This window comes from Typopeltis vanoorti, chromosome 23 (assembly GCF_054136105.1).
Source record: "Typopeltis vanoorti isolate ZY-2024b chromosome 23, IOZ_Tvanoo_1.0, whole genome shotgun sequence".
Taxonomy (NCBI): Eukaryota; Metazoa; Arthropoda; class Arachnida; order Uropygi; family Thelyphonidae; genus Typopeltis; species Typopeltis vanoorti.
This window is the reverse complement of record NC_143571.1, coordinates 26,199,332-26,343,510: the sequence shown is the minus strand read 5'-3', so window position 1 is coordinate 26,343,510 and position 144,179 is coordinate 26,199,332. Positions and strand designations below refer to the sequence as shown.

Below are 144,179 nucleotides of genomic sequence, written 5' to 3'. Positions count from 1 at the left end.
ATTGGAGCGCCTAATTTTATTATGTAATATTTATCTTTATTGACATTCTTTTTCTAAATGAAAAATAAAAGTTCCACTTAATCGTCTAATATTTACATTTCATTTGACTTTAAACTGTGCCGTGTGGTTCGCTTCGAAGCTTAGAATTTTTGAACAGATGGACAACACACATCTGTTACGTTACGTTTGACAAATAGAAAGGGTTAAAACGATGCAAACATTAATCAACTTTAGAAGTCATCGAGTTACTTTCCAATGTTAAACGTAACGATTTGCAGCTCCAAGAAACCAAAGTCCTGTTTTTAATTCATATAATGAAACAAACGCCATGAAAACGGACAGAATCTCCGTTCTGAATTTTTTCTTCCCGTTGACAGAAACCGCATGTAGTCTTTCATACTCACGATTAGCGTAAAATCGTGAGTGCTGCCAAAGTCTAAATTCTTCTGCTTTTCCTTCTTTCCTTTAACTAGACAACACCGAGGGCGACACGCCATTGGCCAGAAATGCTCTCTAACCCTCCCCCCATTCTTCTTTCCCCTTCCATCCACGTGAGTACATGCCAGCTGGCGCCACGAGACGAACGTCGAGGGTGACCCTAAGCCAGCTGGTGGCACCAAGTAAATGGCCCAGTCTCGTGCATGTTCGGGCAGCTAGTGGCATCTGGGTAATCGACCTCGCCGGACGGGGTTTCCTCCCGTCTAACAGTTTACTGGTTCGTTTACCCGTCTCGGAAGCGGAGTCTACACGTGCTTCTGGCATATCCGGAACTGTCGTCTTTTCTCACAAGGTGCGAACACTCTCCGATCGGCGGAAAGGTGTCGCGCATCGAACTCCCCGAAAAAGTCCGTCTCCGCCTAGATGTCGATGGTCCGTTTCGTTTGAAGGGTCAGCACGAAGGTAATAACGATGCAAACGCCACAGGCAACTTCAGCGATCAGAATTCTTGTCTTAGGCGCCAAGAAAGTAGGAAAATCAGGTAAGCTTGTGTCTTGAGTTTTCGTGGCTTGTTTCAAAATGTTTCTTAGCATAACCAACTGGGGGCCAGCGCCAAGTGAATTTGGGAGGTACTTCAAGGGGATTTATGTAAACTCTAAGTCATGTGAAAGATTTTTCTTTCTTCGTTTTCATTTTAAATTCGACATAAAAAATAAGTCTTCGAGGTTATTTTTTTTTCTCTTTTATAGAGAAGTTAATTGTTCCGCTTCGAATAATTAAACATTCGCAAGTATAAATTTAAAAAAAAAAATGAAGTTTGTACGGTAAATAATAAGCTATTTTTTTTATTACACTTTTCTGTATCGGATATTCTAAATCTTTGCTTTGAAATCCTACCGCCATCTCTCCGTACTTGATCAATATACATAACGCACCGCTTCATCCCCTCACTCATTATATTTATTTTTATCCACAAATTAACTACCAATCCTTCGCTGACTGAGCATGCCTTGTGGTATGCAAATTTAACTGTGGTGCTAGAAACAAATATTCGATAGTTTGTACACAATGTATTACGTTTATGTCTAATAATGTATGAAGTCGATATATCTTCTAAATAAAAAATGTTAATTAAAATAAGAAATTATTAGTGTTGCAAAAATTTTGGAAGATGCGAAACATTTGTAAGACATCCCATTACAGACTGTTTTAAGAATTATCATTTCTTAGTTGTCTCCACAAATTATAAGAGGAAATTCCCATTGAAAGAATCAGTGCAGTTATACATACACAACTGCATAATTGCCCCAGTATGCAGATTGCTATTATCAGCCATCTTATGATATGGTGGACTTGTCAATAAATCACATGGGGGATTATAGTTTTTTTAACTGCTTCTGATAAGAGGGGGGAAAGTCTAAAATATGTGGAACAGAAAAAATTCGTTTTTCAAAAAATATAGAAAAACATTTTATTTTTACTTATTATATGTAAAAAAAAAAAAAGCAGCAAATGATCATAATTCGTACAATTTCTACAAATCTTTTAGGATTTTCTCTCTCTTAATTAATGTATATGGTTAAAGTGCTTTATCGTTCTTGGATCAAACTTTAATGTAAGTCATGACAATCTTCATGACAGTTTAATCAATCAGATGGGTTGGTTATAAGTATTGCCGAATGAACTAAGATAAGGTAAGTTTGTTTATGTCTGTTAATTGCTTGAGTGATCGGATCGGTTTGCTTATCCTGGGAAAGGAAAACCAGAGTTTCCAGGAAAAAAAAAAAAAAACTTTCTGCCTTCATATGAGACTAACTAACTCATTTTCTGCCCGATTAATAAAATTTAAACACGAATTATTGTCAAACTGATTTTGAGCACCTAAAATATACTTTAATACCAAATGGAATATAAATTAATGAAAAATATTTTTTCTTAATAAACATTAATGGGAATGAAATTCTTGCAAATAATATCGCTCTTTGAAGTTCAGTAAAAACAAGAAACGTTGGAGATAATTAACATTTTTATTTAAATCGAATAAACAGCAACACCCCCCCCCCCCACACACACACACAAAAATCAGAAAATAAATATGTCTTCAGGATTAACTATGTGATAACTTCAATATTTCTCCAATATACTGAATAGTTGACCATTTAAAGTAAATCACGGGCACACGAGAAGATAATCGGATCGTTGTGTTAGACAGCTACTTACAAAGGAGAAAGAAGGTATTAAAAAGAAAAAAAAATCTATAAATTTGAAATTCAGGCAGGAATTCTTTAGGCGATGCGATTGCGACATTGATTATGCAAAAAACATATTTCACTTAATCCACACGACGAATAGTTTAGAGCTATCACCTTTGTTATAACAAATGGATCATATTTGTAAGGAGGCAGGTTGTTAAAACTGCTGATTGAGAAAGTAAGTCACTCATTTATTACAGTAAATTATACGAAAGTAAATTTACTTTAATTAATGACGTAATTTTTTTAAATATTGAAAACTGAATTATCATGCCTTGTCCAGGTAATATCTAAAAATGCATGGTAATATCTAATAGAAGATATTCAGAATACATAGATATTCCAACCTTCCTACTTGTTTTCTTTTAACTATATTTTGCTAATAAAATGAGCCTGCGTGTTTTTTTAACATATAATAAAAATTATTAACGAATGAGGTAATATAGAGTCACTTCGGCTATTGGTGCGATATATTTAGACTGCGTGATTTGGCAGCCTCTCCAGACGATCTGAAAGTTTGCTTAGTGGGATAAAAACATGTGAGGGGGGGGGGGACACAGAGCTGGCCAAGGAAAGAAATAATAATGTTCCTCGGGACACCAGCGCCATCCACTTAAGTTGTGTGAAAGTGTAATGTTATCTCACTGAAGTCAATCATCATTCTGCGAAAGAATGAGCGATCATAAGGGGACGCATTATAAACAATATTGAGATAAACCGTAGCGTGGGTTGATTTTTCTCCAGGATGATGAGAGAAGCAAGTACGTTTTTGTACACATAAAAAAAGTCTCAAATTCATATTACTACCATCACTAGCCACAGGTCTAGTTGAACGAGTGGACAGTGTCACCGCTCTCCGACCAACAGTGTGGGTTTGAATCCTGCTGTGGCATGGATGTTTGGGAATATCTTTAGGTGAGAGATGAACTTCATCTTCTGGCGTAAGACTAGCACCACTGGAAGTCTGAAGTCGTTTCAAAATGTCTGATATTTCATTTCTGAAGAGACGAAAGGGATTAGATTAACTAACCTTATTCCATGTACGATAAGATTGCAACCTTTTGGGTGTGATTAGCATTGAAAAAGAAAAAAAAAACCTGAACTGTATTCGTAATGTGAAGGGACCCTTAACTTCATGTCGAAGTTGGCAAACAGTATAAACCTGGATTTGTCAGACCACACAACACGTTCTTATTGTTCACTGGCCTATATCTTCCGCCATTGTATGTGTCATTCTAACCGGCTTTTACAATTACTATCTAGATAAGAAGTTTGAGGAGTGCTATTCTGAAGGCTAGGTTATTGTTCTCCAAATATTGTTCACATTGATATCAATTCCATCATCAATTTGATTCCTTCGTTCAGTTTTTTTTTTTTTTTTCTGCCGCAGTTCCGTTTACATAATTTTCCTGGTGTCAACTATGCATTGGCAGCACTCTCTTCGGTTAATTTAGTGTAATGTTACATTAGCTCGGACAGTACATGAGAATTTAGTATAGCGCTTTCGCACATCCAACTAGCATTGAAACAACATCACACACACACACACACACACACACTAGATCTCCACGAAGCTTGAGAATCATCCATTAGCGCAATTTTAGAGAGAGAGACCACTAGGTACAAAAAAAAAAATTAATAAATTCTTCTTGTTGATTTTTCCCCTCTTGAAAAGATGTAATTATATTAAGGCATTTGTCTATTTTTTATACATCTACAAGTTAGCCCCATATATTAGTTGAAAGTGAAAACCTACAATTTTTTGTGCTTTCCGTGTAACTTATGTTATCCTCTAGACACATATAATATTTAGGAAGAAGAATAAAATAATAATAATAAAAAACACTGTCACCTTCAACTTTCATACACCATTTAATAGCTTCCATAAAACACAGTTCAATGCACTGGAGTGACGTTACTACAGATAAGTTTCAAGATCATATTAGAACGACCATATAAACACTCTACGCTAAGATGAATGAAGAAATTTATGAGTTCACCAAACGGTTTCTCTTTTAATGACGTATAAAATATCGTGGGAAGTGGCAATGAAGAATTTTTATTTTCATTATGTAGAAACTGGCCACACGTCAAAGACGAAAACCATACTTGAAAATGTTTATACTATTACTAACTTAAAAAAAAAACATAAATTTGATCGCATTTCGAATTCCCGCAAGTGATTTATCACTTTACACTTAAAAAGAAGCATTTTTGAATAGCGAGATCAATGGACCTTTGAAATGAAAAGGTATGACGCAGTTGAATTCCAGCAGATGGTGAGCAGATAATTAATTTTTTTTTAGCACAAATCTGAGTGTTTTTACGTTACTCGAGCGCCCGCTTGTGCACATGTATTGTTTATTTTATATATATATATATATATATATAAATTAGAATTTTAGATTTTAGCTAGTCTATATATATCGAGTATCCCATGAATTTCATTGCATTTTTTTTCCGTACTTTACACTGATAGTTTATTTTTCTACAAATGTACTTATTAAATGAATTTTACATTTAAAACTATCGTGGCGGATTATGATTTTCGCTTTCAGAAAGACATTGATGTTTCCGAATGGGAAAAGAATGCCACACGCGGGGATGATTTAAACCTAGCAGTTTATCAGGATATTCACAGTTCAGAATTTCATCAAATACTACTTCCCGACAGCTGGTGTATGTCAAACAATAGCGGAAGATTTGTTGCAATACCCATGAAAAATTCCCATTATAACGATTATCACCCCCAGAAACTGCTGACATTGTGTTCCCTGTGAAGAAGCCCCTCCCAGCTTATAGGATTAAGGGACTTGTAACAATTTGGAATTTCTAGGTCAGGTCTCTTGACCGGAGAGAATCAATCGAATTCGCATACAACACCAAAATGTTCCTGACAAATTGGGGTCATGTTCCATTGGAAGTCATTTATTCCAGAGTTGTTTGATGTTCGTGAAAATCTCCTACTGACTTATCTTTGATCTTCTGGGAGTTTCCAATTCCATCTTTTAAATATGACCTACAACGAGTATTGAGATTAAATCGATCGAAATGCTCATGAAGGTTCAAATCAACACATCCCGTTTAGTGACTGTAAGTTTGTACAAAGATTGCTTAATATATATATATATATATAACCATCTGCACACTTAGCTAATCACAGATAGTTTGACTAACAATTCTCAATGATTATAAATGACATCCTATATACATTCACGATATCTGTTACTGCTGTATCTTAACTGTTTCGTAATTTTTACACTTAAAAGAACCGGCATCCTTTTGTGAAACTATGTTTTTGTAGCTTGAAGATCACAAAAATAAAGTAAACTAAAATGGAAAACTAAAAATATTCTAACATTGGAAACGAAATTAAAAATTTGGTATTGTAGTTTTGTATTCTTTTTCTTTTCTTTCATTTCTTTTTTTTTCTTTCCAGTATCTTTTTTTGGGGGGAGGGTCAAAGCGAAGAGTAGTAAATGTTATCGCTTTCAAAGCGATATACATATGTATATAGTCCGCGCGGTTAGCCTAGTGGCTATGCGCTTCGCAACCATATGTTTGGGGAAGGAATGTCCTAGGTTCGATTCCCGTCGACGACGTCAGGAGCTTAAGGATCTGCCATAGCCAAGTTAGCCGCTCTTGGGCGTCGACAGCATGGTTTTTCTCCACATTTATCTGGGGGTTTTCGTCCTGCAAGTAGGCAAACCGAACCCGTGAACACACACAGATTACAGTCATGAATGTTGACTATGTATATATAAAGTTTCCATTTTGTATTAATTGTGCATGATCTTCAGCAAATACGATTGTTTAGAAATTAACATAGCTGAATTGGAATTATTATAGTTTCCGGTAAAAAAAAAATAATTTTTTTTTCTTTCTTTTCTTAGCTGTAACTGTTCGATACTTGACCAGAAGGTTCATCAGCGAATATAGCTCAAAGAAAGGTAAGTTATTTTATATTGCAAAAAAAGTAACCATTAACGATTTATGAAAAGTGAAACACTAGTATATTTGTTAATTTTAATTAACAAGAATGAGGAAATTCAGTAAAAATGAAACCGCCCAAAGGTTTTAACCAGCAACGCACAGAGATACACGTACTTACACGAGTATCCCACTAACACTGAATCAATAAATTAGAGCAAAATGGTTCTTAATTTCTCAAATTGCTATCTGTCTTTCTTAATATACATCATTTATCATAACACAAGTAATAACGAATTAAAACCTACGTAGGAAAAGAGTACAATTTCAAATTGCATTCGTGACTAGTAACTTAAACAGCACGTGACAATTCACTCGTGTAAAGAATATACATCATATGAAAGTTTATATTTGGCAACGAATGGCTCTACCAGGTTAAATTATTGGCTGTTCCATAGGAGAGTTGCATGGTGACACATATCGCTACTCCTAAATGAAGTGTTTAATATTCCAGGTTGGTGGTTGCTAAGCTATTTGTGGCATGACAAATTTGTCACATCAGTCTTGTCGCCTATACAGGAAGACAGTTTCTCGAAGTCAATAATTTTGTCCTCTTTCCATGACAGTTGCTACTGCAGTACGCTTATGCAACAGAATGATGTATGACGCCCATGCGTGCAAACATCTGGTATGTAAATTTCACTGGAATGGAACGAATTGGTCTAATCAAAGACCTGCTTGAACCGCTGCTGGAGATCTGTATTCCTTTTTTGGTCATCTACAACGCACATCAAGGCTGAAGAAAGGAAGTTCAGAATGATATGGTTGTCCCGAAAAAGCCTGTGGCTAAATGTAGAGTTGGAAGGTATACAGTCTACCATTATGGTACAATAATTATTGCTTGATAAAACTAAGTCGTATTTAAGTAGCACTATTGCTTAAAGAATAACAATAAAGTATATATTAAACCAGAAGACTGAACCCAGAGTTCGCGTATGCTTGAAATCCCAGGTCATTGAACATGTTTATTTATTTATTTTTAATTTTTTTTCCCCTCTCTTATCTAATGTATCTTCATATGGACAGAAAAATGTGTAATGGTTTGAAATCTGACTCATAGATGATGGTGTTCTCTCTCTCTGTGTGGAACAAGTTTTATTTTTTATTAATGAAAACAGAAAACTTACCCAAAACGAATGAAGAATTTCCTTTTTTATCATTATTCTCTTCCCCCTCCTCGATACTATCTCCTTTCTGGAATCCTTACCATCAAATAGTCTATTATGAGGCTTATCCGGAATGGCTGTAGTTTTTGATTATATACGACTTCAAAACCCACATAGTGGAATTGTTGTATTCTTTCTTATCAGTGATATCCAACGCTTTCTCAGACATTGCAATGCACGCCCATCCTAGACAACAATGTGGATGTGTTCATCATAACATATTATATTTGCATACGGATATGTAAATACAAGAAATGGTTAATTTCCGGTGCTGCATACAAAATGTGAGTATTTTACCTCGTAGCCATTCTCTGAACTGGTATCCAAATAGCTACTTGCCTTTTATCTAAAATAACGTGTACTGAATCTAGTATTCATGTGAAATATTACGTGGTACGAAAGTTCTGAGAAAATTTAAGAAATTGCTTTTATTTGCATTTGGAATACGTTTTTTTTTATTATTATAATTATTCCAAATATTTACAAGTACTTTAATGAAAGAAGCATTTGGAGTACGTTGTGTGTGTGTCTCCGTTTTTTTTTTTTTTTTTTTGTGTGTGGAATTATTTCAAATATTTAGAGATATCAATTGAGAGAGATAGATTTCTCAGGAAAGGTTTCTTAGAGAGATTTCTTAGGAATCTTTAAAAAAAAAAAACGGCTAGAACAACAAAACACTTAACATACACAAGGCATTGGCCTCACAGTCTGAGTCTCAACATGTCTGTACACTTGAAGAGGTCTCCTTTTTTTTATTGTTGTTGTTGTATCACCTGTGTCCTTGTAGTGAAGATGAGTGACTAATGAATTAAAAATTTAACAGGTTAATTACTTTAGTCACTGAAGTTTAGTTCTAAACTCAAACAATTTATGATTTATTTATTTATTTATTTTAAAATCTAATTGATTAAACTTTGTCTTGAAATAATTCACTAAAGAAATGCGTTTAATTCTAAAAGGTCCGATTTCTCAGACATTCTAATTGTTTTTGACATTCTCAACAGAAGTAAATCGTTTTTAGACCAATCAGATCATTCAAATACTAAACAGCAATGTATGACGTATCATCTAGGGTGTCTGTACATGGTAGACATTTTTGCATTTTAATAACTTAATGAGGAATTTAACCCTGTTAGGAGGGCCTCTCTTGCACTAACCAAGAGGACAATGCACCCAAATAATTAGACCCCACCTTTTTTTTTTAAACTACAAATCCAATTACTCTAACATCGTCACCAAGTTTTCATTTGCCTCTTTCTCCCTCTTCATATGATGGATCAAGTTAAGAAAATCGGAAAATTCTCCATTTACAGGCACCTCCTAAAATGTTCCAAATTTCTATTTCTTTTATTGCACTTCGATCAATTAATTTTTTTTTTTTCATATTTCTTTCCAGACCTGCTGTATCATCATCACTTATCGATCAACCAGCAGCGACATGGAGTGGAACTGCTCGACACTTCTCGTTATCAGGTATTTGAAATTTCGCCTACCAATATTTTTTATCTCCTTTTGCCATCTTCTTCTACTTAATGTCAGTTATTAATCAGATAGCTACAACTTTCGTTTTCAATACGAATGGCAAAAAGAATGACGGATAAGGGCAAAGTATATATTTAAGTAATTTTGGAAAAGCATTACAAATCCGTGAAATGTCAATGAATTTTAAGATACATATTAAAAATACGATATTAGACACCTCTGTCTTACAATTATTTTTATTTGAATAGAAAAAAAAGGAATCGTGAATATATTCACGCTTTGTATATTTAAATTTGCTTTCTTAATGGATTGATAATGGTGTACAAATGTAATATATCATTTAATCAGAGAGAAGGAGACATGAAAAAAAATATAGATGGCGTTGTTGCTCGGTAGATATCGTCTGCCATCAGAGTATAGCGATACAAAAATACTTGGTTACTAAATACGAGTGACTTATCTTTAAGTAGTAAAATTAATATAGAAATATAAACTATAAACAAAAATAAAGAACCTAGAAAAATTGAAGGAGTGTGTAAAGTTATTGTTTTAATAAAAAGTAGAAAGAATTTGTAGTTCATACATTTCTAAAGTACCATTTACGACCACACAACACGCCTCAAGTCGATTAAATGAATCACTTTTACTTTTTCCCCAATGTCAATGCCTTTTTCTCCCTCTTCAATTTCCCCTCAAAAAATTGGACTAACAATAGTTCGGAAGTAATAGAACAGATTCATTTATTTACTATGGAATCTATGTTTTGCCATGGATACATTAGGCACATTCGTCTTTGTCTTTTTTTACCTGGCGGCGCTGCGGTCGCTGCAAATTATCCACATGAACGGAAAACAGAGTGAGTGTTGAACCTTCTATTTAATGAATAACCGGGAGGGGAGACATTATAAGCCGTTGTTGCTTCAATCAAATCTACTCTGAAGAACATCGCACTTTAATGAGTCTGGTTAAAAAATAAATAAATCCAATAAAAACAAAAAAAGGAGAAAATTAATTCCGCCTCCTGTCATAGCGTACTGCCCCACATAAAATTTGTGTAGCTCGGTGAGAGGTTTTACTGGTGTTTAACAAGGGAGATAGAAAATTTGTGCAAGGAGACGCGTTAGGACTACGAACAAATGACATGAATGCTATATTTTGGTGATAGAATAAGTTATAGGGTTTACAGATCAAAGAAAAAAATATCACAAAAGTAGATATTGTTGAAAACAACCACAAATGATCATTCTTTATGAAACACAAATGACTAATTTTGGTTACATTATTATGATTAATTTCGACTCTTTAACCTCATTTCCGTAAGGAACATCATCAGTTCTGTCTTTCTGGATCTCTATAACAGCTTTTTAAAAATTATCTTCATGTAATCGTCTATGAATATTGTCCGCGAAGACCATCGCAATACATGCATGGTCTCCTGGTTTATCTTTGCAACGTGTAGCTATGAAAACGCCACTTTTCTGAATTATAAATTATGCAAAACGTAGGATGCATTTTAATTTTATTAATTTTCCCATGATAATTTGTTGCACGCAGAACACTCATCCGTATTTTAAACTGCGCATGATAAAATCGTTTTCTCAAAATTTATTACAAAAGTAAATATCTAAAATGTTCTCGCCTTTTAATTATCTGCACAAATTCTTCAGTTAGATACATAGAAACAAATATAACTAAACATGAGGAAATTAACCCAATAATCACCACTCCTTTATGAAGGAAGTTCTAAAAATTAGGACACCGTTTTCGATTGGTTGGAATACTAGTAGGTAACGGCCTTCAGATATATTGAACACATAGAAAACTGGTGTAAGTGGAGGAAAACTTTGAGAACTAGTTTGAAGATGTGTATCTTTTGAAGGTGCACTAAATATGAATGCTTAGAAGCAGATGACGCGCTTAACTGGCAATTTTAGTGGCCAATAGATTCCTATGTCCCAATTGCATTTGCTTCAAATTTATCTCTGTATATATAGCTCTTATAATTATAGCTTTTTATTTGAAAGTGAGGTAGCCTGTCTCTTACGAAGGTGTTGGAGATCTTCTGCAGATTTTTCTTCACACACGACAGTCAACCCTGCTGAATACACAGACTGGATACACAGAACATAGAAGAGTATATAGAAAGATGCAACCGCTCTGTTAATTATCTATAAGGCTCAATAATTTGGCCGAGACAGACAATTCAGATTAGCACATTATGGATCAGGATAAGACTGAGATCTTCATGCACCGGGGTAGCATATCAAAATGGCTCAAATTAATTGTTGCTTAGGTTTGCTGGTTGAAACTCTGCTGTCCACCAGGAGTATTAAAAATTTTTTTAAAGTTATCTTTGATCTTGTAATCGTATCTTTTATTAGGATCCTCGTCTGCTTCGTTATTTGCAGCGATACGTCTCGGATGCATAATTATTAGTCAGGCGAATGGTTTGATGTTTATTTACTCTTCCTTTATCCCCAAAATTGCCGGAATGCAATTAGTATTTTATACTAATTGCAATACTGTCATCTACCAGTCGGTCTATAAGCTTTTTGATCACACTTTGTTGTAGAAACAGTTACAGCACATTTAATGAGCACTCCACAAAAGTTTACACACAGATGACTAAATGCACCCTCATAGACCAAAATCTTCCCTGAAAACATGGTAAATAATATATGAATAACTCCAAACGTCCATTATTTCCCAAAAGAAGTAGTCGAAGTGTCTTTAGCCCTAACTAAAGTTTGGAAATCGGTGGGCAACCGTCTCCATCTATAGTAGCCACTGATGATTTTGAAGGGCACCAAGGAGAGAGTAGAAACGTGAATTTTCGGAAGAAAAAATTATACTTGCTTGCCACAAAGATTGATCAACTCATGAAAAACGGTTAAAAATTGTTTGCTGTAATGAAGAGTTTTGAAGAACTATCTCTTTTCTTTTACACGTTTAAATGTGAATTGATACAAACTAATGATATTAGACACTCAACTCGAACACCCACTGCAAGCTATGATTCCTAATGTAACTTGACATTTACAGTACTTTTTTTTAACACTTACAAATAGAGTTAAGTTGCTTGGAGTTGAATTACCTTCCACAGGTTCGACGTTCGTTTCAAAACAGAATCTACAGCATTAACAGAGATAAAAATATCATCTGTTGGATATTATTATTATTATTATTATTATTATTATTATTATTATTATTATTATTGGGACTAGATTATAGAAACATGAATTATGTCATACTATAACACCTGTTTGCAATTTAAGTCTCAATTCTGTTATCGCTTTGATAATTTATTTCAAACACGCTTCGAAATCACATTAGTTTTCTTATACTTCTATTCAATGAAACATGTCTTTATTATTTTTTGCACAGTATAATATAACGTGCACTAATTTAGTGCTAACTGTTTAGAGCATCTGATCCGGTACTAAAAAGCCAGTGGATCCTCGACAAAATCATCACTCGGAATAGTACTTGAGTAAAAGGAGATTCTCCATAACGTGGAGGCACTCATTTCACCCCGGCATCAAAAATATTCAAAAAAGTACGTTGTCCTATTTTTTTCCTCATCAGTGAAAAACATTATGACGAAGTTCTTCTAGTACACTGAAATATCCTCCTTGATGGACTGTTTCATCAGAAGTTTAATACTCAATGAAGTTCGCTAATGCAAACACACTAAATAAAAACGGAAGCTGTTGTTGGAAAGATACTGGAAATGCAGACAAATGGTGCACTCGTGACAATGCGATACCACACATATCCATACGGACACAGAAATGGTTAGGATGGTAAATGGCACAGTGTTCTTCCTCAGAACATTTGGACGTTCATCTCTTTGTACTCTTTGTGGAGTGGTACGAGAGTGATTCTAATGTTACTGTGGCAATGATATTAAGGATTTCTTTACAAAGTACTTCAAAAATAATGTTAAATAATATGCATGGTATATGTGGGGTAACTTTCACAAGGAGACCACTCCTTTCCTGTCAGAAATGAATAATCAAATGATTCTCTGGAAAATTTAATATTTTCTGATGATCTGTATATTTTATAATTGAACTAGGAATAATGTTGAAAGACAAGATGAAAGAAAGATGGATAAAAGAAAACGTATGAAAACAGTGGGATCGTATTATCAAAGTTCGGTTTGACGTCATTATTTGAATAACTGCGTCTAAAAAACACTCCTCGATAAAGTCAAAATACTTTAATTTATAGACATGCTTAAATATGCATAGCTGGATTAACAAGAAAATTCGTTAGTTGATTAATTTACTTTGAAACAACTTAACATATAAATCCGAGTTACAAAAAAATGAGAAAAAAAACATTTTAGGTGTTCCAATTAACTACTTATTTCGCAGTTGTCCTTGGGGGTACCGAGACTTAAGGATATCATTTGCATTATGCAAATAACATGCGCAAATGTCTGTGCATGCGCGCGTTATTATTTACTGAGACCTGCTTTAGATTGATCAAAATGACATCCAATTTATCACTGTCGACATCCGACTCTTTTATCCATTTTGTCAACACAAATTACTACCTTCCTTGGCCATTGATAAGTCAACATAGAAGAATAATTGATAACGGTAGTGACGTCATGAGTCTATTTTTAAATTTTCAGGTTGCCAGTTTAACTCTTACGACATACAAAATGTGATAATAGAAAGAATAAACGCTTCGAAAAAAAAGGCGGTAGGCTTTTAATCGCCTAACACGGAGTTCATCTCCTTCATCATGGTAACTTGCAGAACAATTTTCCATAATGGCTATTTATCATGCTCGAAACGGTTGAACCTTTATTCAATAAAATTCAATTTGTGTTGTGTTTTATTTTCTTTCTGTCATGATTTACTTCCAGAGTTCCTTTTATGGTGAGCTCGTAAGAAACGACTTACTGTATTTTAAACTTTGTTAACCTTCTGTACAATTTTTTTTTGTTTGTTTCAAAGGCCTTCCGTCGTAAGGTCATTATATCTCTATATTTTATTTTATTTTATTTTGTAGCTGTGAATTCTAATGCAGTTAGTGTACATCGCAAACTCAATTTGAAATGACCATATTTGGGGATTCATTTCTACAGGTCAACAGAAATCCAAATAATGAAAAATCGGTCTGTATTAATGAAGATATTTCGGCCATTTCTGATTTACTTTCGTATAATGCAAAGTTACTGATGACTTTACTTACGGTAGTCTTAAAAGACAAAACAGGAAGGAGATGGATAAAATAATGGCACAATTCAGGAGCAAATGTTTGATGGTAAAAAAGTAATGAAATTTTAATCTACGATATCTTCTACGTGCCTTTGGGAATATTCCACGAAATTATGATCCAAGCTCTGAATATATTTCAACTTCACAATCGTGAAGGCGATTTACAATCAAGATAGTGATTTTTTATGACATCCCCACCCACGAAAGATCGAGAACCTTACAGCATTTCTGCTGTGGGTGGGGCACAGTTTAGATAAACTATACATTGCTAGTTTAGACTAAGACCCTCCAAACTTTTATCACGTGAGTAGGATAAACTGTTTCTTTTCTGCTGGCTGGATTAATAATTTTCACAAACTTGATGACAATAAAGAGATAAAACTAGGTTGTAATAATAATAATAATAATAATAATAATAATAATAATAATAATAATAATAATCGGCTAACTTACCATGCATTGAAATCTTTGCGTTTAAATATTTATTTTACATTGAAAATACAGAACACATATCAAAAATGTTGTGCATAAGATTAAAATTAATTTAGGAACCCCCCCCCCACACACACACACTCTTTTGCTGGCCTCAGTTTGTAGACGTTGGTAAGGGCCACACTAGGCACTTTGAAAGTTATAGACATTCTTTACGTTTTATGATCACATAATGCGGCAGACAACTGCTGGGACGCATAACTATAATTATCAGTAACAGCATTCTTAACATTTTTGTCATTTCTCTTCATCCTATATGAATTCAGTATTATACCGACAACGAGAATTAATATAACTGATTCGCTGGCCAGTCACTGGCCGTGTCAAAAAAAAAATATAATAATGAAGCTCTCTGATCTCATCATAATATAAACATTGTTCCTGTAACACTGTAGCAATATACGGAATTAAAAATATAATTTAAACTGTTCAAAAGAAATATATATTTGTGTGGTTTTGACGATTAACTAATAAAAGGGAATTGTATTACTTTTTTCTTTCAGTAGATGCTGTACTTATTTTGAAAGAGGTGACACCGCTTTGATTCTGACAAGCGCAACAAAAAAACAAAAAAAAATAGGCTATTATACGAAGAAAAAATATACACGCGAGGTTGCATGATTTCTTAAAAACGTGTCCTCTTTGTAAGATATTTTAATGCATTACGGTGGGTCAATAACTGATAATGAACTCCATACACACACACACTTTTTTCTATACGATTTATTATTATTATTTTTTAACTTGTTATTGAAACACTTTGCTAAACCACACGTCTCATATTACAAATCTAAACGACCCGAACAATAAAAAAGCATATAATTATATAATTAAATAGTTTCAAATTCTTTTCTTTATTTGTTTGTTTTCAGGCTGATGGATTTCCTGCTGACAAAATCGAATGGGGAGATGCCTTTGTGGTAGTTTACAGCATTTCCGACAGGTGGAGCTTCCATGTAGCTGCCGACTTTTTGCGACGTATCCATCATCAGAGGCGGACGAGACACACTCCCGTAATTTTGCTGGGGAATAAAAGAGACTTGGAACACGTACGTCAAGTCGGTGTGGATGACGGCCAAGAACTCTCATTACATTTTCACTGCCAGTTTTACGAAGTGTCAGCTGCCGACAGCCATGTCGGAGTCACCTTGGCCTTCGAAAGTCTCCTTCGGGAAGCCAGAGTGGTGAAGTGTAAACCAAAAGTGACAGTTAATCGGAAGTTGAGCATTCTCATGATATCGAAAATGATAGGATCGGTGTTTGGAAAAACTTTTCAGTCCAGTAAAATAAGACGATCTTCTCTCTTCATGTGAATGGCTGTCGTGTTATTGTTTAAATGAATTCCCACATCAGAAGATGCACCTTGCCTTTGCTCGTTAGATGCGCACACAATCGTATCAAAAGCTTTTTTTTTTTTTTCCTGGACTCTTAAATAAACGATTATTATAATTCAGTGGCAAAGGAGATTACAAATAATACTTTGGTATTATTTTATTCTGATTAAAAATATCATCACGGTAAATGTTGATGAATTGAAGAGAAGATGAACTTGTTCCGTCCACTTCAACATCGCTCATTGTGTACTGTCCGGGATTTTCTACTTGTTTCTTTACATAGATTGGGAATGGAATCATGTCTACTCCTCTTATGTCAGACATTTTTTTCATGCGTGAAAAGAGACTTCAGTAATTCATCAAAAATATTAGTGCCACCCATAACTCACGAACTATATATACCAATTGGATATGTGAGTGTTTAACTGGAAGACTGATTTCGTCTAAGATAAAAACAGGACCCATGCAATCACACAGATCTCTCGGCTTTGATAGTTTTGACCTGCTCGATCGAACATATAGTGAAACAATGAAACTAATGATTGAAGCCTCTGCTTGAAAAGACATCGAAATGGCCATGTGGAATGAACAAAAATGACTTATAGAAGACAGGAAATGCATGTGGAGTCTTTACCAAGTTGTTAACTAAGAAGCTAACAATGACATGTTTCTAAGAACTGTTGATATGAAAACTCTATGAAAGTCATAGACAGTACTGATAATAAACGACTTTGTTAGCAACTTTAGGGTATGTTTTAATGTTCTCAATGACTGTGTTGAGGTGTAGTCTTACTCAGAAAACTTTATGCACAGAGAACGAGAATTGGATCATTATGTGCCTTTAGTGATTTCTTATCATCTACATTTTTTTAAATTCTATTTGTATTTGCTATGGGTTTAGTAACATAAAAACGTCATTTGATTCCACGAAGAGAGTTGTTATATACGATTGGATGTTTTGTGTGGCATATTTAATGTATTCTAACAGAGATGTAAATAAAATGCTCTAAATATGTTCGATTTTGTATAGTATACCTCATTGATAATTTTCATTTTCATTTTGCAACACACACACACACACACACACACACACACACACACACACACACACACTATATATATATATATATATATATATATATATATATATACCTTAACTAAATACAAGACGTAGAAACTCTAACATAAATCAGGCGACGATATCTTTCAAAATGTTAGCCCTTTTCGCTTCTTATGAATTGCAAATGGATTCGTGACCGACCAGCTGTCAAATAGCCTCTGTTTCTTCCAAACTGTTACAAATTAATGTAGACAAGCTCTTAAAATTAACTAAAACTTCCAATAATTCAGAAAATTAACATAAACAACTATCATGGCAAAAAAAAAAAAAATATCATCACACAAGAACAAAATAAAACAAACATGATAGTACGGACACATCCGTAGAATGAACCATTAGGATTACCGAAACCAGTTCTGAGAGAGAGAGAAAGAAAGAGAATGGAGGGACTCAGATATAAAGAAAGACATTGAAAAAAAATGAATAGAAAATATTATTTGACAACTCGGATATAAACACCTGCATCAAACTTGATATGGCATTAATTACCGATGAAGAAGACATGTCCATAGGGCTTAACCCGTCTGGTTGACGGGAAGGAGCGACCGAGAGAGAGAGAGAGAGAGAGAGAAGATTATATTATCTAGACGGGAGAGTTTCTAATTTGCTATCCATTGGCTATATCTGGTTCTCAAAACTATTTGCAGACCAGATATTACTAGAAGAAAAACCTATTATAATCACAGAGACATAGATTTCTGGGAATCCTTCGTATTAAACTTATCTTCCTAAAGTTTAATTAGATCATCAGACTTTTCATCTGATGATCTGATGAGGAAAATCCTAAGACATCTATAATCTCCGTAATGAATCTATACTGCAGATGTCCAAAACTCACTAATTATAATTACCTATAACTGTATTTTTAACATGTACTTTTATAGATTTAAAAACAATGAAGCATAATAAGAATTTAGTTCATATTGAAACTACTCTATTATTATTGCAACTAGTTTTACAAATGTCTGGTTGGCTGGACAGATGACGTCTCCACTTTTAGACCTACAGGGCTTGGAATTCTAATCCCATTTTTGTATATGCCAGTGCTCGCGGGCGTGTGTGTGTGTGTGTTCTTTTCAAGCCTTCAGGCCTTCAATAAACAAAGCGGTGGTCTCTCCCAGTTAAAAATTTCATCGTCAGTATGAACCCCACCGACATAAATATCCATGGCAAGATTCGAAACCAAGGTGAGGACCTTGTTGGTTAAAAGCGGGTACGTTAATCCCTCAGCCAAACCAGATTAACAATGAGAGGCGTGTTTAGTCATCCTTCCAATCTAATTTTAATGGAAAAGTGAATAATTAAAAAACGTAGGTTACTTACAGTTAGCAAACTTAAACAAGTAAATAATATTTTAAACTGTAAACAGTTTTTGTTTGTTTTGTAATTCGAATGGCAAAAATTCAGCTTTTGTTTAAAACAACAAATTAATTGAAATTAGGAGTTTACTTTGTGACCTAGTACTTTGTCACCTAGCAGTTAATTATACTTAATTATTCATCTATAAATTAATTTGTTAATTTATAGATGTCCGGTTAATACGGATGTATTTTTTTCCATAGCTCTACTCACGACCACCTTTCTTATTGTAGACCTGAAATAGCTTGAAAAGGTAGCGGGTTTGGTTTCTGAGCAGGATTGCTGTATTATCTGAAACACTAGCGCACGATTGATATGTTATACGTTTATAGTTTATTGTGCGAGAGTAACATAAAAATATTATTTATTTATTTATTTATCATCCAATGCGATGATGTAATTGTTTGACATGCATTGTTGTGTGATTTTGCTATTCTGATATTGCCCGCCTTGTTGGTCGAGTGGATGGACAGATAGCGTATCCACTCTCCATTCACAGGCCATGAATTCGAATCCCATCGTAGCATAGATATTTGTGAATGTCTTTAGATGGAAAGTAAATTTCATGGCCAAGTTTGAGACAATCATCACTCCGTTTAATAGAGAGAATGAAGTATATTGAAAAAGTATCGACAACCTTCCCAGAAACAGAGATTTTTTCATCCCACAAAAACAAGCCAAAGGAAAACATAGTTTATATAAAGTAATATATAACAATAAATATTTCAGAGTGGTAGTTGCTACAGTTATGTAGCAACTACCTAACAGTGTGTAAAACTGTGTATACACGACAATTGCCAGTTTAAATCTACCGTTTCCTCTTCTGTTCTCTCTGATGATGTCCTTATAACAAGGATTAAATATTAGCGCCAATAAAAATCTTTTTTTTTTTTTTTCACAATTTTGCATGTACTAACTGTTACTTACTCATATAAAAATAGCAACTCTCAATTCTGATCTCATCTGGATTGGCAATTAATTCCAAGTTATAACACGTGTAAAAATTATATGTAATGAAACAAGAAAATAAATAAATCAAAATAAAATAAAAGCCTACTTCGGTAGGTCATTAAATTACTAATGTAATTCCAAAATCCTAATCAAATCTCATTAACAAGCTTCTGAATTACTTAAATCGGATAAATTCGGAAGAATTCCAAGGTAGAACCTGGCTTTTATCGTATTAAAATATTCTGAGAGCCACGAGACACTGTATTAACTAACACTGAGTTATAAGCATCAATTATGGCTAATTTACTTCAATTAGTTACTATATTCCTTATATTCAAATAGTGATCCGCTTATATTAATGAAATCTACAATATAAACGCATTCTCTCTTTTCTGACAATTCTGTGAAGTTGGATATTGAAGGAAATTGGTCTTCAAGCTGCTCCACGAAGTCTATGGGACATTAATAATCCAATTATGAAAATATACTTCAGAGAATTTATCCCTTCAATCAAGAAATCCTCCTAAATGGCGAGAACAATTATTAAATTTTTTATTTACCTTCTCAAAATTGTCAGAAAAGAACAGAATACGTTTATATTGTAGATTTCATTAATATAAGCGAATCACTCTTTGAATATAAGGATTCTGCCATTCCCAGTACTTGCATTCAATGCTAATAACAGCTCAAGGTCGATCTTTCAAAAATGTAGAAGTGAATTTTATAACAAATTACTTTTATTACGGATAGCTGGAGGTTGTTACATACATACATACAGTGATAGAAGGGGGAAATATTCTCTCGAGAAAAAAAAATGCATAAAAAAGTCTTTCTGATGTTTGAATTGCATCATTTATTTCCAAAAAACAAAATTATTTTATAGATGAACTCAGCCATTTCGTTTTTATCCCTTTCTTATTGCAATTTTATGTTAATTACTTCACCAGAATTCCCTTTGTTTCCTACCCTTCCTCCCCATCGATCACTCAGCACTTAAAGCTTTCATTCCTCCCCCAAAGTCTCATAATCTCATCGCTGACATCAACAGCAGGATTTTACTCGTTGTCTCTCTCTCTCTCTCTCTCACACACACACACACACACACACACACACACACACACACACACACACACACACACACACACACACACACACACACACACACACACACACACACACACACACACACACACACACACACACACACACACACACACACACACACACGGTGGGACAGAGACCTCTTTAGCAACTTTCCTGCTTTTTTTAAACTCGTCTTTTCTTTCTTAGTTTTTCCAGCTTCTGTTCATACCATAGTGCAATAATCCACCAGGGTGAATAAACCTCACCCTTCTTCCGATCATATTACTACCCAAACATGTTTTGGAAGTTTTAGTAGATTATTAACCGTCAGAGTAGCCTTCCTGATTCGCTTAAGTAATTAATTTGCAAAGGTTAAAACCTTACCAGGATTTAGTGCCACTGGGGTGCTTGCCTGTAGACTCTGGTTGCTCTCCGAGAAAGAGGAACAGTGTGCTAGTGAACGAATTCATATAAAAATAGGAGTAAAAACGGAAAGTAATAAAAAAAGAAGTGAGGAATTTATTGAAAAAAATAAGGTAATTGATAGAAACCTTCTTTTGATAGATAAAAATTGATAAAATTGCAAAGATTATTTCTTGTTGGTGGAATCGGACTCTTTCTTTTGATAGTTCTTTATCACAATGGACTGGAGTAAGATAAACTGCGTGTACAGATGCACTAACTGGAAGAACAGCTGAAGTGATAGGGAGGATTCTCTCTCTCTCTCTCTCTCTCTCTCTCTCTATTTGATCCTCTTTTCAGATTTACTGAAAAGAAGATATAATTAAACTTGGCCACATTTTGCTTCTGCACATGGTCTGATTGTATTGTTAAATGTTGAAATGGCTCAGAAGATTTTACAGATAATGAATCTTATTTCAGTAAAATCCGTCCTCCTAATTCTATCATTTATAAGTCAGAGAATTGAGTCATTTGATCACGTTTGGAAAGCAGATGGCCAGTTCATCAAATAAGTGCTTACAAATAAAATTAAGAAGAAAAGACAGCACAAATAGCCAAATGCACGATGGATGGATATGGTAATGAAGGATCTAAGATAGCTGGATGAACATTTGACACTGGATGCAGCTTATGACAGAAATAGATGACGAAACTTTGTGATGGCAGCATTAGACCAACATGGTCCATTAAGCTATTGAGGAGACTCTGGTTGGACGGTTCTTCAGAATGTCTGTGGAAAGAAGACGAATGTTGCGAAATTCACATAAAAATGTGTCGGGATTTATTTCTTCTTATTTTTCCTCACATTCTTTCCTCTTCTCTCTTCATAAATGTTAACGAAGCTTAACTTCAGGAAGAGCTCATCGTAGCTCAAGAGGTTTCGATGATTCCCTTTGGGCGGAAAACCTTTATTAGGACTTTTCATCTGAATGTGAGTTACCAGTCTCATACGCGGATGGTGGGGTATTTTCTCCAGGAAACTCGGATTTTTTTATCCAGCACAACAAACTGTTCAGAAAAGCACTTGCAATATACAGATCTAGGCGACTAGAAGAACAAGAATCAACCACTCTATTTCATCGGATTTGATTTCAAAAGCCTTCCTGGGATTGTGTAGGGTTTACACATAAGCGTAAAAACAGGGATGAACTTCAGCAACTGTCACACAATTCGATGAAAATGGATGGGCAAGTGGAAAATCAGAGTATTTTTTATGGCGGACAAACTTAAAGTATAGAGAGATGCCAAAAAATAAATGATAAAATACACTACTTTACAGAACAACTTAATCGTTGCTTTGACGTTTCAGTTCTTGTTTGAACATGGAGATTCGGCTAATGCCGCAATGGGATGAGAAACTAGCCCGAGTTTTATGAACATGTTCTAGCCACTGGTGTAAAGTTCGCACTAATCGCAAATGTCGGTGTGCAATATGGCTGACACCATTCAATAATAAAAATAATCTGAAAGAGACTACTAAATCATTCATTCAACATGATCACTTCACCATGAACTGCTAATTCTTTAGTATTATGTATCGCGCACCGTTTTATGTTGTGTATAAAAAAAAGATCCAAAGAAACACGAAATCAACGAGGAATCATGTTATTTTTTTGAATCTTCAAGCGAGCAGCGCAAGTTCAGGTGAGCACAGTTTCAGATATTTTCTCATTTTAATGGAGTTTTCGCCATCATTTTGTAAAATCAGTTATTTTAATTGAAATTCAATTTCTTTACCCTCTGTCACTATCGTAATCTTGTTAACATGATTGTATTATACTTGTATGATAAATAATACATTTGGATGATTTCTAAATAATGTTTGTAATTCTCTTTTACCATGCCTTCATCAATGGTTCAGTTCATCAATGTTTCAGCAATTTCAGCAATACTTCCATAGACAGACAATTCTCAACGTTCATATTAAGTTGAAGTAAACAAGAATTTATGGGATCAATTATTAAATATATTCTCAGCATTTAAAAAAAAAAAAAAAATATATATATATATATATATATATATATACTGTATATATATATATATATATATATATATATATATATATATACTGTATATATATATATATATATATGGATTTGAAATTTTAACATGACATTTTTTGAAGCTTGCTTTAGTGCTCTATCTTTTTCATCTATAAATACGATAAACTCCGAGTCTGATTCTGAGTTTACCTTACTCTATCAGTGATTTTTTAATATAAAATAAATGAAACACAGGCTCGCGCACAGACATACGAACATTACTGAATGATTGGGAGAGGGTGGGAAGAAACACACAGAGAGAGAATCAATGGGTAGCAAAAATCAATCACTGAATGATACATAATTTAATTCACCGGTAATAACAGGTATTGGTTCAATAACAGTAGAATATTCCCATGGGAACTTAGTGTTCCGACTGCAGTTTATCGGACTTACATATTCACCTTTATCCTTCCTTCTGAACACCAACACACTTGAGTGACCACCACTCTGAAAAATAGAATGGGATCTTAGAAGAGCCTGGTTTCAAGGGCACTAAAGCACCCGGGAGTGTACCTAGACAACAGACCTTAACACTCCAGCTGCACTCCTTAGCAGTTCCACAAGTAGAAAATCCAGGTAGATTTGTTGGCAATACAAGTGAAAAACCTCTGATTCCCCCTCCTTGTTGCGCTCTTGTATTTCTAGATAGTCTTTGACGAGATTAACAAGAAATCCAGGTCGATAGATACGTAAATTCTAGGTGCCGACCTAAAAATGATGACTGGTGTTAATGACATTCTTCAGATATCTAATAAACGAAAGGAAAAAAATTAATAGCAAAAATGAGGCATTCGATAAATTGTTATTTTGTGATCAGTTTGAAAAGTCAAGTGCTTCAAGTATTATCATACAGGACAAATCGATAACAACATAAAATTAAGTAGTTGAAAAGTTCCTTGCCGCTTTAACTCGCAGATAGTTCATTATTTACGATTAGATATTTATAAATAATTAAAAAATGATATTTGTGATGAAAAATGTATTTATTAAGCTTAATAGTTGAAGAAGCAGTCAAGCTTAATAGTTGAAGAAGCAGTTAAGAATTATCGATTCTAGTTTACGGAAGCACGAAAGATAAATATATCATTATACTGTTATATTATTATTAATATACTTATATTATCGAAATTATTTTTTGCATTATTGATTAAATCAAATTTTGCTCGATGTTAACTTAACAAAACCAAGTTAGATCATAACGAACTTTTAATAGCCATGCAAGCTATTAAAATCTATCGGGAACAGGAAGGAAGTGTATAGATTGAATTCCTTCCTACCATCTATAAAGGATACATTACCATCTCTTTCCTTACCATTCTATTTGTTCAAAGGTTCCTTTAAGGGGGGGGGGGGATATTGAAATTCTTTTCCCATCGGATTGTAGTCTAGTTGAAGGATAGAATAAGTTCATAAATATCAATAATTTTTGGATGGTAGTTTGTTATATCCATTACGCATCATATTGCTTTTAATTTTATCCATTTCATCTAACAAAAGAGAATCAGAAAGCAGATCGTATGAGATCTATGTATAAGACCCTAGATAATACGCATCTTCTGTGAAGAATGATTGAATATATCTGACACTAAAGGTTGGTTTCCAATAAACTGAACATTGTACATTCTTATTTTCCTTTCTTTATGATCTTATTCTTCCAGGATTGAGACACTATTGAGACACTACGATATTCTACAAGTTTTTATCTTTTTCTTGCATTTATCTCGTGTGTGATGTCGTAGTTTATTTACTTCTATTCCTAAATAGTTTATATTAGTAAGTTGTTCAATTATTTTACATTTGATGTCTAATTAACATCTTATGGGTTCTCTAGCAATCGCCATAATTTTAGTTTTCTGTTGATGTCTTCATATTTTTCTTCTTTACTGCATTATTAAATGTATCTAGTAATCTTTGAAAATCATATTCATGTTCTTAGAGTAAGATTGTATCAGAATATCTAATTATTTTAATTTTTCATTTGTAATTTATATTCCGCATCCATCACTAATAAATAAGGTCGAAATAATGAATCACCTTGTCTAAATTACATTGTTATTGTAATTTATTTACTCCGTCCTTGTCCTGTATTTATTATATAGACTGTTACTTGTGTATATTGTTTTAATTTGTTCTCAAATTTATTTTCTCATTTTTCTCATTTTCGATGTGGTTATTATGTCTATTAGTTGCATCTATTATTGGTATATTTTTCCTCACTCCTTCTTACTCATCAGATAATTTAATCAAATTATGTGTTATATTTCCAAATATTTTTGCGCATAATTTTAATGCTGTGCAGAGCAAATTTATTCCTCTGTAGTTCTATGGATTTGTCCTGTCTTCTTTCTTGAAGATCAGTATTGCTACGCTCTTCGGCTACTCATTTGCTATTTTTCTCCCTTTTAAATTCGATATTTAGAAAATCCCTTAATTCTAATTTTCTCCCTCCGCAGTTCAGTACTTCATTCTGTATCTTATCTATTCCGCCTAGTTTTCTATTTTCTATTGGTTCGTTTTTAGTTCAATGCGTCAATACATTTTTTTCTGTTATTTCAAAAGTTACGCTATCCTCTTGTATAGATTAAAAACTAATATTTCATTTATTAACAAAATTTATATTTAGTTTCATATTTTTTCGTTCTTTCTTTTGAGTTGTTCCAGTGTTCCTGTTGAATTTTCTTTATCTCACTATTTACTTTATTTCGTATAGTTTTATATTCTTTATACATTTGAGTTATTTGAAATAACTCAAAGAGAGTTATATGAAAAATAAAGGTTTTCCTTTCTTTATTTCAATAAACAGTAGATGTCTACCTGTTTGTTTTTTTCTTTTATAATTTCATTTATAACAATTACATATATTCTATATTTTGTTTTTCTCTATATATTGTGTTTTATTTCATTCTTTGTTGTCTTTGCTAGCTTTACTCTTCCAAAAACTAAGTTATAGTCATTTTCTATATCTGCTGATGTTAGAAATCTTATATCAGTATTTTTTATTCGTCATTTCTCTATTAGTTTCATAACTAATGACAATCTTTTTGTATTCTTTTTATCTTATCTTGGCTAAAAATATTTCATAAGATTTTTTAATTATACATGTTTTAGAACCAATTTTACATTTCGCATAATTTCACGTCTCTGTCATCCTCTTGTTTTATCTCCAACAAGATAACAACAAGAGATATTCAACTTTAGGTAGCATCGTGTGTGTGTCGCTCAGGCCAACGTGCTTGACAGCTAAACGATGTCTACTGTCATGTAAAGAAGACCTCTAATGGAGGAGTTTTATCTTGATATCTTTAGTTGGCATGGCAGTCAACGTCCTCTGAGTGATTTATTCAGTTCCATACATCTGCGTTTAATACTATTCTAGAAGCTATCAAAAAGGTCACATGATATGATGGTTTAATTATTCCCATAAGTTGAGTCTGTCACGGAAACCATTAACCTCCAAATGACTCCAGAACTTTATTGGACTTCTAACAGACGTAGCCATCTATTCTAAGGTTAAGGCATTGCGCATCTAGGTTTTCAATCTGAAAGAACTAACTTGATGACTTCGTTAACACTGACCTCTGTTCGCTTCTCGGTTGTCTTCTGTCATTCCTGGTTCTGATGAAGATGAAGTATGATGTCAACTATTTTTTATTCTTACTTCCTACTGCATCTTCCTGAGTAAATCAGGTACTCATTCTTCCACTATACCATCATTTCTTTGGTTCTAAAACGCAGTAATGTTGGTACTTATCACATTGCTCATGTGGGATGCAACAAACCAACAATGCAGTCCACATATTTTCCTCTTAAAGAAATTAATCGAAGAAGAAAACGCTACGAGAAGATACTCTAAACGAAAGCTTATCCCAACTTCTGTCAGATAAATGAATGGATGAAGGTATGGGGGAAGGTCACTTCCACGCGCCTATTATGGCTTTACTATCACGCAGAAGAAGGATAGGGCGGTTATACAACAACGAAGGCCGATTGTTTTTGACCCCCTACAGTTCTGTGTAATGAAGGTGTCAGCTGTACATCGGGGAGGAAAGGCAAACCTTTTGTATGTGGAGCGTTGAGAGAAAGGGTGCTTCTTGTCAGGAAATAAAGCTAAGAAAAAGATTCCCTTATAAGATAATTCTTCAAAATCCTATTATTGCAAACGTGAGTCACTCCCCCCCCCTGTTTTCCTCACTCCGGTACTTACAGGAGCAATGTCCTTACTAACAAAAGCGCCATCGTAATGTACGTGGTGAAAATATCACTTAAATTAATTCTATGAAAAAAAAAAAAAAACCTCTTAAAGATGTTATGTTTCCGGAGGCCGATGATCTCAAAGATCTAAACGTTGTTCTATGGAGATTTTTTTTTTTTTTTTAGGACGTGATGACGTTTACCAAACCCTTTGAAGGTTGATGAATGTTGTTCGAATATTCAACTGCATTTTAATGTTATTATTCCGAAATAATCCCATATTAACTTTTCTCACAGACTTATTTCTAATTTTAGATATCAGCACGCTAATAAAACTCTTGAAGAAAATCTTTTCAACATTTTTCGTTCGTTGTTATATCTAAGAATATATGGAGACAAAATAAACAGTAATTTTCTCATTAAATCTTAATTTTTCCTCAACTTATTGTCGAAAGAAAACTGAGCAAGACAGTGTGATATGTGGAGCGTGAGAAATTTCTGCTCATACTTGACATCCTTGATTTAGAGCAGCTGACCAGAAGGTAGGCAGTCCAACTAATTGCTTGCTGGATATTACTGTACATTCCACAGGCTGAAAAAAAATGTGATAAACAGAACTTCCAACGTATACATGACTATCCATCTATTCCATCTATGATTATCAGTCTCTCTCTCTCTCTCTTCTGGACCTTCTTTTTGAATGTTCTTAGATGTTACGTGAATAACACCAAAGCAATTTTATAAGGTGTGAAATATAAAAGTTGCTTTTTTATACTGTTCAGGGTCTGCTTACAATATGCTTTAATTCGGTTAATAATTACATAAGAAATATTAATAAAACGACCAGCTCATTGTGTTGTTCCTCTCTTTTCCAATCAAGCTTTCTTAAATTTTCTTGTCTAATAACATTGTACACACCCAGAACTTTTTCATGTTAGGTTCAATGGCCTGCCACGGCCAAGTAAATTGCCGTCTTAAACCCTTAATAATGCTTATGATAGAACGGTTAAACCTATTTGTATTCTCTGCTATGTCTGTCAACTTCGCGTGTTCTTCTAACCGGTTTGCCTGTATGCGGGATGAAAAACCTAAGTTTCCGGAAGAAAACTCGCAATCCTCGTATTAGATTGACTAACTTGCCTTCGCTTGTAAATCCCTCTAAAAGTTCCTCGCGTTCTAGAAGGGATTCAAACTGAAGTCTTTCCAAAAGGGTATCATCGATATCGACTGAGCTGCGGAAGTTCTCGATAATCTTGAGACGATAATTTACAGGTTTTACTGTACATAATGGCGGAATGTCAACTCAACAGCAAACGACAATAAACCACAATCACAAACAGCAATCGTGATGGTCTATTTTCCTCTGCACACGTGACTTTGTGTTCAGAGCACGAAAATACGCTTTTCTAAAATTACTTAATAGATGGATAAATTTCCTTCATTGACCCAAAGGAAATGTCCGAAATCTGAGCAGACAATCTCCCGTAGTTCTGTCAATATCGTTGATGTCATTAACACCTGGGTTCAAAATGCGTCAAGGACGGAGGAACCTTTTTAAGGACTTTTCAGCTGAAGGTGAGTTAGCCGAGTGTTATGTTGATGGTGGCGAGTTTTTTCCTTAAGTAAACGCAGTATTTTTAATCCCATAAAACAGGCAAACTGAGCTGATGAACACACTTAATATACAGACATGGAACACTACGGGGATAAAGATAAACCACCCGATTCTCTTGGATATGACGTCAAACGTCTGTGTCGTACAATGCGGGTCCACGCTTAAGCGTAATAAAAAACACACACATACAAAATTAACAGATAATAATACACTAGCCTCATAGCCTTATTCGCTTCGGCGTAATTCCAAATTTATAAAACTAGAAGGAAGGAAGGAATAAATACATAAATGTGCATAGCAATATTATATCAGGATAAACTGGATAATCAACAGCAACCATGGGTTCAACGCCCGGAGGTTGTGTGATGCCATCTTGATAAGATTCTTCCACTGCATTCTGTTTTGTGCAAGATAACTCAGTTTCTGCATAGAGTTTCCGCACCATTTGATGATGTCATCGCCCCATTCTCTATTTGGTCTTCCTCTTTTGTTCGTTCCTTCAATCATTCCAAACAGCAACGTTTTTAATTTTCTCTCATCGTTCATTCTAAATATATATACATGGCCAAATAGACGTAGTTTCCTTTTGATTATTTTCTGTATCAGGTTTTCTTTTGGTTGTATTCGTCTATAGATTTCCTCATTGTTCATTTGCTGGATCCAGCTTATTCTCAAGATCTTTCTATAGCACTTCCTCTCGAATGCCAATATCCTCCTTTCAGATTCTCACAGGCGTACCCAGGCCTCACATCCATAGAGCATGCTGCTGTAGATACAAGTTTCCATAACGCGCAGTTTAGTGTGCATCTTTATAGCTCGGCTCTTTCATGTTTTGTCCATGGCTTTTAAGATAGCTGTTACTCTGGCTATTCTAATTTTTACTGCTTTTTTTGAGTCCAAGTCATGCATCATGTGGCATCCAAGATATGTGAAGTGTTCCACATTTTCCAGTTGAAATCCTTCAATGGTAACTTTGTTGAGTAACTCCTGCTGTCCGAATCATAATTAGTTTTTTCAAAATTTACATTTAGTCCATATATTTTTCCTTCTGTGTATACTATTTGCAGTGTCCTTTCCAGCCTTGCTGCATCTTCTTCAATCAGGACGATGTCATCTGCAAAGTAGAGGTAGTTCATTTTCATTCCATTTATTGAAATGCCTCAACCTTCTTCTTTGATCTTAACTAGTGTCCTTCCCAGATGTGTGATGAAGATGGTTGGTGATATTGGGTCCCCTTGTCTTGTGCCTTGACTAGCGGCAAACCAATCTCCAGTCACACCTGCTATCCTGACTGTTGCTTGTGCTTGCCAGTTTATATCTTTTAACAGGCGGATCAATTTATTGTCCGCACTATAGGATTCCAAGACAGTCCATCTTATATTTTGGTCAATATTATCAAATGCTTTTTGAAAGTCCACAAAACAGCAGTATATGGTTTTGTTCTTTCTTTGAGCTTTCTCTGCTATGAGTCTTAGTGCGAGTATTTGTTGTACTGTACTTCGATCTTGTCGAAATCCGGCTTGCTCATCCGGAAGATGTGCCTCCATATGACCCTTCAGGCGTTCTGTTAGTATTTATTTTCATCAGCACTTTGCAAAGATAACTCATTAATGCAACAGTTCTGTAATTGGTGCATTCTAAAGCACTGCCTTGCTTATGAAGAACAACCAAGACCGATTTTTCCACTCTTCGGGGGCATATCCTGATCTCCATATTTCATTGCATAGCTTATGCATTTCTTTTACAGCCAATTCTCCCCCATATTTTAGCATCTCGCTTATTATGTTTTCATTTCCAGGACCCTTGTTGTTCTTGAGATGTTTTATAGCCTTATTCACTTCCTCTTACAAGATGTCATTTTCAAAGATCTCTGCTGGTGGAGAGGTTGCTTTTAGTTCTTTGATTGCTTCTGTTGCAGTATTATTTAGCTGATTTTTATATAGTTCGCTGTAATATCTTGTCCATCTATGTATGATTTCAGTCTTGTCCATCAATACCTTACCATCTTCATCTTTGAGTGCTACTGATCTTGTTTTCCACTTCCTGTTGACATTTCTTATAAGTTTGTAGACCTCTCTAGTTTTGTGTTCTCCATAGTACTGTTCAATATCTTTGATTGTCCTCCAGCCATTTGACTTTATCAGATCTTGCTGCTTTCCGTACTTCATTGCATTTTTGGTCTGCTGCCTCTGAATTCTCTCTTTTAAGTTTCAGTTCTCTTTTCTCTTGTACCAATTTCAGGTATTCCTGAATTATCGATTTCTTATTGATCTTCTCTTTTTCAGGAATTACTTCCTCTACTGCTTTTTTTTAGTACTGTAGTCAGTCGTTCTGCTCTTGTGTTTATATTTTGTTTTTCACTTGTGGTCTTAAGCTTAGTTTCCAGTATGTTTTGATATGCTTTCTTAGCCTGTCTTTATTTAGTCTTCAGATGTCTCTAGTCTTTTGGAACCTTCCTTTGTATTTCTGTTTCAGTTTGTCTTATATTCGCAAACTGGATAAATAAATGAATAAATACACGGCAATATAAAATATCCAGTATTCGTCTGCTGGGAACGTATTATGATTTCACCCACCAGTAATTCAAAATAAAGCGAGGTAGTGGGTAATGCAATTCATCTACCATCTAAGAAGGACTTTCACAATACAGTTTTGTCTATGATAGGAGTTGAAGCCAAGACCTTTTGGTTGGAGAGCGGATACGCTAACAATCCTTACAACCATGCAGATGAAATTCACGTAAGAAACATGAATCAAACAAGGGACTTTTCAACCTTTGGTTGAAAAGTCCCTTGTTTGATTCATGCGTCTTTTCTAGCGAGTGTAGTATGGTTGGAAATTGCACGTGCATGTCACGACTCTCTCTCTCTCTCTCTTAACGTATTGTACTCATATTATACCTTTAGAGAGAGAGAGAGAGAGAGAGATCAACCATGGAACTTTTTAAAGCCACTGATGCCTCCACTGAGCAGGACGATGGTCTCGAATTGGGCAATAAGATTCATCTACCACCCATAGGCATGTGCAAAACATCCGTGTCCATAATGGGATTTGTATTCACTAAAGCCTGGATCGGAAAGCTGCTTATGAGCTCATTTGGAGTTATCGCCGAAGCAAAAAGGTATTAAGCCAGCGTATTATATCTGTTAATTGTATGTGTTCTTAGTCCGATGTGCTTGCTTCGCGTGCTGATAAATCCCAGTTTAAGTGAGAAAAAAATTCTGTCTATTCCAGCTAACTCGCCTTCAGATGAAAAACCAAAGAGCGTCTTCGCTAGTGACTTCACTACAAGTCCGAGAAAATAGCAAACCCTAAATGTTCTAGAAAAATGCTTTTTTCCCACAAATACGAAATTATTAAGGAAAAAAAAAAGGTTTGCGGAAGATTATTTAAGGAATAAACGTGTTAAAAAACTTCACGAACAGGCCAATACATCAGACAAGTGTCTCGCAAAGTGTGCATATGACAACGGTAGCTAAGAATAACATGGTGTGACGTCACAAATGATCTTTATAATGTTAGTGACCGGCACGAGGATTGCAAGTGGCCTCGTTTTCGATAAGGCCACATTAAAACAAGCTACCGAAAGGTCAACATAATTCCTACCAGTTATGAATTATTGTTTGGGAACAATATACGTGTGTATATAGAATTACGCGAATGTGAAGTACACACCGCTGCTATCAAAACACCAACAATCAACGGGGAGATGAATGTAAGTAGGACATTTCCTTCTGTTTCACTGGGTAGGATGACCTCTCGTTCAAGAATGCAGTGACATTAATACTGGGACATAATTAATATTGGTGGCGACAACACTGTAGAAGGAGCTTAAAATTGTTCACTTTTTATTACATTTTCTCTTTCTCTCTTTCCGTGGAATCACATATTTCTGATTTCTCTTTTTTTATGCATACAGACGAACTAATCACTGATCAGATGAAAGAAGAACGTTCTCTTTCCTTGGGCTTGGGTTTAGGGGATATCCCAACATTATCTAGCATGTATTCTTTCATAATAGCTTTCAATTTGGAAAGAGGTTTATAAACTATTAAGGGATTGTAGAATTTATTAGGGCTGACAAAAACTAGAGAGTAACTCATCATCGCTCGATTTTTTTTTTTAAGCCTGAAGTGATCTCATAACATGTTTTGTCTCCAGAGCAACCTTTGTGTTATTTAATCATCCAGTCCTGCATTTGTAAGAATGAAGAAAAAAAAGGAAAACGAAAAGAAAAAAATACCACTATATTGTTTTCGCTTTACACAATTAGTTTGTTCAGCTACAGACGTCACATGACATCTAACTTATGCATCCTTCCACTAGTTTAGTTTTTGTATTAATCTATTTACATCAAACAACCCATAATTTCTCCCTAAATCTTTAAACAAAAAATTGCATAGTAACATCATTCCTGTTGTGATAATGGGCGCCTACAACACCCCTTGGCTATCATTTAGTCTCCTCCGAATTCTACCGGGAACTGATCAATTATTTATCTGGAAGGCAAGAAATTTAGCCTTGGAAATCATTAACTTCAGTACATTTATTAACACAGATACTCAATAACAGCAAAACATTACATTTATTTCTTTACCACTCTCTTCACCTTTTACGCTATTAACTGTCGAATTAAATCGAACTTCTTATCTTTCTGTTGTTTATCACATACCTTGCAAAACGTGATTTTGAACTGGAATACGAAACTAAATAGCCTAAAGGAGTAGACGGAAGAGGGGGAGGAGGAGGAGGAGTTCTCATCGACTATCTGGAGGTGTGAACAAGTAGCAAACAGTTTTTACCTTTGCCCTACTCGTCCTTGTGTAATAAGATACAACGACACCCAAAGTCACGACCAGATAAGCGAAGATTCTTTGCTAAACATTTGGAGAAGCTGCGGTTTACTCACAACACAAATCAATAACGTCTTACGGGCGTCGTTGGGCTTGAATAATAAACCGCCTTGGGCTTCGGCCGTCACTCGAAGGTGTCTTGGCTATCTGTACAGGTAATGATAATGGATATAATTCCTCGTAGATAAGTGTCAGTCGCACGTGCTCGGCATGTAGGTATGCTTGCGCGCGTGTGTGTGTGTGTGTGTGCTAGAGCACAACGCGTGTAACGAAAGAAAGCGAAGAAAACAGCGCGGTGACACATCTGAGAAGAGTAACACGAACGGACAGGATAATCGCCACACATTGCGAACCTCTGCAATAAATCTAGTGACGAGGATGCAATAAAACATGACACTTATCCGAAATTATTATGACCCTACTGGCCATTATCAAATCATAATTCTCTTTCCTTCACACCAAGTTACGAAAAAAAATTAAAAAAAAAAACTTGGAAGGTCAGGTGCATTCTCCCTTGAATACCTTAAGAGAACGAAAACAGGAATTCGCCCAAGTGAAAGTGATGAAAGTACTGTAAAACAAAATTATAGAATCGATATAGCCAGGTGATACCTACGTCCATCATTTTTAAGTATTATACATTTTCTCTTTCAGCTGATAAGTTTTAAACATATTGCCATCGCCAGATGGCCTGCTGTTTGAAAACTAAACAGATTTTAATGAAACTCGACTTCGAGATCAAAGAAAAAAAATTCTCTGATAAGAACAAAATATTTACAAAGAGTTCATTTGTGCTGTAGAGAATATGATATATAAATTCATTTTTAGTACAAAGAATGAAAAAAGAGAGATAGTGAGAGAGGAGGCAACAATGTCTATAATATCCATCCACCTATCCATTCATCCAATTCTCGTCAGTCCGAGATGGATTTAGCCCCTTATGAATTTTAAGCAATTTATGCCTGTAGATCGGTGTGTTCACGGGCCGGTTTGTCTGTTTTGAAGGACGAAAAACCCAAGTTCCCGAGGGAAAACCCTTCCCATCCGTATGACTAACTCACCATTTAATTGAAAACACATGATAAAGGTTCCTCATGTCATAGACGGGTTCGGACCTGGGTCCTTGCAATAAAAGGGTTCGTCTATACCAACTGAACTACGAAGGCTCACTACCTAATACCGATGACTCAATCGTTGATTTAAAATTTTTTATTATTATTTTTTGCTAGATGGGTGAAGCAAGAATGCTATTCATATTCCCGTTAACTGTAGAAGAAAATGTATGGATGGGGTAATATAGAGCTATAAGCTCTGATCATGGCAGGAGGGTAACAGCAATAGCCGAGCCTCAGTTAAAACTTCATTGACTACAGCATTGCCATCCGTTACCCTCTGGATTCTCCACCTCAACCTCAATCTACCATTGGGACTTAAATTCATAAATGATATAATAAAAATATCAGCGTTTATTAATTAGACTAAGCTGAAATGCGATGTTATATTTATTACGACCTGATAAGATTCCATTTCATTAATGTCCTTTACACGCAGTTAAAAAATAATAAAAAAAAATTAATACGGTTCAAAAATGAATAATAATACCTATAATAATTCAAACCACCGATGCTTTCGTTTATTAAAAATCTCCTTAAAATGCACAATGACTGCTAATATTGGTAGTGCAGATATCATTTTATTACCATCGTATTATTAAGTGGCAATCAGGTCTACATGGATAAATGGAGACTCCACGAAGACCTGAATATTAAAATCCGAAGAGTGCAGTTCACTAAGCGAAATATTTTAAACACTAGTTTGTGATTTTTGTATTATTTAATGAGCCCTCTAGTGGATAATTTAGTAACTAGATTATAGCTAACTGTTAAAATATAAAAATTAATCTAGCAACTTATGAGTTAACTGAAATGAAAGGTGTAAAAGTAATTTATTATGCCCCAGTAGTAATTTATTATGCCCCAGTAGTAATTTATTATGCCCCAGTATATATAATTACTGTTTTAACGGTATGTTTGTAGTTCTTTTCAATATGAACTTTATGTATAAAACATTCTTCCACTCACTTGAGCTATTGGAATGTTGATTTTCAGACGGAACTGTCTGCATTGGATATGCTTATTGCTATTCTTATTTTTGTTATTATTATTGATTTCACCGTTTCGCCAGGAGATAGTCCATCGACAGTGGCAATGGGCATTTCCAAGAATGGTAAGTTTTTATTTACGACGATGTTGCAAAGAAAAAACAAAAGACTTCTGACAACCATCTTATCACGTAAAAAAACAGTATGCAGTTGGCTACTACCTGTTAATTTGGATATCTTATCCGTATACAAATACTATAATTATGGAATGGACAATCTTATAAGGTGCGAAGATACATTAGAATTCGTGCGGGGTGGACGTTTTTTAAAGAGTCTTAAAGGTATCGGTAAATGGTTCTGTTTCCGAAGAGGCAGACGCCATTCAAGGAAGATGCGAATATTATCCTTGTCCTAGAAGTATTTAACGAATTTTTAAGGTCAGGGTCTTCTGAACACGTTGAATAAAGGGCGTTTCTGAGTAGAAAATATTTCTAAGAAACGAAGTACCCAAACACTGTGAGAGACGCTATAAAAAATGACTGCGTTTTCTCAGAAAAAAAAAAAAAATCTTGTTCCAAAGTGCTTCAAGGTAGGTATTCGACTGACTGTTACCATGGAGACACGAATTCCCCCTTCTCCCCTCATATCTTCTATAATCATTTGCGAGGTGTGGAAAAACTTTGCTGGCGATAACCTCATTGTACTCAAGTACCAGTGGATATAACTGACAAGCTGTTTGACACATTTAAACATCCACTCCACCCCCTGCGTATGTCAAAGTGGACAGTAGCTATGTACACAACCAGAGTTGAGAGAGCAAAGTAGTGTTTGTTATATCAACAAGAAACGCCTATTTTCTATGAGGTGACCTAGTCTGCAGTTTACTCATATTGTTGCATTTGACATTAGGATTAGTAGAAGTACGAAAATATAGTTACGTGTTAAATATAAATATATTCCTTCCAGAGTTTATATTTTTATGAAAAAAACATGTTATTCCAATATTCTTCTTATTAGTATATACAGTGGTATCTCGCTAATCCGAACCTCTTTAGTCCGAACCCTCCAGTAATCCGAACTGCGGTTTGAAAGAAAAAAAGTTTCATGTATTACGTATTATTATTTTGTGTACTTTATTTTTATTTAATAATTATTATTTTAACTATTATTATTTATTTTATTATTATTACAGTACAGTCTAACTACGGTGATACACAAAAAGAGAAAATTCAAAACGTGCATAATTTGGTTAAAAATATAAATCCAGATGTCGAAATTTCACAAACAGATGTCACGGAATGGATTACAGGTAGAACCGAAAGTGAATTCGAAATCAAATCAGATGCTAAAATTATAAATATGACGCTACAGTATGAATTAGAAGACTATGATGACGATAAAGAACTCGAATAAAAAAAAGTGAAACATGGAGAGGCGGTTGACAGTTTAACAAATATATAGAATGGGCTAAGCAGAATGATACGCCATTCCACAAAATTTTGTTGCTAATGCAGCTCCGAGAAGAAGCATTCGAAAAAAGTTTAGCTTCAAAGAAGCAAAAGAAAATCAGTGACTTTTTTATAAGGAAATTAAAACTTTTTTTGTGTTATTTTGTGAAACCTTTTTTGTGTTGTGTACAAGAAAGTGTTATTTCTTACGCAAATTAAGTTATGTACTAAACTATTAGCAATTTTATTAAATCAGAATCCTCAACAATATAGGTACATAGAAACTAAATTTTTTACTAAAATAAACTTGTGTACTGTATTTTTAAGGTTTACCTAACAGCACAGTAGCTTTTTTTCTATCAGTTACTTCATTTTACAGAATTAAATTGATGTACCATTAGAATCTGATTATTTTGGTCTTAAACGCTAGTTGTTATTATATCTCGGGGGGGAGGAATTCGTTAATCCGAACGAGCACGGTTTTTATTAGTTCGGATTATCGAGGTACCATTGCATATATGTGAAATTCATAAAAAAAATATTCATGTAAAGAAAGAATGTATTCTCTTTTAAAGAACTGGAGAGTTTAATATTTACCTACAATGCATATGTGCCACTGTCGTTATCAAAAATTGAATTATGTAAATTGTTATAATTGTAATTAGCTTAAATATGATCACAATTATGTGAATAGCGACAATGCGACTATCTCACAAGGCCTACTTTCCATGCTTGAAATGGTAATGAATATCATGCTAATATCATCAATATTCACATTTGAAGATCCGTCGGTTGATTGATCTAATCGTCGAAATAACTAATATGAGGTACAGTTTGTGGACGCAGTGTAAGAGAAGTTGGAAAGATCTGCAGAGTATTTTATTAAAACTACAGTACCTATAATAACAATTATACATGTAGAAGCATGTTATTTTTTGTGTAGTCCCCTCTAGTTTTGAATGAACACACTTGGCTTGTATATGCCTGCAAAAAAAAAAAAAAGTTATGATATTCGGCTCCATACGAATCGCCTCCAGCATGAATTGATTGCCTTTCGAAGCTGTTTTAAATTACCTTCAGAGAGCAAGGTGTGGACGAGGATACTATAAGACTTTGTACAATAACATCAGGGGCGTCTCCTCAGTTTGATTTTGGTAAAGAGATGGATGTTGTCATGCATATGCACAGCATTTCGTGACAGCGGCCCCAGCCTTTATTCCAACTACTCACATCTCTCAATAACGTATCTCAACGTAGCTTGCACTGCGTTCTACTGATCTCTGTGAATCGCAGAAAAAGCGTGAGTATCACTTTTCCCTTCTGAAAGCTGTCATTTGCATTCCAGAGTCCGTTTCTTTCATCGAGACTGCTCATAATGGTAAATACACGTTTTCTTCAGGGTTAAAAAAAAGTAATAATGGACCTCAGAATAGCGTTCAAAAGATGATTACAGAGAGGAAAACAGTTTAACCATGCTCATCCTCGAATAGCTTTAAGCGATAAATAAATACCATCACCACTCTACTTATTGAAGGACTGAAGTGGCTCGTATCATCTGTAGCCAACCTGCTGTTGTCGAGAATAAGGGCGTCTCTTGGTCATCGTTCTCATTAGACATGGAGATGAATGCTTAATCGCATTCTTCATTAGTAACATTGGTCCCATAGTTCTGACGACTTCGGTCGTAATAACAAATGACAACAACCACTTACACGCTGATGATGATGCCGTATCATGCGATACATCTTCAATGAATTTCTGAACCTGATTATATACTGAGTGGCCACTTTATTAGGAACACTTCTCTCATTTTCCTACACGGGGAGGTTTTCCTAATAAAATGGTCATTCAGTGTATGCCTTATCCCAATAAAATGAACTCGCTGCATTTTGTTCTTATTTCTTCAGTGGCATATTAGCGCAGTAAGCAGAGCGGTTACGTTCTCTCAAATATTTCACGAAGACAACTGATTTGTTTCAAGAATAACTAGGTTTCATATTGATGGTTGTGCAAGGATTTAACACCGGAACCAATAATAATAATAATAATAATACTTTTCCTCATCCTACTCTCGTTCATCTGACCTTTTTTCTAGATGTCATCTTTGTCTTTTCAGTAGATTCTAGAAAATCCACCAGTTATCCACCAGTTATCTTAGATTTATCTAAGGAATGGTCTACAAAACTCCTTCCATCAAGACAGGATTTGAACCCAACCGTTTTTATTCTATAGATAAATGAGGAGTGTTTCATGTTGAAAAGTTTGGGTTAATAAATATAAGTTAAATATTGTATTTAACTTATATTTGTATGCATTTGTATATATTTGTATATACGAATTCGATGCGTTGTTGACGATCTTCTTCATCTGCTTCTTCTATTCCATTCCTGGTCTTCTTAGAACTTTTGTCCAAATGAGTTGCAAAGACAGGAACAATCTTCGAGGAAAGCTTGAGAACTCGGGACTAAAACTAATTCAGAACCAGTAAAAATATTCCTTGGAAAGTCTTTCATTAGGAACGATTTGAATTGAATGCTGCTGATGTTGTTTGGCTACTATATAAGTATATAGTATAAATATGTATTTATACTATATAAACAGCATTTAAATAACATTTAAATGCCATTAAAATGCCAGAAAGAGAGATAGTAATAACGTGCAGCAGGAAAATGTCCTTCAACTGAAGACGCATCTAATCGCTGATTATGGTTGTTTGGCCTATTTTCAGATGAAAGTTCCTACAACTCTGCGTAAAGAACCACAGCTGAAATGAAGTATTTCGACCCCTTATCAGTAAAACTCAAGACTGTGATTACTCTCTCTTTCTCTCTTTTTCTCTCTAATACAAAAACGAAATTAGTACCAACAATAGCGCCATCTAATAGTGAGTTACGAATCACCTTATATTTTCTATTTATAACTCTGAACCAAATAAATAAATGCATAAACAAATAAGAATGCATCTATGAATTAGCTCCTGAATCATCATATATTTTACTAACAAGGAGGACACATCAATAGGTAAGTTCAAAATTTTAAAAATCACTGGAGAACCATAGTAAGAAAGATATGATATAATACAAAACAAACAAACAAACAAACTGTATTGCGTATTTTATAATAAATGCTATTGTGTTTATTTCATTCTTTACGACACTGGTGAGTACAATATATCCCCCTCCCCCTTTGTTTGTTTGTTTGTTATTCCTTGCAGATTCTGGACTCTTGTTAGCGATTCTTGGCATCAAATATCAGATTCAGATATTTATTTGATATACAAAGAAGCTTCTTTAGGGTTTTTAAATGAAATAGGAACTTATTCTTTAGATTTCGTAGCCTAGAAAGAAGAGGAGAAAGATTTTTTTTTTTTAATCAATTTCCTTGTTTGTTCTGCGTAAATTATGCTTCCCTTCATATCTAACCTAGTGCCAATAAGTCAAACTGTTTGGATTTCCTGTTTCCCAGTAAAATTCTAGTAGTTTTATACTGGAACTGTGGTATAAAGATTCATGATCCTCATCGGTGACAGGGTGTAGGACGTTTTTTTTTTTTTTCTTTTTTTTTTTTAATCGGTAACTCTTGACAGATGTTTCTCTGCTGTTCAGTAAGAAATGATGGCATCCAGCGAAATAGAATAACCCATAGATCAGTCTGGAAAGAAAAAAGAGAAGTCGCCAAGTATACTATTCATAAGACTGTGTTGATAGATTTATGAGGGGCGAGACTTCCACTCCGTCATGAAAGTCACTATTTTATCCCCTTAATGTATTCTGTACAACATAGAATTTCTCTCCAAGACAAGACTTGAGATTTAGAATTTACATAGTTTATGAGTGGGCATTCATAATGGGATATTCATCTGTTATATAATCCGATGATGTTTTTATTTGCATATCGTGCTATTGTAGACGCCCCTTTAGGGTGAAGCTCACGTAGTATATTGTCGAAAGAGGATGTTGTTTGTTTTCTTGTATGTTTATACAGAGAAGCAATGCGTTATCAGAATGAAAAATTCGATGACACTATGGTCAACGAAAAAAACATATGGGAAATGGTAAGAATTCTATTTGGTCACTTGATTGTTCAATGAGGTAATACTGAACTGTGAAAAATCGTTTATTTAGAAGAATATTTTTTTGCAAGAAAAAAAAGTGTCATTTTCTTTAGAAGATAAAGAAAATAGCGTTAAATGGCATTAAGGTTTCTTCATTTATTCACGCATTTTTAATTATGATGATCGATGATTTGTGGTATCGAATTTGTGGTATCAAATATCGAATCATATTTGACATGATCGGAAGATTCATGCCAAGTTCCAGTGGCGCGTTTAGAATAAAGTAGCCGTGAGTTTTGAAAATGATTCAACAGTTAATCTCCATAATCTTCTGTCTCTCAATGTGTATGTATTCTCTGGTCGATTTGTCTGTCTGTTTTGCTGAAGGAATCCATCGCCTTCGTATAAGACAAGCATATCGCCATTTAAAAAATTTTATAAAGATTTCCCGCTTTTTTTTTTTTTTTTTTGACGGGACTCAAAATCAGATCTGTCCAACATACGATCATCACTATCTACTTCTTTTTAAGTTACTTTAAGTTGAAGTACAACTGAGTTTGATAACTTTGAAATTCACCTGTGAAAGGATGAAGTTGCTCAGTTGCTGATATATGACAGCTTATTGAAAAGTAATTCCGTGTTTGTTTTTCTGCAATGAGATTTCGTCGAAATCAAAACGAATCATTTCTCTAAGTGTATTCTCTAATTTAACATATTTTTTTCAACATAATTTATCTTTGCCGTCTACATACCTCTGGCAATATTCAAGTAGTTTCATGAGTGTCATCACAGCATAACTGAAAATCTTGAAGAACCGCATTTCCACCGCTATCGCGATATCATCATATGATAACATCATATCATCATCGAAGTGATCTTCTTTCAAATATTCTTGGCTTCTGAGAAGAGATGAAACTCTGAATGAGACAGTTGTAGTGCGCATGGTATGTGTTGTGTGTATAGTCCAAAACACAGTGAAATTCATTCGTGTGAGTGTTTCACACACACACACACACACACACACACACACACACACACACACACACACACACACACACACACACACACACACACACACACACACACACACACACACACACACACACACACATCATAATACACTGGTCTAAAATCCTTCCTTATTTCGACCGTAATGCCAACCAAACTCAATCAGTACATGCTGTTTCATTTGCACTGATTCATTGCTATAATTCGAAATCTCCTAGCGGCAAAACTGAAATTTCACGCAAACCAGAAAAGTCTAACGATCGAGTGCACGTTAGTTGACACGCTAAGGATTTGTTTCTTAAAATAAATAAATAAATAAATAAATAAAATTATAGGAAGCATTACTTTTTGGCATTCTCGCAATGAAGCTACGAGATTATAGATAATATTATTCAAATTAAGTGGATATTGAATTCAACGTTACTTCAAAGCCGAATACAGACACTATAAGAGTTTCATGCCGAATATAGAAACTATAAAAGTTTGGCGGATCCAAGCGTAAGCAAACCTTTCATGACAGGGGCAACTCGTAGTAAAGGTGGATATAATAATTTTGTAATAATTAGTATAATAATTTTGCATCGCCGAAGTGAAACCTTTTGGCTCTCTTTTTCAGTAATATATAACATATTTAAAAAGTGGCTTATGGAATCTAAAGCGCCAGTGAAATGTAGTTTCATAAGTAAAAGTGTGTAATAAGTGAGTGTAAAAAAAAAAAAAGAATAGAATACCATTCAAACATCAAGCCCTCCTTCCCAATCGTATAATTGTGTTTTTCCAATTATTTTAATTATTATAGCTAACGACTTAGTTTTTTTTTTTTTTACTCTTGCTCATACCGAGAATAATTATAAAGATTTGCTTAAGTCTTCACATGAATCGATTTTATGGCACTTTCTATACAGCTGTTATGAGTAAGTAATGTCCTTTATCATAGCGAATTTTAGCAGTATCTTCGAAAATCACGTTTAATTCACTGGTGAATGATCTCCTGAAACAGAATTCATAACAATATGCAGACCGAACAGGGAAAACATAACATCGATGTCTCGCAGATCCTTAAACCGACTCAGTAAAGCTGGTGTGGATACACTACCAGGAAAATGATTAAAGAGACCTTGTTTGCTTATGCTTGGTTTGAACAAGCATGTAAGTCGTTATGCGCTGTAATAATTATTCTATAGATGCTTAGATGGAGAGCCTCCGTAGCTCATTCATTAGACAAAGCCCTTTGTTTAGAAAGACGTGGTTTGCATCCTGGTTAAAATATGTATAAAAAATAACTCTTTAGATGATGAAGTATGCATATTTATACTGATTAAGATTAAGCGGAAATGATATATATATATATTATCTAGCGAACAGTATCAAAGATAAAAATAAAATAAAATTTTAATTCAATTAAGGAGATAGATCATTGGAGAGTTATAGGGGTTAGGTCGAAAGAAAAAATAAATAAAAACGAGGAGTGCAGGGTGCTGTCATCGAATAAACTGTCTGTGGACCAGCATTTGCAAGACTGGAGAAAGTCATTGTTATACAGAAGGAAGGAAGATAAATAAAAAAAAGAGGGGAGTAGGTAAAATGACAGAACCCTGAGGGATTCCCGGTATTCTTGCGAAGTCTGAATCCGCCCACCATCATACCCACACTGAGTAGTCAGTGAGGAAATCAGAAACTGAATTGCAAAATGCGGAAGGAAGACTTGGATGATGAGAAGGCTCACTTACTTAGAATGCTTTCAGGCTAAACCTGCTTCTTAGGGATATCAAATGCAACGCCCCGAATTTTTACCCAATTTTTCATGGGATTTGCTCAATAGTGAGAAATATAAAGTAGAAGAATTCCCTCCGGAACTAGGGTAGCACAATCCACGTAGCAATTATTAATAAGGAGCGAGTATTGCACACTTTAACAGATTATTATTATTATTATTATCATTATTCTTGTAGGTGGTGCTACTTTAGATAGCGCCGAATAAGCGCGATAGACTTTTATTTGCTTTTGGCAACAGGAAATCTTCCAAATGCATTACGTATGTTATCTCGAGGAGGTGAGTGCAAACAAGCGACACAAACGAGAGTTGACTCTTAATCACAGATCTTAATTACAAATAGAAGTATTTTGTGAAAGTTATGATTATTTAGAGTTAAAGCGACGACAACTAAAAGTATAAGGTGACTGTACTAAGTTCATGTTTTCACCTGCCAGTTTGTCCGTTTTGGAATAAAAAAAAAAATGTTTCCGGGAGTAAAAGCCTTCTTCCTCTTTCTGATAACTCAATGCAGTCCCTTGAAAAGGCCTCTAAGATGTTTTTCGCGTGTTCGACGACTTCGAACCCAGGTCTTCCTCTTCCCGACCAAAGGGCACGTCTTTTTCTTCCGAGTGGGACACACCGGCGCCATGCAGACAGAACCACAAATAGGCTTTTCAGCATTGAGAGGAATCAAGATTATTCCAAGGCTTTCCGAAGGGGGAAAAAAGTATGTGTTTGATCCCGTAAAAGAATTCCAAAGATAATCGATGAGGGTGTCGGAGAAAATTAGAGTTATTCTTAAATTATACCGTAATCCTTGAGTTAGGTAACGTTTTATAGCCAACTTATGAAGATCAATGATAAAGATGGCGGAAAAAGAAAGATGTGTATTTGGTAAACCGGGCATGGCTGTTGAATTCATAATTAAATAAAATGATTATAATATTGATGACGTCAGCATCAAAGGTAACTTGTAACCATTGCATTTATGTTCAGGATGTATATTTCATTGTGATACAGGAAGTAATCGAGACTAGTTTCGTTAATTTGTAAGCAGTGTGGAGAAACGTATATTGAAGACCATTCAATTTTATAATGAGGGGATGGGAATGCGGATAAGGGAATCAGATACATATTATGGAATGTCAGCGTGTGATTAGATAGCCGTGAGGACAAAAGACTCCATTATATTTCTCTTCCATTATTTATGAAAGCTTTTCCAATCACCGATAGACCCCTAGTTAGGCCTAATGATTCTGTCAATCACTTAAGTCTTCCATTACATTAAGTTCTCCGTCTTATTCGCCGTCGTTCGAATACGTGTAGGTTTAATCGAAGGGGTCAGTGTCCGAGGGGGTACATTATTCTGCTTATTATCGCTTCGCCTCACACGTTAATAAAGGCTAATAGAAACCAGAAATGCAGATTAAATTTCCTTTACTATTATTCAACTGGTTGGCTATAAGGGCTGTCCGAGAACACACCTCCAGCAATACGTACGGTCCCCCTTTTGTGTGGCTTAAGGAAGGAAATGAAATACGTGAATAACTTTTCTTCTAGGTGGGCGATCAGGCGACCTAATTGCTTCTCAGAGAAAAGATTAAATTAAGAGGCTAAGCGTTTTACAAGGTGCAAACAGCCGCGGAGGTTAAGCTCATTGCGGTGGGTGTCGAGATTACGGCGTGTCATGTATCACTTGGATTTGAGTTAGGAGGAAAGTAAGCGGACTCGCTGTTGATAAGAACGCCGTAGACACGTGACCTAGTTTATTGACGTGTAAGAGTCTAACAGAAGCCCGTTCTTTCGTTTCTGTCCACCAATATATCCTCATTGGAGTCGGTTTTCCTGTCCATTGAATCTATGAATGTCTTAACAATGCAATTTTGATGTTCTTTCCAAAATGGCGCTTTGATTTATTATTGAAAGATCGATGGAATTCGTTTTCTCATATCACTCAGTGCCATTTCAATCACTTTTTAATTGCCTGGGAAAAAAAGCGTTGTAGACTTTTTTTTTTTTTATTCGATTGGAATTGCCAGCAACAGTTGGAAACGTTCTGTCCTGACAGAAGCTTTTTTTTTTTTTTTTGACAACTTTGACGCCAACAAAACTCCGGAATGTTTCTTGAAATCATGCATCCACTGACAAAGGAAAAACCAAAAGCTTTCCTCATTTATTAGCAATGTGTAACCGTTTTGAAAGTGTAGAACAAAGAAGGCACTGTGTAATTAATGAAAACATCATTATTTCGCTTAAATTTTCACGTGCTTTTCTTTAACAAACATAAACAGGATTGCTAAAGAAAATATTCAAGAAGCAAGTCGAATCCTCCCACCGAAAAAAAAGAAAACAAAAGAAAACTGTTAACTAACCACTATAGGAAAACACCGTTTTATCAAATCTTCCTGTTTGCCTTTAATATTTACCCCTTCTAATGGAAACTTGCAGCAAGCGTCATCTTTTGTTTCTCACAGCACACGAAGGGACTTATGAAAACTATAAAAAACACACGATACTTTTCAAGTTTTTTTTTTTTAAGCAACACGTGGAACCACTTCGAAATGGAGATATATTCGATTAATCGCCATCTCCACGTGGCCTTACGAACGATAACCTATTATAAACATATTAAATCTAAATGGACAAATCTGCAAAAATTCAGAGGAACGTTCTACGTTCGAATAAAAAAAAAAATGAAAGAAAACAGAAAAACTAAGTTTTAAACTTCACTTGTACAATATTAATAACCAGACTTCATCCTCCTTAACAGATTCCACTCGGATTGGAACCTGCAGAATATTAAATGACTCTATCCTTGGCTGAAAATTTCAGCAACCTGATATTGTGTTATTAAATGTGTATATTCTAGATTTGAGGGGAAAAATTCTGCTGCTTCAGAATTAGATTGGGAATTCTTATTCCCCTTTTTTTGAAAGTAGTTTAAGTCTACAAACTATCAGCGAATAAGATACATTTGTACCTCACGTTTTTATTGGATGAAATTCAAAACTATGTAGTACATCAAGATTATCGAGTGAATCATTCAAAAAACATTTTGACTAAATTTAATTTAAAATAATAACTTCGTGTAAACGAAGTTATCACTTTAAATTTTGTATCACTTTAAAATGCAAATACAATTTAAAATTTGTATTTGCATTTTATCGCCAATAATTGTTTAAATAATTCATTGTTGTTAAAACTTTTATTTATTTTCAGGTTGCATTAATCGTCGCTCAAGATTGCTAGAGAAATGCACCTGTTTTCATTTACTTATTTTTTTTATGCATATACTTTTATTGAGATATTCTTTGTCATCGAATTATACTACGAATACTGACTGTCCCAAAAATAATAAATATTCATAATCTAATCCGACTAAAAGAGCATCTATAGCTCAGTTGATTTCGACGGATCCTTTTGGTTCTAAAGACAGGGCTTTAAATCCCGTCTATGATGTGAAGAACCTTTATTAGAGCTTTTCAATCGAAGGTAAGTTATCCGGTCTCAGGATTCGTTCCTCGTCAGAAACTCAGGTTTTTCGTTCCCGAAAACAGACAAATGAACACATATCTAAACCAGACATAAATACTTAGAGAGAAAAACAGATGAAAAGACGTATTAGTGCTGTAATCGGAAACTAAAAAAAAAAAAACTTTTAGTCAAATTAAAACAGATAATTTTTATTGAAAGGCTGCAAAGTAAAATACATTTAAATTAAAGCATAAATTAAGTATAAAAGAAAGAAAGACAACAAAAGTAGGCAATTGCTTCCTTTCAAAGAGTACATTTCGCTTGTCAGTCAAGAAACGAAGAGGATAGAAGTAGTATCAGTCTGTCTTTTCGTTATTAGCAGAAAAGGGTGGTTTTGATGGTTCAAAATTTAAAAAAAAATTTAAAAAAAGCTAAGGATTAGTTTGTAACGAAGCTTCAGGAATTTCCAACAAAAAATTCCTGTAGAAGAAAAGATGTAAGTGTGTAGTGGGAGAGGTTTTAGCGGTTCTTCGGCTCTTGGCGAGTGTATACAACAGCCGAAATAACCCGCGCCACAATAGTCTCGAGAATCGAAGAAATTAAGCAGCATTACTTAGCTTGATTATTAATAGTAATTATAAGTTATTTTTTCCTTAAATAAATATACATTTCACATGTGAAATGAAAAAAAAAAGTAATTAAGTTGAAAAGGGAAAATTTATTTCAATAGTAAATATACCTTGATAATGTGAGTGAAGGAGAATTCTGTATGAAATGGAGTGGGTAGTCCTGTTTTAATTGAGTTTTTGGAAATCGGTAAACAAATATTTCCATCTTCACTGACTGAGTTTCAATGTATTTGCGTGACCTTTACATAAGGAAACGATGTTTCTAATCTTAATCTTAATTAGTATTTATTCGTATGTACAGGTCCGTGTTAGTGTCATTCCCACAAAATGTTTCAAACTATAGCATATTAAGTATATCTCACTGGTTCATCTAATTTGACTAAATAAATTAAAAAAAAAAAAAGGAAACTGTGCAGTGCTTTTTTTTTTTTTTCCAAAAAATCTCATGGAATTTTTTACTTCACTAATTAGAAGATATTATATAATGAGTTTAATATCATTTCTAATCTGAGAATATAGATTGACAGATTAGATTGTAGAATCTGTAAAATGTAGATTTAGTGGTTTTTATTTATTTATTCGTATGGAGTTTCCTCCCTCTTTCCCCCCCCGTCCCTATTGGGGCGAGTAGTGCTCCCTGATGGGGGGTTTTAGTATTTATGGCTGTAGATCCGTGTGTGTTCATGGGGCTGGTTTGCGGGATGAAAAACGCCAGATAAACTGCCGGAAAAAAACCTACTGCCCGCGCCCAAGACCGGCTAACTTCGCTATGGCTGAGGAAGATCCTCAAATTCCTCACGTCTTCGACAGGAATCGAACCTGGGACACTCCTTCCACAGTCATATGGTTGCGAAGCACACAGCCACTAGGCTAAGCGCGCGGATAATCGATTTAGTGGTAATTATTATTAAACGTCCGTTGTAATTAATAAGTTTAGTTTAATCCTTTATCCAAGTGTAAACAAAGTTTGCGCCTGAAGTATCTTCAGGACTGAGGCAGCTCGTGGTAAAGGTGGACCAAGCTCTCATCACTCCTTGTCTCAGTATCTCCCATAAAGCAAAGCACATCTCCTTGCAGTCATGTATAGTACTATGCATTAAGGGAAGAGCCACTACCCAGACCGGTTTCGACCTTTATTGAAGTCTCATCAGTGGGAGCCAGACCTAGAGGTGGTGATACCAAGGTGAAAGCAATGGAGAAGTCATCTTTACCTTTATGAGTTGCCAAAAAATGTCTCACCTTATTATTAAATTACTCTGGATTTAGAGAAAGATGTTGGAAGTTTTTTTTTTCACTTTGTTTGCTTACACTTAGATAAAGGATTAAACTGAATTTATTATAGTCTACCTTTACCACGAGATGCCTCAGTCCTGAAGATACTTCAGGCACAAACTTTGTTTGCTTACACTTGGATAAAGGATTAAACTAAATTTATTAATAATCTATCCAAGTGGGAAAAAACTTCCAACGTCCGTTGTAATTATTTTTATTTACGATACCTGTCAAATGTAATCTCATTTTTTTATAGTTTTAATTCTTAAAATATTCATTCTAAACTTCACAAACTGCCAGAAATCAAATACAATCCAAAATCATACCAAGATACTGTTTCATGTGAAATGCTATGCTTGGTCAGGCTACTTTCATCTTCATTCGTTTATTATTATTATTATTTTTTTCAAACTTATTAACAAACAACATTTTCTTTAAATGCTTCTAAAGAGATTTTAAATCACATATTCCATATTAACTCGCTTATTTTAGATTCAAATTCGAATAAAGTAAACGACTAGCATCAGTCTGCTAATAATAATACACTAAATTCATTAACATTAGCTAAACTAATTGAATTTCATTTTTGCAGAGCGATTCCTTACCTCCCATTTCTTTGTTTGGTTGTAGTAGAATTCCAGAGTCCATTGTTAGCTTTTTCTCTTTTTACAGTTTCTGTGTTACATTGTCAGTTTCAATGGGCAATATTTCATTGTTAAGAAAGTCGTTTATAACGGGATGAATGGTAGAAACAATAGAGATTATCATTGATTGTTGTAGATTGCATTGACGTAACTCATTGTGTATACGAAGTCATTAGATTTACTGTTGTGCATTGAACTTTTACAATCTAAAAATAGATGATTTATTCTTGCAATAATCGCTTCTATTCAATCATAGTCTTTTTGATTTCAATCATTCTTCTATCATAAGTCTTGAACATCACAGGAGGCAAAGAAAATGTAACAGGTTCCTTTACTTCCCATCAACAACGGCGGGGCGTGCATGGTAGAGAGGTCACCTTTAATTCTGAGATAAGTACAAGAGAAAAAAATCAGTGGGAGGACCTAAGGATTTGGGTGGGGCATTGGCACTTACTTTTATGGAGGGATGACTGTCAATTCTGTCTTTCGCAATGCTACTTATCACCATGGAAGATAATAAATGTGATTTTCTTTTTTTTATCGAAACTGAAGAAGGAGATTATAGATTATTTTCTTAATAGATTTATAAGAGATACGTTGAAACAACTTGGGAAAGATTTCCGTATCTATCTAAAGAACTTAGAATTATCAGTTGGCAAGAACAGATGTTTGTAAAAGCGTCTGAATAGACAAGAACATATGTTGCAAAGTTTTACCAAATTTATGGGTAAATATTGACTAAAATTAGTCTCCTGTATTTATGTGTTGCTGACAGAACAACTGGATTGGTTTGTTCGGTGCCATTTCTTATTAGCGAAACAAGCCACCATCTATTGATTATATTGATGAAGTTTAACATTTAATTAATTAAGAGATAAGTCATTAAACCATAATTAGCATAATTAACTCGTTTCTAAGATGGGGAAAAAACAATTTTGGAATCTTCAAGTGGAAGCAAAGGCCCACAGGCAGAACCCGATAGGTGCAGTTATTTCATGGACCATAACCTTTATTTAGTACGACAAAATAGCCCTCGGGAGCGGGAGGGAGATAAGCAAGTATTTCCTCTGCAGAAGCTAACGTCCGCAACACACCAGAATGGTTAAAGGGGAGCTCGTGAGACCAGCGAGACATGTGTGTGACGAGGTGATAAAAAGTTTGTGGCATTTTTTTATACACTTATTTATTTTGGCGACACCGAGTTCCAATAGATGGTATTACAGTTAATCCTTTAATCTTCTAGCTTTTATCTTCCATTTTATTTCAGTAAGGGACTGAGTTTCTTGTTCGTCTCCTGTCTCTTCCCCTGATACTTAACGGATTACTGATTCGGTGAATTGCCTTCTTTAATGTCTTTTCACACAAGAGAAAGTCTTTGAATATCATCTCCTAAGGTTTTTTTTTTTTTTTTTTTTTTTTTAAATGTCACATTTTCTGTACTCTGAACCCTACCGAAAATATGTCGCAAAGTTAGACAACATACCTTGCAGTTTTTAACGCATTTCATATAATTACTACAATTATATTTGCAGAATGTAGGAATTATCTTCCCCCCCCCCCTAATTATCGTAATAAGGAGGTTACATCATTTGACATATTCAACACGTAGTGTTGAGTTGTACATTATCACACCTTGGCTATTACCACACGTTGGACTGCCTCATAAGAAAATCTTTTCATGGCTGTCACAAGGATCCAGTTCCTCCTCTTTTCAACTTTAATAGTCTTATCTGAAGGTTCAGTGGCTTTCCTTTGTTTCCTCAATAGTATTCCAGCATGTAATTTTCTTGTCTAAAAACAGGAAAGTTTGAGATTTAAAAAATAAAAAGTAAATGCCCCATAAATTGTTTTTTTTTGTTCTCCGCAATTTTCAGAGGCTCTGTTGGTTTTCTTAAAACCATCTGCATGATACTTCAAGTGCAGATGACATTGAATGATCAGTCTGTTCTTTCTTTCTGATATTTACCCTACTTTTCGTTAAGGGGAAAATAGGCTTATATGTTTTTCCCCTCCACCTTATAACTTTTGAACTCGTAAATTGAGTTTCCTGAAACGTTGTATGACTACCATGCTACTAGAGGCGCCTAAAGAGCATCTTTCATAGATTTCAACAAGGGACAGGAAATTGTAGGGGAAAATGGAAGCTACACGATAATTGTTCTTTTTAGGGACTTTTGGTAACCGAGATCTAAAACTACGAAAAGAAAAGTTTATATAATATTTGAAGTTCAAAGTCCAAAAAGTGAACAAAGCCATATAACTTCAAATTTTCAGAAGACGAATATTATTCCAAGCTCACAAATCGTGAAATGTTTACTAATCATGACCATATGCCACAGTATACTATACTGGCAGTTGTTTAAAAATCTTAAATTTCATTTTAAATTTTGTAAAAGTTTTATAAATTTATTTGGAAATTAATTTTATTTTAAATTTAAAAAAATATTCAAGATATTTTTTATTTTTCTAATAATAATTAGAATTTTTTCCCAACACCTGTTAGAAACTTCATTCATTTTGATATAGATAATGTACATGGAGGGAAGGTAATGGATGAGCCTTTTTAGGACTTCCAGGGTAACAAATGGCAATGCTATAACCAATGAAGTTTTAACTGAGGCTCGGGTATTGCCGTTACCCAGCCATGACTAGAGCTTTTTAGCTCAATAACATCCTATCCACACAGATTATCTTCATTCAGATGACGGGATAAAGAGTCAAGGACTCAGTCCATCGCCCAGTTCTTATAAGAACTTAAGGTAATGGATGATCAGGAGATGCGATGATTAATAACCTTGGAGGATAATGGATGGCAATGCTGTAGCCAATGAAGTTCTAACTGAGGCTCGGCTATTGCTGTTACCCTCCTGCCATGATCAGAGCTTTAATAGCTCAATAACACCTTATCCCTACACTGACCTCTACGGATAACGGGGAAGATGAAAAGCATTCTTGCTTCGCCCCTTTAAGCCAGTCCTTATAAGGGTAATGGATGGGAATCGAGGTGGGTGAATCAATCGACCATGAGATGTGGTGATTGATTCATTCAATCCAATACCCTTGGAGAGTAATGGATGGCAGTGCTGTACACAATGAAGTTCTAACTGAGGCTCGGCTATTGTTAATATGAGTACGCTCTCTTAAGGTTTTTGCCTTAAGGGAGCAATTTGAGCCTCCGGGGAAAGTGTTCTCCGGCACGGCCCGCTGAGGGGCTTTGTCGGTGAATGCTTTTCTTCGGAATTTGAGTGGTTCTGCTCAGTGGTGGCATGTGGGTGGAAGGCCATCACTGAGTGGAGCCAACACTGAGATGGACAGTCTTTCGCCCACAATTGAGTGGCCTAGGGATCGTTCGAATTTTTAGATCCGTTATCTACAGATAACGGAGAAGATGAAAAGCATTCTTTCTTCGCCACTTTAAGCCAGTCCTTATAAGGATTAATAGATGGCAAACGTCTATCCGGTTGTAACGTGTGAAAGTAAGTGTAGAATATAATTATTCGTTTAATAATAATTTTGCTCTAAAAATGTATTCGCTTATTTTACTTCCAAGAGAGCCGCTAATATTTATTTATGATGTTTTACATTTCATTCATACCGAGCCACCGAAATAACCATGTCCAAGTTTGTTTACGGATCGTTTTCTGACAGTAACAGAGCCATACCTTAACAAAGAGCACGACCTCCCTCTCTATCAAGAACAGCCTTGCCTTTGCCAATGTATATGTACGTGTATGTGTGATCCCTCGGATGCTACGGTTAACTGCGTCCTTGACTTTCGTTCGCCAAGCCAAATGACAGCCAAGACCTTGAGACGTTTTGTCTCATCTTAGCAGCAGATAAGATGCCCTAGACCAGTCGTTTATCCGCTACAAAGGGGAGGTAAAATGCTCGTAAAGAGTAAGAATAACTTAAATAAATCTCTCTTTTTTTAATTACTTCTCGAGCTTAGAAGGGAAAGAGAGAGATGTTTATATCTACTCACGCAAAGAGCTATCACATAGGTAGACAGTTGAGGGTTGATGGCCAATTAAAGCTTCCCTTTTTTGAGATAAGAAGGCAAGTGGGAAGAGGAAATGTGTTATTTTTAAACTGTTTAGTGAAATAAGAAGTTACAAGCGAAACTTTAACATGTCTCTGGTCTAAAGAACTCGCTAAAATGATCAAACATTTCTTATTAATGACCCATTTTTCTGAAATGACACTTTCCGTGATTGTTGCAAGCTGAAATAGTTAAAATTAGACTTCAGCTTACAGCTACAAAATTAAAACAAATTTCCTTTTCATGAGATTAATTAGATGATGCAAGATATCGTATAATGTCAATTTAAGTGTCTAGCTGATAAACCTGTTTGGTAAACTAATTATTCAGCTTTCTTAGCAATGAAAAATCGAAGCCTTTTTAATTATATTTTTGTTATTACAATGTTTTTAATCATTCGTAGCGCAATGACAAATGCAATATTTGTCTCAACCTTGAATATGACCTTCGTATTGGAAAAATCGTTTTCTGCTCAGTAAAAAGATTCTAATTGAAACCAGCCTAAAAGCTTCTTCTGTCTCTTAGGGTGGGTAGAATCCCGTGATTAGAGGTCAAGACGAATTAATGCAGTTCGTACGACACTCCTCTGCTGCATTTCCTAAGAGCAAAACTGGGCCGGTTTGCCGGTTTTGAGGTACGAAAAACCTGAGTTTCCTGCAGGAAAACCCTCCACCTCTCCAGACCGACCAACTCACCGTTTAAGCCTAAAATATTTACGGCTTCTGTAATGCGACGATGTTCTTTTGGGAGAAATATGGATTCGATTCCGATCTCAGTAGATGAACGAAATTTTATGAGAACCTTTCTGGTCAGTATTGTCCTTTCCGAATCATGGGTTTATCGTCTTCCAAAGGGCAGAACGTATACATAATGTTATGCAAAATTTATCTCTCTTTATTGTCCGTAATGAACATTCTAAATGTACTTAGAATTATTGATTAGTATATATATTGTGAATGCCGGCTTTGTTGGTCGATCCTGCTCTCCAACCAACAAATCGTGGGTTCGAATCTCACTATGCGCATGGATGTTTGTAACTGTCTTTAGATGGGAGACGAATTTCATCACCCTGCTTACTGGAGGCCTGAAGTGGCTTGTTTTTGGTCTCTAGAGCAAAGATTACAACGCTTACGAATAACCTTTCGTGGGAAACAAAAAATAAACAAAATTTTGGCAATAATTATAAATAATTGACCAGGATTGATAACTGTGCAGCATTACCAGGAGAAGTTAGTTTAGTTCAAGTTTCCTTGAGGAAGTAAGGACTTCTTCAACCTTCGTCCTAGACGGTTAACTCTCTAGGTTCGGTAGAGCTAAATTTTTCTCGAGACAGTTCAAACTCCAGAGCTTTCCGGCCAAACATCGACTGTATGTATTCCTTCCAGTTACGCCAGAAGATTGTGGCAATTAATACAAAGAAAAATTGGCATTTTTCTTTACATTAATTGATTTTTCTTTCTATTTTTGCATTAGTTTTGCGCTTTGCATTATGTTTCACTAACGTATATTAATCTTTATCCTGGCCCTCCTCTTTGCTTTTTTTTTACTAATTACATGTAGTATATTAATGAACTAACCGGTCTAGCTTAATGTTTTTCCGCTCATTGTATTATTCTATAATTTGTTCACTTTAATTATTTAGCTCATTAGTAATCGACGGTTGAACATCCTCCCAGGTGATAATAAAACATATTAGCAGTAGTTGATCATAAATTTCAAAACAATAACAGAAAATAGATTATATAAGGTATACATGGTCCGCCATTTTACTTGCTTTCAGAGTCAATAGATAACAATATCGAACAGCATTCACAGTAGAACAATTTTGATATATTTTCAAATATATCAAAATTGACATTGACAACATAATGGGACTGGGAGGGAGAAAAAATGCATTTCATTTAGATGGCGTCATAATATGAATGTAATAATATTTCATTTAGATGGCGTCATGATATGAATGTAATAATATTTCATTTAGAAGGCGTCATGATATGAAAGTAATATTTCATCTAGATGGCGTCATGATATGAATGTAATAATATTTCATTTAGATGGCGTCATGATATGAATGTAATAATATTTCATTTAGAAGGCGTCATGATATGAAAGTAATATTTCATCTAGATGGCGTCATGATATGAATGTAATAATATTTCATTTAGATGGCGTCATGATATGAATGTAATAATATTTCATTTAGATGGCGTCATATATTTTAGGTTTAGGATTGACGCAGTCTAATTATTGTGATATATAAAATATATCACAATAATTAGACTTGTCGTTGGCGCGCGCGCACGCACACATACACACAAATGAAGTTTATCCAATATGGAAGATGTTACTACAGAAAAATAAAACCAAGGTTTGAATGTGGGAGATCCCATTAACCTCTAATTATCTAGAGCAGTGGAGGACTTAAGTGCTACTTTAGTTGTCACTAAAATTTCCTGAATGTCTAGACTGTAATACTATCAATCAGATAATCGTAAGTTAATCCTTTGTTTCTTGTACTCACGTAGCTCGAATCTAATACCGACATTACCAGGCCAAACACGTAGTTGGACTTGAGACCTTTAATGGATCGTGTTTCAGTCATATTTCCAACTCTGTCGACATCGCAACCACACATCGAACTTACCATAGTCGAGGTGCTGTAAGTACATAAAAATTTAATGATCCCCTAAAGAGTGAGGTGCTTTTGTTTTTCTTACATTCCTCTGATTGCAATTCGTTATCATCTACTATCTGTAATGGCAAAGAACTAGCCTGGCTTTCACTTTCCTTTCGATAAGACTTGGGATAATTTTTATTGACCATAATTAAATTTGTCTTTGACAAGTTTTATCTCTTTCCGTGATACGTCATGTAGCTGCTTTCTAAACGAGGGCAGAGTTCTGCTCTTGTATAATGTCAGTATTCTTGCCTTTCATTGTTTAAGTGGTATAGTATTAACTTAAGTTGCCCATTTCACTACCAGATGGCAGATGGAGATTAACAATTCTTTGTTAATCAAATTGATATAAATTGTCTCTTTCATAATTTTTATGCAACAATGGAGATTAATAATACTCTGCTACTCAGACTTCTATATTGTCTCATTTTAATTGCTATGCAACAATGAAGATTAACAATACCTGCTTATCAGAATGATACATATTGTCTCTTTCATAATTTTTATGCAACAATGGAGATTAACAATACCTACTAATCAGACTGATACATATCGTCTCTTTCATAATTTTTATGCAACAATGGAGATTAATAATACTCTGCTAATCAGACTTCTATATTGTCTCTCTTTAATTGCTATGCAACAATGAAGATTAACAATACCTGCTAATCAGACTGATACATATTGTCTCTTTCATAATTTTTATGCAACAATGGAGATTAACAATACTCTGCTAATCAGACTGATACATATCGTCTCTTTCATAATTTTTATGCAACAATGGAGATTAATAATACTCTGCTAATCAGACTTCTATATTGTCTCTCTTTAATTGCTATGCAACAATGAAGATTAATAATACTCTGCTAATCAGACTTCTATATTGTCTCTTTTTAACTGCTATGTAACAATGAAGATTAACAATACTCTGCTAATCAGACTGATACATATCGTCTCTTTCATAATTTTTATGCAACTATGAATTTTTTTGTATTAGAACCATTCTAATGGTGATATCATTCGCGAGACAATTTTTACAAACATAAGAGAAATATTTCTGAACGTATGCAATGATTTTAGACAGTATATTCTGATAATAGCATACTTTGATATATACTATATACTAAATTTTAAATTGTTGTTTATAGAATATTATTTAGTGATCTAAATGCGAGAATAAACTGTTTTAATGGAGTAATTGTTTTCTTTTTCTTTTTAAACGTCTATTTGAATAAAGGTTCTTGATCTACTGTTCCATACATCTTAAGATAGTTTATTTAACCTGCAGCCTGAATAGAAAATTTGATCCATGTTTACATAAGGCTGACATGATCTATAACGACATCTTAACCTGCATTCAAGACACCGAATACTGGACTTGCCTACTCCAAGTTCAGTATGCAAAGAGTGTTACTGAATACTTAATAACCTCTTTGAGAAATCGAGTTTAGCATCACAGATTCAAGGCTGACAAAGTCAATGAAGGAATCCTTTCAGGAAGGGAAGAATTTGGTAAGAAAGGGAAAGAATATTAACCGCAACTTCCACTTAAGGCAAAAGAGTGAAACAAACCACGTGACTTACACCTATCCGGAAGAGATTCAGTTTCTTTCTGTCATCCCAAAATGATAACAAACAACAGCTGTTTTTGCTTCCTTCTTACACTGACGGCTTGATTGTATGTGATCGTACAATACATAAGTCCTATTGGCTGTAAGGAGACCTACCTGGCTCCTTCATGACGTACTGGGTACGATGACTCCACCGCTTTGCCAGGTCTGTGCTACTTGCTGCCAGGGCGAGGGGTAAGTACGGGGATAAACTGAGCGGCGGATAGGGGGGGGGGGAGTAAAGTTCTTGTTGGTTAGTTGACGGGCAAGCCCTTGCAAGATATAAACAGGGTCTAGAGCGGGTACTCCCAAGGTAACGCTGTCTCACTGGGAACGCTGTGCATCGCGAGTGTTCCACTTGTACAGTGTATACCTTGCTAAGCTTTATCACCTTTGAAGGCCCTACACTAACAATACCATCTCGTATTATCCCCCAGCTGACGTCTCCTTCTATTCAACATGCGGTTCTACTGGGCTCTCATCCATTTCTCTTGAGCGACTGCTTTCTTCGTCCTTGCGTAACGAACTGCATAGTTTTCGGATTGCGTGACATTCCATCGCTCCCAACAAAGTCGTTTTTACTGCCCAAAATGACAAACCAAAGTCGATTGAAAGTTGTAGTTCTAGGTATTTCTCGTGCTGGTAAATCAGGTAAGCCATCTGTTTTTTTTATTTTTTTATTTTTGTTACTTTTAGTGTTAATAACTGAAAACAGTTCGAATGAAGAGACCAGTTTTGTTTGCTGTTTCTGTGTTTGTTTTTAGGTGATTATTCATCGATTGCTTCCGCGTTTGGGATAAGTTTGCATTCGTTAGGGTGTACGCGAGAAAAATCAAACACTCTACGTGTGTACAAAGAAATTTTTATTTTTTATTTTAGGTCGTAAACGGCTGTGTTTCGAAGGACTAGCCAGTGAGAAGAAAACGACTCTCCGAAATGTACGATATTTATTTCTAATTTGCTTTCCTATAACGTGTGCTACTTAGTATCTGTGTATTGATGCGCCATCTGCCGGAGATTCAGAAATCCAAATATTTTTGTTTTGCTTTTTTTTTATCTGCTTTCAAATATGAAAGACAGTGATCTCCGAAGGCTTTTATGGAACCGATGATCAGTATCTTATCTATGGATTATGTTTATGTTTTATTCAAACCCTTTTTATGAATATATTTACAACCGTTTCTGAAATAAATTTTAGAGGAAAACAATAATTAATCAATTTTTTAAAATATATTTTATGTATCTATTTAACAAACGTAGGACGTTATTATTTGATGCTCAATCATTCTTCAGACAGCTTGTTAAAAACAAAAACAAAATAATATATATAAACCGTGTTTACATGCTTGGAATACAGTTTGACTATATCATTGAGAAATTAGTTCACATTTGACTTATAAACAACTCAAGTTGCAGGAAAATTAACTTAGTTCGCGAAGAAAAAAAAGTTTCCCACGGATTTCAGTAAGAGAAAAAATTTTTTTTTTCTTTTCTTTAACCTTTCACAAGGTTTACTGTTTAAGGTCGCTAACCGGCTCCTCATCTCAGTGTAAAAGAATAAACTACACACTGTTTCAGGTCTCATAAACAGGCTAACATGCACAGACCTAACACAACTATGTTTTTTTTTTTTTTTTTTTTGTCATATGTTTCGTGCACTCATACCTGACGACCTTGCTGGATTAGTCACGTGGGCTGGAGGCAACAGGGTCTCTGGGTCCGCTAACAGCTGCTTATCAATCACCACAGGATAATCCGGCAAAAAAAAAAAAAAAAAAAAATCTATTTGCGCCACTTCCGCAGCGCGCACACACACACACACACACACACACACACACACACTGACAGACATACAAAGTTAGCCACGTGAATGGGGTGAAAGGTTGCAGCGTCTCCTCCTTCATCTTTATCCATGAAGTTACGTAAATAAAGGAAGACAAAGTGTGCTGGTGCCGAGGATATGTACTTGACCGTTTCGCCCACTGACCTTTAGTGTAAAGCCGGAACGTAAGTGTTAAGTATTTTAACTTGATCCGGCTTTCATCAATCCTAAGGTCGCAGATATAATTCAGTACCTTCCATCAAACCGAACCGCAGGGCTAGCTAGGTGGAAGGCCATTGGAGATACTTCTCTTGTGGAACAGGTTAGGCTTAACAACATAATTAAACAGACACTAGGAAAACGCAAAAAAAGGTAATCTGATATAACAAACAGGTTGGTCGGTCCATAACACTTTATGGCACCTATTGTTCTTATTAAGGTCTTCCTCTTCTTGAGCTGAATTTTAAAAGTTGAATTTTAAACGATTGACCTCTATTAGGTCTCTTACCTCCGCATAAAAGAAACGGTTCCTTGTATTTCTGCGTCAGAAATGGCTTGTTTGAAGAACTGTTATTATTATTATTATTATTATTATTATTATTATTCGTGTTTTTCCTTTTTTATTTCATTTTTTTTTTAATAAAATCGAATGCCGTGTTTAACGTATAGAACAGAATCGGTAGTTCCACAGTGTATTGTGCAAATGTCACGCAGTCATCTTTAAGATAATTCATTTCTTCTGTTTTTGGTTGTAAAAGACATTTAAACTATGTGATAAAACTGTTTGTATTCATTCTTTGAAAAAAAAAAAAAACATCAATTCACTCAGGCAGGAAAGCCATTTCGGTTGGATGAAAATATATTTTAGCATTGGAATGCATCTTAGATTCCAATTTCGCATTTTAGATTCTGACCAACTTAGGAAGTCGATTTTGAGGAAGCGAATGTATTATTTCATTTGTGTGTATTATGCCTGTTGAATGGAATAATAGATCGAGTGTCAGAGGGATTTTAAAAAAAATGCCCCGCCACTTCCATCTTAAACCATTGGGTTTAAGATGGAAGTGGCGGGACAATCAGCTTCGGAAAAGGATTAAAATATTTTTCGTGTCCTCCTTGATGGGTACTCAAGACCCCAAAACACGTGTCTTTTATCATGGATAAATATAGAATTAACAAGGCCAAAAGTAATTATCTAATATAAAAACTAATGAGGTAAATTATGAATTCAATTCAGTACACACATCACTTCTATTCGCGTTCACAACTAATTTCGGCAGTAGTGCTTGTCTCCATTTAGAATAGTTTGCGTAGATAGCGTCGTCCTAAACAACATAAACAGGCTACATCCCACACGCTCTTTATTTTAGCTTTTATCTCGTTCTTCATCATATTTCCTTCTTTGACTGAAGAATTTCTATACTTCAGAAATTCTATTTCCGAAATACAGAATTCTATACCTAGAATTTTAATATATATTATATGAGTAAATTTTGCCAGGTGGCGAGTAGCTGCAGAATGCACAAAATAGATCCCCCCCCATTTAATAACAAAATAACTTTGTAAATAAAATATTTTTAAAGAAAACACAGAAAGATATTACTACAACAAATTATCGTTTCCGAAAATTCAATGTTATTTTTACTGTTCTTCTTATTCCTATTATTTATTCACTTTTCCTTCTTATATCCTTAAAAAGCGTGGGTGGGTGGGTGGGTGGGGTGTTGTCCTGGGTGAGTAGGATTTTGTATAATTTGTTGAACCCTGTGCACGCACTGAAATACACACACACACACACACACACACACACACACACACACACACACACACACACACACACACACACACACACACACACACACACACAAAATGTAAATAGCTTCAGGTCATAGACCTGTTTCATTTCTTATGCATGCAAAAAAATCTTATTTTTGCATACTGTTCTGTGTAAACGTCCAGAAATACTTATTTGCCATGAAATGACTGCTCTTTTCTTCATTTTCAATTATTCTTTCTGAATTAATCTGAATTCCAAGATATTTAACAATTCATCACTTTCTCTATCATTTTTCTGTTTATTGCTAACTTACACTTGATTGGTTATCTAATAATCACATTTTATTGATATTTCCATTATATATTTTGTAAATTTGTTCGACATGATACACTTCTAGTTGAAAATTATTTCCCGTCTATTACTGTTATCACTTCATATACATAGTGGATATTTTACATTATTATAATTTTTTCCATTCAAAAAGCTCTCAGTACTGAAATTTGTATGTAACGGGAATGCTATTGTTTACATCTTTTGTTGTACGTCTAATTTCTTTGAACGAAAATAAACGTTTGTTGTTGAAAAAGAAAATAAGATTGGCAGGCACTTGGTTGGAGAATGGCAGGAAATCGGGTGACTGATAGACAACAGGATATTGTGCCAGGTAGTTTCCCCAGGGTTCTGTGTCAGGATCCTTGTTGTTTAATGTATTCATAAATGATTAGATTTAAATAAGAAGAATTCTTCGTTGATGATGTGAAGGTCAGCAAAGAAGTCAACTGTTCGGATGACCTAAGTTCCTACAATAATTTTAAACACAGAATTGTTTCCATTCATTTTTTTTTTTAAACTCTAATATGGGCAATATAATATGCACCCACTGGATGCAAAAGCCTTACAAAACTCTTCTAAGGCTTTGTTTGCCTTTCAGTTCCAAAAAAAAAAAAAAAAAAAAATTAGACATTTTGAAACATAAGGCGTGAGAATCAAAATGCATCTGACTACTTGAAAATTTTTTTCCCCCTTTTTCTGACACCTATATATACGCCATAATTTATAAGAATTTTCTCATTTGCGACGTGCATTCCAAGTACTGTACTGCTATAGGGTTAGCTGTTTTATTTTATGTGAAGACTACGCTGGGTATAAGTAGTAAAGGATGTTTATAATAGTCCATAAAGATGCCCTTGAGCGATGTAGGGTGCTTCCTTTAGCCAATGATTAGTACAGATTGTTTAAATTTTTGTATGATCGTTATGAGTTTCCAAGAACAAAATATTTACTTGTTCTCAGAATATCTTTAATAAAATGATTTATGGCTACAATTCTCTTTGAAACGATCTTCCCCATACTGTTTTTTCCAATGATTAAGACCTTAATTTCTTCGACAAATTCCTTTCTTCCTTCTTGCCCATATATGATCCTGTCGTGCCGTAGTTCTTGAGACCTCTCATATGAGGGGATTGATATAAACACAATCTAAAACTAGACAGCAATCAACATAATTGAAGATTCTGATTCATCGCAACCAAAAAACTTGGCAAGTGAGACCGAAAGTGAAATATAACACATGCTCAGAGTTTATTATTATTATTATTATTATTAAAGAATGAAAACAAAAAGAATATCAAAACAAGCCTTATATTACAAACCATTAGGAAAAAGAAAACCAGGACGTCCTCTTAAGATATTCAACGATGGTTTCCAAGGCCTGAACAGGACACTCTAGGCCTAAATCCTTTCATGATTATAAGGAATCTGTGTCACATTGCCAAACTGTAAATAATGGAAATTTAAATGATTTCATAGAAAACGATGATATGGAAATATAACTTATTTACATATCATCGATCTTCAAGTCCTTCTTTATCTTGCTTTTGCTCCCCCCCCCGTTCATTTATTTTTAAATTCTTATTGCAGTAATCTAGTCATGCATTCATTCGATTAGTTAGGTTGGGAATGCTGTGACAAGATTTTCCACGTTACTATGTGTCAGCATGTACCATTCAATCCATTGACACTTCCAAACGGCTAGTTCAGGGTGCTCTTTTTTATTTTTTTTGTTTTTGTTTTGATATTTCTGAAAGCGTTAGAAGTTTTTATTTTAATAAAAGTAGAAAAGGAGCATTCTTACGTGTCTTCAATTCATTTAGTATGTAGAATCCGCAAAAAAAAAAAAAAAAAAAAAAAATCAACCTGTACCTATTTTAAACCCAGTTCTCGAAGCTATACTTTCTTAATAACTAATTTCTCCAAATAATTGAACTCCTAATTGCTAGCTTAGGGTACTCCACCTTAATATCCGGGTTTTCCTAGCAGACAATACCGACCACAATAACCCCAAATAGCTGGATATTAATGGTATACCCAGAGGATATGCAGCGACCCACTTTTTTATGAAAGTTAAGAAACTTACTACACCTGATGACCTCAATGGTCAGTAAGAGAGATAATTAATTGTACCTAAATCTGCCATGCTTTTCAGAAAAGAATGCACTTTGTACTGTAGCAAAGCCATTTAATTTTGCCTTCCAATTAATATAGGCTTTTATATTAAAAAATATATTAAAATAATAATTTAATCTTAAAAAAAAACAAAAGTTTATATAAATAAAACTAAAATACTTAAGTATAAATCGAATTCTTTATTATAATAACTAGAAACCATTTAGTAATTAATATAAATTTACATTATATTATAAGCCTTAAAAGACTTGATAATCGTACCCGTGTGGTTGCCGGGATAAGAATAGCACCAATGTAGCTAATGCATGTCGTACGAGGCGACTAAAATTGGTACCCTTGGAGGGTAATGGATGGCAATGCTGTAGCCAATGAAGTTCTAACTGAGGCTCTGCTATTGCTGTTACCCTCTTGCCATGATCAGAGCTTTATAGCTCAATAACACCTTCTCCTTACACTGTCCTCTACAGACAACGGGGAATATGAAAAGCAATATTGCTTCGCCCCTTTAAGCCAGTCCTTATCCTTATAAGGACTTGATAATCGACCATGAGATGCGGTGATTAATACCCTTGGAGAGTAATGGATGGCAATGCCGTAGCTAATGAAATTCTAACTGAGGCTCGGCTATTGCTGTTACCCTCCTGCCATGATCAGATCTTTAATAGCTCAATAACCTTATCCCTTACACTGTCCTCTACAGATAACGGGGAAGATGAAAAGCATTCTTGCTTCGCCCCTGTAAGCCAGTCCTTATAAGGACAATAAGCAAACGAGGGTTGGTGGCGAATATTCCAGGATACGAAACCCTGGGAGGGTAATGAATGGCAATGCTGTGGCCAATGAAGTTCTAATTGAGGCTCGGCTATTGCTGTTACCCTCTTGCCATGATTAGAGCCTTAATAGCTCAATAACATCTTATCCCTACACTGTCCTCTACAGATAACGGGGAAGATGAAAAGCATTCTTGCTTCGCCCCTTTATTCCTTATAAGGAATAAGCAAACGAAATTATGGATGTAGTAATATGATGACTTCTTATTTAGAATATTAATAACATGCATTCTTATGTTGTTAAGTGTGAGTCTATTTCTGTATATTAATAAAATTAACGAATGAAAGTTTGGTTATTTTGTGTTCTTAATAAATTTTGGTCCAATTAACATTGTTGTTAATTTGAAATAAGCACTGTAAAAGCCACGAAGGTATTCTTAGTTTTCTATATTTATGTGGTAGAGGTCAACATCCTCAATCGTTCTTGTATCATTTAATTAGGAAGAGATTGAACCGTGACCTCGGTCCCGCTTCATTGCACATAAAGAGAAATACATCGTCATGTTTTGAATTTTTAACGCCTTCATTCTGGACCAATTTAAGAAAGTCTCCACTAATTAATTAAATTAATTAAGCCTCATATTAGTCTTTCCCACTTGTGAGAGCGGACACCGATCTGTCATGTAGCAAAGAGAAGCCAATCGTTTGGTATATGTTTAAGTTATTATGCTTACAGAAACCAACAGATTACCAAGGCCAATGCTCTACGAGCAAATTAAGATAATGTAACCTTGAACATCCTCGGGCCAAATTTGTAGCAGTTGGCAAAATGTAGAGAGATATATACCGGTTGTTAGGTCATACTCGATGAGCAAAACAAGAAGTAATCTGTATTCTCTTAGCATAAGGGAAATGGTAGCTTTTGTTTCTCTTACTTGCCAGCGACACGATAGCAAACAATAGTACTTGCCTGTTATAGAGGAAACATTTGGTCGATGCATTAATAGCTATTCATTTATATATTTTCGTGATACAATGGGTGGAACTTGTTTCATTGAGAGAGGACAATTATCGCACTATGAAAGAAGTCGTGCCGGAATTCCATCAGCCATCCTTATCAGGATCCCATTAGAGTATCGTCATTGAGAAAGCCAAACAGCATTATATCCTCCTGGTGATCACATCTGAATGTAATAGGGTGCAAAAAATGGTTTTGTTTCTCTTTATAATGTGTTGAGGTATCCTTTACAAAGTTACTAATCTTTCTCTCTCTCTCTCTCCGATCATTTAATGATTTTTTTTTTAATCTTCGCACCTGCCATTCACTTTGATAATTACATTTCATAAATCCAGAAATAACCCGACAAGCATTTAGTAATAATAAGATTTCTAGTTCGCCACTTTTCTGTGACCTGCTAATTCAGTTTTGGTTGTAATGACTTGAATAAAGTTCTTTGCCTCCTTAGATCGATTTGCTAAAATGTTTACAGTCAGTGTTTGGCTAGATGTCAACGCCGTATAAACTACTTTCATAACACCAGTAATAAATTTAAAAAAATATAATTTAATAAAGTAGTATATATTGATAAAATTGCGACTCAAATTTACTAACATAGGAAAATATGAAAATTGCATTCTTTTCAAATATGGTAAATTTATAATTTTATCCAATTCCATTTAATCAGAGAAATTATATGATAGGCATAAAAAATATAAATATATCCTAAATGAGTGTAAATTTTAAAAATTTCTCCAATAAAACAAGGCAAACATAAGTTGATAAAAATACACCTATTTATTTTTATAATTCTTCTTTGTAAAAGTGGTTCAAATGAAAACAATTGTAAAATTGTTTTCATTTGAAAAAAATTGTAAAATTGTGATGTTGCAGTAAAAACAGATGTTTTTACTGCAATACAAGTGATACTATACCGCCACTTGAACAGTAACGTAAAGATTACTAACACGTTAAGGAAAAGACTCATGATAATAAACAGGAAAAAGGAAACATAAGGAACTGTATAGTTTGTGTAAGCAAGGGATGTAGCCATACCAGTTACTAGAAAAATTAAATTTATGCAATGTCACTACAAAATGTTTTATACTTAAATATTTACTCACGTAAAATATTATGTACTTAGTTATAATGCAATAGAGTTATAAGTAGACATAATAGATAAGTTACAGCGATCTTTTATAAGATACGTTTAAAATAAAAGTCAACATTATTTAGTCCCGTGAGGTAGTCTCTCAGTCTTTTTCTGATAAAACATATTCTGAGGTTACTGACTTTATTTCATTTGGTGGTTTATTGTAGTTGCTTGTTGCTAAGGTATTCAAAGGATTTATGAAAATTTTCTTTGTTTGTCTTGGGAACTTTAAGCAAGTTCCAGCCACAGCGTAAAGCACAGTCTACATTATATACAGAAAAATTTACAATATTATTTCTTACATATAATATACAACAATAAATACAGAGTTTCTGTAATGGCAACAGGCCACTGGTTGAATGTGCAAAGTCAGTAATGGCAATAGCTCTAATTATTTTATTTTGCATTTGTATCAAAGGAAGCACATTCTTGTAGTAATCTCCACCCCAACAGGTGATACCATATTGCACGGAAGAATTTACATAAGAATAATATAAGCATCTTAAAGATGCTGCATTTACAAATTTTTTACCATAATATATTCTGTTAATTACGTACCTCAACTCATTTGTTAAAAAATATATGGGAGTTCCATTTCAGATTGCCGTCGATAAGGAGACCCAAATATGGGTGATTTTTTTTTGGGGGGGGGGACTAAACTACAATTACAATTTTGAATTGAATATCACTACATTTCGTTTCATGCCATTTTATAGCTATATTGTGATCTAGCTTATCTTTCAACATACCACGATATGCTGATACTAAATAAGTGGTTTAGCAATAATGATCTTGAAGTATAGATATTTAGTTTTATTGATATTAATATTACTATTAAAATCTGTCCTCACACAGATGATTAACATATGTGAAAAATAGGATAAGTCCTAGCACCGAACTTTGCGGGACTCCGATTTTTTTATTATTTTTGTTTGCCATAGCTGGTATATTGTTTTCTGTTATTCAAATGGGATTTGAACAAATCATTGGCAACTCCTCTAATGACGAATCTAGACATTTTCAAAAGCATAAGTCATGATGCACACAGTCGAATGCTTTGTATCAAGAAAAACGCAGCTATGTACATTCCTTTATTTATTCCACTATAAAAAGTTTTATGGAACTCCAATAGCTTTTTTCTTTTCGTATTGAATCCAAATCTGAACTCGTAGGCGCGCAAAAGGATATGGAATTTAGGTAGCTATTTAATCGTTTTTTTTTTTTTAATCAGGATTTCAATAACTTTTGATTCGGAAGATAATATTCTAATAGATCGTTTTGAGGCGGTTTATAATGAGATTACATAATTAATATTACTTTATTTTATAATTTAATAATTCTTAAAGAAAACAAACACCTGATTTAATTCATCCCATATATGTTCTTGTAAAATAAAAGGAAATATAGTTCAAGACAATATTAAATTTGCCGATTTATTTGTACTCAAATATAAGTTCTGAGTTGAGATATTTAGGAAAATGAATTAATAGTAAAAGCGTGTTGTAAAATATATAGCATACTATAATCACAATGTGTGACGCCGTCTCCTAACGCTTTCTCTACATTCTCTAAGCGTAGACTGTTTCTTTCTTCTTTCTATATTTAGAAGAGAGTTGAGCGGAAGTGGTTTGAAGACTTGAGGTCTTCATTAATCATGATTACAACCTGTCGGACGTACCCTCTCATGGCCTAGGTGAGGTGTGCTACGGGAATATCGAACAGCAAGAAAAGAACGAGATACAGGAAATTCGGTGACAGCACCCAAAGGGGTTGGAAATGCAAATTTCGCATTCGGATGTACACTCCAAGGACTTTCCAGTTACGAGAAAGTGATTTAGGGCAACTCTGACTTCCTTCTATACAGATTAATGACACGCGCTTCTAATATTGATTTCATCTTTCGCTAAAATTATGTAGATTTATTTCGGGGAGTGTTTAAGTGGCAAACGATGTAATTTGATATTTCACTCAGCTTAATAATATACTGAATTAACTAAAACAACAAAGATTTTCTTTAAATACCACACCTTTGTTTATTCCGTGTTGAAACTTGACCATAGCACAGTATGGGAGGAATCCTTCGCTGACCAAGAATATCCAATTTATATATATATATATATATATATATATATATATATATATATATATATATATATATATATATATATATATATATATATATATATATATATATATATATATATATATATATATATATATTTATTTATTTATTTATATACGAGGGGTCTGAAAAGTTATCGGCCTAACAATGAAAAAACGAATTTATAATTTCAAAAAAATTTTTTTTTTCAACATAATCTCCCTTAAGAATAAAAATACATTTATTCCAGCGATGCTACAGAGCCATTATCGCGTCCCTGTAGTGGTTCTCCGTAAGATCTGCAAAATACCCCTCCACAGCTGCAATCATCTCTTAATTCGAAGAAAACCGCTGACCAGCGAGGAAAAGTTTTAGTTTTGGGAAGATACAGAAGTCAGAGGGAGCCAAATCTGGGGAATAGGGTGAATGTTCCAACAATTCATAGTGCAGATCCCTTAATTTTCCCATTGCCAAAACACTTTTGTGGACAGGTGCATTGTCCTGATGAAAGATGATTATTTTCTTCTTCTGCAAACCGGGTCTTTTCTCACGAATTTTTTCTTCTAGTCTGGTTAAAAGATCGGAATAACATTCTTCAGTTATTGTTTTACCCTTTTCAAAATAATTAATAAACAAATGCCTTTAGCATCCCGAAACACCGATTCCATGACCTTTCCTGCTGATGGAACCGACTTTGTTTTCTTTGGCGCTGAACAACCAGCTTCTGTTCACTGTTTTGACTGGTGTTTGGATTCTGGTGTGTAATGGTGAATCCAAGTCTCATCCATAGTAATACATCGACGCACAAAATCCGTTTTATTCTTGTTAAAACGCTCCAAGCACTGTTCAGATATTTTTCATGTGAGTGCGTTTTTGATCTGCTGTGAGCAAGCGAGGCACCCATCTTGCGCAAAGCTTTTTCATTTGCAATTCTTCATGCAAAATGTATCCTACACGTTCTTTTGAAATGCCTATAGTTTCAGTAATTTCACGCACTTTGACTCGCCGGTCATCCAATACCATATCGTGCACTTGATCAATGATTTCTATTGTTGTTACACTTTTGGACGTCCTTCGCGTTGATCATCTTCAAGGCTGGGTACGGCCACGTTTAAACACGGCAGCCCATTTCTTAATTGTCGAAAACGATGGAGAAGAGGGTTCATAAACTTTTATGAACTTCGAATAAATTTCTTTTGTTGTTAAACCTTCTTTTACAAAGAATTTTATATATATATATATATATATATATATATATATATATATATATATATATATATATATATATATATATATATATATATATATATATATACGCGAGGGTGGTCTGAATTTTATAAACTTGGTCCAAGTTTATAAAAAAGCCATCATTAGTACCGTGAGTGGGCTGAGGATTTTTTTCTCTTTTTATTAAGTTTATATATTTTTGTATTTTTATTTATGTTTCACGTAATCTCGAAACTACTCTAGGGACCAAACATGAAACTTTTTTCATATCAATTTGGGGTAGTGGTTTCACACGAGACGATGAAATCAATCTCTTTCTAAACCAATTATAAACATTCATGCTCGCGACGGGATTTGAACCCCAAACCTTTCTTGGTTGAAATACTGATTCGTTTATCCCTCGGCCTACAAGGTCGTCAAAGTAATGCCTCTTTTTAAATAAAATCAGATATACTTAATTGCATTAAATGTTGCATACCGATCTTAGTGGATGCTACTTGTCTGTGCTGTCTTGACTATGGATGTCCATCTTGACTATGGATGTGTTTTTTCTAAAATGTTGAACTCGGACTTTGGAAAATGACTTTTGAACAGATTTCTGATGATTTTTTAATTCATCATCAGTGTTTTTAAGTGATGTTCACAAAGATAACCGGTCTTCTGAAGTATTCTTCTCATTTGATAACCTCAAATTTGACATTTGTTGATATCAATACCGAACACACAGGATTTTCTTCTGTTGAATTTCCATAGGATTTTCTTCTAATTTGACTAGAAACTGAATGTAAAAAGAAACTGGAAAATAAAATAAAGTAAGCTCTTTCTTTTTGAAAATATTCTCTTCTTTAGAATAGTTAGGTATTTTTAATAACGTCTGAGATATTGCAGTTCGGAGTACAATCCACTTCACCAATCCAATAAGCAGTCTTTACCAATCTGCCCTGGTCTCGGAAGTAGCAGTTGCACCATAAGCAATTAAATGTCAACACAAATCAGCTTGTAGGTCTCTGTGCGGGCATACCCCCGATCATATGACACGTTAAGTTCGGGACAACCGCCGTATATCGAATTTCGTCGTATAGTGAATCTCTGTTTTCTTTTTCTTCTTCCCCACCTGTAGATGCAAGTAATGGCTTAATAAAGTTTCTAAGAAACTTTATTAAACTTTATTTCATGGAAATGTCATGTCGCTAAAAACATCGTATTAATGGTCATTGGTCATAATTGAAGAGAGTCGTATGAGTGGGTCGTCGTAAAACAAATCGCCGTAATGTCTATCCAGAACTTTCCCTTCCGCGTCTTGTAATATTAAGCCAAGTGCTACAAGTCGTTGATGATATCACAAAAATCATTTACAGCCAATATTCTGCTTGCTGTAACTCCGGTACCAAGATGAATATTGTTGATCCTTCACTTTTATTTGGGCTGTATCAATAGGACGCCACCTGGCAAATGTACCTTTGAACTTTCTTTCACTTTTATATATCAATTAGTGTTCAATAAAAATATGGAGTTGAATCAGACATCTTCATAAGCATATTTAGCATATATATTCACGGACCGGTTTTCCTGCTTGCAAAAAAATCCGGGTTACTTGACGGGGGGGGGGGGGGAAACTGCTATTTCCATATGGGACCACCTAACTTATTTTTATTTGCAAAGCCTTCTGAAGGTTCTTCAATCCTAGATGAGATTCGTATCCAGATTTTATACAAAAAGGCATTGACCTTACTGTTGAGTTATAGGGAGCACAGTAAAAAAAAAAAAAAAAAAAAGACACTAAATTCAGCAGTACCAAAATACTTCAGAGCTAAGATTGATTATTAACAAGCACTTGATAAGTTTGACAAGTTCAAGCTGTTTCAAAAAACAAAAAAAAAAAGAGTATTATAATAAAAATTCGTCAATTAAAAAAAGAATTCAAATTTCTTTAAAATATCTAAAGCTTTCTTGATATGCGAACTTTTAAATATATTTGGAATACTCATCACAATTAAACAGTAATACTTTTATATCGGTGAATTAAAAGCTGTTATTATATGCACTTTTACATCAACATAGAATTCTGGGGAAACCATAAAAATCCCAATCAAATGTTTTTACTATAAGGTATCAAAATAATGAGCCTCCATAGCTCAGTCAGTAGAAGTCCTTTGGTCGGAAAGAACTGGGTTCGATCCCCGTCGATGACGTGAGGAACCTCTATCTGGTCTCTTTCGACGAAAGGTGAGTTAGCCGGTCTCATACCGAGATTTTTTCACCCGGAAACTGGTTCTTGAAATCTCACCAGGAACACTTTGTAGGCAATGCCTACAAAGTCACCTACGGTCGGAAACGACTAAAAAGGAAAAACCACCATCAAAGTAATATATCACGGGGGACGGCGTGTGTGTGTGTATGTGTGTGTTGGGGGGAGATGGGGGGGGGATTGGCTAGTACAACTCTGTATAGTTCAAATGCAAAGATGTTTCAAATAATTCTTTTAAACATTATCCACGTTCTGAATGATTATACTAATTATTAATACTTTTTATTATATTATATTTTATATTTTCCTCTTTTTGAACTAATCATTCATTTATTTTAATGTGTAATAATAATACATCGATCTATGCCACAGTTTTGGTATTTCCAAATGGGATCAAAATCTGATTTGGTCCCATCGGATCAGATAAGGTATCAGATTCTGTTACCTTATCAATTATATATATATCAATTTCTGTTATCATATCAATTGTAATATTTTGATGTAGATTATTTAAAGGTGTATTTATCTGTACATAGTTATCTATGTAAATTTTAGGTATATTTTTAGCATTCGAAAATATTAAAAAGCATTTAAAACTTTAAATCATAAATTTAAATTATATATATATTTGTAGAAAACTTCACCAAGATCAAAAAGCTTATTTCAAAAGTTACAAAGAGAATGTCATCACTGATACTTTCAGATGAAGAATTAACGATAAGAATATGGCCAAAACAGGAATTATTTTTTAAAAAAGCTATTTTATTAGGTGGAAGGATGTATTAATGCTTACTAGGTGGAATATTTCTAATTTGTATTCACCAGTATTCAATCTTTTGTGATAGTGAGAAATATAAATCATTCTTCGGACTGAAGAGCCCACCTCTGCCTTTTCAGGTATGTGATTAGCTGGCCTGTTAATGTGATTAATTACTCCATATTACTGGATTTCAATAGCTTTTCCCAGTAGCATAGCAATTATCCTTATGACCCTTGCTGTGAGCGATTTAATAGAAGACCAAAGGGCACACGTAGCCTATTTTCCTAGTCTCTCCCTCCAAACCCCTCACCTCACATATTCGCAAGAGGAGTGATATTTTCCAATTAGCCAAGTCTGCATTGTTTACAATTCATGTACATTCTGAGAGTTCGATACTAGAGGGCGTAGCGAGCTAGCATAACAAAATTCATTTTGTTCAGTGAAACTCAGCTGCATTTATCTTACATTTTTTCCCCCTTCAGATTAACAGTTCACAGAATGTTATCGTAACATTGGCGTCTTTTCCAATAAAAATAACTCCAAGGCCGAGGAAGAGGAGAAAACAAAGTATCTAATTTGTTGTAAATAAACATGGAAAGGCAAAGACCGCTTACAGAAATATAAACTTGAGTCGGAGTCAATTTATGTTCATGGTTTATTGACAATGACATGCAGACTAATTAAGCGAGCCATGTCTGGTTTGTTCGTATGCGTAAAAGATTGTTGTGGGTGTGTAGGTGGAGGTTACTGGCCTTCATAAAATGTCGTATCTTCTATCACACGCTTTCAGACATATGATTCCGTGGAGTGAACGTCCTGTGGATACACACACCGAACTTCAGTCACGACAGAGATATTCACACCTCACCTTAACTCTTTTTCTTGGCGTCTGGGGTGACTAATGACCCTCCACCTTCCCCGGTCACGACAAGGGGGTAGATGCGACGTGATATTTCATCTCGCATATTGTTCGCCACTAGTTTCCCCACCTTAAACACGGCAAGGAAGAACATACAAAAGATTTTTTTTTTTTTCCTTCCACTATTTAACCGTCTAGTTTCCGGCATCAACTCAGATTATATTTCTTTCTTCTCTGGCATTGAATTTCATATTCTTAATTTGACACGTGGTTTAGGGGTTGGGTGGGCTGTTTTAACCATGCACTTCCTAGTTGCGGAGGCGAAATCTGAACCCAATAAACGCTAAAAGCAACTAATGAACAACTTTTATCACACAATGATAAAGTCGATGCATGAAACAGAGGCGAGTCGAGTCCCATTCTTTTGTTTTCACATAACACAGAAGTCGGATATGTTACGTAGTTTTGTCGTACGTTTAAACGAGGCCGTTATGAGGTTTACTCTTTCATTTCCTGCTTTTGTCACCAGAGGGGTGCTGAATACCTAGTACACTGACTTGTGTCAACGCCTCTAGGCTAGGGGCCTTCAATACACCCAATTTTTGACCTTTTTTTTTTTATATTTTTTTTTATTTTTTTTATTTTTAATTTTTAGCGACAAATGGTTACTTAGACTGTGAAATATCTTCATTAAAACAAGTTTTTCCCCCTCAAAGCTTTTATATAACTTTGTATAAGTCTATAAGCTTCTAAAGAAATACTTTAAAGACTATGTAATATGAAAATTAGATAGTTTGGTAAGAGTTGGTCTTTGAATATTTGAATATCGTAAATACAGAGCTCTCTTGTTTAAACAACTCAAATATTCAATCTTATTTTTATATTTCTATTTTATAATTCTCATAGTAATTCTTTAGTTTAATATCTTTAGGAATTATGCATTGCTCGTGGGTCCTGAGAACATTTAAATAATCATTGAATGAGTTCCGGAGTTAAGATGCCGTCCGTGGTTTAGTTGGTAAAATGCATTTATTCTTTAAGGATGAGTTTCTTACAAATCCTGCATAAGGAACTTTCTTTCGACGAGTTTGTGTGACTTCTTTAGTTCCAAAGGCTACACCCCAACACACACACACACACACACACACACACACACACACACACACACACACACACACACACACACACACACACACACACACACACACACACACACACACACACACACACACACACACACACACTTCATTTCTTAATCAGATTCTTTACGGAGTTACTCCTAGTTTTCCCTTTCAGTCGTTTCCGACCGTAGATGACTTTGTAGGTTTTACCCACAAAGTATTCCTGGTGAGATTTTTACAGGGTAGTTCACCGTTACTTTCCTCAACTTCCCCCCAATTTTATCCGGGCTCAGGACCAGCATATGGCTGGGACGTATTCATGACTAATCCATGTGTGTTCACTGGACAAATTTGCCTATTCTAGGGGACAAAAAACCCTACTTCCGTATGAGACCGGCTAACTCACCTTTAGTCGAAAGAGACCCGATAAAGGTTCCTCACTTCGTGGATGGGAATTGAACCCAGGTCTTTCTGAGTTCAATTCCCATCCAAAGGACTTCGTCCTATACCGACTGAGCTACGGCGGCTCCTTTAAGGAGAGGGTATGCTATCAAATTAATGCTAATAGATTTTTTTTTTTTCATTAACAATAATTAGCACAAATTCTTTATTTGCAAAGATGCGAATGAGCTTTATTTCGAAGTTGTTGTGGCCATGATTTATCATTTATTCCAAATAATTCTTATCTTAGGAAAAATGGAAATATTTATTTTCTTCTTTTTAAAATTTACGCATAGATTTATTTATTTCCTTTATATATATTTATATATATAATCACGATAATTGAACTTAGAATCATTTAGGGCTCTTGTGGAGAATTGATTTTTTATCATTTGTAACATAATTTTGTTTCATTTGGAAATGTTTTTTAAAATTTGCGACTACAATAGGTATATTAAAAAAAATAATAAAATTAGTAAATCTCGATTCATCGTGAGCGGAGTTATTATTATTATGAATGATTTCGAATTATTTTGTCCTTAAAATTGGACCGATTTAAACCTAAATCGGGAATCGAAGTGGTCAGAGTGGAGTTTTTATTTGCGTTATGACTGAAGGAGGGAGGGAGAGAGAGAGAGAGAGAGAGAGAGAGAGAGAGAGAGAGAGAGAGAGAGAGAGAGAGAGAGAGAGAGAGAGAAAATCTAATAGCGTCGTCGATAAATGGTTGTAAATCTACATCGGATTTATATTAGTGGGTGGACTAAAACAGCGCTTCCCAGACTGTGGGGCGCTGCCCCCTTGGAGGCCGTAAGTTTTGTTGAGGGGGCCGTGAAATAATGAAAACAAATTGGAAATATTTTAAGACTAAGTAGCTTTTTTTTTTTAAATCTTAAAAGAAACGTATTTCATTTTTATTATTTATTATTTATTTTTTGTTATTTTTTATATTTTAATGGAAAAAATCACATATTGGTGTTGGTTCACAACTTTTGCTTCCTGAGTATTTCGGCGCTTAATGAATCTTAGTAAATATATGCTTATTCATATAAGTTTCATTTCAAAAGATACTGATAAGAAGCACAAAAAAAGATTACAAAGGCAAAATCTTGAATATAAATTGTATTGAATATAAATAAAATAAATATTATAATAATATATGTCTATATTACGATTTTTTTTTTCGATGGGACCGTGAAATATTTTAATTTTTCCAAAGGGAGCCTGGGCATCCATAAGTTTAGGAAGCACTAGACTAAGGGATAGAAATCCGGAAAGCAAACTTTAGTGACCAAACACGAAACCTGCAGAATTAGGAGCAACACAGAAAAGCACCATTTTCTACTTTTAAGTAATGGAAATACCAGAGTCAAGAAATCTCGGAAGTCATACGAGAATATGACACAACAGCATTCGACATTAGACGTTACAAATGTTATCTTTTTTTTTTTTTGCGTAAGTTTTAAACAAAACGAATTTAATACTATTTAGGACAGTATCTCTCTCTCTCTCTCTCTCTCTCTCTCTCTCTCTCTCTCTCTCTCTCTCTCTCTCTGTGGTGTGGTGTGTGTGTGTGTGTGTGTGTGTGTGTGTGTGTGTGTGTGTGTGTGTGTGTGTGTGTGTGTGTGTGTGTGTGTGTGTGTGTGTGTGTGTGTTTCTTTAACGTTCAGTTTTCTGTGTAACTAGATGCTCATTCCTTTTACCTTCATTCTTTCTGTGTTTTCTGTCTTGAGGAAGTGAAGTTCAGTGTTTTAATGGGCTTGAAGGTGTTGAAAAGGTTAACGTCTACTAGCAGTTACTCCCGATTTTACTTTCGTTAAGCAAGTCACTGCGGCAAGGGTTCATGCACCCGTTCTTTTTTTGTTGGCCCCACCTTTGTAAACCAAAGAAAGGAGCTGTAAGACGACGCAGTCACGGATGCGGGTAGCGAACATGTTGTAGCTACCATTTCGCTAACCGTAAGCATCTTAAGATAGTATCTCGGTGCCGTGCGGCAACTTTCACGTCATTTACGGCTTTTGTATACATAGCCGTAGAGGGTGGTCCACATAAAAGACAAAAAAAAAAGTTTGTTTAATAAGCTTTGGAACGGACAGGTGGTGCTTGGATTGGTCTTCAGGAAACGCACCTTTTAAGCATCAGGCACTTAGGAACTGAGGCGTGCTGGCATGTGGATGCCAGTTAATCACGCTTCAAAGTGTGTACAAGTCCGCCAGCTTAATGTTTGTAGCCGACAGTAAGGTAAAATACTACACTTTAAATGCTTGCTTTAATGGCTAGTCATGGTACATATACACTGTCTCCTGTATCCATTTTCGCCTTTAGTAAATAAGAGTTAGTGAAAGCGGACTTCAGAAAACGTGTTGTAAGAGCGGCCCTACTAAAAGTGAAGCTGTTTTACCGAATCCACTTTCAACAGTTACTTGTTAGAAAATTTAACGACAGATAAATTTTAAACAATGAAAATTCTCACATTAAAAGGTAATAGTAGAAATAACAATAGAAATTTTAAACACCACTAAAACAATTAAGTTTTCAACAATGAAACATTCAACAAGAAAATGATTTTAATCTATCTATATACATATATATAAAGCAAAGCAGTTTTTGATGTTCGCTTATAACTCGAGAATGAATTGGCAGATTTTGATAATTTCTTCGCCGACAGATGGAGGATGTTCCAAAGATGGTTTATTTGCATTTTCATCGATGTACAGCTCCAGATTATGGAGCAGTCATTATTTTTTTTTTAATCTTCCTCCACGGCTCGTACCAGTTTAACAATATCTGGCCACAAATAGTAGCCAGATATTGTTACATTTTTAGATATCGTTAAATTTTATTGTTAGATATTGTGATATTAAGTTCTTTCGTTATTACCATTTTTATATTTATTAGTAGTTTTTATTTATTTATTTATTTTTTTTTCCAATATGCAAGTTAATAAGTCGCTCGACTCCTGCGGTAAGGTGTATGAGACAGAGTGAAATTATTAAAGTTTCTTGGAACTTTCTCTTATAATTGTAATATAAGATATTCCACTGATCCAACAGTTGTGATCGGTACTATGATTGTAGTATGTCGGCACTGTAAAGCACTTCAATACAGACATGAATTCCCTGGAATGTGTTGTTTGAATGGAAAAGTGAAACTAAATGAAATCACAGCTCCTCCTGAACCATTATCATCACTCCTTACAATGCAACATTCACAGTCGCATCAATATATTGAAAGTATTCCAGCTTACAATTCCTCATTGACATCATTTGGTACGAAGCAAATAGTTGAAAGGAGGTTCATGCCTGCTTGCAAGGTCAAGTGTACCATTTGGCTGGAAGTTTGTTTCTAGTCGAAGTAAATAATTATAATTTTTTACAAATTTATTTCGTTTCAAACCTACATAAACAAGCAGCTTTCCGTTGTAGACAGGTCACAGGGTTGAACTCAGTACTGTAATTATATTTGATTTACAAGGAATGTTACATCAGCATAACAAACCAAGTATAAAATTTCTTGGTATCTTTAACGTATAATACAACTTTCTTTCATCCAGAGATTTTTATTAAGAAGGTCAAGCACCTTTTGTCTACTTGTATATGAGATATATATGACTTCTGCATTACTTCAACCTTGTTATCTCTCCAGGTTTGACTCCCACTGATTTGCTTTTGCGCAGAAGTGGTCCCTTTTCTTGAGGTATGAAAGGCTCCGCTTGGTGTAGGTTTTTGCCTGTTTGTGAGTGGGGACACCGCTGAGACTTTGGCTCTGTCTGGTGGTGGGGTGAGCCTGCCACTGGGTAGAGCCAACGCTGAGAAGTTCTTCTTGGTGAAGGGGTGAGCCTGTCACTAAGTGGAACAACGCTAAATTGGACGGTCCTTCAGTCACCCATAGGGAGTGCTCAGGGACCGCCTAATTTTTAAAGAGGTCTTTACTTAAACAGCACCTCAATAAAGGTCGAAACTGGTTGGAAGCTTGGGTGATGAATGGCAATGCTGTAGCCCATGAAGTTTTAAGTGAGGCTGGGCTGTTACTGTCACCCTGGTCCTGGGAGGGGGGGGGGTAATGAATGGCAGTGCTGTAGCTATGAAGTTAACTGAGGCACGACTGTTGATGTTACTTCCCAGATGAAATATGAGTGTCTCTGGTCGGTGGTGGGGGTGAACCTGCCACGGGATAGAGCCAACGCTGAAAGTTCTTAATGGCACGGTGAGCCTGCGAGGAGAACAACGCTGAGTTTTTGATCCAGCGGTCGCTCATTGTTGGGGGATCTCATGATTTTTTAGAGAGGTAATCCTGCACTTAAACAGTGAAACCGGTTAGTAGTTTGATTCCGGGGGAGCAGAGTGTTTGCTCTCAAGATTTTTGCGTTAGGGAGCTCTTGAGCATCGAGGGATTTGGATCCGTTCGGCTGGCCTGTATTAGGGCTTCCTTGGCTGATGCTTTTCCTGGAATATGAGCGGTTCTGCTTCGTGGTAGGGGGAGCCTGTTACTGAGCAGAGCCACCGCTGAGTTAAATGATCACTCCAGTCGCTCATTGTTGGGTGATCTGAGGGATCTCACGAGTGTTTGGAAAGGTAAGCCCCCGCACATAAACAGAAAAACCGGTCTGGATTCCCATATATATATATATATATATATATATATATATATATATATATATATATATATATATATATATATATATATATATATATATATATATATATATATATATATACTAAGGCAAGTGATATGAATTCAATAGCCTGCATATACAAGTAGCTTGGACGTGAATATATTTCACGCGCCAACTTTTAAGTTGGCTATAGAGAAGGCTAACAATGTGAAGAACTAAGACTGGCCACACATGCAAACTGAGTAGCGACAGAATATCACGTAAGCAGATTCGATGTGCGCACAGTTAATGAAGTAGAGATTGTCATTACTGGGCAGAATTTAACCGCAGAGACATAATCTTGGATGGTCGCGACAATAGACTGAAATGGATATGCGAGAAGCATAGAACCCATGATGCACTCTAATATCCTCTTTTATTTTACAGAGGAGACGATGGATATTGCGTTGATTTACCAGAAATGAATCCGGGAAACGGAGAACCTACAAGTAGAAAACCGTTTCAGCAATGAATTTTTACGCGTATCGCATTATTGTACGGATGGAAAATTGAAACCCACGACACAGAGATGGTCAACTCATCAATCAATACTGGGTTGACATGTATGCTAAAATTGAGTGAAAACGCGCTGATGAAAGTGAGCCAAACATTAGCCAAATTCAAATATTGTCTTCTTCTTAAGCGGGAAGCTCCCGTTATTTCCACGAAAAGACTTACGATGCGATGGTCTATGTTAGAGCGCATGGTGGCGCTGACATTATCTTAACGTGCAACAGTAATTTGCCAGAGATTTTGGAAATTTTGCTGCTCGATAATAAGACTTATGACAGGCACGACATTATTGCAAGAGTTTTTCACGTTTTTCACGGAAGAAATTTACGAATCCCATCATAAAGCACAAAATTTTTGAAACGTGGAGGTGCTCTATGTATTCAGTAGAATGGGGAAAAAAAAAAGAGATTACCACACGCTCACATATAGATTTGACTCAAAGGTAAAATCAGGAATCATCAAATTGATTCCATTATAAACGTTGAGATACCCTCCTCTTCAATGTGACAAAGAACAGTTTGAGATCATAAGAAAACATATGGTGCACGGTGAATGCGGTCCTGTTCATCCAAATGCACCGTGCCTGAAGTCAGGAAAGTGCACGAAGAGATATCCAAGATCAATGAAACCCAAACAGGTGAGAATGGATATCCACGATATCGTCGACGTGCTTCTTCAGATGGTGGCCGAATTGCTACCATACCAAAGAACTTTTGAAATTGATAATCGCCATATAGTGCCTTATAATCCGGTTTTGTCACGAAACCTTGAATGCACACATAAATGTTGGAATTTGAAGTTCCATGAAATCCATGAAATATGTAAGTATGTCAACAAGGGCTCAAACCAAGCTACGTTTTGTTTGCAAAATGAACGTAGCGAATTCGATCTATAAAAAACCGGACGATACACCAGTATATCTCTGAAACCGCTCGACTCGACGGATTTTATGTTTCGATATTCATGAGCACCATCCAACCGTAGTTCATTTCGCAATTCATCTCGAAAATGGTGAAAGAGTATACGTCACACAAAGTAACGCACTCAGCATAGTGGAGTACCAAGGGAACAACATTAATAGCCTTTTTTAAGCTATGCATCGAAGATAATTTTGCCTAAACACGGACCTATAACAAGGTACCTACATACTACACCTGCCATCAAAACAAATTTCAACGATGAAGATGCCAACGTGGACGGTTATCCTGGTGTGAAAAAAGCGATGCTCTAGGTCGCTCTGTACATCCCAATAATGCTGAATGCTTATTTACGAATGCCGTTAACCCAAGAAGGGTCTAGCACATCCGACATACTGGGATGCGTCTAAGGTTTTGAATTTGATGAAAGATGATTCTCATTGGTCCGAATGTCTCGGCGATGCAATAATTTCCAACTTGCCATCATTTTTGTGCCTTTTGCTGACTGTACTGATGGTTCACTGCAACATGATTACCCTCTATCGCTATGGTCGACTTACAAATATAATTTTTTCGGAAGATATCTTGCACCAAGAACATTCTACTCATTCTCAGGCTCAGTTTAATGAAGCAATATATAATGAAACAAAGTGAATAAGTGACAAAAGTGTTAAAGATTTCAGTCTTCTGTTACCGAGCCATCCTTTGCCTCTAGATACAGATTTAATCCGGAAAATCCTCATACAACTTCTATGTACTTCGGGATTTATTAAGTGGGCAAGAACAACCACTAACTTCAGATCAAGCTGAAGTTAGTGGTTGAGAAAAAGTTGAGAAGCCGCGGTAAAATCGCTCTGGCTGTGGCATCCTCATGTATAGCAGCTACTCTATTGCAAGGTGGTCGAACTGCTCATTCTGCTTTCAAAGTACTTACAAATGTCACTAATGATACGCCTATGTGCAATAATCAAAACAAATTACTTTGTCGAAATTATTACAAAAGACTTTTTTGATTGTTTGGGATGAATGTACAATGTCACACAGAAAATCTGTTGAAGCGGTTGACAGAACACTGAGGATATCAGATCACACGATCTAAGAATGGGTGGTGGAATGATTGATTTATTTGCTGGTGATTTTCGACAACACTGCCCGTCGTATCCAGAGGAACTAGGGCGGACGAAGTGAATGCCTGCCTTAAGAAATCGTCACTATGGCATGATATAGAGAAGTTTTCTATAGAGACTCTAATACACGTTCCTTCTCAAAAATGTTAGAAATTGGCAATGGTGAAGTACAGCAAAGAGACGGAAAATTTATATTAACACACCTAAATATTGGGAAAATTGTCTGAACTGCAGACGAACTGTTGTGCATGTCTACCCATCCATCGAGAACTTAACAGAAAGGTCACCTTCTTGGTTCAGGGAGAGAGCTATCGTCGCACCTCCTGTCAATAATGAACGAGTTGGTTCTTAATAGGGTAAATGGATCTGTTAATGTTTACAAATCAGTAGATACTGCTGTGGATTTAGATGATGCAGTTCATTATTCAATGGAATTTTTACATTCGCCTAATCCATCTGGATTGTCTGGTGGATTGAATAATAATACATTTTAAAATATAATTTAAATAATTAAAAAATAATAAATTTTAAACAATGAAATTTCTCGAATTAAAAGATAATAGAAAAATAGAATTTCTAAACAGCACTAAAACAATTAAGTTTCAACAATGAAATGTTTTCAACAATGAAATGTTTTCAACAATAAAATATTTTCATAAGAAAATATTTTCATCATGAAATATTTTCAACAATAAAATATTCAAAATGCTTTCAACAATAAAATATTCAATAATGTTCAACAATGAAATATTCGACAATATAATGTTTTTCAATAATAAAATGCTCGACAATGTTTTCAACAATATAATGTTTTCAACAATGAAATATTTAACAATATAATGTTTCAACAATGAAATGTCAATAATGAAATATTCTACAATGAAAATTTTCAACGACGAATCTTACCGCGATTCACATTATTTGCTATTTAAATACACATATACTACGGAAACTTGGACAAATAACACTTTTCTGTTCATATGTTGCTAGTTAAAGTACCAAAATAGATAACATATTCCATAAAGGTACATCTGAAATCACGCTTTACCGATTAGGTAGCTACATCGGGAGACGGAAAGCTATTTCCTAGTTTCTTATCAGAAGACACAGATCTAAAGCGATCGAACAAGACCCTCCCAACAGAAAAACATAAGGCATTTCTGTATCTGATAAGAATGTAATTGATGTAAGGAATGATCGTAGTCATACTGGTTTTCTTGGAACCATATATAATCTATAATTAAATGACCGATATTTCTCTTTCAGAAAATACTTCCCTTCAAAGGATTGCAGACCCACCAATGGAGCTTGGTAATTGGGTCCATTGCTACAGATTTCAAATACTATTTGAAGATTATAATCTTATTTTGCAAATTTTTGATCTGTTTTTCCATATATCGAATGTTAAAGTTTATTTTATTTTATACACGACAAGGATTTGAGATACATCATTTATGACGTTTCTCAAGTCCTTGTGTCTAAAATGCGTCTATTCAATTCAGATCAAAATTGAATAGACATTGTGTGTGTGTGTATGTGTGTGTGTGTGTGTGTCCTAAATCCCAAATTTTTATATTTATTCCAGCTAGCGCGCAGTTATTCTACACTAGCAATACGGAATATATAATTCTAATGCATTTTTGTTTCTTTGTGTACCTCCAAATGATCCGATTGAAATAATAATAAAAAAGGAAGGATTCTAAATATAAATTTGCATAAAAATCCGTCTAGCTAAGGCTCCCCCCCCTCCACCCTCCAAAAAAATGGATAAAAACAAGAACATAATTTTTCTCAAGCGTTGATTATATTTTCATTTATTGTTTATTTCAGAAAAATAATGAATCATTAATAAAAAGGATTGATTTTTTATGAAATTATTAAAAACTTAAAGTAAAATTATTTTAATTATATAATAAGTGAATCCAACTTGTCTGCTTTGATTTAATAGGCAAAATCACGAGTTAAGTCAAGTGAGCTGTCACTGATAGTTAATTTGGCTTATAAACCTAATTCAGTTAATGATTATGTCGCTGCTGAGTGCGCTATTAATAGTTAAGTGTTGTAATTTAAAAAAAAACAACACAATTAATTATTAAAATAGGACCACCAGAATGAAATTCTATCATGAAGGAAATACAACCACAACACTCTGCACAGAAATCTCTTTGGTTGAGGAAAAAAGAATGCAAACAGAGAGAATGCCATGCCATAAATAGTCCAGTTTGACAGATCATATTGTAGACCATTATAATATCAGAATTGCTTACTGCATAAAGACCTTGCACATGTTCTCTTGTAAAGGGAAAATTGAGGAGGATTTCAAAGATGAAGAAACGAAAGACTTAGCATATCTTAATAGACATGGCACCTCTAAACTCTCAACACATTCAGCAGGGCTCGACTCTCTATTATTTACCAACTGCTTAGAAGCCCTAGAAAATGTTCCCATCCTAAAGAAACCAGGGATTAACACGCATTCTTCTTGTGAGATCAAGCAGAATAGAGGAATTAAAAACACACCTTTAAAAAGGGAATGAATATTGAGATTGGCTTTCCATAAATACTAGTTACTTAAATTATACTAAAAAGCACAATATATAGTAAAATAATTACTCGAAGCCAGTGATTTTTTTCTTATTTTTCTTTATTTTTTTCTTATTGGTATTTTTTCTTATTGGTCTACATACCGTCGACCTTGTACATTTTTTAACATATAATATCTACAAAATAAAATAAATACATAAAAATACTTTCGACGAACAGTTACTTCAACAAATGATTGATTGTTTCACATTATGTTACATATCCTTTCGCATTTCCAGATCATGATTATCTGTTTGTAGGTCAGAGATATTATTCTCCTGAATTTTTGACTTCTGCCAGTCTGATCCAAGTAATACTTTCTCCCAAAAGGTAGGCCATTTTATAGACACACAAATTATAAGTCAAATTCACATGTCTCAGCTTTTAATGGTGCATTAATATCGCTAAGTCTTGTCGGAAACTTCCATCTTCACCAAAACGTTTGAAGAACGTACTGAAAGGCAGGGATGCCGAGAGAAATTTTCGGTCCTGTGACAAGTCTGTGGTCTGGGCCCCACTTTTTTAAGTGGGGCCCGGACCAGTTTCTCCTGTTGTTTTTGATTTCCAGATTTATGATGATATGTTTCTGTTGGTCAAATTTTTATTATTAAAAATATAATTTTAATAATTAAAAAATCCAATTAATAAGAATACTTACTTTTATTTTTTTAGCGCAAGGCCTACACTATACAGTTGCACACTTTACGAACAATCACAAAACCTTCGTCTATCAAAATACTAACAAGAACGAAGCGTTCTAGCAGGGAACATTACTGTGAATGCAATTACTAGCTAACGCAGCCTACTGCAACAACCTTGCACGAACGCCTATTGATGTCATCACTAGCTATAACTACAGCGATCCGCGCCGAGAGAATCAGTGTCTTCTGGACACTCACGGTGAGCTAAAGAGCGTAGCCGTCTGTCTAAAACAAAACACAGTATCATTCTCGATATGCCATTATCCTTTATCATTGTTGTATTATTACGAAAATTAAAACCATGCATTATAAACACGGTTATGTGACACGTCGAGGCCCAACGGTCGGGCCCTTTTCGATGCCGGGCCTCTGACAAAAGTCTCAGATGTCGTCCCCTCTCGGCGGCCCCGCTGAAAGGAGTTTTTATTGGAGAAATTAATCAATGTGAAATCAGCTTCTTTTTCCGATGAAGTTTGTCAGAAAATAAAGTATGCTATTGAGTGTAAGATGTTAATCCATAATCCATAATCGATTGTAAGGATAAAAACGAGCCTACCGCCCCTCACCCTCCCACAAAAGCATGCAACAAAGGACTCCAGAATCAAAATTGAAATTCCTCTTAACCATTCTCAACTCATCCTGCTGATCTCCCATCATCGCTTCTGCAACTGCTGTTGCAGATTATGCATCCACTAGTACTACTAATACTGATACATCCATCAGTAACAAATTTAATTAATCAGAGAACATCAGTTGGAATTCTGTATACGTGAAAAATAAAGCTTTGTCAATTTATTATTATTATTTTATTTCTTTATTTATTTTGTAAATCATAAACTAATAATACCAAGAATTCTCTTTTCGAGTGACGTCAACACAAAATTGTGATGACATCATATAGAAGGAAATGATTCTATTGGATTTTTTTTTTGTGTGCGTAATAGGTTTAGGAAAGATATTCAGCAACTTAAAATTAGAATAGTGTTCACTGAGATATGTAAAAAAAAAGTTAACATATAAGAAATAAAATAACTTGTCATCCTTAACATTAACTGATAAGATTAATATGGAGACGCGATGTGTCGCTAAAATTAGTGTAATAAGTGCCTTATTGGCTGAGTGCTTAGCCTATTCACTCTCTAACCAACATTCTGTAGGCTCGTATCTCCGTCGTGTGAATTTGAGACCATCGCCCTGCTTATTGAAGACTTGAGGTGGGCGAAAAATTTTCATGGGGGGAACTTTTTGGTATCATGAATGGGGTTACTGGATTATGTAAGCTAAGTTCTCCTGTTGTACTTCTACTGCTGTTTATACTATAGTGTTGGCAGCCTTTCGTGATTGGGATTAACATAAAAAAAAAAAAACCTTAAGCTTATGCCACACTAGAGCTAAACAAAATGTTTAAAAGAAAAAAACAACACACAGTAGACCCCTACTTTAACAACCGCTGGTCTTTTTTGTTTGTTATAAATGTACGAAATGTCCTGTTGGACCACAGAAGTGAGCCGATCGGGATACCTATCGTTGACTGACTGACTCATATCACTGCTTTTTATTTATTTATTTAAATAACATAATTTGCCTCCTCGATCTTCATTTATTGTCAGTTTCGCTTAAAAATATGACAATGTCATATTCCGGAAATTGTCTTATGTTCTAGAATGTTTTACGAGTATTATATTACACAATTCAAATTGCATTTCCAGGAACTTTACACAAATTTACGATGCTAAGCCGAGCCGAGCAGATGAGAAATTAGACTTCGATTTACGACGGCTCGCTTAACGACGTTTTTCTAGGAATCATTTAGGTCGTAAAAGTGGTCACAAAAGGCGTTGGGGTTATAAAAGTTCATATTAAAATTAAAAAAAATCGTGTATCGTATTTACTGACGGCATCAGGGAGATGCTGGAGTCGCACAGTTGAGTTCCAAGATTTCTTCGTGCACTCATCAAATGAAGTAAGCGGCTTTGACTTGATTTGCAGTCAAACATTTACTTGAAAGTCGTTTGCTTCATCGTTAAAAGATTAATCTTTCATGCAATAAATTATCATTTAGTTAGTTTAGATGATCATTAGAACCTTCGTAACTCAGTCAGTATGGACGAAGCCCTTTGGTAGGAAAAATCTGGGTTCGATGCCCGTCAGTGACGTGAAGAACTTTATCGGTCTCTTTCGACTAAAGGTGAGTTAGCTGGTCTCGTATGGAGGTAAGGTTTTTTTTTTCACCCGAAAACTCGGATTTTTCGTCCCCCAGAACAGGCAAACCAGCCCCGTGAACACGCACATGGATTACAATCATGAATACTTCCCAGCCATATGCCAGTCCCGAGCCCGGATAAAATTGGAGGGGGGGGGGAAGCAATGGTGAAGTAACCTGTAAAAATCTCACCAGGAATAGTTTGTGGGCAATACCTACAAAGTCACCGACGGAAATGGCTGAAAGGGAAATCAGCAACAGATGATCCGTCTATCAAACTGGCCAGAAACTTCGATATCTTCCGTAGGTTAAAAACAGCTAACGAGAGTATAATTTTGGGGAAAATTAAAAAAAAAAGAAAGAAAAAGAAAAAAGCCTAGTAAACCGAAGCGAATGATAAACATAAATAACTTCACCTTGCTAATGCTTCTGCCTGGTATATCCACTCGGGTCTGGCTCCCACTGAAGAGACCTCAATAAATGTCGAAACTAGTCTGGGTAGTGGCCCTTCCCTTAATGCATAACATTATACAAACCCCCCAGGAGATGTATTTTGCATTATGGCAGATACTGAGATAGGAGTGTTGTTAGCTTGCTCCACCTTTGCAACGAGTTGTCCTGGTGTTGTACCACCTTACCCCAGTCCTGAAGATATTTTCAGGCGCAAACTTTGTTTGCTCACACTTGGATGAAGGATTAAACTAAATTTATTATAAATAACTTCACATTATAGCCAAATATGTCTATTCCATATTATTTTATTTATTTATTTTTACGAATCATGGATTGTCTAATGGTTATTTGCATTTGTGCTTTCATTATCTACTAAGCAACTTTTCGTGATTCCGAAAGACAATTTAAAACCGAAACCCTTTCAACTTTGAAACCATAGGAATCAAAGTCACCCTTTTGCATTTATGAGACTTCTTTCTATCTTTTTTTCTTTCTTTTTTTTTTTTTTTTTTTTTTGAAAAAAGCGAAATATAATTCTGCGAGTTGACATGTCAAATGTGAAAATATTTTCCTATCGTAATTTTATTTATTTATTTTTTCCCTTTTAACTTGTAGAGACCAACATTACGGTCCGTAAACTAGGTCAACATCTGTTCATTTTAACACCGTAAAACTGAATATAAAGATTTCCTAAATTGATCGGAAAATGAAATAGCTCGAAGTAATAGCTAGTAAGCTGATAATGTTCTGTCCTAGTCAAGCTGCATCAACGAACCATAACATCAACTCATTTAAAACAAGCGTTGGATTCATTAAAAGGAAGACCTTTGGCATCCATAAACATCATCTGGTGTGGTGTAATTTTCTTTATTCGCCATATCTGCCCATTGTGATTTTTCTCATCCTCTCAAATCCCCTGGGGATTCCAGTGTCTCTCAGCGGTGTTGAGGATGGGTGACAATAAATTGGGTCAATTTCATTGTGGCATGGCTGGCGTTGCGTTCACGTGCTGATCGTCCCAGTCACGCCGATCTTGACGTAGGCCAGGAGGAAGGCGGACCGATGGCGCCTACTGACCTGGCAGCGATAGGTTTATGCGAAGCGAGGTCGGGAACCATTGAAGAGGAAATAATTACCAGAGAATTTTTTGAATCCTCTGCTTTAAGTGGATCAAGTTCTTGAGGGGGTTTTCTTTTTTAATTCTCGACGATAGTTGTCAAGGAGGGGTGGGGGGTGGGGGTTCTTAGTTGGAGGTCTTGAGAGAATGCAAAAAAACATTTGGGGAGAGAAAATAAAAATGCTTTCAATGTGTGAGACTAATGCCGTTTGCTATGTGATAGTGCACATACCGCAGTGCCGAGCAGTTTGATGTTCGCCGCGTTTGATAGAACGCACGCGGCACGTATAACACGTTCGTTATCATCTCGTTTTCCATTATCATTACTCTTATAACTGTCATTTTGTACTAGGAAACCTCGGATTGACGATGACGTAAAAAATAAATAAATAACATAAAAAATAAAATTAAGAAGTCCGTAAAAGAAAAAGAAGGAGAAAATAAGAGAATTTATGATGTTGCGGGCCTTGCAATGGAAGGGTCGAATTGAGTACGATGATAAGCGTTGAGATCTACGAATGAATTTATCTCTTTAGAGCTCTAGAATCTTCAAGACGCCTTTCTAGAACATTCAGCGACTGTCTGAGGATTCCCACAACAAAGTGAATTGTGCAGCAGGATAGTCACATAGCAAAAAAAAAAAAAAAATTATAAAGAAAATGTTTTTATTTATTTTTAAATTCATCCAAGAGAACGTACTCCTTTAATAAAGGAATACAAAAATTCCAGAAAACTATATTATTACTAAAATAGATGCTGTCGTGCGTGACTTGGTAAAATATCGTGTATTTCATTCTTTCTCAGTAACGTGGATCTTGTTATTAGGTTATTATGAAAAGAGATTAGTCTTATGGAGCAATTCAAAACAACGAACAGTTTGCAAATGAAAAAAAAAAAAAAAAGAAGAAAATTTGAAGAATTTTTTCATTCGCATCTTATTACTGTTATGCACTGAATACTAAACCATGTAGCCTATTTTTGCCATGGTACTACGTCAAGTACTACGTCACATCCGTCTTAGTTTTTGTATATTTTATTTATTTTCAAATATTTTATTTATTTAATTCAAAATTTATGTAGAACTTTTTATGTATAGCTAACAATAACGTGTACTTGAATATGAACTAAAATCAGATTAAGTATTGTACTTTTCTAAATTAAATAATAACAGCCATTAAAAACATATTATTTGTGGCATATTTTAAAGAACCGACAAAGGAACAGTAATTTTGCAACAGATGCAGCATTGTTTAAATAATACAAAAAAAAAATTGATATGACTAGTGGGATTCCGAGTGCCCTCTTGAGTGCATAAGTTTCATCTGCAACTTCTAGCTTTACTAACTATTTATAATTTTAACCTGAGTTTTTCTATGTGAAAAGAGGGGGCTTAAAAACAGAAATAAAGATATTATCCAGACGGTAATGTCTCCGAACTTTTTTTTATAAACTAACTTCAGCGAACGAAAGAACTCTTAACTGTGAAAACGAAAGAAATAATAATTAAGACAACTTGAAATGTTTCAGAAACATGTTAACTGTTTTGACGCATGTTTGGAACCCATGACAAATATTTATGGTTAACAAGACTCGAAATATGTTGTAAAAGTGAAAAATAAGATAGTACTTTTATCTTCTGCCAGAAATGATTGCATTTGAGAACGTCGTAGAGTCAGAGGTCACTCTTTATAACAGCAAAATAATCTTCTCTGTAAAGCTAATTGAACATTTTTTACTCTGTGCTTGTGAAATAAGTGTTGTATGTGATGGCCTTGGTGTCGCAGATGCAACACCAAGGCCATCACCCTCAAGTTGTGTAAGTAAACAGAAAAACTTCTGCATCCCTTCGAAGAACGCCTCTTTTTTGTTTGTTTGGTTTTTGTTACCAACGCCCAGTGCTATATATTAAGTTGCCTCTAAGGAATACGTTTTCCATTTTTCTGATATACATTTCTCTCTCTCTCTCTCTCTCTCTCTCTCTCTCTCTCTCTCTCTCTCTCTCTCTCTCTCTCTCTCTCTCTCTCTCTCTCTCAGATGATTCGAAATATGTGCAATTTTCTTCTTTTTCAAATTTTCAAGAACTTACAACTATTACAGGAGTATGATCTTCCATAGCTCAGTCGTCATGAACGACGCCCTTTCGTTGGAGAAAAACTCATCTAGGATGCGAAGATACTTTAGGACTTTTCGGGTGAATGTGAGTCAGCCGAACTTATAGGGTAATGGCAGGATTTTGGTCCTAGAAAATTTTGGTTTTTAACCCCGATCAGACAAACCGACCAGGAGAACACGCACAGTTGATACACAAGAATATATATTTAGGCATAACACTGGACTGTTTTATTCTAAACATACTATTACAAATATCAATATACCTCAAAGACCTGTAATTATATTGGATTATTATTATTATTATTATTATTATTATTATTATTATTATTACAAGGGTAAATGTCTCTAATTTTAGAATTTCTGTAATAACCACTAGAATTAAATAAAAATACAGAAAATAATGAGAGGTTTGTTGCGATTTCGTACAGATGTCGCTAAGTCCGTCGCTCTTTATTCCGCTATATACTTTGTGATCTTAATTCCAGGCCTAATAATTCCTCTTAATCATTAAATGGATGTTTTTATTTCTTGGAAGCTCTTATCCTCGAGACCTCGTGGCTTGGAAACCTTCTTCATCAGGCATTTCAGGTCAAACATTTGGGAGGTCACCAGGTTACCACCTGTCGAAACACATGATTGACACCTAACATACGATATCTTTACACTCCCGAGTTGGAAGTGTGTGGGATTTGAGGAGAATGTTTGCTTAGACGAGTAGTAGCGCTATAAGGTAGGGATGTTCAGGTTTCCGTTGATTCAAGTATAGTAAATAGGCCACCGGTATTTGTAATGAACTCATTAACACCTTGCAAATAATAGGGACCTATTTGCATACGTGCAGCGGTAGTAATGTTGGCTAAGAAAAAAAGAACAAAAATAAAAAGCCACTTTGTGTGTGTGTGTGTAATTCTTACTGAATTACACACACACAGTTCGCTATAGTATACACTTTGACATATAGTTTTTATTTGAATCCAGTCTTGTTCGATTCCTTCAGACACAACATTTTTATTTTTTAAATGTCACGAAACTTTCCTTTAACTAAAAAGAAACAAAGTTAGTTCTTGACATGGTAACAGAGACACTATTTCACGTATTATTAGGTCATAGCGTCTGCTCCGCCATATACCGAGCATGTTGTGTCTCGCTTTGCATGTCAGCTATCTACGAAACGCATTGTACTGCACTTCCTTGGCTGTTGGTATCTGAATTTCTTCTACACGTCTGGAATTCTGAAACACAGGACGATGAAATATTTTTGCATTCCTTAAGTACGAGACGTTTGTTTTCAACCGTATTTTTCTAAGATATTCATCTTCTGAAGTTACATCTTTTAATGTAATGGACCTTGCTGAAAAGAAAACAATTCACAGTGGCTAAGATCAAGGGGAGAAATATTTACATGCTCTGCTATTCTACTTTAAACAAACTTGAAGCGAGTGCTGGTGTGGTGCGTGGTGTGGAATATTCTGCTAATGCTGTCTGCATTCTTAAAATACTCTGAATAGATAAGGCCTAAGTTTACTAATGTCAAATTAGTCGCTACAAATGTGTGGAGAACAGTTACTCATGAGCACCCCACCCAGACACACATACACAAAGTAAAATGACATTTAATTCAGGAATAAGAATTAAGAATTTTATAAAGAAAACAAAAGATTCATTCTGAAAAAAAAAAATCTAAACGCTTTATTGACAGAATATTTTCCCAGGCTTCTGTAGCCGAGAGACGTGTTTCATAGATTGCACCAGAATAAATAGTACTACTAATAATAATAAAACCATTTTAATTTTGTAATTGTCCTAAGTACAGACTAACTCTTTACCATTTTTTTTTTTTTTTGCTACCAGTTGGTTTTCATTGTTATTGATTTGTCAACTTTGCCATCTCAACGGAAGAACTGATGTGACACAGTCCACTTCCACTCATTTTCAGTGATAATACAGGATCTCAGATCAGATCTCCATATACGTATGCTTATCATAGTTTTCGAGATTTTTTTTTCATGAATTGTTCGACATTGGTTTTAAAGAACATCTTTAATCATTCGAAATGTAAACTTTTCGTGTTGGGTTTATTAATAATTTCTTTCCAAAATTTCAAAATGAACACATTAATTGCTATAAATTTGTTAAGAAAATTAATTTTATTTTTCATGTCTTGTAACATACGGTTTAACCAGATTAACTGATAGAAACACACACACACACACACACACACACACACACATGTATATAAATTAACATATGAAAATAGTGAACAAATATTAAGAAATATCGAAGCTAAGTGATGCTTATATTAACTTATAATTCCAAAGTGTTTTTATTGCTGTTTGTTAAACTATTAATTATTTAATTTTTTTCTTAAAAAATTTAAAATTAAATAATTGCTATTTTAATAAATTCCTGCTCTAGCAAACTCTCAAGGCCTCCATTTAGTAGGGAAAACAGACTCACTCCTGGTAATGAAAATCATCTAAAGACATTCACAAGGATCCACGTAGAATTTAACCCTAGTATCCTGTTATGTAGTCACTAATGCCCTACCTATTCAGTCAGTTGGACTGAGAAATAGCTCAAACAAATAGATTAATTGAACAAATAGAAAGTTTCTTTTTGTGTTTAGCTTTTGTGATTGTCTTTAGATGGGAGAAAAATTTCCTCGCCCGGTGCGAGAGTACTGCCTCGCTTATTGGAGACCTGAAGTGTTTTGAAAAAGTTCCATATTTGGTCTCTACAGCAAGGTTTCCGGATTTAAAGAAATACAAAAATATGAAAAAATGATAACAAATAAAAATAAAAAGCAATCCGCCAGCCAACGCTACTAATTATACTATTGGTTTGCAAATGATCTTTCGTGGATGGGAACAACATTAAAAAAAAAAACTTCTATATTTTGATGTCTATACTTCATTTAATATGGGATTGATCAAATAGTTCTCCAGAATCAGCACTTTCCCGACAAACATTTACAAAAAGTTCTAAGTAGAGTACAAAAAAGGTCAGAAACAAGGTTTTTAACTAGTCAGACGCTACAAATCTTTTCACTTTATATGATAAAGAGATCATCTTTGAGAAAAACTTAAAAAATAAATTAAAATAAAGATAAAAAAAATTAGGATAACAGTTTAATTTTTAATGATTTAAAATTGGTTTCAAAGTTAAGACAATTTGATCTATTCATTAGATGTCCAGATCGTATCAATAATAACTTTATTAATTAGCTGTTAGTTATTAATATATTATTTATATAGTAGACTATAAGTGTCATATTACTATTTAGTACGCTAATGAAAAAGTTCTGTGTCACGTGGGTAGAAAGATCTCGGTCCAAATCTGGTTAATGATGTTAGAAATTTTCAAAGCTTTTTTTTTTTTAAACTAAAAAAAAAAAAGTTCCCCCATCCCCCACATTTACAAATTTAGAACCCCCACAAAAAAAACCCTCCTGTTTTCTTCTCTTAAAACAAAGCACACCTGACAACAAATGCAGTTGACCCACAAAAGGTACTGAAGCATCATCTACCTCCACTGTTGCTGCTAATTCTTATGTATGACCTCGTGGTCAAAAGTGCATTATATAAATATTTAATACAGGATGTTTAGACGCAAGAAGCAAACTAACTATTGTAAACATTGTCAAAACTTTTTCAGTCTTCGCAGCTTTATAATATACTGCTACAATAAACAACCTACCACTCGATCTCTAGATAACGGACCGGTTAGGTTATATGATTAAAAAAAAAATTAATAAGCTAAAATAAACAGTTGATCTTGAGTTTAGGCTTGCCTATCGTCCGAAGGAAGATCTTACTTCAGGACTGATGTCTTCCTTTGTTTGACTATCATGGTTTATATTTGCTATTTACCAATTTTATTTCATACATTCTTATTTCTGATTGTTTCCGGGTGGTGCTTGATCACATGAAATGTAAAGGTGATAAATAAACTTCAGTATATTTCTATAATAGAAATTATAACCAGAACGAATACTGTTTACCATTTGCATTTAATTATTGCTTTGAACTGTATATGTATGGTAAGAGATTTTTACTGTCTCTTACTATAAATATGCAGTTTCATAAAAGTATTATTTTTCAAGTGAGATAAGATATTTCTTTATTCACTTTTTCAGTATTTTTTGCGCATGTCCTTCTAAAAGAGTTTCCTGCGCATGAGCGATTTCATTCTACTAATCAGTGTAACATGACAGTTCAACAACAACAAAAAAAAGTTAAAAGTGTGATTTATATACGAGTTGCATTTAACATATCGAATATTTATTTATTTATATAGTTTCTATCTATGAAGGGTCATTTGTAAACCTATAGTACATTTGTGCTGTGTGTGGACGAAGTATTTTTTTTCTATTTTTATACATTTTATTTTTTGCTAAAATATGTATATAGATTAATGCTTTTAGTAATGGCAGATAATGAACTTGATTTTTGATATTATTCAGATGTTCCACTTATTTTTACACTTCTTTTCAGCTGTCACAGTGCGATATTTGACTAGAAGATACATCGGGGAATATAGTTCCAGCAAAGGTACCCTTTCTTAATAAATTTTCCCCTCGAAAATCCACTAGTTTTATTATATTTTCTAAATACGTTTATGACAAACGAAGATAATGAATGTAGCGGACATCTTTGATACGTCAAAATTAAAATTTGGCATTCATGATCCTCACTAAAATTTGCCAATGATCTCTGTCATATTTTTAAGAAAAAAAATTAGGCGAAACGGTTTGAAACTATGTCAAACGATATTGAAATTGATGATATTATGGATCCATTCATATTTTATAGCCAAATTTAAAGAAGCTTAAAGGTTTAGATTTACTCGCGAGTTATGAGAATACAAACAGGGGCTTTAAAACAGAGGGTTATTTGCATTTTAGGATTCTGCCCGGTCTCTGATGCAAACCAACAATTTGAAACAGCTGTCAGACTAGTGAAACCTAATCTCACTAATAATAGGCGAGTTTATGGGTTCCTGGGCAGAGTCCACGTAGTGCAAACCAAGGCATTCTAAAAAGCTCTCCGGTAAATTTCGAAACTTTTAAGGTGTTTTTTTTTTTCTATACTTGGCCATAAGATATGGATAGATTCATAATATTTTCCATGTATATTTTTTTAAATGTATGTTTTCTTTTAAATTTATATATTTTTAAATGTATGCCAAATAGAAGCCTTTCGCTTCCATACTTGATAAAAATGATACATTGTACAAAACGATATATAAAAGTAAATTGTTCTGACCATATAAGTCAAAAAATTATTCTACGTAAATATCGTAAAATGAGATATTTTTATTAATGAATATTGCACAAATATTGTTGAAAATTGTGCCTTCGTTATTATCAGACAAGTTCTACGAAGTGTTAGCTACTCAAGTAAAAATGAGAACATTTATATTTCCAAAGTACCTGTCGTAAATGTAGACATATAAAAATATTATTTTAATCAAAAACATTACAAATTATAAAATTATTAATTATCATTTATTTAAAATGGCAAACATTTAGAAAGAGTTCTGAATAGTCAGTTTTCGTTAAGTTTCATACGTTTATCTAAAACACCAACTATAATAAATTATAACGATGATCTTTGAAAGTCGATTTTCAATATCGTTAGCATCATTTTGAGTGTGCCTCCAAATGATAGAAATCTATAACTTTTTCCTCAAATTTTTCCATATATGAATTAAAAAATAAGAAATTTTCTTAGCGATGGTGAGCAGTATAATGATGATTATAAATATAATGGCGAAAAAGCGTTCTCTGAAAGTTAAGTGTGTTACGAGAGATATAATGCATTCTTTTTTATAAGTCATAGACCAATCAGTATCAGGAGTGGCGGTAAAAGTACTGGAAAAGCTGATCAAAAAAATAATTCATGAATGGATGGATAAGAATATGATATTCTACATGGGGCAGCATGACTTTGCGAATTGTTGGTAATGCCTTATTAATTTACTAACTTTTAATAACTGAGTGATAGCTAAGATTAATAAAGGGAATGACTACACGATTATTATTCTGGATTTTGCGAATGCATTTGACAGAATACCACATGGAACTGTTACGCAAATTGAAAAAAATGGGTGATGGATACGATACTAATTATATGGATACGAGGTTGGCTGATGGATAGATATAAAAAAAAAAAGTGGTATATGGAGGAGCAGAATCCAGGAAGATGCAGGTGACTGGTGATGTGGCGCAAGGTTCTGTGCTTGGACTACCACTGTTTAATTTGAACATAAATGATGTCCGACGTAATCTTATCATCATCATAATCAAATTCCTGCCATGTACCCTCAGGGGGTGCACAGGGTATTATGATAGTACTACAAAGTTGTCCCATTACTAACTTCCGATCAACAATTTTTCGGCAAATGAATCTGTTATCTGTCAAGACGCCAGTATTATCAGATATTATAGTTTTGTTTTCTAAGGCACTTTTTATAAGGGATCTTTATCAATCCATCTAGATCTTGGAAGTCCAAGATCTAGGTGGATTGATGTAAATCTTGGTCTTCCTCTTGATCTTTTTCCTGCCAACCTAGCAGAAAACACTTGCTTTTCTAATCTTTCCTCGCCCATTCTTTTTAAATGACTATACCACCTTAGATTAGCTCTGCTAACGCATTCCTGGATGCTGACACTGGCAAGTTCTTTCCTAATATCCTCGTTTTTAATATGATATTGCCATTGATGCCATCTGTTCACTCCCCTGGTCTTTCTCAGGACTCTCATATCTGCGGTCTCTAGTCTTTGGTCGAGTGTTTTATTTCTAACCCAGCTCTCAGATCCATAAGTTAAAATTGGTTTGAACACTATCTTGTATATATCTAATTTAGTGTTTTGGCTAATTTCTCTCTTATTCCATATAAATGTATTCAGTTGACTTCCTACCATACCAGCTTTGTTGATTCTGTTGTCTATTTCCATATTTAATTTACCATCTTCACTAAAAAGTGTGACTAAGTAACTGAAATATTTTACTTGTTCTACAGGTTCTCCATTCACGATGCAGTTGATATTTTCAATGTTTCTGCCTTATTTTCATTGCCTTTGTCTTGTCATTGCTGATTTTCATACCAAACTTATTACCATAGTTATTCAATTTAGTCAGGAATCTTGCAGACTTGTACTGGATTTATTTAAAAGTATAATATCATCTGCATAAAGTAAAGAGCTGAGATTAACATCTCCCATTTTGATGTTAGGTTTAATACCACTTTCCCTCATAATGTGATCCATATAGATAACAGAAGGCTAAAGTAAATCCTTATCTCATACCTAATTTAACAACAAACCGTCTTCCTATACCTTCTTCAATTCTAACTGCTTACTTACAACTCAAATAAAGACTAAATATTGCTTGATATAATGTGCGATTGACACCATATAACTGTAGCGTTTTGAATAGATTTTCTCTTGCACTTTGTCATACGAAACTTAAATACAAATCATTGTTATATTACCATAATTTCTCAACTATTTTGTCTTAAAGTGAAAATCTGATCCTGACAACTTCTATTTGGCCCGAATCTAGCTTGTTCTTCGCCAATTTCCCTTTCCACAACCTTTCTTAGTCGTTTCTCAAGTATGCTTGCATAAATCTTACCAGGAACACTCAGTAGAGAAATACCTGTATAATTCTCACATTACGTTTTGTTTCCCTTTTTTATATATGAGTACTATGAGAGCTCTACTCCAATCATCTGAAATTCGACCCTTTGACCAAGCCTTCTGAACTATGCAGCCACTGTAAGACTTTTATACCTCCATACTTCAGCATTTCTGGTCAAATATCTACTCCAGCTGCCTTTCATTCCAGATTTTTGATAGCTTTTTCTACTTCAATTATTGATGTGTATTCCTGATGGCATGTCTGTTGAGTGTTTTCTACTATCGTGCTGTCACTGCATATTTCATTTAGCAATCTTAATGGAAGTAATTACTCCATACATCAAGGATATCTTTATCTCCAGTATTCATGTTACCTTTATCAAGTCTAATTCGTTTTACTAATATTTTTGAATAGCTTTCAGAACATTTTGCTTCCATCCTGATATTTATTTTCTTTGTTCTTACCGAAGTCTTCCCATGATTTTTGTTTAGCTAGTTTTATGCGTTGCTTCACTTTCTAACATTTGTCTCTGTATTCTTTAAGAGCACAAGCTGACTTACTTCCCACGAACTTTCGATATGCCTTCTTCTTTTCCTTTACTTTCTCTTTAACTTCCTGAGTCCACAATGGAATTCTCATTTTTCTATCCTTGCAGACATACTCACTGCATGCTTCTTTGGCTGAATCAATCAATATTTTCTTCAGGATTTCCCAGTGAATCTCCAAGGTTTGGTTTCTGTTTTCAAACTCTTTGATTTTTTCTTCAATAATCTTTGTGTATTTTAGTGTACAGTTCACATTTGGAAGCTGCTAAACTTTGATTCGTTTTTTCGATATGAACAATTTTTTTAATTGAAAACTTACGTTTAAATTAAATATTTAAAAATGTAAATGAAATGTAAAAAAAGTTTATAAAAATCTAAATTATAAATCTGCGCATATTTTATTTTCACCTCAGAAAACTGAATTAAATTAAAAAAAAAAATTTGTTTTTAGATGCTTCTTAAATATACCAACCGTGATTTAGAATGAAATTTCGAAGTTGCAGCGCAATATAATTGTGTATCGTAAACAGGTAATACGAAGAATTCCTTCTAAGCCTGGTTGAAACGTTTTTCTTATTTATAACATATTTTGCTTTGTGTATAAGAAGCAGGAGACTTTATTTTTCTTTTAGAGTTTCAAAGAAGCTGGAGTGCCTTTCACTGCATAGACGATAGCAAGGTTCCTTTACCATGAGAGCATTTATTCTTTTTTACTTTCTTGTCGGGTGCAGCCCTGAGAAAACCTTTCCAATCTCGTGACCGGTCATGTCCCCGATATACCTACTGCGTACTTATTATGTTAAGTACAACTGTATAAAAGGGGGGCATTGTCATCTATTAAAGTGACAAAGCATTGCCTGCTGAGCGAGAGAAGTAATAACAGGCACATTTGTAGAAGGATGGCTTGTCATAAATCCTGAGGTGGTCTAAAGGTGAGGAACTTTAGGAACCAGTACTTTGTTGATCACATTGCTGCAAAGATATATTTGACGTTTTTTTTCTATAGAACATCGAAATTTACATTTTTACTACGTTCTTCTTTTAAAAGCATTCCTGATTTAATTCTGAGTTGAATTGTTTGATACGATGTGGAGTATTGCATTGAATTAAACAATAGATTCGTTCCAGAAGATCTTTGATTTCTGCTTACAAATTTTATGCTGTTTTAGGGGTAAAGGAGAGAGAGAGAAAGAAATTCTTTAGGCATCATACTTCCTAGAAGTATATACATAATGAGGAAGACTTTCTTTTTTTTTTTTTTTTTTTTTTTTTTTTACGTATTCGTTTTAAAATAATGCATTTCAGTCTAGAGCGCCACCTGTATTTTGTTAAATATAGTCACTAGTTGATTGTTTGATTCTCTTGACAACCAAAACAAACTTTCTTTTACGAGTATTCGCCCAAAAAAGCATTTTATCGACCAATAATATGTCTTTGTCAGCTTTTTTTTTTTCTTCTTCTTGGTTGTTAACCTACATGAGGAACGTAATGGCCCTGAAATTTCCCCACTGACGAAAGAAAAGCCATACTAAACACAAAGGCGAGTTCCTGAATAAGGATATGTGGTGAGGAACCCACGAGACGGAGAGACTACAAAAAAAAGATCTTTGTAAGGATCAAATAAAGCTATTTATTTTTTGTCTATTGACAACAAAAAGCCATCTTGTTTTTCTTCTCATGGAAACACCTGATAAATCGAAATACCGAAGTGAGTTCGTATAAAGCATTGAACCGTCGATGCTTAAAATTATCGATGTTGGTAACAAAAATATCTGAAGATTTCCTTGAGGATAAATGCATATATCTATAAGCATCTTGGTTTAAAACAGATCATTCTTGTTAGTCCAAACGTGATAAACTGTATCAATTTCCGAATGCTGGTAGTGTCTAAAAAAGTGATCGTAACCAGAGTTGAAGGTTAGATTTTATCAGTTTCAATTTCTTGTTTGTAAGGCGTGGATGCAGACTTATAAAAAAACAAAAAAAAAAAAAAAATCTGAGTGCGCTGACTCACTGTGACCTTTCGCTATGCGCGGCTCTCACGTGATCAACCATTGTTGTTTGATTCCTTTAGCCACAAGCTTATCCAAAGAAAAATAATAAAATTTTTCCTTTCTATATCCAAGAATGAATACAATCCCTTTGTCATTACATCGTGAGTCATCAAAACATGAATGACCACATACTCTTATACGATCACGACGACGACTCGCTACGGTGGAAAGTGATGGGAACATAAACAACACCAAGGACAGATCAGAAACACATCATGTGAAAGAGGCGTATAGAAGCAGCAAGAAACAGAGGATAAAAATGATGAGAGAAAGACCGAGGGGGGGGGGAAGATATAGGTCGGAGACATCTCTTAATATAATGTAGGCATTCTCAAATCACCTTGTTCACTGTCTACCATGTTAATTATTCTCAGATATATAGGTTTCGGGGATTTTATACGGAAAGGGATATATCGCAAAGTGGCCAAGGAAGGAAAACAAATTATAAAAGTAGGACGCAGTCACTTGGTCCCTTAACTCATGAGGAAAGAACGCAGCTTGTTTGTAGTCCTACTGTATGGTAATTGGTTTGATTTTGTCCATTGTATGTGTATCGAATTGGGGAGTAAAGGTGTGAAGTAGGCCACAACACCTTTGTCTTATAACTAGTAAGCGCCTTTTTTTTGTAATGATCTCTGGTTATTTTCCTGGAAATATTGATGTGTGTGCGAGTGTGATGACCCGGATTCGTTTCTATTGTGCACGCACAACATTACTTAATTTTCATATCGATGTATATTTTACTGTTTTTTTTTTTTTTTTTTTTAACGTAGCTTTTTTCCCCCCGCTAATTTGTTAGGGTTTATTTATGAAGGAAGAGTATCGTTGTGTATACACTGCATAAATTACGTATTTATTGAAATAAGAATGTAGGGAACAAAGCAAAGCCAAGTGATAATGACACATTGAATTGTGGTTCCATGTGAATTATCCATGGCAAAGCGATATAAACAACGAACATCAAGAAAAAAAATTATTTAATCAATATTTTTTACCCCTTATTATGTGCATCTTCAGTATTAAAATTATAAATTTGAAAAAAAAAAAAAAAAAACCTGAAGTAGCAACTACCATACGTAGAATAAACTTAAAACTCGATACGATATTCCACTGAATCATTCTAAACAGAGCAGATGCAATGAGGTTAAAAGCTACGATTTTTTTACAAATACATTGGCTATCCTATCTTCTTTTCATTTATCTAAAATAAGACATTTTTAAATGATGATCACCTTCATTTATGGTTAACATGTCCATCTTTGGACATGAATACAGTAGGTAGTTGGTTATTGCTGAGGTTACTGGAACCTTTAGAATGAAGACGAGGTTTTCTTTGTATGCATCAACAATAGATACGAATGAATTCTTTGTTAATTTAGCATACATCATCCCTTTGGACAATTAAACCTTCTCTACATCTAATAACATAGTTCACAAATAAGCTTTTATTCCCTGTGACTGAAACAGTACAGCGATTTTAGACAATTTTTCCTGCTCGTCTCAACAGAGTGAGTATTAACTATGAAAGGAATGCATGAAGGTGATAATATTTTACTCACGCCTGTCGGCGCTGCTTTCGACACTTGCGGCCACAAACCTCTAATAAGCACCATTTATTTCAAGGACATAATAAGAGGATAATAGACCACAAGTTATTTCAGCTTTTTTTAGGCCATCAGCAAGACATATAACTGCTAATAAGTAACACACAAGCATTATAATGCAGATATACAATGAACCACCGTTACAGTGACACGCCCTCTGGTGGAAAACTGCTCATACAATCTTCATTAGTGATGGCTTCAGGATATGTGCGTGTGCATTTCGGCTTTTGATTTATGACTTCATTTGTAAGAAAGAATTTTTTTTTCTGTACTGTATATATATTATATATATATATATATATATATATATATGAATTTATATGAATTTGGTGTTCTCTCTGTAGAGATTGAAAATATATGAATTTGGTGTTTTCTCTGTAGAGATTGAAAAAATCGTCATAACTCCCCGTATCAAGTAAAAGAATGTTTTTTCCCCTTTTGTAAAGATATTTCATTTTTTAACTGTGATGAATTGTATATCGCTATTCTTTAATGTAGTTTAAAAATATATATTAAAAAAATAGGTGTACTATAAATTTTTTTATTATTTGTAGTTTATCTTAATATTTACAAGAAAATAGTTTTATATATTTATAAATAATAAATTTCCATATTTTATTAATACATTTTTATATATTTTATGACACTGAATTATTTATTTTTGATTACGTTTTGAAGTAGTGCGAGTGAGTTCATATATGGAATATGTGAAACTAACTATTGAATCGGATAAGTATTTCGAATATTTCAGGTTGCATAGAATGGTAAAATACTTAAGACTGTTTTTCAGTGTTAATTCTCCGGTTCTTTAACATTTCAGATTTCATCTATCGACACAGTGTTACCTTCGACAATATTACAACGGAAGTGGAGATCTTGGACACATCGGGATGTAAGGTAAAAAATAGTTTTCTCTATTTCATCTTAACAAGAACTATTTTTCGATGCTCGCGTTTCTAAGTTAACAATGTAATACGCATGCGTTATTCAGACAGAATATTTAATGAAATTTGCTATTTCATTGTTTATTATGTATTTAATAATTTAAATTTTATGCTTTATTAAAACTATTATATGATACAGCAGTTTAGAATATGTATACACTTCGAAATTAAAAGATTTTTTAAGAAAAGGTAAGATTGATGGATTTATTCGTATGAATAATTAATTTTATTCATATTAATTTATCAATTACGTAGTTAATTCATTAATAATTCTAATATGAAAAATTCCTGTAGATGGCGTCTAGACGCAACAAAACGTCATTCTAGTTATAAAATAAATTGTATATTTCTTCAGGCTGCACCCATTAGCAGTAAAATATGCTAACAGTATAAAAACAATGAGGCATAAAAAACTATTATACGTATAGCATAAAGACATCTCTTTTAACCTGTAAATACTATTCAAATTAACCTGTTACCATTATACCTTCTTAGTTTCTTTTTCCTTTTTTTTTTTTTTTTTTAATTGGTTACACTAGGACAGACAGTATGTAACAGCCTCGTGTGACCACAAACCTTTAAAAACGGTGTCAAGTTACATAGCCTAGAAAAAGTCTAGTTTGTGCTCCTTGACAAATAGTACCTCCTCACGTCACATATTTGCACATGGCTGTCACATAGTGATGTCCAAATTATATGTTTGTAGAAGATTACTTGTCTCCATGAGTCTTAGACCTATTTAACTGTCTCCGCAGGACTCCGGGTGCCTTTATGACCACATTACTTGGGCGGATGCGTTTGTCGTAGTGTACAGCATATGTGATCGCACGAGCTTCACGGAGGCCCGCCAGTGTCTAGAGAGCATCAGCACCCTGAAGGGATTACGCTACGCTCCGGTAATCTTACTGGGCAACAAACGAGACTTGGAACACGCCCGACAAGTGGGTGTGGATGACGGCCACGAGATGTCGCTGCAGTTTCAGTGTCAGTTCTACGAAGTCTCCGCTGCTGAGAATTACGTCGGAGTTAGTCTAGCATTTCAAAGTTTAATACGAGAGGCGCGTGCTCTACAAGCCCTAAGAACTCTCCCTATACGCAGGAAAGCCGGTGCTGCCATGACCGTATCAAAAATGATTGGAATGGTGTTTGGTAAAACGAATAAATCCGGCCGAAATGGCAAGAAGAGGCCATCATTATCGATATAAATATTTATAAAAGCGATACTATTAAATCCTTTGGAAGATTTCTTATTTATTTTAAAGGTGTTTGCAGATGCTGGTAGATGGCGCCATAGTGAAATAACAGCACAAAATAAACTGTCGTTATTCAATCTAAGACTGCTTCCACAGTAAAGATTTTTGCATCTTAATAAATAACGCACAGAGCTGTACCAACTATGTTTTGGCCAGCTAATTCATTGTTTTTATTGTATACAGTTAAACTGCATCATATTATCTTAACCAGCATGCATATTTGCATGATTCATTCGACTAACAATACTCAGAGGACAGTGACGTGTTACATAAGAACAGTGAACAGTGAAACGGTGTTTTGATTTCATTCTGTAAATCACAGAAACGATCTATTTGTGATCATATGTGGTTATAAAAACAAAAAAATCATTTTCATCAAATGGTGCCCCCCCCCCTTTTTTTTTTTTAAGTGACGTGCCATCAATAACAGAGATTAAAATATTATTCAATAAATATTGACCGTTAAGTAAACATGAACTACTTGACTAGTTGCGCCATCTACCGAATTTAGCCAGTATAATACTAAGCTCTGTTTTGCACTGTGATAAACTTTTCCTGAACATAGCAGAGCTGTGAACCACGTTGATTTCATTTTGTTTTACATCTGAAGATTAAAATGTCGTGTGATGTTCTTCCCTACAATTGCTCATTTAACATGCATCCATGCAAATGTGCATTATGGCAATGAAAAGCGAATACTTTTCATTGCCCGAAAATACTCAGAATGGTGTATATTTTTCGCTTTTGTTTCTGAAGTGCAGCGGTACATGATTAAATAAAATTGCTAATCAAGGATATGTTTGAGTGTCTTTATTTATAGTTTGCGTAACACACAAACACATAATGATTATTATTATTAAAAGCAAGCAACGGAAAACTAATGCAGCCAGTTGGAGCTTGAGCCACCTTTGCCCAGAGTTGCCTTGCTATGCACAACTCTGAAGTGAATGCGTAAAATTTAGGAATCCTTGCTAGAAGAAAAAGAGTCCGTTTAAAACAAGTTCCGAAGTTAAATTCGTAAAATGTTAACGCCATTTTAAAATTAAATTTACAGTACAGCTTCATTCTACTCCATTCCGCTAAATACATCTAATTGTCTCGTAAAATCGCACATTTCTGTAATTTCCTTTTTTTTTTTCTTTTGTAAAATTTGAAATTATATAATACTTTGTGACAGAAGGACAAAAGATTGTAGAAAGCTTACATTTCCAGGAATTTTTTCTGTAGATGCAGAATTTTTCTTGCATACGCCTCATCACTCTGATGAGGCGTATGCAAGAACAATTCATGAAGGTTGTTCAAGCTCCTTTCCTTCGTATAATTTCATTTTTTTCAAGCCAATTCAGGCCTCGGCCTCCAGTAAACGGGTAGGAGTTTCGCACTGGAACGATGAAATTCATCCCTCCCCTTAATGACATTCACAAACATCCAATGATTAGCTCTTGGAGAACGGATACGCTAACCGCACAACCAACCAACCAAGCCTGCAGTTAAGGAAATTAGCCTGACATATTCGAATCACTGACTCAAATTTTGCGTGTCATAAAACATACTGATTAAGTATCAACAATACCAACAATTTGAAAAACGATCTGAATATAAAATACCAGCATTCCTTGTGGAAATCCTCTATTTCGATGAATAAATTTGTACCACCAATGACGTAATTTTTAAGAATGCAATAATTATAAGGATTAATATTAAACTAAGGATTGTGTTATTATATTTACAAGGTAATTTCCAGATGAATAATGTATCCACGATACTAATAATTTCTTAGGGAATTTAAAGGCTCTAAGAATGACTAAAGTTAAAAAAAAATCAACATGTCATCAGAAAATAAATTCGGTTTTCGTTTACTTATATACAAATCCCAAATCTACCCATGCCTAGAATACTGCTCACATTTTGGGTTGGTGCACCTTAAATTTCCCTTAAAATCCTTGATGCTCTCCAAAGACCGCAATTAGGCTCATTGATGATTTCACCGACAGTAAAAGTTAATTCCATATGTTTTTTTTTTTTTTTTTTGTAAATTCTTTCTAAGGCAATCAGAGTCTCAATAGTTCAGTCGGTAACAATGATACCCTTGGTTGGAAAGCCTTGGGTTTACATGTATAGGATGCAAAGACCATTTTCCAAGGCTTTTTAAGTGATGATGCTGAGTTATTTGATCTCACATGGAGATGGAAGGATTTTTTCCCCCTTCCGGACACTCAGAATTTTCAACCCGCAGAACTGCCAGAGAATACGCACTTTACAGATAGAAATGCATTGCAATACAATAAGCATCCGTGCGAGATTGCAAGTCATTATATCAAGTAATTTGTTTTATACAGCTGTCTGAAGCAAAAGGGTTGTCTGCATCCCTTGAAATGGAGAAAATTGAGTATCGTGCGGTTATCAAATTCTTTGTAAAAGAAGGTTTAACTGTAAAAGAAATTCATTAGTACATTAGTACTAATGAATTTCTAGTACACTAGTACATCCATGACCAGATCAAAGAGATAGGGGCTCAGAGTTGATCCCTGATGGAGCCGTACGACAATGGGGAACCCCCCCCCGTCGTGCCGACACTAGACCTGACCTGAGTTTTCGCTCCCTCATACATCTCCTTCACCAACCTCACGTACTTTTCCGACACCCCCTTCTTCCTCATGCACCTCCATACCTCCTGTCTAGCCACTCTATCGTACGCCTTTTCGAGGTCTATAAACACCATATGTAGCTCTGCCTACATCTCCCTATATTTTTCCATCAATCGCGTTAACACAAATATTGCATCCGTTGTCCCTCTTCCTGGCATAAATCCAAACTGCTCCTCACCAATTTTTGTTTCCCACCGTATCCTTCCTTTAATTACTCTTTCCCATATCTTCAACGTGTGTGACATCAGTTTGATCCCTCTATAGTTGCCACAATCTTGAACATATCCTTTTCCCTTGTAGATTGGGACGAGAATGCTTTTCCTCCATTCCTCTGGTATCTTTTCCTGTTGGGCTATTTTCCTCATTAGATCCCATAACATGTCTACGCCCTCGCTGCCCAAGCTTCTCCACACTTCTCCAGGTATCTGGTCCGCCCTCACAGTCTTTCCATTGTTCGTTTTTCTCGGTGCCCAATAGACTTCCTCTCTGCTTATATCCTGCACCGATCCTTCGTTTGCCTCTCCATCCTCACACCTCTCTCTCTCTTGGATTCTCCTCATTTAGTAGATTACGAAAATTTCTTCCCATCTTACTCTGATTTTGTGCTCCTCTTGTAGTACTACTCCTGTGGCGTCCTTTATCTGCTTAACTGATGTTATGTCTTTTGAGGCCTTATCTCAAGCTTTCGCTATTCTCAACAACTTAGCTTCATCACCGTTTCTCTCCAGTACTTCATAAACCTCTTCAACTGCCCTCGCCTTCGCCCTTGCCACAGCTCACTTTGTACTTTTCTTCGCTAATCTCTATGCCTCCTTGTCGGCAATGGTTCCAGTCATGTCCCATTTTTTCTTTCCCTCTTTCTTTTTTCTGATCTCCAACTGCACCTCCTCGTTCCACCACCATGCCTACTTATCCTCGGGCGGCCGACCCCTTTCCTAATGTTATACCGAGCACCTCTTCTCCAATTTTTCTAATATTCCAACTATTTACGTCCCACCATTTTTCCACATCCTCTGGTAACTTCATTCCTTCCAATACATTTTTTTAAACTCATTCCCTGGACCTTCCTCTTCCAATTTCCACCACTTTATTTTCCTATCTTTCCGCCACTTCCGTCTATTCTTCTTTTCCCCTTTTATATCACAGTCTACCACAACCAACCTGTGATGTGCCGCTAAATTTTTTCCGTTAATCACTTTACAGTTTTTCACCTCCTTCAGATGTTTCCTTGTGCACATAATACAGTCAATCTGACTCATCCTATCCCTCTCTTATAAGTTATCAGGTGTCCAACTCTCTTCTTAAACCACGTGTTAGCTATAGCCAGGTCGAAGGCCACAGCTGCTCTACGATTCTTTTACCTTCTTCATTTCTTTCACCACTACTCCAACCCCCGTGCACCCTTTCTCCACCACTTCGTCGCCTTCCTACATGCCCACTCAGGTCTGCTCCGACGATCACTCTCTCACCATCAGGGATTCGCATTACTACCTGGTTTAGTTCTCTCCAGAATTCCTCTTTCTCCTCCTCATCACAACCTACTTGTGGAGCGTATCCACACACTATCACAGCCATGCTTCCTCCAATCTCAAGTTTAACACTCATAATCAGATCGTTCTTCCTGCACACCTCGCAGACTCCACCCTTCAGCTCCTTGTCGATGATGATTCCAACTCCGTTTCTTCGATTCTCATTCACCCCGCTGTAAAACAGTTTATATCCTTCCGCCAGTTCCTTTGCTTTATTGCCCTTCCACCTTGTCTCCTGCGCGCACAAGATCTTCAGCTTCCTTCTTCTCATCATGTCTACTATCTCCCTACTCTTCTCATTCATTGTACCCACATTCAGCGACCAGATTCTTACTTTACACACTCTCTCTTTCTGTTGGACTCGCTTCTTTAGCAGAACCCATCCTTGGTTCGGTAGCCCAAACCCACTTCTCAGAGTCCTCGGGCGATAGAACTGCTCGTCGCTTACGGGGGAGACGCCCTAGCCGTTGTCCTTTCTCTGTTATTCGACATTTCATCCCTGGTTTTGGTTTTTTTTTTTACTGTCGGATGCCCTTTCTGACTCCAACCCTCCCCATTTATCCGGGCTTGGGACCGGCACTGAGATGGACTAACTTGCCCTCCCCAGTGGCTGGGTTAACTTAATTCAGGCAACTACCAATCACTTATTTCCATTTTTGGAAAAAACAAATAAATAAATAAAAGAAAGGTGATATACAGCAGAATGGTCGGCTGTCTAACCTTGCATAACCTATGAATAAAATGAACAAAAGTTGCTAAACAAACAAACAAAAAAAACATCAGTACATAATCCATAAGTAGATTCATAATCCAATCGTTATAATGGTATCATCCCATTCCTTGATAATAGTCTCAAAGAATCTACATGGAACATGTGATAATGAAACTGTTTTATGTTGATATTTTGATACTGTAATTCATGTTCTTTTATCAAAAATTAGATAGGAATGAGATAAACATTAGTTTATCTCATTCCTCGGAAACAAAGAAAAACACAAAAAGTTAGTTACATCATATAAATTCTCACAACGGTAATGGGATGCCATAAGGATCCACCACACATTCACTGTTATTTATTTCTACATGAATGATATTCTTATTATGTCGTTTGTAGACAGATGGCAGATGATATTGCAATTATAAATACATCATCGCATAATATCAGGGATCTGATAATATCATGAACAATGCCTGGAAAATTTTTTAATGTTTTCTAGGAATACCAACACGACAATGAATTGCCTAAAATGATACTATATAGTATTTAGGAACAAGAAATATCTCAAGAAACTTTCTTATCATACTTAACTAGTAAGATGCCTAAATACATAAAAATTTATATTGTCAGAGTTATAAAAATACTGTTCTTCTACATTGATATTTACGCAATGACTGTCACAATATGACAGTGAATATATAGTCATAATAGGGCTGATATTGTTCAACCACAGATGCGAGACCTCTCGACACTTTTACGCATGGCAGAAGAAGGCGAATCCATGCCGATAATAGGGTAATCAATGCGTTTCGTAGGATGAGCATTTATTATTATAAGTCGGAAAATTAGCTTTTCTTTTATAAAAATTCTAGTTTTTCAAGTTCTAACTATTTTGCTTGTACAACAGTTGGAAAATTTCACGTATAAAGCACGTGATTTCGCGCGTTGATAAAAAATTCGTACATCACCTTGTTCCTTTCTCCCCATCAACATGAATTGACTCTTCTTGGCACATTGCCAGCCGAGGATATCGCCTCTGTGGTTGGACAGCAGTCCTCTATGAAAATAGCAGCAGTCACAACCAAAGAAAGATCGTCCTAAGGTCGAGTAGGTTGATGACTAGGGGAACGTTTTCTAGGCCGGATCCCGAGTTATTCAATCTCTAATATGGGGAAGAGGATTATTTTCTTCCGTAAACTCAAGAAATTCGACCATAGGGCTCTATTTCATAGTGTTAAAATTCAGGACCACGAGATGGCGCAGTTGTCTGCTGTGCTCTCCTCCCTGAGTGCCAGTCAAATTCACTAATAGTCTTGGGCTAGCTATATTGTGATTGGTTAAGGGTGGAGACTACCTGCTTGCCTTCAAAAGTGGTTAGGGCTAAACGGCCTCGCCCTCTCTTTAGGAAATAAAAAGACGTTAGCGGATATTATTATTATTATTATGTGACACCTCCAGGGAGTCCAAAGACTCATCGAGGGAGAGTGTGCCAACAACATCGAACGATTGAACCCCTCCCAACTACTAACGGCGCTCAAACTTGCTTAACGTTTTGCGTGAGCCATTACTAGCAGAGGCTCTACCAATCGACCAACTTTTGCTGGCTGCATATAGCCATAAAAAATTCTCAAAATTCTGTGTCTTCTCTCTACATTGGCTGTCACTGCTAAAAAGAAGAATAAAACTCAACGGTCGTATATTCCATCTTTTTCATTATTATTATTAAAAATAATTAAGTTAATTATGCGAAAAGGAGCCACTCAAATCTATCTAAACAAATTTCTTAGCAATCATCAAATCGTGGTAACTGTAAGGGACACTGTTCATTAATAGAAAGAAGACCTATATGGTTATTAGTTATTTGTAACTAATGCCTATGAAACTAATGATAAGAGGGTTATGTATTATGTCTGTTAAATGCATGTTTTCTGCCGGCTGGCTTGTTTTAATTATTTTGTCTATGCGAAACTCCTCCCCATTTCCAGAAGGATATATATATATATATATATATCAGGTGTGGTAATAGATTGCTTAGTGCGGTTGTTAACCGATTAATTATAAATTAATAACAGACATTTGCACCGACACACCACTTCCTGATTTTTTTGCTTTAGAAGGCTCATTACCATTCATTCAGCTATCGGACAACTTACAATCTTCTACTGAAAAATGTGACTTTAATATTTGTTGTATTCTTATAATTTAATAAGGTACACCTTTGGTCCTCTGTAATTAACCTGATCTTTTAGATAATTGAAAGGAATATGAATTTATTCCTAAATGGTCGCAGATTGCGCGATTTTGTCACTTATAATAATATGAGAATAATGAATTCAATGTTTAAACACAAGGAAATACATAAATATACTTGGTCAGCCAGAGGATACAAATCAGTAATTGACTACGATATCACACATTTTAAATGAGCGGAGTTAATTTTAGACGTAAGAGCATATCGAGGCTTTGAATTAAACTCTGATCATTATATGGTATCAGCAAAAATTCGTTTTAAACCAAAGTGGCCTAAAACACATAGAATTGAAAATTCTTACCAGCCAAGCTACAAACTTTCTTCATTACAGGATCCTCAAGTTAGACAACAATATCAAAAACGCACAAACTTAAAAACAGAAACCACACATGAATCAAGTGACATAGAAGATGAATGGGAAAATTTGAAACAAATTCTCACAAAAGCAGCAATGGAAACCTTAGGAATAAAGCACAAATGGATTAGAAAAAGAGGACTACGAGACTGGAACAAAGAAATAGAAAACATAATAAAAACAAAAAAGGACAGTTACCAGAAATGGCTAAATTCCAAAACAATAGAAGCAGAAATAGAGTATAAAAGAAATAGCGCAATTGCAAAACGAGAAGTAAGGAAAAAACATAGAGAAAGATGGAACAATTTCGTAACAGAACTAGAAAATGATTTATTTAAGCCACAACCCAAAACCTATAAAGTAATAAAATACATAAATAAAGAAATAAAAGAGAAGATAAAAATACAAACAATAGATTTAGAAAAATGGGTGACCTATTACCAAAATCTCTGGACAGATGAGAACAATGAAATAAAATTTTATAAAACAAAGAATGACCTAATAGAAAATATCACAATGTTAGAACTGAAAAATATAATAAAGAAAATGAAAAATAAGAAAACGCCAGGAGAAGACAATATAAATATAGAACTATACAAAAATGCAGGTGAAAAATTTAATGAAAGACATGAAAATTTTTAATATGGTTTGAATGTCCGGAAAAACCCCTAACTCTTGGAAAAAAAAAGCACTGGTTATCCCAATCTATAAAAAAGGAAACAAAGACAATTGCAATAATTATAGAGGAATTAGCCTGCTGAATACAGGATATAAAATATATGCAGGAATATTAAAAGAGAAACTAAGCAGCATTGTAGAAGACAAATTACTAGAAGAACAAAATGGTTTCCGAAAAGGCCGATCCTGCATAGATCCAATTTTTACTTTAAAATTATTAATAGAAAAGAGAAGAGAATTTCAAAAAGAAACACATGTGGCCTTCATTGATTATGAAAAAGCCTTTGACAAAATTAGTAGACAAAAATTGTTTAAAATATTAACCGATTTAAACATACCAAATCAACTTTTACAATCTATTCAAGAAATATATACAGGAAATAAAATAGAATTTCACAAAACAAATGAAGAAATCTTACAATCCCTGAAAATAAAACCAATTAATTACTACATAAGACAGTATAAACAAAAATGGCTAGAACATTTAAATCGAATGGACAACAGCAGACTACCAAAAATATTAAATTAGAACACACCTCAGAATGAAAAGATATAGCAAGAGGAGTACGACAAGGATGTACCCTCTCACCTCTGCTTTTCAATATATATATAAATGAAATATTAACAATCTGGAAACAGCATAACCCATTTGGTATACAAATGACCCCGCAAATGAAGATAGATACACTACTATTTGCAGATGATCAAATACTATTAGCTACATCAGAAGATGACTTACAAAGATCATTAAAATCATTAAATGATATCTCAAAGCACTATAATATGACAATATCCAAAGAAAAAACAAAAATAATGGCATTCAAAAGAGAAAACCCAATAAGAAGTAAAATAGTGATAGATAATAAAATACTAGAACAAGTAAACACTTTGAGATACTTGGGATGTGATCTATCATACGAAGAAGAAAAAGACATAGACACTAAAATATCAAACTTTGTCAAAGTAAATGGCATGATAAATAATATATTTAAGCCATCCCTAGTAAAAGCGCACTAGAATCAGACTACATAATGTCTTGTCAAAACCAACTCTACTATACGGAAGCGAAACATGGACCATGAAAAGGAAAGATGAAAAGCGAATTTAAACAGCAGAAATGAAGTTCCTCAGAAAAACAACTGGATATACCAAGTGGGACCACAAAACAAATGAAGAATATATAAAATCTTAAGAATAATAAAATCTTACAATCCCTGAAAATAAAACCAATTAATTACTACATAAGACAGTATAAACAAAAATGGATAGAACATTTAAATCGAATGGACAACAGCAGACTACCAAAAATATTATACAGATACAAAATAAGTGGAAAAAGAAGAATCGGAAGACCAAGAAAGAGATGGTATGAGACCGGAACAGGCCACATGGCCTAAATTCCATGTTAGGAAGAAGAAGAAGAAGATGAATTTATTTCTTCAACAATAAAACGTAAAGTGGTGGAACTTCAGGTAATACGCAGTACTAGTTTATGCACAAAATGGTATTATTTTGCTATTTATGATTGAAAAAAAAAAGAAGCACTGTGCCTCTGTCGATGTCACTGATAAAAAAAAAAGAGACAAAAAATTGCCTGCTAATTTAGTAAACGGTAGAATTAGTAAACTTTGTATTATTTATTTTATTTATTTTCTCCGTTTTATATATTTTTTCTCCCACCAGGTGATCTAATAGCTCTTGTCCTTAGCAGTCCATTCTTCTTATCCTTTTTTAGGTTTCATTTTTTTTTTAAATAGTCCTATATGAAACTAAATATAGTATGAATGTACAGTTTAGAACTATATTGCATTTTTAATAGATTTTTAAAAGGAAATCTGTTTGTTTAAACCCATACTCTTGTTTATTTAATTTTGACTCGAGATTTGTAATTCGCTGCTGCAATAGGAATAGAGCAACTCATCTATTTATTTGGCTTCAACCACCAATGAATAATCCTCGAAATCAACTGATTTCTCTTCTCAAACACGTGACTAACAGTTATGTTGAACATTTGCTAAAAACAGAGAGGACACAAAACGTCTGTGAAGCCACATGAATTAATAGGAAAAGAAAATATTCGCCTTAGCATTCAATGTCGTCGCTTTATTTTCAGTTGCCGGCATATGCACTGCTGGAGACGTCATTTAACACCTTCGATCAGAGCTGTTTAAAGCCCCATTGGTTGACTTTGGGAGTTGTGTTATTGTAATTCAATTACTAATCAAGTAAATTTTATTTATTTATTGAAATAAATTTATTTTTCCCCTAATAATATTTAAAAATTCCGTAACTATTGAGCAAGAATAAACCATGCTTACACACACACACAATACACCTGGGTACTATAAGCATAACTAGCATTGTTATTACGTGAGTTCTGTGGTCGATTTTTCTGATTTGGTCGTCGCTGAACTCCTGATTTTGAAAATGATAGACTCATTAGCGAACTAGAAGAAAAGATGGAGTAAAAGTGTGTGTGTGTGTGTGTGTGTGTGTGTGTGTGTGTGTGTGTGTGTGTGTGTGTGTGTGTGTGTGTGTGTGTGAGAGAGAGAGAGAGAGAGAGAGAGAGAGAGAGAGAGAGAGAGAGAGAGAGAGAGAGAGAGATGTGCATAGATTTTTAAAGGGCTTAATTGACTAACTCGTTTAGTTAAGGAAGTTTAAAACATTGCTCTGTTTTATTTATTTTTTCTTCCACCAGGTGATCTAATAGCTCTTGTCCTTAGCAGTCCATTCTTCTTATCCTTTTTTAGGTTTCATTTTTTTTTTTTTAATAGACGAGTTTTAATTTTTCTAGTGAAAGGTTCATCGCTAGGTCTGCATTTTAATCAATTACTCGAACTAATTTAAATAAATTCAAACGATTAATCAAACACGAAACATTAACGAACCCGATTCATCCATTAGACTGACAGTTTTAGTAAGCATCGGCTTGAACAAAAGAATTTTATTTTAAATTGGTGTTCATAGCATAACCATGAAGAAAGCATCAAAGAGACCTCTGCCGGTAAATAAGGATGTAAATGAATATCTTTACGACAGTAGGAATCGCTGGTGCGTGCAAATGCTTTCAAAACATTGAAAAGAAAATAAGTACGGCATATTTATCAAAAAAAAAAAAAAACTCCTATTACAACTGGTTGTTTGACATTTTAGCTTTGAATTTATTTATTTTAGTTTAAGTTTGGTGGTTCGTTCAAGACCCAAAGGAGATTTTCCCCTGTTTTTATACATCAACCTCATCATGCTTGTCAAGGATTTAGGCCTAGCGTGGTCTGTTCCGGCCTTAGAAGTCATCGTTGAATCTTTTAAGAGGACGTTCTGGTTTTCTTTTTCTTAATGGTTTGTAATTTAAGGCTTGTTTTGGTAATCTTTCTGTTTTCGTTCTTTCAACGTTTCATCCATTTATGTTTATATATTTTTTATTTATTTTATTTTAATTTTAATTTTTTCTATTACTGATTCCTGGTTTAATTTTTTCATAATTTCTTCATTTCTTTTGTGATCAAATAGAGTATACTTTGCAGTTTTTCTCATAAACTTCATTTCTGCTGTTGTTAATCTTTGTTTGTCTTTTTGTTTTATTGTCCAGATTTCGCTTCCATACATTAAGACTGGTAGGGCTAATGTATTGTATATTATATTTTAGTTTTATTTGTTTTTGAACTAGGTTTGGTTTAAATATAGAGTTAATTACTCCTGTTATTTATAAATATTTTTGCAGTTTTATATCTTTTTCATGTTCATATGTAATCGTACATCCTAGGTAATTAAATGAATTCACCTGTTCTAAGATCTTGTTATCTATGACTATTTTAGTTCTGGATCTTGTCCTTTAAAGGCCATAGTTTTTTATTTTTCCGTTGATATTATCATACCATAATCTTTGGCTATCTTATTTAGATCTAAAATATCTTTCTGTAAGTTTTATTCAGAATTTGTAATTATTATTTGGTCTTTGGCAAAAAGGAGAGTGTTTAAATTGACAGTAGGAAAAAAAGTATTGTATTTTATTGTATTTCTATTCGATTTATGATATACCAAACTTACATTGCTGCGCTTATTGTATACATTTATTTTGATATTGGAGAACAGTAATACATCTCCATAGGAGCTGTGTTTTACATTATGGGAAAATACTAAGAACAGTGATCGGGGGTTACTGCAGCTTTACTACGAGTAGCCCTAGCATTGCACTAGCAGGTGTTAGCTTACGCTTGGACTCACCGAACTTTATAGTTTTCTATATTCAGCATGAAACTCTTAGATTAGATTTCCTATCTTTGAGTTTCTTATTCTGCTAAGAAATAATGCGGTATTCAATATCCACTTAATTTTGAATAATTTTACAGTACTTCGCCGAAGTGAAGCCTGTTGGCTCTTATTTCAGTAACTATAATGTCATTTTTCTGAACAGAGCAGGGGCAGCTCGTGCATAGGCACTGCAGCACCCCCAATTTTTCTCGATACATAAACATATTTATTAATTTATTTATATTTGCTTGTAATATTTAATTTTATCATCAACAATCCTATGCAATTCTCTTATTTTCTATAAAAAATAATAAAAATCCATCTTGTATCACTTAGGATGGCGAAAGACGTGAGCAGCACTGTGTTTACCACAGTGCCATGTTTCTAGTATTTGCTACGCGCAAGCACATGCACCGTATTATATAATTTGATAATGCTCCGTATTACTATAACCTTGGTATTTAGGGTCTAGCTACTCACTGAGGAGACCTCAAAAAAGGTTGAAACCGGTCTGGGTAGTGACCCCACCCATAATGCATTGCAGTATACATCTTCTAGTGAGATGTGCTTTACATTATGGGAAAATACTAAGAATAGTGATCAGAGCTTTACCCACCTTTACAATGAGTTGCCCTGGTGTTGTACCATCTTTAGACTTGAACTTTGTTTCAGGCGCAAACTTAATTGTTTGCATACTTGGGATTAGGAGTTAAAATAACCAAGTTTATAAAATTACTTCGTTATCCTAATATACAATATCCCTAAGTTAAAAAATTTATTACATATATATATATACGTTTTTTACCTTGGGAATAATGTATATTAGGGTTACCAAGTAGTTTTATAAATTTGGTTATTTTACTCCTAATCCCAAGTAAGTAAACAGTTAAGTTTGCGTCTGAACGTAGTTCAAGTCTAAAGGTGGTGCAACACCAGGGAAACTCATTGTAAAGGTGGGTAAAGCTCTGATCACTATTCTTAGTATTTTCCATAATGTAAAGCACATCTCACTAGAAGATGTATACTGCAATGCATTATGGGTGGGGTCACTACCCAGACCGGTTTCAACCTTTTTTTGAGGTCTCCTCAAAAAATTAGATCCTAAATACCAAGTAATTTTAGTAATACAGAGCCTTATCAACTTTACCTATACAAGTTGCTAAAATTTTATATATATATACTTTTAATAATAAGGCTCTGTATTACTAAAACCTTGGTATTTAGGGTCTAATTTTGAAGAGAGAGAGAGAGAGAGTAACACGAACCATTGTTTCGTAATCTCATACAGAGGGGTTACAAGGCTTTTTCTTCCAGAAACTCTTCATTTCTCATAAAAGACAAGCGGCGCAGAAACACAGGGTGCTATTAACATGCACAATAGTTTGGCTTCATTGGCATTCGCTGTTTTTGTCGTAATAACAGCGCTATAATAAGCAACGATTGAGCAACTAAGGCTATGAAGCCAGTGAATCATGTCTGCAATCGTGTGTGTTCTTCTGGACGGTTTGTCTGTTTAATTACAGAAAAAAAAACTAGCCATCTCTGTATGAGATATCTAAACAAGTCTCATACGGAGATGGAAGGTTTTCCTTCTACAAAATTGGATTTTTCATCCCATAAAATAGGCAAACTGACTACAAGAACAGTGCGAGTTTATTATTATTATTATTATTATCATCATCATCATCATCATCATTACGTGACACCTCCGGGGAGTCCAAGGACTCATCATGGGAGGGCACAGTACTCTACTTCACTAAATACATCTCTTCCTCTTCGCTACTACTCAATTTTCCAACTACGACACTACTACCATTAACTCTTTCTATCGCTCATCATCACCAACAACAGTATTTTTTTGTCTGTAAATTGCGTGTGTTCTGAAGGCCGATTTGTCTGTTTGAGTGAATAGACGTAATGTACGTGATCATAGTAGTTCGACTGCCTCGTTATATAAGAACTACCATCTCTCTCTCTCTCTCACCCCCCCCCCCCCCCCCACAATACGGTATCTAAATTAAGCCATTTACAGTCACTGGAGATATGAAGTATATTTTCATATTTTTATTAACTCAAATAACATTTATGGTTGTGTACTGAAGCTAAGCAATGTTACGCAAACAACTAACTGAATTTTATGTTTCTTTTTTTTTTCTTTTCTTTCCTTTTTTTTTTATAACTGTGAATCATTTCCGTTTTAAAATCTTCAAACCAGACCTACTTAAAAAAAAAAAAAATTCGTATCAGCAATTAAAGTCCTCTTTTTAATTTAATCTAACCACCATTATTCATTCACGAAGCCTCATTGACAGGTCACGCTGGCCCGTGAACCACAAGCATGCGTGTCTTGAAAGAGTTCTATTTTTATGTGGAACCCCTGTATCTGTTACAATATACAAATCGTTTATTGTAATCTGACAGCGTGTTTGAAAGATTGTCACACCTCCAACTGCAGGCAATGCCATGACAAAGAAATCACTAACTGGTTGATGGATTAGTCGGGGCCACACCTTAGAATGTATTTTATTTATTCGGCTACTCCCCCCCCCCCCCTCCTCACTCAACCTTGGCAAGTTCACTACCGCTGCTTATGAATCTCTTCACTTGTACGCGAGGTGTCAAGAAACTAATTAACGAAAACCAGATCAATGTCTCGAAGAAGCAAGAAAATATCTCATGCGTGCGGTCGTTAATGACTTCAAAGTGATTTCTCACTAATTCAAGGGTTGTACGAGGCGCTTCGTGACATCGTTTCGTGGTTTTCTTCGATTAATTTCTTCCATTCTGTCATGAAGGTTGTCCGAAAAACTCTTTAAAGAGTCTTGAAGAAATAACGCTGTTAATAAAAACCGATAACTGTAATTTGTGATTGAAAAAGCATGTATTAACTAAACGGATATTTCAGTTTCTGTGAACTAGTCATAAGAAAAACAGTCAACCATAATGCAAGTGATAATTTTACAATTTTTTTTATAACACCGAATACGTTAACTTGTTACGTAGAAAAATTAAATATCAATTATTCTAGAAAGTATTTGATTTAGCTCATTTCACTTACTGCCATCTATCGTGACGTATGGGAACCACATATAACAATATTTCAAGTTGCGAATCAATCATGTAAATAAAATATAAACAATGTAAAATTATAAATATTGTTTTGAGCAAATACATACACATGAATAGCACAATATGCTATTTTAATTTCTTTTTAATCTTAAAAAGTAATTAATGATATCGACGGCCGCATCGAACATATAATAAAAATTTAAGATGGTTTTTTTGTCTAGTATTTATATTCCGTGTTCTTTTGACTGATCTACAGATTTTCTAAACTTTATTTATTTTTTCATGCTAATCTTTGTTTTTAGATAAGCTATTATGCGATTGAAATAATATAGTACAACAGGTCACACAGTTTAATTACTTCTATGAATATTTTAAATATAATTTGATCTATGCCTTTAAACGCCATCATTTTTAGTTTCTTTTCTGATATCTTTAGAAATTGTATTCTTGGCTTATTTTTATTTAATTCATAAACTGCTTTTTGAAAGGTCGTCTTCATTATCTTGTAATATAATCTTGATCATCTGCATAAGGCAGTGTATCATATACGTATACATTCTTTTGTTATAATGCTCCTTACATTTCATGGCTACTTTTAGCATATTCGCGATTCCTAATATTTTTACCCTTACCTGGTTGTAATCCATTATTTCTGTCAGATGAATTATTCATTAGAAGCTTCAAGTTATAAAGATTTTTATTTAGTAAGGTAACCTGTCTTAAACAATAACCCTAATCTGGAGGAACTAAGGTATGCTTTTAATCTAGCACCTACCTCTTGATCCTGTCCAGCTGGGTCGGTTTACCAATAGCTTAGTTGCAGCCGTCATAGCCCTTAAGCTCATTCATTCATGCATGCATACCCCCCCCCGTCCACACACACACACACACACACACACACACACACACACACACACACACACACACACACACACACACACACACACACACACACACACACACACACACACACACACACACACACACTTATCACTTTAAGGTAGAGGGTGATACCATCAAAGAGCATGAATGATAAAATATAAAATATTTCACTTATGTAAATTACAGCAATTGGTATAATTTAAAATTAATTAGCTTATTGTGTAAACGGCAACAGCAGCTGCTTATTTACGTTTCTATTTACCGTATTTTTCGAACCATAAGACGCACCTTTTTACATCGAAAAATCGACTTAAAATTGGGGTGCGTCTTATGGTCCGATGGTAACATTAAAATACAATCTTTACACTGTACCGAAGCTGTTAGCGAAGTTCAATTACTGGCGCAATATGTTAATAAAATTAGTAAGTACGCCACTGAAGGTAGGTACTTAAGTTATCTCGCTGCATGTGGGTGAATCACCGATTTAGAGTGTCAATAGTCATTAGTGTGCAAACATATGCGGTTTTGTACGGTTCATTTGAATTAATTTTTATAAGTCGTTAAATTTTTTATCTTAAAATTAGAAAAAATGAGTGTAAAACAAAAAAGACTTTCATATAACGTGAGCTATAAATTAAATGTGATAAATTATGCAAAACAATATGGAAACAGAGCAGCAGAAAGACGTTTTGGTCCACCACCAACAGAAAAAATGGTTCGTGAGTAGAGAAAACAAGAGGAACAATTAAAACTGCTATGTAAATACAAGAAAACATTCCGTTCGCACCTAGAAAATGGCCAGAATTAGAAGTACAAATGAAAAATTGGGTAACAAATCATCGAAACATGGGAATATCTGTTTTTACGAAAATGATAATTTTTGAAGCGAAACAATGGGCAACTGCTAATGGAATTTTAGATTTTACCGGATCACTGCCTTGGTGCTTTAGATTTATGAAACGACACGGGTTATGCATGCGTACAAAAACCACTCTAGCCCAAAAAATGCCGGCTGACTATGAAGCTAAAATTATAGAATTCCATAGATTTGTCATATCAGCGAGAAGGAAATTTAACTTTGAGCTTAATCAAATTGCGAACATGGATGAAGTGCCTCTAACTTTTGATGTTCCTTGAAATCGGACAGTAGATTCAAAAGGCACCAAATCAATAGTGATCAAAACAACAGGTCACGAAAAAACTCAAAACGCGCAACAAGCTAAAACTGTAGTTTTAGCTTGTTGCGCGGACAGCCCCATGTTAATCTTCAAGAGAAAAACGTTACCGAGAGATGAAATTCCTTGTGGCACGTTCAAGATAAAGGCTGGATGGACGAAACAGGAATGAAATTATGGATACAAAAGATATGGGCAAAACGTCCAGACGCGTTGTTTAAAAAGCCTGCGATGTTAGTGTGGGATCAATTCAGAGCGCATAAAACAGAATCAGGCTGCCCCTAGGAATTTTGCCGCCCCGTGCAGTAGCTTATTTTGTCGTCCCTTCTCCCTTATTTTTCGTATAGTTTATGCCAACTCTGCCGTCCAAAAAAAAAAAGACTTGCGATCCCGTGCAAATGCACATCTTGCACCGTCGGTAGAGCCGGCCTGAACAGAATCAACCAAGAAGCTTCTAAAAGAAATGGATACAGAATTAGCTGTCATTCCTGGAGGCCTTACAAGTCAATTACAACCTTTGGATGGATCTATTAATAAACCAATCAAACATTTTATGCGGGAAGAGTGGAACAAATGGATGGCAAAGCCAAATCACGATGTTACAGCAACAGGACGTATGAAACGGCTAACAATTTCAGAAGTATGTACCTGGGTGAAAAATTCATGGGAAGCTGTAAAAGAAGAGACGATTATAAACTCATTTAAGAAATGCAATGGATGGTACCGAAGATGACGCAGTTTTTGAAGGGAGTGACGACAATAGTTCAGACGAAAGTAATACAAACAGTGACATTAACGAGACCAGTGACAGTGCCGAGAGTGAAGATGAACTGAATATTGCTAATACAAACGATTGTAACAATAAATAAAAATTAAGTAAGAATTTGTAAATATCTTTATATAAAAAAATATTTTTTTTTCTAAAAATCGTCTCATAAATTTGGGGTGCGTCTTATCGTCCGAAAAATACGGTATATATATATATATATATATATATATATTTTACTTGTATTTTATATTTTGTAAATATATTTTACTTGTAGGCTGCGTATATTCAACATGCTGTTAACTGTCATCAGATATTGGACTGTTCTTGGGACAATTTTGTGAACGATTAACGTACTATTTAGGTATGTGCTTCGCTAGTGTTACTCAAGACACAGATACTATACGTTAAAAATACATGTACGCTATAATTATAATTATATTATAATTCCAAGAGGATTTTACATCGTTTCCTTGCAGCTAATGCCAAGAAATTCTTGATCTAAACCGAACAACATATTCTTGTTACTTTATTTTCGATCCATAAGACCGGACAATCTCCTGCTTTTTTATTCTTATATTTAAAGTACATAATCTATGCAATTGAAATGCTTCTTTGGACAACCTAAAACACGCACGGTTCAACGATGCCGATTGGACTCATGATTATTTGGAGTATAATCGTATATATTATTAAGGTCAATATGCGAAGTCCTCGTAAACATCGTTCAGAGACAATTAATTTTTCTTTTTGTAATAGTTTTTTTGTATTGTTCTGTGGACAGCAAGACGCTGCTTTTACCCTCTTATTGATGAAAATATTATGACTATGTTGCACAAGATGATGCATTTTTTTATTTTAATTGATTTTTTATTTTAATTGATATTTTTGTTCTGCTTAAAGACATCCCTTTCTTTCAAATTTGATTTTTATACACAATTATTCACCTGCAGTGAGAATCTGATTTGTTTTTCCTTTTTCTCCTTACCAGAACTATTTGCCATACAATTTCACGAGTATGTCTAAAGAGGAACCTAATGCTCTGTTTTATTTTGTATTAATTAATTTCTATCCAGAGCGCATTAGGAAGTTTATTTTCAATTAATTTATATTTTATTTTATTTATATATTGTTATTATTATTTATTTTTTTATAAATGACTGTGTTACATTATAAATATAATTCATCCTGATAGTTTTTCATTGAGTGATATCACGGAGTAGTGATGTAATATATCAATTTGCACTATCGTTCTTTTACGTTGTAGTCTAGTGATAGCGTAATAGTAGATGGAGCACTACTGTGCGTTAGCCTTGTGAAGAGTCTGCTTGCAAGTGATTAACGAAACGCAAAAAAAGTATGCTTCACATGATAGAAATAGGATCCTGTCGAAACACGATCGTATTTAGATCGGACGCTCTTCTACACTCGGAAGAACGACAAATGTCCTTCGGTTGGAAAGACTCCAGTCCGAATTCTGTCAAGGATATGCAAGTTTTACGTCTCGAAACTTGAGAGATTTTTTTTTTCCAGAAAGGACCAACCAGCCAGAGAACACACAACATTAATTATCCAATTCCACTAGTCTCATATGCTTTTTCTTCAACCGTAATCATCCTAATCAAACCAAAAATACACATTTACCTACGCATTTCTCATATATTGCTAAAATGCAGTGGAGGTTTTTGACACGCGCACCCGAAAACAGAATTCATCTACTTGTTGAGATGAATCTCAAAGTTTTGGGGGATGAAACACCCAACTTCCGGAAGGAAAAACCCTGTCACCAACTTGCGGGTCGAGCTAACTCACCGGCAGTCGAAAAGCTCTTATTAAGGTTCTTCACATTCAAAAATGGAATTCATATCCAATTCTAGCCCAAAGACATCGCGGATACCGACTGAGGTCCGAAAATGGTTTCGTAAAACTGTCCGCATAAGTATGTCGACAAAAACGTTTAACTCACTGCATGAAGTGAGATCGAATAAAAACTATGCTTCTTGTAATCGTAAACTATTTCCTTTATTTTCTGTACACATGGGCCATCATCACGATTGACAATGTCGATTTTTAACTCGCCTTCGGGTGATTAGAAACATCTGATTTTATGTGACAAACACATCATTTACTATTGACTTGTACAAAACTATACAAGGATGACAATGGATTTTGGCAAATGTTTTTTATTCTCATAAATCGTACAAAAAGAGAGGAGTCCCTTTTTGTGAAACTATCTATAGGTCAAATAGGCGAATTTTCATACATTCCATGGATAGGCTAAGGCTACACAATCCTTAACTTGCTCTATAGACCAATACGTTCACTTTTCGTCTAGGTTGCAAAGGACTTTTTAAAGGTTTTTCAACTTAAGGTGAGTTAGCGGATCTCATATGGAAGTAGCAGGATTTTCCTCCCGGAAAATGAGGTTTTATCCTCCCGGATATCAGGCAAACCAGCCTCGTCAGCACCTACAGACACAATGTACCACTTAGAGAATGCACCAGAGGAATGGAAAAGTGGTTGTCTTAACGATGCCTCTCCCCTAACCAAGGGACTCCACCCATCCTTGAGAGAGAGAGAGAGAGAGAGAGAGAAACTTATATTTCCCTCCACTCCTCCGAAAGGAGTACGTTATGTATGGATTAGTCTGAGACTGATCTTAAGTATCATAAAATAAAAATGAATGATGAAAGAAAAATACTCAGTAAATTTCTAGAAGTCACTTTAGAGATTGGTACGAAAGTTTATATAAGAATTACAAACACTTGAATGTGTGTCTATAAAGATTCATCTCGTCCCAGATGAGTTCGAATACCATCTGAGATGTGAAGAATCTTGTTAAGGGTTGATGTTAGCGCCGGTCCTATTGGTAAGGGGAAAGATCTTTCTTCCCCCTTTCAAGTTCTAATATATTATCATTCTTTAGATGGATTTTTATCACCTTTTTCCTTGTAACTACTTTGCAAATATTCAACACGCAACACTTTGTTCTTATTTCTCACACAAAACTCTTTTTATTTCAATATCTTGCTCTTGCGACTGTTACATATAAATGCATTAAGTAGCAACAATGTTACCTAGCAACTATTGAAAAATTAGCTGTGTATATTGTTGATATTGTGAGTCCCCCCCCTTTTTTATACTATTCAAAAAACAAATTATTTTTTAATAAAATGTCATAATAGAGGTATTTTTTAATATTTCTATATGTTTAATTTGGAAATAGTGAAGTCTATCTACCACATCTGAATGCGAAATATTAAGAAAAGTCTAAGGTAATGCAGTGCATTTTGAGAAAATTAGGTCATGACAACCACTAAATGAGTTTTAACATATTCTTAGGAAAATTAATTTTGCCCGCATGCCATAAAACATTTGTGTATATCTTTTGATATACACAAAAAGTAATGCTGCTAATTATATATTGGGTTTTATCTTTTATCCAAGTGTAAGCAAACTAAGTCTGCGCCTGAAGTACTTTCAGGACTGGGGCAACTCGTGGTAAAGGTGGTATAAGTTCTCATCAGTTGCCTTAGTATCTCCCATAATGCAAAGCACATCTCCTTGCGGACATGTATACTGCAATGCATTAAGGGAAGGGCCACTAGTCCTGAAAGTACTTCAAGCGCAAACTTTGTTTGCTTATAGTTGGATAAAGGATAAAACTCAATATATAATTAGTAGCATAGCCAAGTGAAAAAACTTCCTTAAACTTATCTGTAATCCAGAGAATTTTAATAATAGAGTGTAACACCCTTTGGCAACTCTTATAGGTAAAAATTACTTCTCCATTAGGGTAATGGATGGCAATGCTGTAGCTAATGAAGTTCTAACTGAGGCTCGGCTATTGCTGTTATCTTTGTGCCATGATCAGAGCTTTAATAGCTCAATAACATCTTATCCCTACACTGTACTCTACAGATAACGGGGAAGATGAAAAGCATTCTTGCTTTGCCCCTTTAAGCCAGTCCTTATAAGGACTTAGTGTCCAAGTTTCCATCTTCCATTTCTGGGTCTGGCTCCCACTGACGAAACCCCATAAAGTTAACTGAGGCACGGCTGTTGCTGTTACCCCTCAGATGAAATATGAGCGGTTCTTCTCGGTGGTGGGGTGAGCCTGCCATTGGGTAGAACCAATGGCAGGCAGGTCCAGACATATTTGACAAAGTAAAGTCATGTCTAGAAAATCAACAACTAGTAAGCTTATCAGTGTTTGCACTAACGGAGCACCGTCAATGGTAGGTAGAGTTTCTGGGACTGTAACCTTACTTGAAAGGTTTTTAGGTCGTTCTCTACTAAAGTATCACTGTATTATACAGTGAATCTCTGAAGAATCTCTGTGTGGAAAAATTCTAAATTTGAAGCATGTTATGATATCAGTTGTAAAGTGTGTGTGAATAAAATTAGAGCAAGAGGGTTAAACAGAAGAGAATTCAGAGAATATTGTGAACTGCTATATATGGAATATGGTGATCTCATCCTTCATTGTGAGGTGCGCTGGCTTTCTAAAGGACAAGTTCTCAGTAAATTTTGGAAGCTGAAAGAAAGTCTTCGTAATTTTCTGAAAGAGAAGGATGTGCTGCATGAGGGGAAAAAACTCTGTTGTGTGATGAGAAATGGCTATTTGATTTAGCATTTTTAGTTGATGTTACCAGCCGCCTCAATGATCTAAATTTGAAACTGCAGGGCAAGAACAAATTGTTTCCTAGCTTAGTAAATGACACCAGTGCATTCAAAATGAAATTAAAACTGTCCATCTCCCAGTTAGAAAACGGAGATTTAAGTCAATTTCCACATTTAAAAGAACATAGTGAATCTGTTGAAGATAATGGCAACTTTACAGAATATACTGAGAAACTCAGATTATTGCAAGAGTCCTTTAACAGTCAATTTAGCAATTTTGCCGAAGAAGAAGACTGCATACTTGCATTTATAAATCCCTTTTCACTTACTGAGCAAAAAATCTTGACGATGCCTAGTAACATACAAATGGAACTTACTGATCACGAAACCAATTCTTTATTGAAAATGAAATTGAATGAACCTCCATCACTCCCAGATGCTTCTGATATAATTAAGTCATGGCTATCGTTACCCTGTGAACATTTTCCAGAACTGAGAAAATTTGCTCAGAGTTATATCTGTCGTTTTGGAACTACATACAGATGCGAACAAGCATTTTCATCAATGAAAATGATTAAGAACAAACTACGGTCGTGACTGACTGATTCAAATTTGAAAAACTGTTTGATGCTTTCTGTAACTGATTTAACTCCAAACATTACAAGTTTAACAAAAAGCAAAGCAATTTCAAAAGTCTCAATAAAATAATTAATGTTTATCTTGTCTTTATATGAAATTCTTTTTATTTAAAACTGCTAAAAATGTCTATATTACCATATAAATAATTTTATGCATAACTGTTTAATATAACCATAATACCATATTTTAAAAGGGCTGGAAAGTGGTATAAGTTTGTATGGCACATCTTAACTAAAAAATGAAAAAATTGACGCATGAACATTAAAAGGTTGGCCACCCCTGCCTTAATCCATTGCAGTATACATGTCCGCAAGGAGATGTGCTTTGCATTATGGGAGATACTAAGGCAAGTGATGAAAACTTATACCACCTTTACCATGAGTTTCCCCAGTCCTGAAAGTACTTCAGTCGCAAACTTTGTTTGCTTACACTTGGATAAAAGATAAAACCCAATATCTAATTAGAAGCATAGTCAAGGTAGCAGAGTCAACTCTCCCGGGACAGACAGAAGTGGAAAGAGTTCATTTGGCCTCATCATCATCCACATAGATGATGGAAAAGAGAAGGAGAAGAAGTATAATCAATTGAAAAAACTTCCAAAAAGTAATTCTCCTTAATTCCATTTTGCAGGGCATGTCAAAAAAGAAATAAAAAACTTACGTTTACCCACAAATAAGAATGCAACTGTTATTGGTTGCAAATTGCAACCAGAGATGGCGCCACCATTTATCTCTAAAGTTTAAAATTTGGGATTTACAGTATATAACAAAAATATTCATTTTTTCTTATTTAAATATTATCAGATACCTTATAAAAGTTTTTATTATCTAAATTTAACTAAAATGTTTTTCATTAAATAAAATTAAAAATTCTTCTTTCTTATTAATACACCGTTTTATAAAACTAACTCAAATTATATAATATGGAGTTACATTAAACAGTTGTGATTAATACCCTTGGACGGTAATGGCATATATTTATATGCCATTACCGTCCAAGTGTATTAATCACAACTACTTAGTCCTTATCCTTATATAAGGACTGGCTTAAAGGGGCGAAGCAAGAATGCTTTTCATATTCCCCGTTATCTGTAGCCAATGAAGTTCTAACTGAGGCTCGGCTATTGCTGTTACCCTCCTGCCATGATCAGAGCTTTAATAGCTCAATAATACCTTATCCCTACACTGTCCTCTACAGATAACGGGGAATATGAAAAGCATTCTTGCTTCGCCCCTTTAAGCCAGTCCTTATAAGGATAAGGACTAAGTTTTGCTTTATATGCGGTATATAAGTAGTATATATTCTGCGTTTAGTTTTAGATTTAAATAAAGCTAACTCTGAATAAGTACATAAATCAGAGGGGAAAAATATCTATTTATTTAATTCAGAAATGTACATACATAATACATGTGTGGTTGACCAGAAAAAAATAATAATAAATAAAATAAAAACTGTATTTAAAAAAATATATATATATATATATATATATATATATATATATATTAAAGAACCTTATTTAGGGAAAATTAAACCACCGGACAGAAAGAGAGAGAAAAAAGGCACAATTTAACAATATACTGGACTGGAGTAGAGGCTTTGCTCCAATTGCAACAGCGATAATATCTGGTACTTTAGCAAGAAAATTTTTTTGAGCACAACTCTTATTCTGAAGCGAAATATTTCTTCTTTTTCACTTATTAACTCTAAGTAATTATTGTATATAATAATATAAAACCAACTTTAATTTCCATTTCGCATGCTGCTATCAATAATGTAACAAATAGCTAAAGCTCTCTTCTAATTATCACTTAACTCCTCCCTGGGCTGAGTTTTTTCTTCCGGTACAGGTTTTGAACAACCTGTAAACCAGGCAATCCGGTCAGAAGAACATACGCATTAACATGCCTAATACGCTGGGCTCATAGTCTTAGTTTTAAATTCCAAACAGCAAATGTTCTAATATTGATCGTCACCCAAGGGAGGGTAAAATCTTTGGATGTAGCCACCGTCATATCAGCCAAATGGAGCCACTGTGCAATTTTTTTTTTTATTGTAGGAGGTCTGTGATTTTATAAAACCAAGCAAAGACTTCAGCATATAGGAAAAGCTGATCTAAGCTGCTTTAAGTTGTAAATTGTTGTGGTTCACCTTAGATTTAAAAAAAAAAAACCACCGTAGATTCTTAAAAAGTATGAACAGCAAAAAATAAAAAATAAATAAATAATACTATTCACTATTTATAGTCCTTATAAGGACTGGCTTAAAGGGGCGAAGCAAGAATGTTTTTTATCTTCCCCGTTATCTGTAGAGGACAGTGTAGGATAAGGTGTTATTGAGCTATTAAAGCTCTGATCATGGTAGGAGGGTAACAACAATAGCCGTGCCTCAGTTAGAACTTCATTGGCTACAGCATTGCCATCCATTACCCTCCAAGGGTATCTTACTCATTGCTCCTGAGTTATTCACTATTTAATGTTTGAGGAAATGCCACATAGATTTCTATGAAATCTATAAAGTGATGTGTTAAATTAAAATCGAAATAAATTTTATTTATTCAAAAATATATAGTATTTTAAGTAAAACTTTAGAGATAATAACACTTACAAAATAATTATATAGAAAAAATATAAATATTTCAAATAATAAAATCTATCTACCACATCTGAATGTAAAATATTACGAAAGGCCAAGGTAATACAGTGTCACATAGTGCGTTATGAAATCTTAATAAAAATATTAGATTAATTAAATAATTACTTCAACCCCCATATATTTTTATTTCCCTAATCAGTATAGTTTCAGATTTGTGTTAAATACCGAGAGAGCTCTATTGGAAGTTTATCAAACAGTTTATAAACAGAAGAATGTACACGTCAAAGATTTTTCTGGGATTTGCAAAATTCGTCTGTGTACAACATGACTTACTTCTGAAAATGTAAAGATACTGCATTTGGTACAAATCCTATTTAAATAACAAGAAACAATATATCAGCTATTATAACTTGAATGATGTATCAAAAATGAAAAAATACGCAACCCCACAAGGTTCAGGGCTAGAAACTATCCCAATTTTAATATATTTAACTAATCCGTGTTAGTATAACTGATTTGGCAAAATGATCTCGTTCGTTGATAAAATGACATTAATTTAACCATGATATTACGAAACTAAATAAGTGGTTCAGCAGTTATGGTCTTAAAATTAAAACAGATAAAACTAAATATATGTACTTCATCTTAACAGAATATACGAGATTGCAATCGGTCTATAAGATGGCATGATAGATAATTGCAATGGCATTGAAAACTGTAGCTGATCAAATAAATAAATAAATAAAAATAAAGGATAAAATCTTTGGGAGTCTATATTGATAGTAACCTGAAGTGGAATTCATGTATTTCTCACAACTAAGATGAAGCGAGTTGTAAATCATACTATGTTAACAAATTTGTCATTTCAGTCATACGTTAATTCCTCCATGCATTATTGTATTGCCTATTGTAGTAAACAAAATGATAAAAGACGCAGTCATTTTTGATTTATTCGCATATTCCAGTGATGAGCTGTGTACCATTCTTGATGTCTGGCAAATACAAATATAAATTTCTTTTAAATATAGTGTCTATTTGTATTTATTTCTTCCCTTTTCTTTATTCTTGATTTTTTCTTTATTATTCGCCCCGTTAGTTTTTTCATATTATATTGTATTATATTTATAATATTATTTGCATCACTATAATACTTGTAATGGATTCTCTGTTCTATTATAATTATGTTATCACGTATTATTTCATCAGTCTAATAAATTTAATTCAAATACGAATCGAAATCTGTTTTCTTTCGATAAGCAAGTTGCGCAACAAATCCTGTGATCTGCATTTTTGAAAAATATATAAAGTTTACACTCAAATATGAACAGCAAGTATTCATGAAAAATTTTATAATTCGTATATTCTTTAAAAATATTTTGTGTATTCAAATCATTGTTATTTATTATATTCTATGGAATTCTTTTAAAAATATATTAATTTTTAACATTTTCTCATTAAAAATCATTTTCTACACAAAACACCTTTATATTTTAAATAAACAAATTATATAATAATTTAATTCTGCCATTTTAGTTATTAGATTATTTATTTCGGTAGCTCAATGAGAGGTTATTATTAGGTGAGTGAAGAGTTTGTTGCCATTAGCTGCAATCATGCTAAATTTAAATATGTAAACATTTAGGTAAAGAAGACGTATTTTTTTCGTTATAGCGAAGTTTAGATTTTGATACCCTCTTTGGAATTCGAGAAACGAACTAAGAAAAATACTTTATTATTCAAAATGTGTTAAACTTGAAAACTGTTTATAACTAAATGAGTTGTATACCCTTTGCAATGCTGTGTAGTATGTTACAGAAGTTTCGGATTTATTATTAACCGATCAACTTAGTAGTAGATGGCGCCACTTATATAAAATTGGAACATTTAAAGGCTTCTTGCTAGGAAAGTTTAAATACGGAATTACTGCATTTCAGTAAAGTATTAATTATAAAACTAGGCATAAAATAGCTAAAATTTTTATATTTTCAGTCTTCTCCGTCTCCTAAGTCTTATTGAAACAATTTGGGATGTGATTTATAAATATCCCTTTATAGTGGTCTGAATTCAATGCAAACTGGTAAGCTAAAAATTAATTTGTATTAAATTAAATTAAAATAGGACCTTACATAGGCCTCTGCCCGTTGGAAACTTTGAAAATTTTAGAAAAGTTGATTTAATTTATCGCAATGATAGAAACAAAGCAGCACTTTGATGGAGTGCAGACAACAAAACTTCATTAGCATATCAAAGCATTTTGGAATTAACAAGTAAGATAGTCTTCTGCATATAACATGCAGAAGACTAAATATTATGAAAAATTGTATTATCACACAATGCTTTCCAGTTTTAATTCTTGATATTTAAATTAATAACATAGAATGATCACACATATTTGATTGTGGCAGTTAATCTAAGAACGAAGATAATATTTTAAAGCAATGGCGCACTACCCTCTAAAAATCTCACCAGGAACATTTGTGGGCAATGCCTACACTTAGATTTGGAAACGACTGAAAGGGAAAAATCACTATCATCACACCACACATACTCGTATATAGAAAAAAACAGATATATTTAATGCAACGTTTCATGCCCAATGTAAAGTCAAATATTTCCATGTTAGATAAAACCATAGTTTTATCTATGTGAGATAACGCTATGTGAGATTACGTAAAGCGAGGGCAACCTCTTAGCAAACGCCTGGAACAGATTTCATTGGTTTAAAGGGCTGCCGAGAGCCTGGTGGTATCTGACACAACGCTATGTGAGATTCCAGCTTCTCTGGCAGTATCAGTAATTCTTCAAGTTTTACAATAATTCTTCCTCGCGTCAAATCAGCTGGATGATGTCTTTGAGACATTACAGGACATCCACGTTTTCAACTTTATTCCTTTACGAAAAGCGCTTCCTTCACACTCACAATGTGTAGCCTTTTATTGTGTCGAGTGCTACTATCACGTGACCCGAAATCGAAAGTTATACAAATTGCCTCAAGCTGATTCGTCTGAATTTGAGGGTTGTAATCTTCAGAAATAGTGTTTGTCCTTACAATTTGGACACCAGTGTCTATATACATACATACAGGATGATCAAAATTAAAGTATCCCTGTTTAAGGCCTTGTGGAGCGCCATTCAGTCTCCAAATGCCGCCAAACCTTTCAAGAATTTATTATGCATCATGCGGGAAGTGATATCTGAAAAAAAAAAAAGTAGTTCCAAAATTCAGTACCAGGAGTCTCTGCGTGATATACCGAATGTAGATATAGTCATTTTTCTGTGAGTAAGAGTAGAAAAGCTACACGATCAAAAATAAATTTTTATTCACTTCCATTAGGTATTCCCGAGCTGTATTGTTCAATTTACGTGTGTTCAACTGCAGCACGCAGCTGGTCGGGACTGAGGTTGTGCACATGCTGCGTTATGCAGTCGCTCGGCAGCTGGCAAGTTATCAGGTTGATCCAGATAAACCCTGGCTTTGAGAAATCTCCAGAGTCGTTAGATCAGGTGAACGAGGTGGCCATGTAGTGGGAAACGCACGGTTGATCACTGTCCTTCCGTGAAACGAAGACATTCTATACGGATCGACCGATGTCTGGAATGGCTCCATCCTGCATGAAAATGACTGAATTCATGCAAAGGCGCAACTGTAGCTGTGGCACAACAAAATTGTTGATCATATCGCGATACCTCTTGGCAGTAACTGAGCAGGTCACAGGATCCGTCTGGCGAATATCTTCAAAGAAGGATGGTCCAATGTTAAAGGAAAAGCTGCGAACCCGCACTTACAGTAACTTTGAGTGAATGCAAAAGAATTTGTTGGATTGCATGCGGGTTTTGCGTCGCCCATACCCGGCACTTCTGGGTATTCACGGCTCCGTTCAGCTGAATGTGAGCCTTAGCTTCCTACGAAATCATCCACGGCCACATAGCGTCCAACTCCCCCTCGAGCGAGGAATATTCAAACGTATGTCAGCCGACTTTCGAAGTCCTGCGGGCGCAACTCCTGTGTCAGGGTTACCTTGAATCAGTAGAAATACAGAATCTTCCGTAGAATTTTCGAAACAGTTGTGTAAGGCACATCTCTATGTCTTGATATAGCACGTGCATTGCAGGAACCAATGCTGTTATTCATGGCCTGCTGCACAACTTGTTGTGAACTGAATTGGTTTGCGACTTCTGTTAGGTCTAACTCCTAACGATCCTGTTTCTTCAAAACGACTAATCATTCGTCGCAGAACAAATGGCGATAGAGGGCCTCGTCGACATTTGTTCAGGATTTCGCGGAGTGCAGCAACAGCATTGAGATTGTTTAGGTAGCACAGCATCACGAGCATAGCACGTTGAAGCGAGGTTAGTGGCATTACCGTGGACGGTATTAACAACCAGAATGAAGGGAAAAAAATCCCATGTCCATCTTTTTAAATGCTCCTGGCGTCTGCCGAGTTTCTTGCTCTGAAAATTCCATTCATTTGGTGTTTACAACGCACCTGGTGGTGAATCTTGGAACTTTTTTTTTTTCTCAGATGTCGCTTTCACACGCGCACCATATATTTCTGCAAAGTTTCGCAGCATTTGGATCACATGATGGTCACAAGTCCTTAAACAGGGAAACTAATTTTGATTACCTGTATTATATGAAGAGTAATACAAAATACGTACATGCTATATATGTAATGTATTGTAAATAACATAGATTATTGCAGCCTATTATAAAATAAGACATGATGTAAAGTAATATTAATAAAGGCTATATAGTAGCTGCATAAATAACTGCAAAGGCTACAATATGGCCTTTCCAGTCATTTATGTAGAACAGAATCAGTCTTTACATTAGCGTTTTTTTTTTTAATTTTTTAAATTAATTAATTTTTTAAATTATTATTATTATAGCAGAAGGTAAATTACCAATCTTTAACCAGGGTTGCAGAGTTATGCTCCAATAAATTCGGAATTTCCGCTGGTCATAGAACATAAACGTTAGATAGATTCATAGTCTAGTCCAGTGGTGGCGAACCTTTTTACGTGCGCGTGCCAAAAGTTTCCAAATTGAGCTGCTGTCGTGTCAAAAATTTACAAATCACGTTGCTGACGTGCGGGACAGTTTTTAGTAGGGGGAAAATTAATATAAAATTAATTAATTTATTTATTTATATTATATAATATTTTATAAATAATTATAATATCAGCAAAAAAAATCAGCTAACACTTTTTTATTCCGTATATAAGGAGTAGGCGAGGCCATTTAGCCCTATCTAACTTTTGGAGACTGAGTGGGCAGTTCAATTTCCACTGGCAGCCAATCAGAGATAGATGGCCCAAGGCTATCACTAATTAAGCGGCACACAGTGAAGAGAGACGGCTCTGCAGGTGCCGCCATCTCGTGGTCCATAATCCTAACACAATATATTTAATGTCTGAAATAATGTGGGTTCTACGGTCGATTTCTTCAGTTTACGGGACGAAAAATCTGAGTTTCCGGAGAAAAAACCCGCTTGCCCGTGCCAGAGATCGACTATCTTGGGAAACCGGTCGAAAAAAAGCTTAGAAAAATTTCCTCTAGTCGCCGACTAGATTCAAAAGCAAGTCTTCCTTCGTGCGGTCAAGCGCTGTGGTATGCAAACGCCACATCCACTGAACTACACACGTTCCCTATAATTATAATTTTATAAATAATATTTTATTTTATTTATAATATTTATATATAAATTTATAATATTATTCAGTGTAAAATTGATTATTGTATTATTAAATTGATTTTAATGATGTTGGTTTAAAAAAAACAGTAGTGAGAAAAATATTTATGCATTGTAACTCACCATAGAAGTCAGCTGAGCAGGGAAAGCAGCAAAATGATGTCAACTTGTCAGCGAAATGCTTACCGTATTTACTCGAATATAACATGCCCTCGCGTATAATTCGCACTCATGACTTTAGTTTACGAAAAAAAGACATTCAAAAAGTTTGCACATTACCTCGAACACGAAAAATGTTTAAACATGTTCATGTCGAGGCGATAGTAACTCGCTCCCTGCGTAACAACATATCCTCCCCAACAGCCATTATACACTGCAGATTAGAAAAAAAACAAGTGTAGTTTTATTGTATCCCTGAAAAAGGTACAGAGGCTTTTGCAGTCTGTGTAATATATTTCTCAACAAATAGTGTGATTCATTAATTAGAGCAGTTTTTATTCCAGCTGTCTTTAATTGCACTATTATTGTCCTTTCCCACAGAAACTATGCTGTAGAGACTCAAGCAAAACCATACGATACACTGAAACACAGTATCTCACTAAAAGCTCTTGTCCGATTTTTCAATTACATGAAATAAGTGTTTTTTTTTATTGCGTTTGAAATTCTCGATGTCATTATGACAGATCACAAAGGCTAACTTCAAATAAAATTCTACCACGGATTGAAACATGCCAATTACGGCGACCATAGGTCCTTTTTTAATTTTTAAATGGCCATTTTGTCCTTTATTCTGTGAATTGTAATAGTAAATTGAATATTGATGCCAACATATTTAAAGATGCAATTCATAAATTTTACCAAACCTGCATTGATTGTTTAAATAACTGGCCACAGCTGTTTTGTGGAAATGGAAGTATTTGCATGGGTTCTACTACGAGAAATCCCGAAGATAGAGGAAAGTGTTTTGTTCACTTCCAATCACTGGAACGTAAACATAAATCACGGCAAACTATTTGATGAACATTTTAGAAATCGTTTAATTTGCTTCTGTCACCCCCTGGAACTTTGACATGAATTGCATACAATTTTATGAATTTAAACACGAACCTGATTTATTAAAAAAAGTCCATTCTTGTGAAAAGTATCAAAATTAAATGTTTTAAGTAATAATATGATTGTTTAAAATGCTGTGTATATGCTTATATTTTACAATAAACGTTATAAAGTTTTTAGTTTTATTGAAACAAATAAAGGCAACCTGTTTTTTATTTATTTATTTATTATGAAACAATTTCTGATTTTTCCTTTATTTTCTCCCCAAAAATATGGTCACTGTACATATAATGCGTGTGTGAGTTCGCCTGCCAGCTCAAAAACAAACAAGCAGGAATAAAACTGTTCTTTATGATGACAATTTCAGATGTTCTGGAATTCGGTTGAAGAGGATTAGCATTTCAACTCAACCAAGGGCGGCCAGTAAAAATTTTAAGTGGGGGTGCTGCATATACAAAATAAAAAAATAAAATAAAATAATTCTTTTTTCCATCAGTAACTAATTTATTAATAAATAAATTTACATATTAAAAATATTTCACCCTCACCACGAACAAACACCAATAATAAGTTTCGTATCTCACAGAAATAACGCGCAGAAGCATACGATACACTGACCAAACGAGCAGTGTCGGAATGACCTTGTAACGTGCAATCACAAGCGCAAACGAATATCGGCGAGTCTGACTGCGATTGGTCGAACGTGATAATTCTGACACTGCGTTAGATCGCAGTGCATTTGTTTCGTAATCTAAAGCGTTAATCGAATAATTCCAATTATGAACTATTCAATCAATGTCGAAACATAAGCTGTAACCTTTAACATGTTGTATTGCATTTATATAATGTTGTAAGCATTGTTATTATTTATAAACACAAACAAAATTTAATTTTTTCATTTTTTCCTTGGGGGTGCTGCAGTGTCGCAGTGCTTATGTACGGACGCCACTAAACTCAACACTTGTCGGTTGCCTTTGTCTTTGGGTAGGTAGCGTGATCTTTTATTAATACAGCACCAATCGTATGCATGTCTTCATAGCTGCTCTCTCGTGTAAAACAAAATTTAACTTGTACGTATTGTAATAATTTTAAAAAACGTTGAATTTATAAGCGTATAAAAGGATATCACCTGTAAATCGTTGACGTGCCTGCAAAATTCTCGGACGTGTCACCTCTGGCACGTCCGAGAATTTTGTGAGTGTGAGTGTTTTGTGAGTGTAAGTCTGAAGTGACTAGGCCATCTATGGCGTAGTCACTTCAGTTTGTAGTTTTAGGGCCAAGGATTATTTATTTTGTTTCTAAAATTTAGAATAATTCTGAGTTTTGGCATTTTGTTATTCTACGAATTAATTGTTTTAAGAATTCTGTTGAAGTTACTGGTAAAAATAAGTTCTACTATGAAATTAAGTTGAGTAGATGTCTAGAAATAATGAAAGTACGATCCAGTATTAATTATTGGTTACTAAATGAAATCAATTAACGTGGTGCAGCATTTGTTATGAAGTGCCACATTAGTCACTTCATAATGACGAATAAAGAATGACTAGTAGCTGCTCGTCATTCTTTATTCCAAACCGGGTCCTCCATTACGAAATTGCGAGTTTTCAATGTTTTTTTTTTTTTTTTTTTTTTTTATAAAACTAGGTAGACAAAGATGTTTATTAAATTTTGTTATCAACAGCGTTGACTGGTAGGATCAGTTGTAAATAGTAGTTTTGAAGGCCATCGATAGGACTGAAGGGAACAGCCAGACAGCAAATGCGATCTTGGAACTAAACAGCGAGAGCGTTGAACAGAATGGGCAGATAGGATAGCTGAGTGATACAGAGAGAAACTCATGTGAATGAGTGAAAATGAGAGACAGACCATATGGAGAAGGATGGAATTCGACACAGAGAGAGCAGGTCTTGCTGAGGATTGAAAGGCATGGAGATCTGAAAGAGACAGAAAACTCAGTACAAGATGGCAAAACATCGTGAGGAAGGCTGATAAAACGTGATAAAGAAACTGCTACGAAGAAGGGTGAAATGGAGAGACAATCTGTAATGAGGAGATTTGAACTCGTAAAAGAAAATGTTTTGAAGAAGGCTCAAAGAGACAGACAGATTGTAAGGTGGAACAGAAGAAAGATAATTCCAAGGATACTACAAAGGACAGGCAGACTGCTTTGTTGAAGGATGAACAGGAAAAACAGGCTACTATGAAGAAAACGGAACAGTCAGAAAACATTAGTGGGTATTGAACAGGCAAAAGAACTTGCAATCAAAAAAAAAAGCAAAAAGAGTCAGACAAGAAGCGATATTTAATGCTCAAGAGGAAAAACAAAAGCCTTGAATGTTCCTGATCATTCCTGATCAATGTTCCTGATCCAACACTGAATGTTCCTGATCAAACCGCACGGAATTATCAACTTTATTCACAGCAAAGCGGAAACCTTCCTTCAGAAACGAAGCAGTTTCTGGAGGATCAAACACTAACAGTGGATATGAAAATTCAACAATCGTTGATGCCGATGGAACGATCGGAAAACCGAAGACATTGAAGCGCGAAGGTGCCACCCCACCGAATTCAACGAATAGAAAGAATCTAAAAATCAAAACTGAATTAATATTTCCGACTTAGTAGTTACATCTTGCAAGACGATGTATAAGATTGTGTACGTAAGTCTTAATTTAACGATTATTTCGAAATCTATTCATAAATGGTTTGATATAAGAAACCAGGTTTGTTTAGTGTCAAGAATGCAAGGGTGTTCAATAAATGCTTTCCTAAAATGTACTAAAATTTGCTAATGTGTATAAAATTAGCAGACAAATATAAATGAAATATATGTCTGCACTTTTACGATTCATGTTTAGATAGCCTAAAATCATTTAAACCGTATTCAACATCGCTTTAAATACCGCAGTGACCTGAGCATGGCAATAAAGTTTAATTCCATAATGTGAGTCCGACAGAAGAAAAATCGCCGTATGACTAGACGAACTTTTAAGACTTTATCTAAGATACTGAGCTTGTAGAAATGGAACCAGAAAGTTTTATATTATTTTCTATTTTTTTTGTCCTTTTTTCACCAAAGGAAGACAAAAATGTTATGTTTTATTGCACGTGTCTGGTTTCTATAAGGTAATTTGATATTAAAAGATAATGGTAAATGTTAAAAGATAAAAAGGAATTAAAAGATTTCTTAGTTATGATCGATATTTACCTACAAGTCACTAAAGTAAACTTTATCCGTTGATCTTTAAAGGAGGTATATTTTCCTTTCCAGAAAGTCCGATTTTAAATCTTTCAACTAAAAAAAAAATCGTAAATGGAATATAGTACCAGAAATTACCAGTTACAGCGTACTGCAGCGAACAGGTATCGAACCGAGGACACTCCTTCCCCAGGAACATGGTTACAAAGAGCAAAGCCACTATGTATTTTCACCTAGAGTCCTGTGCAATCTTTTGGGCAGTTATTTTGCCATTTAACATAAGTTACACATTGAAATATTACAATATTTTTACCTTATCTGAATATCATATACTTCCTCTTATGCAAATAGATATATTCATTACCATACAATATTTCTACACTTATATATACATATTTACATTATGTGTTTAGTTTTCTGTTCAATCATTTTTCCTTTCAGAGTGAACTGTAGTGGTTATTTTCATGTTTTTTCTTTATGGTGGGTCTTTTATTTCCATTATTTGTATGTTTTCTTCATATTCATCAGAGATAAAGCCGCCTATCTTCCGCCATTGATGTTTTGTTATCTTTTTCTGTTTATTGTGTCTGTTATGATTTCATTTAGTTGTTTGTTGAGTTTTTGCATTATATGTGGGCCTGAATCTCTTCCATAAATTCTGTCACATCTGTATGTCCAGATGGAGTACATTGGTGTTATAATTATAATTGCTTCGGTTATTGTTATGTTTCCGTCCTTTAGCCAGAATATAATGCGTGTTCTGTGACCGGTTCTTTGTGTTTTATGAATTTCTGAGCAGTGTTCCATATTGGAGAGGTGTGGGGGCAGTATAACATTATGTGATATGGTGTTTCTGGTTCAGGGCAGAAGTAGTATTTCGCTGGGGCTTGGAGTGGAATATCTTTGTATGTGCACCATGTTCTGGTGGGTAGGCAAGCGTGGTCAACCTTGTAATAAAATGTTTTTAATTTCGAGTATATAGGTATCTGAATGCCTTTTTGAGTACATTGGATAATTTAATTTTACCTTTTTCAAACTCTCGGTGTTGTGTTGGTATAACTGCTCGCGTGAGAGTGAATGTGCAATTTTTGGTTTCATTTTGAGGAAATCTTTTATT

At 34.7% G+C, this 144,179-nt stretch overlaps 2 protein-coding genes across 2 annotated transcripts; both read left to right on the top strand.

Annotated features, from left to right (window-relative positions):
• Positions 1 to 909: 909 nt before the first annotated feature.
• On the top strand, positions 910 to 16,456 carry LOC150093701 (ras-related and estrogen-regulated growth inhibitor-like protein A). Its single transcript, XM_090412502.1, has 4 exons — positions 910 to 979; positions 6,584 to 6,640; positions 9,243 to 9,319; positions 15,927 to 16,456. The coding sequence occupies exons 1-4, from the start codon at positions 910 to 912 to the stop codon at positions 16,365 to 16,367; spliced, it is 645 nt and encodes a 214-aa protein (XP_090268628.1). The 3' UTR covers positions 16,368 to 16,456.
• Positions 16,457 to 59,130: 42,674 nt separating this feature from the next.
• Positions 59,131 to 107,225, top strand: LOC150093700 (ras-related and estrogen-regulated growth inhibitor-like protein A). Its single transcript, XM_090413004.1, has 4 exons — positions 59,131 to 59,430; positions 97,392 to 97,448; positions 105,565 to 105,641; positions 106,444 to 107,225. Exons 1-4 carry the CDS (start codon positions 59,370 to 59,372, stop codon positions 106,891 to 106,893), a joined length of 645 nt encoding a protein of 214 aa, XP_090269130.1. The 5' UTR covers positions 59,131 to 59,369; the 3' UTR covers positions 106,894 to 107,225.
• Positions 107,226 to 144,179: the final 36,954 nt, after the last annotated feature.

Bases quoted from the DNA above. Each gene is read 5' to 3' on its own strand.
- LOC150093701 (XM_090412502.1), top strand. From the start codon at position 910: ATGCAAACGCCACAGGCAACTTCAGCGATCAGAATTCTTGTCTTAGGC. The intron at 980-6,583 runs GTAAGCTTGTGT...TTCTTTTCTTAG, and splicing joins CAAGAAAGTAGGAAAATCAG to CTGTAACTGTTCGATACTTG. The intron at 9,320-15,926 runs GTATTTGAAATT...GTTTGTTTTCAG, and splicing joins TCGACACTTCTCGTTATCAG to GCTGATGGATTTCCTGCTGA.
- LOC150093700 (XM_090413004.1), top strand. From the start codon at position 59,370: ATGACAAACCAAAGTCGATTGAAAGTTGTAGTTCTAGGTATTTCTCGT. The intron at 59,431-97,391 runs GTAAGCCATCTG...ACTTCTTTTCAG, and splicing joins TTCTCGTGCTGGTAAATCAG to CTGTCACAGTGCGATATTTG. The intron at 105,642-106,443 runs GTAAAAAATAGT...CTGTCTCCGCAG, and splicing joins TGGACACATCGGGATGTAAG to GACTCCGGGTGCCTTTATGA.